Source organism: Rana temporaria, chromosome 2, assembly GCF_905171775.1.
Source record: "Rana temporaria chromosome 2, aRanTem1.1, whole genome shotgun sequence".
Lineage (NCBI taxonomy): Eukaryota > Metazoa > Chordata > Amphibia > Anura > Ranidae > Rana > Rana temporaria.
In genome coordinates, this window is record NC_053490.1 from 36,858,656 (window position 1) to 36,962,960 (window position 104,305).

The 104,305-nt window shown below is 46.1% G+C and overlaps 1 protein-coding gene across 2 annotated transcripts; it reads right to left on the minus strand.

Annotated features, from left to right (window-relative positions):
* Positions 1 to 2,747: 2,747 nt before the first annotated feature.
* On the minus strand, positions 2,748 to 99,174 carry CCDC81 (coiled-coil domain containing 81). 2 transcript variants are annotated; one of them, XM_040340088.1, is made up of 16 exons: positions 99,043 to 99,173; positions 86,713 to 86,788; positions 73,398 to 73,459; positions 65,884 to 66,040; positions 64,048 to 64,304; positions 57,418 to 57,503; positions 54,586 to 54,731; positions 54,052 to 54,169; positions 43,712 to 43,826; positions 35,734 to 35,880; positions 28,154 to 28,261; positions 23,706 to 23,875; positions 11,007 to 11,085; positions 7,234 to 7,460; positions 4,013 to 4,138; positions 2,748 to 3,322 (listed from the first exon to the last, which is right to left on the minus strand). In XM_040340088.1, exons 2-16 carry the CDS (start codon positions 86,777 to 86,779, stop codon positions 3,184 to 3,186), a joined length of 2,004 nt encoding a protein of 667 aa, XP_040196022.1. In that variant the 5' UTR covers positions 86,780 to 86,788; positions 99,043 to 99,173; the 3' UTR covers positions 2,748 to 3,183. The 2 variants fall into 2 exon arrangements, with proteins under 2 accessions (XP_040196022.1, XP_040196023.1); XM_040340089.1 differs by having other exon boundaries at positions 2,846 to 3,316; positions 99,043 to 99,174.
* Positions 99,175 to 104,305: the final 5,131 nt, after the last annotated feature.

Genomic DNA, 104,305 nt, shown 5'->3' on the forward strand with positions numbered 1-104,305 from the left:
ATGCACTCTGCAGCATCGGTGAGCATCATGGGAAATGTAGTTCCAAAACATCTGGGGTGCCAAGGTTCACCATCACTGGTTTAGAGTAAAGCAGATGTACAATTACAAGATATCCCTTGCAGGGCCGGTGCCACCATAAGGCAGCAGTAGGCTGGGGGGGGATGTAAAAATGACCCTTTGCCTGTGTAGACAAACCCCCAGTGCTCTATTCACCTCCATTCCTGGACTACTTACATTTCCCTAGTGGTTCTTCCATTCACCCATAGTGTTTGGCCTGCTCTCCTCCTCCACTCCGCCTCTCCTCCCTCAGCTTACGTTTCCAGCGTGTAGCGCCGGCTGTGCAGGAGCTCCCTGCGGGATCAGAGCACTCTCTGCACCGGGACTCCATGGCTCACATGTTGGGCCCCATTCACACCTGAACATAGCGGTTTCAGGCAGAAAGTCGCACAATTTTACCGCGATTTTTGTGACTTTTTTACCGTGATTTTGTACAGGTCAAAAGGTCACCAATCTAAAAAGCAGAAAAACGCCCACATCTGCCTAAAAAAAAGTCCCAGAACTTGTTTGAGCTTCAGGCGTTTTGGAGCTTCTGGCATTTTGGAGTGGAGATGTGAACCATCTCCATAGAGAATAGATTTTTTCCCCTCCAGCGTTTTGTAGCTTCAGGCTTCAAGCCACAAAACGCTCAGGTATAAATGGGGTCTTACTGCTGGGACTTGGCTCCACCCCCAAGCCGAGCCCAGCCTGCTTGTCAGCAGTGAAACCAGTGGTGGCTGATGCGCCATTTTTGGAGGGGGCAAACAAACCACGGCTTGGTGGCTTCCCCCTGCGTCTCCTCGGCGGCTTCCTCCCTGCTTCTCTTCTTGGCCAATCGGATCTTGGGACCTGGTTGGCTGGAAGGAGAAGCGGGAAGTAATAGCGAATATTCATTTGCCATTGTCACACAACTGGGTAACAGGTAAGTGTTCATAAATTAAAAGTCAGCAGCTACAGTATTTGTAGCTGCTGACTACATTTTTTGGAGCTTCTCTTTAATTAACCCCTTCAGGCTGCAGTGTAAAGAGTTTTTTTAATACTGGTGCCACCAATGCACTAAAAAAGTTTATTTAACCGCCACTGGAATACATGAGTGAACAGTGGCAACACTTTAACCCCTTCATGCTGCATGTGACGGGAGGCACTTTGGGTGGGGGGCTTGTGAAACACAGTTTACCTTAAAGAGCTCTGGAAACCCATTTTCCAGCTCCCCCGTGGCCCTCTTATGTGTAAGTCACCCTGTGTGTAATAGGGGCACAGGGTGATGAGAACCTCCGTCGGGTCTGTCCTAACCAGACTCACCGTACAAACCAAGCCGGACTCTTCCTTTTACCCCTGTTATCCTGGGTTCTAAATGTGTGGTTTGATTTGAAAGAATGAAGGGACTCTTTCACTTGGGACAGTAATATTTCTGAACAATATCCCTCAAGAAATATATGAAGATGAATAATTCCACCTTTCAGACTGCTCCAATATTGTAGGAGTGTCTCAGACCTTTGTTAGATAGTTTGAGGTGGGGTTGGGGTTGTTTTTTAAGTGCCTGTATCCCATTGTTCTATTGTTTCTGTCTGCCTTGGGAGCAAACGATTATGGGATGTCGATGTGGATTAGCTGCTAGGGGGGGAATTTCTTCTGCAGCCCTGTCTGTGTGTCATGTTACTGAATGTAGTTTACCCCGCCCTGTGTCATTGTGCAAAGAGAGGGGGGGGGGGGGTTGTCCCCTGAATGTATATCTCTTTGTGCCTGTGTTTGAATAAACAGTCTTATGTTTCTTACCACCCTACACTAATGTCCTGATAAGTGACTGGGCGGGCTAAGGGATCTTGGATCGTGCTGGTACTGGGCAAGGGGAAGCTTATATGGCAGACATACTCCTTGAGTACGGGGGTCCGTCACACTGCACATTACTAATTGCAATTTTAATTAACCCCTTCACCGCCCAACCCCTTCACTGCCCCTCCCCCTTCACAATGGTTTTCTTTTGCATTGGTCTGAAATTCTAATCGATTGGAAAATTGGCTAATGGTTGTATTTGAAGTACGGCTAGAGAAAAAAATCGATTTGAATCATGAATCGAGTTGCGAGGTCAAATAGATTCAGATTTTCAGAAAATCGATTTGCTTGATTTTTTTTTCCCTTCAGGGTTTCGTGTCTGGAATGGCACTTGAACTTGACACTGGGAGCAGACGTGTGTGTCTGAGCTTCCCACCGGCACTAAGAATTCTCCTATTATTGCCCTCAAACACGACCCTCCTGTGTCCCTAGCCTGTCCGGCGTGTGTGCAGGGGAGAACTGTCAGTCAGCCGCCCGCGATCCTGGGAAAGAGCCGCGAGGACTAGGCCGAAGCCGCGGCCTCGCCTAAAAAATCCTGCCCGCAGCTCCTCAGGACTGGTCACGCGGTGGCCATTTTCTGGGCAGACATTTCAACACACCCTCTGGATGGTGCCCCTCCAGCCTCGGTAGCCTCTCCAGTCCAGGATATGCAAAGGAGGAAAAGGTACAGTGTGTAGTACATTAGACAGAATATATATATATATATATATAGTTTTGTTGATGCTCTTTAATTAATATATAATAAAAAAAAAAAAACGATTTGAATCGTAAATTGAGTTTTTTATTAAAAAAAGAATGGCAGATTTTTTTTTGGGGGGGGGGGATCACCCAGCTCTTATTTGAAGCCTCCATCGTTCGAATGAAGAAATCAAAGTTTATTTTGCCTATTTCAGTGAAACATTTATTTGTTAACACAATGTCGAAGTCCAATTGAACCGGTACTCAAGTATTAATGAGGAATAGAAGACTCTTTGCACATTGAACAAACCTTTATTTTGTTTTAGACAACAGACAATGTTTCATTCAAGTTGCTAATTTAGTTTTCACACCATTTTTCCTTTTTGATAAGGCACAATCTGTTTTCAGGGTCTCAGTACATATCCCAATAATCCCTCTACAGACCCAATTAGTTCTACTGACCGCTGCCACAGCCATAGAGGAGACAGAGGTAGGAGAGTGTTTTCAAGCTTCATAATCCAATGTAATTAGAATGCAGAACTGCTCATTTGAAATAACATGATTAGGACAGGAGGTACAAAGTGACAGTTACGCTTTATGAATAAACAAACATTACTGAGGAGCAGACCGCGGTGATCAAACCATCAGGCGGGATCCTGGGATATAGCGCGTCTCACACCAAACGTTGGTCTCTCCGCAGTTTGATGTTCGCTTCTTGCACTGGAAGCAGCGGCGATACTTCTCAAACTGATCTAGAAGAAGATCACTACTAGCCCTGGAGTAGAAGAAAAACAAAAATGTCAGGTTGCTTTGTAATATGGAAGTTGAGGATTTTGCCTTCTTTCTGAAAATGAAAGCTGTTGGTCTGCATTGTGTAAAAAGGCTGTTTGATCCTGTCTTCTCTGATCCTCCCCTTTTTCCACAGTCCCCAAACATTCTCCTGATAGAACAGAGCCTCGGGGACAAGCTGCACATGCTCAGTTTGGGGTGTATTGCTAGAGATTTTTTTCTTAGGAGAGTGCACATGATCAGCACTGTCCAGACAGAGGGTCAGGGATCATGCAGCCACATAGGACTGTCAGAGGAGAATGAAAACTCCTCCTACAAGCTTTAAGCAGACACTGATAGAAGTCACAAGACTGCTATATACAGTGCAACCTCAGTTTAAGAGTAACTTGGTTTGAGAGCGTTTTGATTTGCGAGCAATTTTTTTATTTTTAATTCTGACTCGGTTTTCGCAAGACAAGCAGAATTCAAGCTAAATAGGCCTGCAGTACCTCATTCGGCCTGAGGTACAGGGGCGCAGGAGCCGAGAAAAGCCGAACATTGGCCTGCAGTACTTCATTTGGCACGGGGGAGCAGAAAACGGGCCAAAGTGTCCTCGGGCCTTTTCGGACGTTTTTTCGGCGCTCTCTGAAAAAAGACACAAGTCCATCTAGTTCAACCATAGTGTGATTGGACTTACCGGATGAAGCGTACTTCCTCCTCCTCCTTCCGTCTTTTCAGCTCAAAGCTCTTGGACCAATCATCCTGCAACCCTCTCCGTAGTCTCTGCATCTTCTCAAACTGCACCGCTCTATCAGACAACAACCTACAGGAAGGCAAGAACAATTTTCTACAACAAGTGTATACTTTATAGTGAAATTAAGGCTTGGTTCACACTGCTGCGACCCCTAGGTTATGTGACTTCAACTTCAATGCGACTTTGGCGAATCATAAAACAGAGCGTTACACATGTTATTGAACTTACAAAACCCTCTGAAGTCGCAGCCAAAGTGGCAAAGATAAGATAAAGAAACAACTTCCTTGGGCCTTTGGTGATTTTAACATTGCAGTCTCTGGCACTCATGTTGCAAGGAAGATGCAGAAATGTAGTGCAGAAACAATTTTTTGCTGCACAAGTCATATTGAATTGAATGTTGTTATCCTCCGGAAGATTCATGACCAGGCCATTTTTTGCGATACGGCACTGTGTTACTTTAACTGACAATTGCGGGTGCGACGCTGTCCCCAAATAAAATGTATGTCCTTTTTTCACACAAATAGAGTTTTCTTTTGGTGGTATTATATAATCACACACATAGGTTGGAGTTTTTTCAACCTCACCTACTATGTATTTGATCACCTCTGCGGTTAGTGCCGATCCTGACCTCCCTGGGACCCCAAGCAAAATTCTGCTAAGGGGCCCTCTACCTGACCCGTGATGCCGTGAGCTATGTAAACCATTAGCCTTGTGCCCAGTGCCCACTAAATGCAGCCTTGTGCCCAGTGCCCACCAAATGCAGCCTTGTGCCCACCAAACACAGCCTTGTGCCCACCATGCAGCCTTGAGCCCAGTGCCCACCAAATGCAGCCTTGTGCCCAGTGCCCACCAAATGCAGCCTTGTGCCCACCAAACACAGCCTTGTGCCCAGTGCCCACCATGATGCAGCCTTGTGCCCACCAATGCAGCCTTGTGCCCACCAAATGCAGCCTTGTGCCCATTGCCCACCAAATGCAGCCTTGTGCCCACCAATGCAGACGTGTGCCCACCATGCAGCCTTGTGCCCACCAAATGCAGCCTTGTGCCCAGTGCCCACCATGATGCAGCCTTGTGCCCTCCAATGCAGCCTTGTGCCCACCATGATGCAGCCTTTTGCCCACCATGATGCAGCCTTGTGCCCAGTGCCCACCAAATGCAGCCTTATGCCCACCATTCAGCCTACCTGTGCAGGGGAGGAAAGGTGAGGAACATGAGAGCCGCCCAGATGATCAGCGCGCAGCGCAGGGAACACAGCGATAACAGCTTTAATTTCAATTGCCGTGTTCCCACCGCTCAACGTCATATACAGCCCCGCCCCCTGGCCAGGGAACTTTGATTGACAGAGCACCTGTCACCATGATTGGACGGGTAATCTGTCTATCAAAGTCTCGGGACAAGGAGGAGGGGCTGTATCTGACAGGGAGCAGCTGGGAACACGGCAATTGAAATGAAAACTGTTATCGCCGTGTTCCCTGCGTGCGCTGCGCTCTAAATATCCAGGCAGCTCTCTCTCTCTTGCCCTCCAAGATCGCTTGGAGAAGGACTTCCATTCCACCAGTGCCGCCCCTGCACCCACGAAGGGGAGGCGGGGCCTCGAGTAATTTGCAGGTCCCTACGCACCTTGCGTAGTGAGCGTATAGGGCGAGTCGGCTCTGTCTGCAGTTATTATTTACTGCGCTATAAACAAAAAAAAGAGCGACAATTTTGAAAAAAGAAGAACATTTTTTTTTTCTGCTATAAAACACATCCAATAAAAAAAAATCAAATTTCTTTATAGATTTAGGCCAACATGTATTCTGCTACATATTTTTGGCGAAAAGAATTCCAATACTGTCATTGCGCGTGACAGTGCCGCTGTTGTGGCGAGAAATGCCCCCCGTTGAATAATGCCCGCCCGGTACTGCATAGGCACAGGGCTTGTGCAGTACGGAGCCGCCAAAATTACCCGAACATCGTAATTTAGGATTAGCTGTACACGGCGCCTGCGCACAAAAGACGACATTGTGCCACACGCTCCCGATGCTTGTGCAACTCTGCAAGGGGCGGATGTATTCATGATGGGAGCGTGTGAGGGGCGGATGGCAACAGAAGGGGGCGCATTTTCTAATGATGGGCAGTGCTGCTAAGATGGGGGCGGAATTTGTCACGAAACTTAAGCACATCTCCTAAACAAATATATCTCTGCTATTCTTCCTACACTGGTTGCCCTTAACTTGTGTAGGAAGAATATCAGAGATATATTTGTTTAGAGGTCTTTGAGTTTCGTGACAAATTCCGCCCCCCTCTTAACAGCACTGCCCATCATTACAAAATGCACCCCCTTCTGTTGCCATCCGCCCCTCACACGCTCCCATCATGAACAAGTCCGCCCCTTGCAGAGTTGCATGAGCATCAGGAGCGTATTCCAATGTTTGTCAGCTTTCGAAGGCTCCGTAGCTTGCGTAGTAGGGGGGCGGGCATTATTCGACAAGGGGCATTTCTCATCAGAACTCCGCCACTCCCCTCTCCTGCTGCTTGCATAACACTAGCCTGTATACATCAGCACTGGGACTTTTCAGATACCAAACAGCCACAAACTGTTCGAAAAAAGGATAACAATTTTTTCTTTCTCCATAAAAACTGATAACGCCATTAAAAACAACACAGTATCATAGTAATTTTTGTGGTCAAAAAATGGCTTCATGTAAATTCTCCTGCTCTGACATGTTTCGTCTCTGCAGCTTCTTCAGGGAGAGTTAGTTACATGAAGCTTAGACTATACAGAAATAGTGCAAACTTTGTGTAACTAACTCTCCCTGAAGAAGCCGCAGAGGCAAAACATGTCGGAGCAGGAGCATTTACGTGACCACAAGAATTAGAAGTGTTAAAAAGGTTGAGAAAAGCTGCTCTAGATAGTAGTGACTATTCTTTGAAATTAATTCAGAACAAGTAAGTGAAGAGCTCTGTGGGAGGAGCCTACTATTTTATTTGTCTGACTGAGTTACACATGGCATTACTGGTCAGACTTAGATGTAGAGAAGTCACCATAGAAGCACCAGAAAGATATTAGAAGCCAGGAGTAAATGCAACCGCCTGCATCTACCTAAATCTGAAATCCCAATTTTAAGTGGGCTGGCCCTTCAAAGCAGCTTTATGTTGTACTGTGAAAGGAAAATTGTACTTACAGCTCTTTAGTAGAGTGCAGCATGTCTGACTCCTTCCTCTGCTGCACCAGATCATTGAGTACAGCCAAGCGTTTACGTTCTGCGGCAGTTTGCAGCTGGTGCTTAGAGACCTCCTGGGCCCGCCTCTTCTTTTCTGCCAGCTTTTCATTGGTCATATCATTCAGTCCAAATACCGGCTCTGTAATTTTGGGTTCAGGAGGGGGCGCAAAGCCTGGTTTCATTTTGACCTGTAACAATGACAATGACTTTGTGTGAACATTTGAACCAATACTATATTATGTCATATGGTTCCCATACAATGGTGGTGCTCGGCATTGGTGTGCGCAGATTATAGCATTAGGGTGTGCACCCCAAAGCTCAAACACATATGCGTGTGTGTGCATGTGTATGTATACTAACAGTGTTTGTAGAGCAATGGACGGTGTCAGTAGGGCATAGATTGGTGTCAGTACGGCAGTGGACAGTGTAAGTAGATTTAATTTTTATTATTACATTTTTTATATTTTTTTACATTTTGTATATATTTTTTATATATTTTTTTATAATTGTTTTATATAATTTTTTAGGAGACCCGCTAGGGGGCTTTGTTGAAATATCAGGGGTCTAAACAGAGAGAATCTTCCCCATATGGGGCGATTAGGGTGTGCCCTGGCACACCCTGGGCCGGATTCATAAAGAAGATACGACGGCGTATCTCCTGATACACCGTCGTATCTCGGAGTCCGGCCGTAGATTCCGCATAGATCTCCATAACATCCGCCAGGTGTAAGTGACTTACACCGTCGGATCTTAGGCTGCAATTCCAGGCCGGCCGCTAGGTGGCGCTTCAGTATTATTACGCGAGGAATATGCAAATGGAAAGTTACGCCGATTCAGAAACGAACGACCGCCGCGCTTTTTTTTTATGTCGTTTGCGTTCGGCTTTTTCCGGCGTATAGTTACCCCTGCTATATGAGGGGTAGCTAATGTTAAGTATGGCCGTCGTTCCCGCGCCGAGTTTTGAATTTTTTACGTCGTTTGCGTAAGTCGTTCGCGAATACGGATGGACGTAATTTACGTTCACGTCGAAAGCATGACGTTTTGCCGACGTCATTTGGAGCATGCGCACTGGGATTCAGTCGCGGCCGGGGCGCATGCGCAGTTCGTTCGGCGCGGGAACGCGCTTGATTTAAATGTTATACGCCCCCTACCTGCGGAATTTGAATTCCGCCAGGGGATTTACGCTACGCCGGCTCAACTTTACAGGCAAGTGCTTTGTGAATAAAGCACTTGCCTGAAAAACTTGCGCCGGCGTGACGTAAATGAGATACGTTACGCCAGCAGAAAGATCCACTGATCTTTCTGAATCTGGCCCCCTGTGCGCACGCCTATGGTGCTCGGCTCCAGTCCACATTACCTTCTTAGAAATAATGTTTTCCTCATTACTAGGAAGAAGAAATACTGTATTAGAGAAAACTCTGTTGAAAGAAATATGGGGACTCATTTCAAGTCAGTGACTCAGAATGTACTAAAGTTAATGGATAAGCATGACAGCCAGGCAAACAGCAATTTCAGAACAACCCATCAATAGCAGCTCACATAGTTCTCTTTAACCAGTGTAAGAGAACAAGGCAAATGATTTCACCTCTAGAAATATTGCATGGTTAACGCATGGTTTTGTAGGGTCAGAGTTGAGCATCACTGTATACAAGTATGGTTTGCAGCGCTACTAGATTTCACCAGTAGGTGGCACTGCAGGTAAATTTTGAAATCACCTTCCGATCCCATTAACCACTTGCCCACCGGGTTAATTCTGGCACTTCTCTCCTTCATGTGAAAATCACAATTTTTTTGCTAGAAAATTAATCAGAACCCCCAAACATTATATATTTTTTTTTAGCAGACATCTTAGGGAATAAAATGGCAGTCATTGCAATACTTTTTGTCACACCGTATTTGCGCAGCGGTCTTACAAGCGCACTTTTTTTGGATAAAAATCACTTTTTTGAATTAAAAAATAAGACAACAATACATTTTGCCCAATTTTTTTATATATTGTGAAAGATAATGTTACGCCGAGTAAAATGATACCCAACATGTCACGCTTAAAAATTGCGCCCGCTCGTGGCATGGCGTCAAACTTTTACCCTTAAAAATCTCGATAGGCGACGTTTAAAAAATTCTACAGGTTGCATTTTTTGAGTTGCAGAGTAGGTCTAGGGCTAGAATTATTGCTCTCACTCTAACGATCGCGGCGATACCTCACTTGTGTGGTTTGAATACCGTTTTCATATGCGGGCGCTACTCGCGTATGCGTTTGCTTCTGCGCTCGAGCTCGTCGGGATGGGGCGCTTTAAAATTTTTTTTTTGGGTTTTCTTATTTATTTTTATTTAGTTTTATAATTTTTTACACTGAAATAAAAAAAAAAAAAATTGATCACTTTTATTCCTATTACAAGGAATGTAAACATCCCTTGTAATAGAAAAAAGCATGACAGGTCCTCTTAAATATGAGATCTGGGGTCAAAAAGACCTCAGATCTCATAATTAGACTTAAATGCAAAAAAAAATGTCATTTTTTCAAATGACAAAAAAAAAAATGTTTCTTTAAGAGGCTGGGCGGGACTGACGTTTTGACGTCACTTCCGCCCAGCAGAGCTATGAGGACGGGTGAAGGAGATTTCTCCTTCAGTCCCGTCCCCGCTCAGCTGCCGGACACATCCGATCCCCTCTGCCGCTACCGACGGCTCCGGTAAGCGGCGGAGGGCGCGGGAGAGCGGCGGGAGGGGGGGGGCCCCTCTCCCGCCACCGATAACGGCGATCTCGCGGCGAATCCGCCGCGGAGACCGCCGTTATCGTGTACACCACCGCCCCCTGAAAAGATGAATATCTCGGTTGTGGCAGCAGCTGCTGCCGTTATCGAGATATTCAACTTTAAAAACAGGACGTCTTTTTGACATGGGGCGGTGGTCAAGAGGTTAAAGAGGAGTTCCACCTAAAAATGGAACATCCTCTTAACCCACTCCTCGCCCCCTTACATGCCACATTTGGCATGTCATTTTTGTTTTCCTTCCGCTGAGGGGCTGGAAAGGCGATTAGCTTAATCGCCTTTTCACAGCCCCAACACTGTAGGCGAGCGCCTGTCCAATCGTACGGCGCCGCTCGCGCATGCGCAGTGCCGCTCGCGCATGCGCAGTGGCTGCCGCCGGCCGTGAAGCCGAAAGCTGTCACTGCCGGGTGCCCACACTAAGAATGAAGACGCCGGCCGGCGAGGGGGGGCGAGGAGCGGAGCCCCGGCCGGCGCGTCGCTGGAGCCCGTGGAGCAGGTAAGTGTCTGTTTATTAAAAGCCAGCAGCTACACTTTTTGTAGCTGCTGACTTTTAATAAACTTAAAAAAATGGGTGGAAAACCCCTTTAAAAGCTGTTATTCCTCTCATTCCCTTATTCATATACAGGACCAACTTTAGAAATGGTGGGGCCCATACAGTCTGCCTGACAGCCCCCCCATGCAGCCTGCCTGAGAAGGGACAGGGATTAGGGACTTCAAATACACAAATAATCCCACCAGCTGCGCCTCCAAGTAATTAAATAAAAGGTTAATCGTCAGGGGCCAAGAATAGAGGGGACTGTGTACTCATTTTTGGAGCAAAGCGGAGTAATCCTCCATGCTGCGGATCCCGACAATTAAAGTTCCGGCTTGCCCTGATGAATTCATATAGCGGACGAGGGTGGAAATTTAAAGGAGAAGTACAGCCAAAGCTCTGCGGATATTTATAATATCAGTCCGGAATTACCTGCGTGTCCAGGGCGCTCTTGTAAGACAACATCAGTTCATTCTTCCCTCTTAGATATTTTGATCTTTGAGCTGCCAGTCTATAGAAAACAACACAGCCATATAAAGAAATATTCATTCCAAAACTGCATCAAAAATTTTTTGAAAAGGATGAACAGATTTTTTTTTTTATACCAGGTCTTTACAGTATATAGCGCAAAAAAATTACATAGTGCGGTTGATTTACTAACGGCAAAAAGACTGTTGCACTCTGTAAGAGCAGTTGTTCCAGAGCTTAGTAAATGAGGTAAACCCACCCAATCATATGCAAGGAAAAGAAAAAAGAAAAACAGCATTTTTGCTTGCACATGATTGGATGATGGAAGTCAGCAGAGCTTCTGCTCATTTACTAAGCTCTGGAGCAACTGCTCTTGCAGTGTGCAACTGCAATGTGCAAAATGCACAGGGCCAGATTCACAGTCAGCGGCGTAATTTTGTGCGGGCGTAACGTATCCGCTTTACGCTACGCCTCCGCAACTTAGACGGGCAAGTGCTGTATTCTCAAAGCACTTGCTCCGTAAGTTGCGGCGGCGTAGCGTAAATCGGCCGGCGTAAGCCCGCCAAATTCAAATTTGGATCAGGGGGGCGTGTTTTATGTAAATCTACTGTGACCCGACGTGATTGACGTTTTTGCCGAACGGCGCATGCGCCGTCCGTGGAATTTCCCAGTGTGCATTGCTCCAAAGTACGCCGCAAGGACGTCATTGGTTTCGACGTGAACGTAAATGACGTCCAGCCCCATTCACGGACGACTTACGCAAACGACGTAACTTTTTTAAATTTTGACGCGAGAACGACGGCCATACTTCACATTGGTACGCCGCACTTATGCCTCATATAGCAGGGGCAACTATACGCCGGGAAAAGCCTAACGTAAACGTCGTAACTTTACTGCGTCGGTCGGGCGTACGTTCGTGAATTTGCGTATCTAGCTAATTTGCATACTCGACGCGGAATTCGACGGAAGCGCCACCTAGCGGTCAGAAAAAATATGCAGTTACGATCCCACGGTGTAAGAGACTTACGCCTGTCGGATCTAATGGATATCTATCCGTAACTGATTCTAAGAATCAGGCGCATAGATACGACGGCTCGGATTAGGACTTACGACGGCGTACATGGCGCTGCGCCGTCGTAAGTCCTTTCTGAATCTGGGCCACAGTCTATATTCCTTTAGTAAATCAACCCTATAGTGCTATACATACGATTCATGACCCATCACTCCCTGCCTTTGAGGAGCTTACAATCCAAGGTCCCTATCTCTCTAAGTACATGTACAAATATTCTAGGGCTAACTTGGACAGGAGCTAATTCACCTACCAGCATGTCTTTGGAGTGTCGGAGGAAACCTGAGTACCCGGAGGAAACCCACACAAGGACAGGAAGCAAATGCAAACTCTACACAGAACAGATGATCACGAGTTCCTATAGGGAAATCAGAGCCTTCCTCTTTCTGCTGTTGATTGCTTTAGTGATAAATAAACATCTATACATAGAATTGAGAACCGCCTTCCTCCTGCTGGTGATCCCTCTAGTGATTAACCACTTCAGCCCCAAAAGAATTTACCCCCTTCCTGACCAGAGCGCGTTTTGCGATTTGGCACTGCGTCAATTTAACTGACAATTGCGCGGTCGTGCGTCATTGCACCCAAACAAAATTGACGTCCTTTTTTTCTCGCAAATAGAGCTTTCTTTTGGTGGTTTTGATCACCTCTGCGGTTTTTATTTTTTGCGCTATAAACAAAAAAAGAGCAACAATTTTGAAAAAAAATTCAATATTTTTTTCTTTTTGCTATAATAAATATCCCCAAAATATATATAAAACATTTTTTTTCCCTCAGTTTAGGCCGATACGTATTCTTCTACATATTTTTGTTAAAAAAATCGCAATAAGCGTTTATTGATTGGTTTGCACAAAATTGATAGCGTCTACAAAATAGGGGATAGATTTATGGCATTTTTTAAAATATTTTTTTTTATTAGTAATGGCGGCGATCTGCGATTTTTATCGTGACTGCGACATTATGGAGCAGGGGTCATCAACCCATGGGCCGCGGCCCACTGCCGGGCTGTGGCCTGTTCACAGCTGGGCCGCGAAGGCTGCACTATCTGACGAGCCGCGGGGGAGCGAGCAGAGAGATTACATCATCTCTCACCGCCCGTTCGAATCACCGCTGTTCCATTCTCACAGTGGGGGCGCTATACTGAGGCGAGCGAGCAGGGGGATGAGATCATCTCTCACTGCCCGCCCGCATCACTGCTCCTCCGCCGACACAGAGCAGAACACTGATACACTGCTGGAGGTGAAGCAGAGAGATGAGATCATCTCTCACTACCCGCGCCCCCAACTACCGCTGTTCTCACTACTCCAGGCTTGCCTCTGAACTAATGCGCACACCTGTGCTGCCACCACTGCAGTGCCAATCTTCATGTGGTGGCAGGTGACAATCCACATCTGCTGGCAGGTGACGTGGCAAATGACAAGCTGCATCTGATGGCAGGTGACGTGGCAAGTGACAATCCAAATCTGCTGGCAGGTGACGTGGCAAGGGATAAAATGCATTTGGTGGAAGGCGACGTGGCAAGTGACAATCCAAATCTGGTGGCAGGTGACGTGGAAAGGGATAAAATGCATCTGGTGGAAGGCGACGTGGCAAGTGACAATCCAAATCTGGTGGCAGGTGACGTGGAAAGGGATAAAATGCATCTGGTGGAAGGCGACGTGGCAAGTGACAATCCAAATCTGGTGGCAGGTGATGTGGAAAGGGATAAAATGCATCTGGTGGAAGGCGACGTGGCAAGTGACAATCCAAATCTGGTGGCAGGTGACGTGGCAAGGGACAAAATGCCTCTTGGGTCAGGCGATGTGGCAAGTGACAATCCAAATCTGGTGGCAGGGATGATTGAAGCTCCAACACCAGCCTTTGCCCCGATAAATTGCCGGTGAAAAGCCGCATACCCCCCCCCCCCCGGACCTTGGCACAACTTTCTTCAACAACCCCCGGTCCCCGATGCCAAAAAGGTTGGGGACCACTGTTATGGAGGACACATAGGACACTATTTTGGGACCATTGTAATTTATACAGCGATCAGTGCTATATGAGAATGCACTGATTACTGTGTAAATGACACTGGCCCAGATTCAAGAAGCAATTGCCTCTGCGTAACCATAGTTACGCAGCGCAATTGCTTACTTGCGCAGTAGTAAAGACTTCTCCTGATTCAGAGAGCTCGTTACGCCGACTGCAGCCTAAGATATGCGTGGCATAAGGCTCTTATGCCCGCATATCTTAGGCTGCATTCTTACGCAGGCCGCTAGGTGGCGTTCCCGTTGTGGTCAGCGTATAGTATGCAAATTGCATACTAACGCCGATTCACAACGTTACGCGAGCCCTGCGTACGCAGTTTACGTAGTTTGTGTACATCGGGTTTCGCGTAAGGCTGCACATGCTAAAAGCAGGGGCAGCCAATGCTAAGGATACCCGTCGTTCCCGCGTCGCGAGGTTTAAATTTTACGTCGTTTGCGTAAGTGAATCGTGAATGGCGCTGGACGCTATTCACGTTCACTTTGAAGCAAATGACGTCCTTGCGACGTCATTTACCGCAATGCACGTCGGGAAAGTTTCCCGAAGGAGCATGCGCTCTACGCTCGGCGCGGGAACGCGCCTAATTTAAATGATTCCCGCCCCCTATGGGATCATTTACATTAGGCGCCCTTACGCAGGGCATTTTTGAGGAGCGCCCACGCAAATTACGTGGCTACTGCTTTATGAATGAAGCGTAGCGCAAATAATTTGCGTAGGCGCAGGGTAAAAAGGGTACACTGCGCCTCCATAAGGAGCGCGCAGCTGTACCTGAATCTAGCCCACTGGTAGGAAAGGGGTTAAACATTGGGGGGGTGATCAAGGGGTTAAGTGTGTCCTAGGGAGTGATTCTAACTGTGGGGGGGATGGGCTACCACTGACATTACAGCGATCACTGCTCCCGATGACAGGGAGCAGTAGATCACTGTCCTGTCACTAGGCAGAACAGGGAGATGCCTTGGGGTGGATTTACTAAAGGGAAACAGACTGGGCACTTTGTAAGTGCAATTGCTCTCATATACCCCAGAGCTTAGTGAATGTGGTGAAGCTCTGCTGATTTCCCTCATTCAATCATGTGTGTTTTTATGTTCATTGCACCTGATTGGATATTCTTTACAAAGTGAAACTTCACCACATTCACTTTGTTCTGGGGAAAAATAGTGCAACTGTACTTGCAAGTGCACAAGTCTACACTAGGGTGACCACATTTCCAAACTACCATTCAGGGACACCCTTCTTTCCCAAAAATCAGCTTGTGGTGTAACGAATCACAGCACAGTGATTGGACACAAGAGGCAGGATTTATGATTTCTCCAATCACAAGCAGGGGGCGGGATTGTGCTCCTCCAGGCATTCCCGGCCAGGACAGGTACCGTCAGTGAGTAAAGTGGTGATGTGGCGCCCTTTTTTGGGGGTATCAGATTGGCCGTGGGGGGTTGCCGTGTCAGTTTCATTCAGGGACACTGTATTGTCCTGGAATGAATGTGCCCGGGACAGACCTACAAAATGCGGGACTGTCCCGGGCAATCCGGGACACGTGGTCACCCTAGTCTATACGCCTTTGGTAAATCAGCCCCAAAATGTTTCTTCTGTAATAAAGGATTCTTACCTTCATCTTTGCAGTTTTCCTATTTGCCTTTAGAAAATCAACCCCAGTATGTCTCCTCTGTAATAAAATACCCATCAGCTTGCAATCTTTTTAGGGCCACTTTAAATAAAGCAGAAAAACTTTGAATGCAAAACTTTTTTTCAGGCTCGTTCTTTGTCAGAACTTGGGGGGTTATTCTGAGAAAGGGGTTAAAGGAAATTCTGCTATTGTCAGTCATATGAATGACCCCTTATAACGGCTGAATATGTACAAAAAGAGGTCGTGTGCATCATGCTGGGGGGCACTTCATCTGACCCGCTATAAATATCAGCGGGGAAATTCTTTAGAAGTGTAAGAAGGGATGAGGGGCAGATTGTCGTTCCTAAGCATTTCGCAGCAGCAGAACAGATCTTTAAAACTCCGGAAAACATAAAACTGAGCAGGTTATATGCAGAAGATGAAGAAGAGGGGTAATTGGAACTGTATTCCTGTCCTATGGCCATGTATGTTGGCTGTAAGGGTGACAGAATCCCCACTTACAAATGAAAATGCCGGTATTTAGGGATATTAGTATTTTCAGTAAAATCACCTAATTTTATCGTTTACTCACTAATTTGCCTGCAATCCCCGTACATTAGAAGACAGTCACTGACCCAGTGCTACACAAATGCTACTTTACTTATATATGCTTTGGCAAAATAAAAATAGGCAGTTTATTTCTGAAATACATCCACATTATCCCATGTCTCATCCCTTTAACCACTTGCTTACTGGGCACATAGGGCCAGATTCACAAAAGGGATACGACGGCGTATCTGCTGATACGCCGTCTTATCTCTGTTTGTATCTATGCGACTGATTCATAGAATCAGTTACGCATAGATATCCCTAAGATCCGACAGGTGTAATTGTTTTACACTGTCAGATCTTAGGATGCAGTACCGCGGCCGCCACTGGGGGGATTTTGCGTCGTAAACCAGCGTCGGGTATGCAAATTAGCAGTTACGGCGATCCACAAAAATTTTTCCCGTCGTTACGTCGCCGCAAGTGTTAGTTTGCCGTCGCAAAGATAGGGCACCTTTTACAAAGTGTAAACTTAGTACACCATGTAAAAGTATACCCGTCTTTCCCGTGTTGCTTTCGATTTTTTTTAAAATATTTTATTTTTCCCGGCGCAAGTCTTTTTTACCCATCGCAATTCACAAAACGTTGGCGCGTCGTAACCTCGCGCAAAGCACGTCGGGAAATTTGCGACGGGAGCATGCGCAGTACGTCCGGCGCGGGAGCGCGCCTAATTTAAATGGGACTCGCCCCATTCGATTGGGCCCGCCTTGCACCGGACGGATTTAGGATACACCGCCGCAAATTTCCAGGCAAGTGGATCGGGCACTTAGCCAGAAAATTTGCGGCGGTGTAACCTAAATCGGTTACGTTACGCTGCGCCGCCTGGCTGTGAATCTGGCCCATATACCCCCCTCCTGCCCAGGTGAAATTTCAGCTTCCGGCACTGCGTCGCTTTAACTGACAATTGCGCAGTCGTGCGACGTGGTTCCCAAACAAATTAGATGTCCTTTTTTCCCCACAAGTAGAGCTTTCTTTTGGTGGTACTTGATCACCTCTGCAGATTTTATTTTTTGCGCTATAAACAAAAAAAAAGCATACATTTTGAAAAAAGATTCAATATTTTTTACTTGTTGCTATAATAAATAGCCCATTTATTAAAAAAAAACGTTTTTTATCTCAGTCTAGGTCAAAACGTATTATTCTACATATTTTTGGTAAAAAAAAAAAAAAAATCGCAATAAGCGTATGGTTTGCGCAAAAGTTATATAGCCAGATTCAAGTAGGGCGCCGCATCTTTAAGGCGGCGTAGCGTATCGTATTTACGCTACGCCGCCTTAAGTCAGAGAGGCAAGTACTGTATTCACAAAGTACTTGCCTCCTAACTTACGGCGGCATAGCGTAAATGGGGCCGGCGTAAGCGCGCCTAATTCAAATGAGGATGGGGTCGTGTTTTATGTTAATGTGTGGTGACCCAACGTGATTGACGTTTTTTACGAGCGGCGCATGCGCCGTCCGTGTACATATCCCAGTGTGCATTGCTCCAAAGTACGCCGCAAGAACGTATTGGTTTCGACGTGAACGTAAATTACGTCCAGCCCCATTCACGGACGACTTACGCAAACAACGTAAAATTTTCAAATTTTGACGTGGGAACGACGGCCATACTTAACATTGACTAGGCCCCTTATTCCTCCTGATTTGTCCCTCATTTTGGTCTGATCTATAAAGATGTATATAAAATGCACTTTGTATCTATCAAAAACCACTGCTGCGGTGCACACCCTGCTTGCTCTGTGATCGCTGTGTCCTTCAGACACAGCTGATCACAGACTGAGGTAAAGGGCCAATCACAGTGGTGCTTTACCATGTGATCAGCTGTGTCCAATCACAGCTAATCACAATGTAAACACACATGCCTGATATCGGCATTCCTTTCCTCACACATTGTCACAGCGTGAGGGGAGGAGAGCTGGTAACCGGAAAGTGTGAAAGGGGACATCTACACTGATAATCAGGGCACTGTTCATCAGTGTCCTGATTATCAGTGCTGCCAATCAGTGCCTCCTATCAGTGCTGCCTATCAGTGACCATCAGTGATGCCTATCAGTGCCACCTATCAATGCTGCATATTAACACAAGCATCATCAGTGCCTCCTCAATAAGGATGAGCTCAGGCGTGTTCGCAACTCTACGTGCCCGCACCCATCAGGAACTCGAAACTGCACAGTGCTAATTGCAGGCAGTGAGACATTTCCCGGTCCGCAGCTGCACAGATCGGGAAATGTCTCACTACCTATAATTAGCGTTGTGCAGATTGGGAAATATCTCACTAACTGTGATTAGCACTGTGCAGATCGGGAAATGTCTCACTACCTATAATTAGCGTTGTGCAGATCGGGAAATGTCTCACTACCTGTGATTAGCGCTGTGCAGATCGGGAAATGTCTCACTACCTATAATTAGCACTGTGCAGATCGGGAAATGTCTCACTACCTATGATTAGCACTGTGCAGATCGGGAAATGTCTCACTACCTATAATTAGCGTTGTGCAGATCGGGAAATGTCTCACTACCTGTGATTAGCGCTGTGCAGATCGGGAAATGTCTCACTACCTATAATTAGCGTTGTGCAGATCGGGAAATGTCTCACTACCTATGATTAGCGCTGTGCAGATCGGGAAATGTCTCACTACCTATAATTAGCGTTGTGCAGATCGGGAAATGCCTCACTACCTATGATTAGCGCTGTGCAGATCGGGAAATGTCTCACTACCTGTGATTAGCGCTGTGCAGATCGGGAAATGTCTCACTACCTATAATTAGCACTGTGCAGATCGGGAAATGTCTCACTACCTATAATTAGCGTTGTGCAGATCGGGAAATGTCTCACTACCTATGATTAGCGCTGTGCAGATCGGGAAATGTCTCACTACCTATAATTAGCGTTGTGCAGATCGGGAAATGCCTCACTACCTATGATTAGCGCTGTGCAGATCGGGAAATGTCTCACTACCTGTGATTAGCGCTGTGCAGATCGGGAAATGTCTCACTACCTGTGATTAGCGCTGTGCAGATCGGGAAATGTCTCACTACCTATGATTAGCGTTGTGCAGATTGGGAAATGTCTCACTACCTATGATTAGCGCTGTGCAGATCAGGAAATGTCTCACTACCTATGATTAGCGCTGTGCAGATCGGGAAATGTCTCACTACCTATGATTAGCGCTGTGCAGATCGGGAAATGTCTCACTACCTGTGATTAGCGCTGTGCAGATCGGGAAATGTCTCACTACCTATGATTAGCGCTGTGCAGATCGGGAAATGTCTCACTACCTATGATTAGCGCTGTGCAGATCGGGAAATGTCTCACTACCTATGATTAGCGCTGTGCAGATCGGGAAATGTCTCACTACCTGTGATTAGCGCTGTGCAGATCGGGAAATGTCTCACTACCTATGATTAGCGCTGTGCAGATCGGGAAATGTCTCACTACCTGTGATTAGCGCTGTGCAGATCGGGAAATGTCTCACTACCTATGATTAGCGCTGTGCAGATCGGGAAATGTCTCACTACCTGTGATTAGCACTGTGCAGATCGGGAAATGTCTCACTACCTGTGATTAGCGCTGTGCAGATTGGGAAATGTCTCACTACCTATAATTAGCGTTGTGCAGATCGGGAAATCCCTCACTACCTGTGATTAGTGTTGTGCAGATCGGGAAATGTCTCACTACCTATGATTAGCGCTGTGCAGATCAGGAAATGTCTCACTACCTATGATTAGCGCTGTGCAGATCGGGAAATGTCTCACTACCTATGATTAGCGCTGTGCAGATCGGGAAATGTCTCACTACCTATGATTAGCGCTGTGCAGATCGGGAAATGCCTCACTACCTATGATTAGCGCTGTGCAGATCGGGAAATGTCTCACTACCTATGATTAGCGCTGTGCAGATCGGGAAATGTCTCACTACCTATGATTAGCGCTGTGCAGATCGGGAAATGTCTCACTACCTATGATTAGCGCTGTGCAGATCGGGAAATGTCTCACTACCTATAATTAGCGCTGTGCAGATCGGGAAATGTCTCACTACCTATGATTAGCGCTGTGCAGATCGGGAAATCCCTCACTACCTGTGATTAGCGTTGTGCAGATCGGGAAATGCCTCACTACCTATGATTAGCGCTGTGCAGATCGGGAAATGCCTCACTACCTATGATTAGCGCTGTGCAGATCAGGAAATGTCTCACTACCTATGATTAGCGCTGTGCAGATCGGGAAATGTCTCACTACCTATGATTAGCGCTGTGCAGATCGGGAAATGTCTCACTACCTATGATTAGCGCTGTGCAGATCGGGAAATGTCTCACTACCTATAATTAGCGCTGTGCAGATCAGGAAATCCCTCACTACCTGTGATTAGCGTTGTGCAGATCGGGAAATGCCTCACTACCTATGATTAGCGCTGTGCAGATCGGGAAATGTCTCACTACCTGTGATTAGCGCTGTGCAGATCGGGAAATGTCTCACTAACTGTGATTAGCGCTGTGCAGATCGGGAAATGTCTCACTACCTGTGATTAGCGCTGTGCAGATCGGGAAATGTCTCACTACCTGTGATTAGCGCTGTGCAGATCGGGAAATGTCTCACTACCTATGATTAGCGCTGTGCAGATCGGGAAATGTCTCACTACCTATGATTAGCGCTGTGCAGATCGGGAAATGTCTCACTACCTATGATTAGCGCTGTGCAGATCGGGAAATGTCTCACTACCTATGATTAGCGCTGTGCAGATCGGGAAATGCCTCACTACCTATGATTAGCGCTGTGCAGATCAGGAAATGCCTCACTACCTATGATTAGCGCTGTGCAGATCAGGAAATGTCTCACTACCTATGATTAGCGCTGTGCAGATCGGGAAATGTCTCACTACCTATGATTAGCGCTGTGCAGATCGGGAAATGTCTCACTACCTATGATTAGCGCTGTGCAGATCGGGAAATGTCTCACTACCTATAATTAGCGTTGTGCAGATCGGGAAATCCCTCACTACCTGTGATTAGCGTTGTGCAGATTGGGAAATGCCTCACTACCTATGATTAGCGCTGTGCAGATCGGGAAATGTCTCACTACCTGTGATTAGCGCTGTGCAGATCGGGAAATGTCTCACTACCTGTGATTAGCGCTGTGCAGATCGGGAAATGTCTCACTACCTGTGATTAGCGCTGTGCAGATCGGGAAATGTCTCACTACCTGTGATTAGCGCTGTGCAGATCGAGAAATGTCTCACTACCTATGATTAGCGCTGTGCAGATCGGAAAATGTCTCACTACCTATGATTAGTGCTGTGCAGATCGAGAAATGTCTCACTACCTGTGATTAGCGCTGTGCAGTGTCAGCTTCCTGGTGGGCGTGGGCACGTGGAGTTGTGAACACGCCCATGAGAACAGCCTATTAGTGCCCATCAGTGCAGCTATATCGGAGCACATCAGTGAAGGAGAAAAATGACCTGTTTGTAAAATTTTATAACCGACACTATGAAAAACATATTTTTATTTTTGTTAAATCTTTTTTTTCTTTAGTTTAGCACAAAATTAAAAACCCAGTGGTGAAAAAATACCACCGAAAGAAAGCTCTGTTTGTGTGAAAAAATTAATAAAATTTGGTTTGGGTACAGTGTTACATGAACGCGCTACGATGCCGAATTTTATGATAGAATAAAAATTTTTTTTTTTTTTTTATTCTAGGGTGAACCCCCGCTTTAAGAAAGTAGTTTGACATCAGGGCTGGGCTTTCAGCCCTTCCTTCTCTGTGCTCAGCTGTCGGTAAATTGCCAGTACTCATTGTTCCACAGTGGCTCACCTGTTGATCATCTCCTGCTCGTCAATCAAGCCCACAGTCAGCCCTGGTTATTTAAACTGCCTGGTTTATTTCATTAATTGCCTTTGCCTTGGTTAACATATCTAGAGACTCTCTGCTGTGTTCCCGTTGAAGACTTGCCTGGCTGACGTCCCTTCTGGTTCCTGATCTTGTCTGCTGCCTCTGACTACACTGATCTCTGGCTTCCTGATTTCCTGGCTTGTTCTGTTACCAAACCCTGGCTATGTTTTGACTACGTTTACCAGTTGTACCAATTTATTAAAAGGTGTGATCTTTACTGCATTTTCTTTCTCCGTCTGTTTCATGGTTCCTGACATTTGTCTTCTTACACCTAAAATGACTTGAAAAACATCATCTGTATTGCACGTAGAATTGTGCCGAAATTCAACTTCTGTGTCTTATTAAAGAGTTAGCTGCTTGTGGATGGTGCCAAGTCAGCAGGTGACCATGCTGTCTGGACAGATTCTGTTTTGGGAGGTATGTCAATGAATAAAGTGGCATTTGACTCCCTCCACTGCTTACCCAACGTTTAAAATTCAAACTACTAACCACAACATACAAAACCACCCACTACTCCTAAAGCCTCCTGCTCTCTAGCTCCCTCGTCACCTCCTCCCATGATTGCCTACAGGACATCTACAGAGCCTCTCCCCTCCTCTGGTACTCCCTACCCCCAACCTGCCTGACTATCTCCTACTCTGTCTTCAGTCTTCTCTTTAGACAATCCCTGAAAACTCATGTCTTCAAAGAAGCCTATGATACCACTATCCAACAACTAAATGATTTATTTCTTCTTATCTCCACACAGTTATTACCTTTTGTGCTTTGGTCTCGCTTGTCCCTTTAAGATTGTAAGCTCTCATGGGCAGGACTCTCCTGACAATTGTAACTATACGGTCTCACTTTATATTGTAAAGTTCTGCGCAAACTGTTGTCTTTATATGAACTCTGTATAATATTAATATTATTAATAATAATTATAATAAAAACATTTGGAACTACATGTGAAGTCATGCCACCCCACCAAGGCAACGTGTGGCTGCTTAAAGCGGTATTAAATCCAAAAACGAAAATAGTTTTCTTTCTTTCAATAAAGACAGCTGAAGACTCCCCAATGTGTGACCATAAAATGGTAGCTGCTCAAATCAACATATGAGTGAAGCCTCGTACACACGACCGAGGAATTCGACGGGCGAAACACATCGTTTTGCTCGTCGAGTTCCTTGTTAGGCTGTCAAGGAACTCGACAAGGCAAGTTTCTCCATTCCCGTCAAGGAAATAGAGAACTTGCTCTCTTTTTGGCTCGTCGAGTTTCTCGACAGTTTCCTTGATGAAAATGTACACACGACCGGTTTCCTCGGCAGAAAAAATATCTCCCAGCAAGTTTCTTGCTGGTTTTTGCAGAGAAACTCGGTCGTGTGTACGAGGCCTAAGAAGTAGCTGCATATGGGTAAGGCGCTACACCCAGAAAATCCACAGATAAGTCATGTGATGTCAGAGGTCACGTTATGTGATGTGTAAGATGTTGGATGAAAAGGACATTTACTCATCAGCAAGTTGAATCTGTTCCAGCCTGCCCAGCAATTCCTGGTCCTGCTTCTCCTTTTCCTCCTTCCCTCGCCTGTCCGCCATCTGCTTAGTCAGCGACTGGTAACATTGCTCCTGTTTTATTAACGCTGGAGGGGTCAGAGGCCTCTTCTGAAAAATGTATGATCTCTAGGAATAAAATGTAAATAGTGATTGTTAAGAAACAGAAGTGTGAATCATGCTCAATATTAAAGCCTAATCTAAAGGTTGTTAGATACGGTAAACAATTTCCTGTGGCGATTTGGGCATGTTTATCAAAATTATGTAAAATTAGGCAATTTTGAAGGAGGAATTTCTGGCATTTACCCCCCCCCCCCCCCATATCTGATGTTATGGCCTGCAGATTCCCTTCTGAACCCTAAGGGGACCCCAGCACTTGACAGCCAATAGGAAATGTCCACTTCGTGCTGGAAGCAGAATAAGGATCCCACCTCTGGTGCACAGTAGAAGAGAGAAGGCCTAGAAATGTCATGTGACCGCAGATGGGTGAGTAAAGGGCACATTTAGGTAAGGTTATTTTTATTTTAATGGCAGTATTTGTTTGGAGGGGAATGAGGACAGGTGGGGGTTTTGAAAGGGAGGAGCCCAGAAATCAGCTTTAAATGGTAAGTGTACCTTCAGACAAAGTACGCTTACTATGCCTAGACCTTCTGAGCTACACTACACAGCCCTAGCCAACTGCATACCTACCCAATTTTGACAGGTGCAGCCTACTCCAGTGTTTACATCTTGCTTGTCAAAGCCTTCCTTACGGCTCACCACATAGGAAGCCCTTATAGACAGTGCTTTAAGTGGGCCAAAAGAGGTGCCGGTACTCTATTAGGCGCCGGTGCTCCCCCCCCCCAATACTGAACATGAAAATACCCTTAGAAAGTACCCTGAAAAAGAGCTACTGTAGAAAGAGCTACTGAACATAAATAAAATGTGCAAAAGGGTATTGAACAAAATGTTGTACAAAATGTACATAAAATAAATTATAAAAATTATAATAACATACTAACCATAGAACAGTAAACAGTAAAACATAAACCTGAGTCTTGAAGATGAAGGTTAATTTCTTTACCCCTTAAAAATATACAAAAGCAGATGTATGCTGCAGCTAGAGTATAGCCAGCCCAGTCCAGCACTGAATATGATGATCATCATATTCCTGGCCTGGGGCTGCGTTCCGGAACGGGAAACCCACGTACTGGGCGCACAGAGAGGTGCTGGTACTCTCCAGGGCCATTTTTGGAAGTGGCGGTACTGAGTACCGCCGCGTTCCGGCCCAGTTAAAGCACTGCTTATAGACATGTAAAAGGCCATCTCCCAAGGGTTTCCAATTTTAGGAGATGGTACTTGTGACAGACCCAACCAGGAGGGGATTAGGGGTTGGCCTTCTATCCACTGATTATGGCCCATGGAGGAGACCAAGACTTTTGTCTGCGTCTGGCGGTCAGAGCATTGAAAAGAGCCAAGTTCAACCTCTGACCCCATGGAGTGAGCAGATCATTCTCTAATGCTGGACAACAATATGATGAATGCTGAGAGTGAGGTTTGGATTCATTTTCTGAATAAAGACAACAAAGCTTCCCTTCTGGAGGGGATGGAAATGTGTATTATTAATCTTGTACATGTTAATGGTCAGAGGAAATATGGTGGCCCTCCTGCAGACTGGGTTGGGGAAGCTCCTCCACAATCTTTAAAGATAAATTAATTCCACTTTTTTCAGACTGCTGGAACATTGTATGAGTTTTGTCTTCTAGACTGTTGTAGACTGTCTGGGACTAATCAAAGCCTGCATGTCTGTTCATTAGATGTACTGATGATATTACTGTTTGCAGTTTGCATTGTTTAGGATAATGTGATCAAGCACCTATCTGATTTTGTGTGGTATAAATTCTGTGTGAGTTTCCAATAAAGAGTTCCAGTGTGCACTATTGTGCAGTTCTTGGGTGCAATTATCAGCTATAATACTTGGTTCCAGAGTGGAGGAAGCTGTATCGTGGCAGAGGCGCTCAAGCTCAGATCCCTGCGCTTTCACTACATAGGCTTGACAAGGTCAGGAAGGTTTATCCAGTGACGCAAACAATGGAGCAGCGGCTGTTCAGGTAAGCAAGTAGCTCAGGGACAGGGGGATGGATAGTTCAGGTAAGTAAGACTAGTCAGGGTGACTTACTTTGTTTGAAATCACACTCACCCTTTAAAATGACCCTGTTATTAAAATGAAAATGCCAATCAATGCAAGATAAAATGGTGAATATTTTCCTTTTCATGCTGCCCAAGCCACATGGTTCAACAGAAATCCTCTGCTGAAATACCAACACTTTCGGAAGCGTCATTCTCCCCAGCACTCTGAGAATACAATAGTCACTGATAGAAACCAGTGAGCACCGTAGGACCCAAGAACATCAACACTCCTGGAAATCTATTTTATTTCAGGTACTTATATAGTGCTATTTATGCAGCGCTTTACACATACATTGTACATTCACATCAGTCCCTACCCTCAAGGAGCTTACAATCTAAGGTCCCTAACACACATTCATACATATACTAGGGCCAATTTAGACAGGATCTGATTAACCTACCAGCATATCTTTAGAGTGTGGGAGGAAACTGGAGTACCTGCAGGAAACCCACGCAGGCACAGGGAGAATGTGCAAACTCCAGGCAGATGGTGTCATGGTTGGGATTCGAACCAGCAACCCTTTTTGCTGCTAGGTGAAAGTGATAACCACTACACCACTGTGCTGCCCTGTATTAATTCTTGCAGGTAAACTTGCGTGGGCAATATTTTTTAACGTCAGGATCATTTTAAGCTGATTACATTAACTATGAATATCTAATAAGTATATAGTGGAAAAGGCTACATACTCTTATGCCACGTACACACGATTGTATTTTGCGTCGGAAAAACCTTGGATGGTTTTTCCGATGGAATTCCGCTCAAGCTTGGCTTGCATACACACAGTCACACAAAAGTTCTCTGAACTTTCGACCATCAAACACACGGTGATGTACAACACTGAGACGAGCCAAGAAATTAAGTGCAATGCTTCCGAGCATGCGTCAAATTGTTTCCGAGCACGTGTTGGAATTTTGCACGTCGGAATTGCTACAGAAATCGGAACTTCCGATTGGATTTTTTTCTGTTTGAAGATTTGAGAACCAGCTCTCAAATTTTTGTTGGTGGAAATTCCGTCAGGAAAAGTCCGATGGAGCATACACACGGTCGGAATTTCTGACCAAAAGCTCACATCAGACTTTTCTTGTCGGAAATTCCCGTGTGTACGGGGCATAACTCTTATTTCTCTTTTTGTTGCTAACTTACTAAAAACAGTAGTAATCCTCTTCATTCAAACACCACAAATCACTCATCTGTTCTTTAATCAATAAAAATAATGGGGCCGATTCACATACAATTGGACAGGCGCAGCGTATCAGATACGCTACGCCGCCGTATCAGAGATACACTACGCCGCCGTATCTTACCTGGCTTAAATTCGAATCCAGGAAGAATTTGCGCCGTAAGTTACGGCGGCGTAGTGTATTTCTAGCGGCGGATTTCCAATTGGGCGGGTTGGGGGCGGGTTTCATTTAAATGAAGCGCATCCCCGCGCCGAATGAACTGCGCATGCGTCGTCGCGAAATTTCCCGCCGTGCATTGCGCTAAATGATGTCGCTAGGACGTCATTTTTTGAACATAGATGTGACTTACGTCCATCCCTATTCACGGACGACTTACGCAAAAAAAATACAAAATTTGACCCGGGAACGACGGCCATACTTTAACATGGCAAGTCTATCTATACGCCACAAAATAGCAGCTTTAACTATACGCCGGAAAAAGCCGACTAGAGACGACGTAAGAGAATGCGACGACCGCGCGTACGTTTGTGGATCGTCGGAAAAAGCTCATTTGCATACCCGACGCTGAAAACGACACGAACTCCACCCAGCGGGCGCCGAAGTATTGCATCTAAGATCCGAAGGCGTACGAAGCCGTACGCCTGTCGGATCTTACCCAAATGCCGTCGTATCTTGGTTTGAGGATTCAAACTAAAGATACAACGCAGGAAATTTGAAAGTACGCCGGCGTATCAGTAGATACACCGGCGTACTTTCTCTGTGAATCTGCCCCAATGGGTCTAGGAGTCAGTAGGGGAGATTTACTAAAACTGGAGTGTGCATAATCTCATAAGGCTCTGCATAGAAACCAATCAGCGTCCAGGTTCTACTGTCACAGCTTAATCGAACAGCTAAAGTTAGAAGCTGATTGGCTACCATGCACCACATTTTGGGTGCTCCAGTTTTAGCAAATGTGTCAGTGGCATGCAGTCACCCTTGATTTCAGTTTGGCCCCCATCAGTATCATTATGGGATCAGCAAGGGTCACACTAACGAATAGAATATCACTGTGCTCACATAGAAATCTGTGTTCCTGGCATCGCGTTCATTCCTGATGGCTTCTGCGACCCCCATGTTGTATGCTGTGTCTTTTTTACTTTGTTCTCGAATTGCTTGAGATTTCATCTGTATAGAAAGAAAAAGTAGAAATTTGAAGACTTCAATATAGCAAACCTACAAGTGAGTAGGCTGCTAGAAATAACTGTGCTCTAGCAACGACACTATGATCAACACTGTACTTAACGTGATCTGTGCTTAACCAGTGTGGAAGAGTTTTTCACACTATTTTTCTATCATTAGTGGAAAATAATGAAGACTTTAATATATCGGGGGTTTGGATTAGATTAGTCTCTATCTCTAGGTAACCTGTAACCTTTTATCCAGGTGTTCCAGACATATTCAGGCTTTAGATCAACATATGCTCCCATCGAGACTATTAGCCAGATTCGGGTAGGGGCGCGTATCTTTAAGGCGGCGTATCGTATTTACGCTACGCCGCCTTAAGTCAGAGAGGCAAGTACTGTATTCACAAAGCACTTGCCTCCTAACTTACGGCGGCGTATCGTAAATGTGGCCAGCGTAAGGGCGCCTAATTCAAATGAGGATGGGGGGGCGTGTTTTATGTAAATTACTCGTGACCCGACGTGATTGACGTTTTTTACGAACGGCTCATGCGTCGTCCGTGTACATATCCCAGTGCGCATTGCTCCAGAGTACGCTGCAAGGACGTATTGGTTTCGACGTGAACGTAAATTACGTCCAGCCTCATCCACGGACGACTTACGCAAACGACGTAAAATTTTCAAATTTCTACGCGGGAACGACGGCCATACTTAACATTGGCTACGCCACCTAGGGGGCAGCTTTAACTTTACGCGGCATATCTCTTACGGAAACAGCGTATCTTTACTGCGACGGGCGCACGTACGCGAATCAGCGTATCTAGTCATTTACATATTCTATGCCGAACTCACTTAAGATACACTTTAAGATACAACGGCGTAGGAGACTTACGCCGCTTGTATCTTAGCCTAATTTAAGCATATCTGGTTTCCAGAATACGCTTAAATTTACGACGGCGCAGATTCAGAGTTACGACAGCGTATCTACTGAAGCGCTGGCGTAACTCTCTATAAATCTTGCTATATGTCTTGTTCAGGGAAGGCCTTGAATATTTCAGCAGGACAATGCTAAACCACTTACTTCATTTATGACAACAGCATGGCTTCATAGTAGAAGAGTCCAGATGCTTAAAGCGGATGTGCCACTAAAAAAATATATTAAACCCAGCAGCTACAAATACTGCAGCTGCTGACTTTTAATATAAGGACACTTACCTGTCCTGGAGTCCAGCGCCGATCGCAGCAGATGACGAGCCGATCGCTCGTCACCCTGCTGCTCCCCCCTCCATCCACGGTGAGGGAACCAGGAAGTGAAGCGCTCCGGCTTCACTGCCCGGTTCCCTACGGCGCATGCGCGAGTCACGCTGCGCCCGCCGATTGGCTCCCGCTGTGTGCTGGGAGCCGAGTGTTCCCAGCATACAACGGGGGACGGACGGGAAGCGAGGAAAAAAACCCGTCTTTTGCCCGTATCGTAGGGCCGGAAGTGGGTGCAGATACCTGTCTGTAGACAGGTATCTGCACCCCCCTCCCCCCTGAAAGGTGTCAAATGTGACACCGGAGGGGGGGAGGGTGCCGATCAGCGGGACTCCACTTTAGAGTGGAGATCCGCTTTAACAGGCCTGCCTGCAGTCCAGACCTTTCACCAATTAAAAATATTTTGTGCATCTTGACATGAAAAATACGACAAAGAGCCAGGACTGTTGAGCAGTTAGAATTCTATATAGGCAAGATGGGACAACGTTCCTCTCCCAGAACTCCAGATACTTAGAGCGTTGTTAAGAGAAGAGGGGATGCTACATCGTGGTAAACATGGCCCTGTCCTAAATTTTTTGAGATGTGTTGCTGCCATCAATTTCAATTACCATATTTTTTCTTAAAATGGTACATTTTCTCAGTTTAACCTCCCTGGCGGTATGATTCTTTCAGATTTTTAGGTGCTGAAAGCGGTACAATTATTTTCCATGGAAATTTGGCGTTTTATATTGTAGGCCTGTAATTCTTAGGAATAACTCACTTAACCACTTAAGACCCGGACCAAAATGCAGGTAAAAGACCTTGCCCCTTTTTGCGATTCGGCACTGCATCGCTTTAACTGACAATTGCGCGGTCGTGCAACGTGGCTCCCAAACAAAATTGGCGTCCTTTTTTTCCCCACAAATAGAGCTTTCTTTTGGTGGTATTTGATCCCCTCTGCGGTTTTTATTTTTTACGCTATAAACAAAAATAGAGCGACAATTTTGAAAAAAAAACAATATTTTTTACTTTTTGCTATAATAAATATCCCCCAAAAACATATATAACATTTTTTTCCCTCAGTTTAGGCCGATACGTATTCTTCTACCTATTTTTGGTAAAAAAAAAATTCGCAATAAGCGTTTATCGTTTGGTTTGCGCAAAATTTATAGCGTTTACAAAATAGGGGATAGTTTTATTGCTTTTTTTTTTTTTTTTTTTACTACTAATGGCGGCGATCAGCGATTTTTTTTCGTGACTGCGACATTATGGCGGACACTTCGCACAATTTTGACACATTTTTGGGACCATTGTCATTTTTACAGCAAAAAATGCATTTAAAATACATTGTTTATTGTGAAAATGACAGTTGCAGTTTGGGAGTTAACCATAAGGGGGCGCTGAAGGGGTTATGTGTTCCCTGAAGTGTGTTTACAACTGTAAGGGGGTGTGGCTGTAGGTGTGACGTCATTGATTGTGCGTCCCTATATAAGGGAACACACAATCGATGACAGCGCCACAGTGAAGAACGGGGAAGCCGTGTCTACACACGGCTCTCCCCGTTCTTCAGCTCCGGGGACCGATCGCAGGACTCTAGCAGCGGTCGGGTCTGCGAGTCCCGCGGCTGAGGTCACGGAGTTTTGGACCGGGTCGCGGGAGCGCGCCCGCGACCCACTGCTGGGCTTTATACAATCACGTACAGGTACGTGATTGTATAAAGATTGTGCCCAGCGGTGCCATTCTGCCAACGTATATCGGCGTTAGGCGGTCCTTAAGTGGTTAAATTTGTCCAAACAAGAGTCTAGTAGACATCCCGGGTATGGTAAAGTTTGAAACACAAAATCATAAATTATAATATAATAAATAACTATAAAAAATGATTACAACAAATAATAAGAAAAATGATTCAATAATGTAATCAAATCAAAAACACTGTAATTTGCTCAGTTGCAGAATTGTCGCGGTCATTAGATTTAGTGTTTGATGAAGAATTTCCCCACAAATCTCTCTCATTCAATTCTGCAAGTGATTCTAATTTATTATCGCTGTTTTCTAGCTGGCCTAAAACCACTTTTGACATAAAGGGACACTTTTTGGTTGCTATGGACAATCTCCAGTTTCCAGGCAGAAAAAAAAAAACAGTATTTATAATGTAAAAGTGCATGCAGGGCACTGGACAGATCACTAGGGACAAAGGGGATGTGTAATTATTTTATACAGTACTGTAATCTATAAGATTACAGTATACTGTATGTGTATTATGTATTAACTTTTTTGAATTTTGCGCCGATCTCCGCCCCTGTGCGTCGTAACGTTGCAGGGAACGGAGCTCGGCGGCACTCGGTACTGTGTGAATCGAGCGAGGAGACAGCTCGATCACACAGCAGGGAGACATTGCAGGATCCAGGGGACAAGGTAAGTAACTCTCCCTGTATCCTGCGATGCAATCCTGAGTCTGGCTCGGAGTTACCGCTATTGGTGCTGAAAGTCCACCTCGATCCAGACTCGGGATTACCACCAGAGAGGTTAAACATTGGATATGTTTTCTATTTTCTATTGTGAATAAAATATGAGTTTATGAGATTTGCAAATCATTGCATGGGACTGTATGCAGAAATAATGACCAAAGAGACAAATACAGTGGGGTAAACTTGGCCGCAGGCCTTTATTACTGGTACATGTACATTTACATTGGCAGAATGGCACGGACAGGCACATTGGCGTACCTGTACGTCCCTGCCTAGATGTGGGTCGGGGGTCCGATCGGGACCCCCCCCGTACATGCGGCGGTGCCCGTGGCTTCAGGAGCGATCCGGGACAAAGGCGCGGCTATTCGTTTCTAGCCGCCCCCTCGCGATCGCTCCCCGGAGCTGAAGAACGGGGAGAGCCGTATGTAAAACATGGCTTCCCCGTGCTTCACTGTGGCGGCTGCATCGATCGAGTCATCCCTTTTATAGGGAGACTCGATCGATGACGTCAGACCTACAGCCACACCCCCCTACAGTTGTAAATAGGGTTGTCCCGATACCGATACTAGTATCGGTATCGGGACCGATTCCGAGTTTTTTCGGCGGTACTCAGACGCCGATACCCCGCCCCGATACACAAATAGAATACTTAACCCCCCCCGCGCCGCCGACCGCCGCCACAATCTGCCGCCGCGATCCACCGCCGTTACGCCGCTGACTGTGTAATACGGGCGGGAACATTACAGCTTTGAATAGCTGTAATGATTTGCGCCACGCATAGACACTCCTCCTTGCTCGGGTGAACTGTCCAATCCCGAGCGAGGGGGAGTGTTTATACACGCAGCGTGGCGCCAATCATTACAAAGCTATTCAAAGCTGTAATGTTCCTGGCCGGCCGTAGTACTTTACACAGTCGGCGGTAGCAGGTAAGCGGGCCATGGCTGCATATGGGGGGGACACATGGCTGGATGGGGGGAGACACACATGGCTGGATGGGGGGAGACACACATGGCTGGATGGGGGGAGACACACATGGCTGGATGGGGGGAGACACACATGGCTGGATGGGGGGAGACACACATGGCTGGATGAGGGGAGACACACATGGCTGCATGGGGGGAGACACACATGGCTGCATGGGGGGTGACAATGGCTGCATGGGGGGAGACAATGGCTGCATGGGGGGTGACAATGGCTGCATGGGGGGTGACAATGGCTGCATGGGGGTGACAATGGCTGCATGGGGGGTGACAATGGCTGCATGGGGGGAGACAATGGCTGGATGGGGGGTGACAATGGCTGGATGGGGGGATACATTGCTGGATGGGGGGTGACAATGGCTGCATGGGGGGTGACAATGGCTGCATGGGGGGTGACAATGGCTGCATGGGGGGTGACAATGGCTGGATGGGGGGAGACAATGGCTGGATGGGGGGAGACAATGGCTGGATGGGGGGAGACAATGGCTGGATGGGGGGATACATTGCTGCATGGGGGGAGACAATGGCTGGATGGGGGGAGACAATGGCTGGATGGGGGGATACATTGCTGCATGGGGGGAGACAATGGCTGGATGGGGGGAGACAATGGCTGGATGGGGGGAGACAATGGCTGGATGGGGGGATACATTGCTGCATGGGGGGTGACAATGGCTGCATGGGGGGACAATGGCTGGATGGGGGGATACATTGCTGCATGGGGGGATACATTGCTGCATGGGGGGAGACAATGGCTGGATGGGGGGATACATGGCTGGATGGGGGGAGACAATGGCTGGATGGGGGGAGACAATGGCTGGATGGGGGGAGACAATGGCTGGATGGGGGGAGACAATGGCTGGATGGGGGGAGACAATGGCTGGATGGGGGGAGACATGGCTGCATGGGGGGAGACATGGCTGCATGGGGGGATACATTGCTGCATGGGGGGATACATTGCTGCATGGGGGGAGACAATGGCTGGATGGGGGGAGACAATGGCTGGATGGGGGGAGACAATGGCTGGATGGGGGGGAGACAATGGCTGAATGGGGGGATACATTGCTGCATGGGGAGACAATGGCTGGATGGGGGGATACATTGCTGCATGGGGGGAGACAATGGCTGGATGGGGGGATACATTGCTGCATGGGGGGACAATGGCTGGATGGGGGGAGACAATGGCTGGATGGGGGGAGACAATGGCTGCATGGGGGGATACATGGCTGCATGGGGGGAGACATGGCTGCATGGGGGGATACATTGCTGCATGGGGGAGACAATGGCTGGATGGGGGGGAGACAATGGCTGGATGGGGGGGAGACAATGGCTGGATGGGGGGGAGACAATGGCTGGATGGGGGGGGAGACAATGGCTGGATGGGGGGGAGACAATGGCTGGATGGGGGGGAGACAATGGCTGGATGGGGGGAGACAATGGCTGGATGGGGGGAGACAATGGCTGGATGGGGGGATACATGGCTGCATCTGTGGGGGGACATTTTAAAAAAAGTATCGGTATTCGGTATCGGCGACTACTTGAAAAAAAGTATCGGTACTTGTACTCAGTCCTAAAAAAGTGGTATCGGGACAACCCTAAGTGAACCCTAACTCCTACAGCGCCCCCTGTGGTTAACTCCCAAACTGCAACTGTCATTTCCACAATAAACAATGCAATTTAAATGCATTTTTTGCTGTGAAAATGACAATGGTCCCAAAAATGTGTCAAAATTGTCCGAAGTGTCCGCCATAATGTCGCAGTCACGAAAAAAATCGCTGATCGCCGCCAATAGTAGTAAAAAAAATAATAATAATAAAACTATCCCCTATTTTGTAAACGCTATAAATTTTGCGCAAACCAATCGATAAACGCTTATTGCGATTTTTTTTACCAAAAATAGGTAGAAGAATACGTATCGGCCTAAACTGAGGAAAAAAAATATTTTATATATGTTTTTGGGGGATATTTATTATAGCAAAAAGTAAAAAATATTGAATTTTTTTAAAAATTGTCGCTCTATTTTTGTTTATAGCACAAAAAATAAAAACCGCAGAGGTGATCAAATACCACCAAAAGAAAGCTCTATTTGTGGGAAAAAAAGGACGTCAATTTTGTTTGGGAGCCACGTCGCACTGTCTGTTAAAGCGACGCAGTGCCGAATTGTAAAAACCCCTTGGGTCATTTAGCAGCATATTGGTCCGGTCCTTAAGTGGTTAACAAATAACCATTGGTAGATATTAACTGCAAACACACATCACTTATTTACTAAAACAACCACACGTTCATCAACTCAGCCACTACGAATTAGGTTGGAATTAACGACTTATTAACAAACCCTCTCGTTTTTAAAAGGAAAAACCAAGAGGGGATACCACGTAATAATATAAGGCCGCGACAAGTGAGGGGGGCGGGGAGTGCACAGGTAGGGTTTCCTGATGATCTGGTCGCAGCTGGCTTGCTGCATCTGCCTTAAATAAGCTTTTTGCCTTCCAGAACATTTCTAAATAACATGTGACCTTACCTATGATATTTCATTGGTCCCTGGCTTACCTTTTATTTTACTAATTACCTGACAAGGGGCGGGACAAAAAAACCCAGCCTCTTATTACCTAACAGGTGTGAGAAGGAGGGGAGGGGGGGCGGCTAGAAACGTCCCTTGTGCAACTTTCCCAAGGGCTCGGGGAGCTTAAAACAGCTCCCCTCACTTCCAATATGTTATTATAAAGATTTCATTTTACACAACATCCCAACTTTTCTGGAATTGGGGTTGTATGTTATGATAGTATTGTAGTTAATACCTGGGACTTAAGCATGGCCTCTTGGTCTTTCATGTGCTGGTATTGCTGTAATATTCTCTCCTCCTCCTTTTCTTTCAGTTTTCTCTCCTCTGTGAAGTACACCGGGATATTTTTCTGGGCCCGCTGTAGACACAGGTAGCACAGTTCCTAAGAAAAGAGACAACAAAAAGACTGCTGTGAACTACATGCACCTATATAGCAAATAATAAGAGGCATTATCCACATTTTCTTTTGCATTTTTTTTGTTTAATGACCTGGTCAGATAAATACAAAAGGTTTGATTCACTAAGATGGATAAGTTATTGGATCATTATACAGGGAGTGCAGAATTATTAGGAAAGTTGTATTTTTGAGGATTAATTTTATTATTGAACAACAACCATGTTCTCAATGAACACAAAAAACTCATTAATATCAAAGCTGAATATTTTTGGAAGTAGTTTTTAGTTTGTTTTTAGTTTTAGCTATTTTAGGGGGATATCTGTGTGTTCAGGTGACTATTACTGTGCATAATTATTAGGCAACTTAACAAAAAACAAATATATACCCATTTCAATTATTTATTTTTACCAGTGAAACCAATATAACATCTCAACATTCACAAATATACATTTCTGACATTCAAAAACAAAACAAAAACAAATCAGTGACCAATATAGCCACCTTTCTTTGCAAGGACACTCAAAAGCCTGCCATCCATGGATTCTGTCAGTGTTTTGATCTGTTCACCATCAACATTGCGTGCAGCAGCAACCACAGCCTCCCAGACACTGTTCAGAGAGGTGTACTGTTTTCCCTCCTTGTAAATCTCACATTTGATGATGGACCACAGGTTCTCAATGGGGTTCAGATCAGGTGAACAAGGAGGCCATGTCATTAGTTTTTCTTCTTTTATACCCTTTCTTGCCAGCCACGCTGTGGAGTACTTGGACGCGTGTGATGGAGCATTGTCCTGCATGAAAATCATGTTTTTCTTGAAGGATGCAGACTTCTTCCTGTACCACTGCTTGAAGAAGGTGTCTTCTAGAAACTGGCAGTAGGACTGGGAGTTGAGCTTGACTCCATCCTCAACCCGAAAAGGCCCCACAAGCTCATCTTTGATGATACCAGCCCAAACCAGTACTCCACCTCCACCTTGCTGGCGTCTGAGTCGGACTGGAGCTCTCTGCCCTTTACCAATCCAGCCACGGGCCCATCCATCTGGCCCATCAAGACTCACTCTCATTTCAGCAGTCCATAAAACCTTAGAAAAATCAGGCTTGAGATATTTCTTGGCCCAGTCTTGACGTTTCAGCTTGTGTGTCTTGTTCAGTGGTGGTCGTCTTTCAGCCTTTCTTACCTTGGCCATGTCTCTGAGTATTGCACACCTTGTGCTTTTGGGCACTCCAGTGATGTTGCAACTCTGAAATATGGCCAAACTGGTGGCAAGTGGCATCTTGGCAGCTGCACGCTTGACTTTTCTCAGTTCATGGGCAGTTATTTTGCGCCTTGGTTTTTCCACACGCTTCTTGCGACCCTGTTGACTATTTTGAATGAAACGCTTGATTGTTCGATGATCACGCTTCAGGAGCTTTGCAATTTTAAGAGTGCTGCATCCCTCTGCAAGATATCTCACTATTTTTGACTTTTCTGAGCCTGTCAAGTCCTTCTTTTGACCCATTTTGCCAAAGGAAAGGAAGTTGCCTAATAATTATGCACACCTGATATAGGGTGTTGATGTCATTAGACCACACCCCTTCTCATTACAGAGATGCACATCACCTAATATGCTTAATTGGTAGTAGGCTTTCGAGCCTATACAGCTTGGAGTAAGACAACATGCATAAAGAGGATGATGTGGTCAAAATACTAATTTGCCTAATAATTCTGCACTCCCTGTAGTTACATAGGGCCAGATCCACAAAGAAGTTACGCCGGCGTATCTTCTAGTTTGTTTGTTTTGCATCCACAAAACAAGATACGCCTGAAGCTGTGCTAGATCCGACTGGCGTACGTCTTAGTACGCCGTCGGATCTAAGGTGCATATTTACGCTGGCCGCTAGGTGGCGTTTCCGTCGATTTCCGCGTCGAGTATGCACATTAGCTAGATACGGCGATCCACGAACGTACGTCAGGCGCATATTTTACGTCATTTCCGTAAGGCTTTTTTCGGCGTATAGTTACCCCTGCTATATGAGGCGTAGCCAATGTTAAGTATGGACGTCGTTCCCGCGTCGAATTTTGAAAATTTTACGTTGTTTGCTTAAGTCGTTCGCGAATAGGGCTTTGCGTAGAATGACGTTCACGTCGTAAGCATTGGCTTGTTGCGGGTTAATTTTGAGCATGCGCACTGGGATACCCCCACGGACGGCGCATGCGCCGTTCAGAAAAATATTCATTTACGTCGGGTCAAGTAAAATTAACATAAAACACGCCCACATCTTTAACATTTGAATTCCGCGCCCTTACGCCGGCAGATTTACGCTACGTCGCCGTAACTTTAGAGGCAAGTGCTTTGTGAATACAGCACTTGCCTCTCAAAGTTGCGGCGGCGTAGCGTTAATACGATCCGCTACGCCTGCCGAAAATTACGATCCGCTACGTGGATCTGGCCCATAGTCTGTAAGGATGAATAAAGAATCCATTCTATCCAGTTCAAGGAGTGTGTGTTTATGTCGCTACCAATTTCCATATCCCTGTATAATATAATTGCTGAGAATCTAGTTTTTTTATTTTATTTATCTAGTCTCTGATGATACTACCAACTGTGGAAGAAAGTTCTACATCTTTATCACTCTAAAAGTAAAAGAACCTCCATTGATCCTTTCACATCCATTCATTGACAGATGAAAAACGGACAACAATGCATTCCTTTGGGCAAACAGATGTAAAGGGCTAATCATCTATTAACATCCCTGTTTATTCAGGTCTGTTTTTTAAATGAAACAAGTCTCTATTTTTGTTCTGTTTAAAAAACGGAAGTGGACTATATATTTTTTTGCATTGGTTGTTAGGAGCCGGAGCCCACCGGTGTCCTAACAACCAATGACTCGTCCCTGCTGTCAGCTTCCCAAGTGACAGCTGACTATAAACAAAAGAGTTGCAAATAAAAAATAAAAATGGCATGGGGTCCCCCCCACAATCCATACAGCAGTCTTGTCCTTGCATACACCCCCCCCCCCCGGAACCATACTAGGCCACATGTCTTTAACATAGGGGGGTGCTTTAGGGGAGGACTTCCCGCCTTCCAACAGCACCTTGTCCCCATGTTGATGAGAACAAGGGCCTCTTCCCCACAACCCTGGCCTGCTGGTTGTGGGGGGTCACTTATCAGAAAATGGAAGCCCCCTTTAAGAAGTGGGTCCCCAGATCCCATTCCCCTCAAGTTAATGAGTAGGGGTACATAGTATCCCTACTCATTCACAAAAAATGACACGTGTATATAAACACAAAACACCGTTTTTAACTAGTCCTTTCAATAAAAAAAAACAACAACCCGCAAAAAAAAAGGAATGGCGCTTCCCGGCGCCGAATGACATTGCCAGTTCTCACCCACCACTAAATTAAACAAAAGGGTGGGCCCATTAGGTGCGGTCACTGGGTGACCCCGCCCCTTATGCTGTCACCTATGGCCAATGACATAATAAGGGGGCAGAGGCATCTGGTGACATCACTGGATGGCCCTATGTCTTTGTCTACTTTAGTGCCAGCAGAGGCGGAGCTGTCATTCAGGCCCGCCTAGCGCTGCCACCTTATCCCTTTAAACCCAAACACATATGAGTTACACAGGTGCTGAAGCTAATTTAATGAATATAAGGCACCAAGTGAGTTTAATTACCACCCTAATCAGCCACAGAATATGTGTAATTAATATGTGTTCAGTTTTAAAGGGATGAGGTGGCAACCCTAGGCCCGCCTCAAAAGTAAACATAGAGGCAGGGCCACCCTGTGACTTTACCCTATGGCCCCACCCCCTTATTACGTAATTTGCTGTATGCAACATCATAAGGGGCACGGGCAGTGGTGATGTCACTGGGTGGCCCTGTCCCTTTGTTTACTTACCTGATCTCATAATCCTAGAACAGAAGTGACAAATGATTATTTTATTGATGTCATTATATTTGTTTCTAAGTCGGTTGCATTATGTTTGTATTAACAGGATCATTGATGCCGGACAACCAAGCCCCCCTCCCCCCCCCGATCCCTCTTACTATCCTCCTCCTTGCAGGGATGCAGGGTTGAGTAGGGCTGTGGTTATCAACTAAAATGTGGGGGGGGGGGTTACTTGGTTGGCCAGCATCTGTGTTTAGATCAGCAAGCAGGATATGGACTGTCAAATATGTTTTAGATAGCGAGTGCACTACATCATAGTTACATAGTAGGTGAGGTTGAAAAAAGACACAAGTCCATCAAGTCCAACCTATGTGTGTGATTATGTGTGAGGCCGGGTACTAACGAGCAAACATGTACGATGAAACCGGTCCGTCGGACCGTTTTCACCGTACATGTCTGCCCGAGGGCTTCTGTACGATGGCTGTACTAACCATCGTACAGAAGTCCGCGCGTAAACAATACGCGGGGCGTGGCCGCGTCGTCGCCGCGGCGATGACACGGCGATGTGGGCGGGCCTGCCATTTAAATGCTTCCACGCATGCGTCAAACTCATTCGACACATGCGAGGGACGGCGGGCGCTCGGACATGTACGGTAGGTCTGTACTGACGACCGTACATGTCCGAGCGGGCAGGATTCCAGCGGACGGTTTTAAAACACATCCAGGAATATTTGTCTGCTGGGAAAAGGCCCGGCGGGCAAATGTTTGCTGGAAATCTGCCCGCTCGCGCCTACACACGACCGAACATGTATGCTGAAACTGGTCCACGGACCAGTTTCAGCATACATGTTTGGTCGTGTGTACGGGGCCTCAGTATTACATTGTATATCCCTGTATGTTGTGGTCGTTCAGGTGCTTATCTAATAGTTTTTTTAAACTATCAATGCTCCCCGCTGAGACCACCGCCTGTGGAAGGGAATTCCACATCCTTGCCGCTCTTAGGCCTCCTACACACGACCGAGAAACTCGTCGTAAATGAAACATTGTTTTCCTCGACGAGTTCCTTGTCAGGCTTGTGGAGAAACTTGACAAGCTTTCTTTGCGTACACACTGTCAAGACCAAATCTCCTCGTTCTCAAACGCGGTGACGTACAACACATACAATGGCAGGGGAAGTTCGATTCCACTGGCACAACCCTTGGGGCTGCTTTTGCTAATCTCATGTTACTGCGTGTTAAGTAAATGTTTGGTAAGAGACAATTTGCACTTTTTAGTCTGTTACAGCGTGAAAAATGTGCTATCTCCATTACAAACGCTACTTTGACCGAAGGTGCGCTCCCGTCTCATACTTTATTCTGAGCATGAGCGGGTTTCCAAGCATACACACGATCGTGTTTCTCGTTGAAAACCAGCCCGACAAGGAACACGACGAGGAAATTGAGACTCCCGTCGAGGAAAAAGAGAACTTGTTCTCTTTTTTCCTCGTCGAGTTCCTCGACAGTTTTCTCGATGAAAAACATACACATGACCGTTTTCCTCTGCAAAAAAGCTCTGCCACCATGTTTCTTGATGGATTCTGTCGAGGAAAACAGTCGTGTGTACGAGGCCTAACAGTAAATAACCCTCTATGTAGTTTAAGGTTAAACCTCTTTTCTTCTAATTTTAATGAGTTGCCACGTGTCTTGTTACACTCCCTTCCGCAAAAAAGTTTTATCCCTATTGTGGAGTAACCAGTATGGTATTTGAAAATTGAAATCATATTCCCTCTCAAGCGTCTCTTCTCCAGAGAGAATAAGTTTAGTGCTCGCAGCCTTTCCACATAACTAATATCCTCCAGACCTTTTATTAGCTTTGTTGCCCTTCTTTGTACTCGCTCCATTTCCAGTACATCCTCCCCGAGGACTGGTGCCCAGAACTGGATGGCATACTCCAGGTGCGGCCGGACCAGAGTCTTGTAGAGTGGGAGAATTATTGTTAATCCCCCTTTTTTAATGCATGCCAATATTCTGTTTGCTTTCTTAAAGCGGGAGTTCACCCATAAATGCTGTTTTTACCCTTACATTGATGCTCATTTAGTCTAGGGGAATCGGCTAGTTGTTTTAAAATCCGAGCATTACTTACCGTTGTAGAGGGCGATCTTCTCCGCCACTTCCGGGTATGGGTCTTCGGAACTGGGCGTTCCTTCTTGATTGACAGTCTTCCGACAGGCTTCCGACGGTCGCATCCATCGCGTCACGAGTAGCCGAAAGAAGCCGAACGTCGGTGCGGCTCTATACTGCGCCTGCGCACCGACGTTCGGCTACTTTCGGAAAATCGTGACGCGATGGATGCGACCGTCGGAAGCCTTTCGGAAGCCTGTCAATCAAGAAGGAACGCCCAGTCCCGCAGCCCATACCCGGAAGTGGCGGAGAAGATCGCCCTCTACAACGGTAAGTAATGCTCGGATTTTAAAACAACTAGCCGATTCCCCTAGACTAAATGAGCATCCATCTAAGGGTAAAAACAGCATATTACCGGTGAACCTCCGCTTTAACAGCAGCTTGGCATCAAATTAGCAGTATAATGATGAAAGGGAGGTGTGCTTTTAATTGACTCCACACCTGAATGTGATCCGCGATGCTTTGTGGTTTTTAAGCCGAGCGAGCACCCTCATAAGCAATGGAGCAGTAAAGGCTGGAGGTAAGGGTTGATCCACCTGGAGCGGTGGGTGTTTATCTTATATGCATAGTTACATTGGATCAAACTGGATAAATGTAACATGTAAAAAAGATTAAAATATATATGTGCATGAATGCCAAGTAATGTGTATACGTAACTTTCAGGTATTTATTACGTTTCACAGAGATCCCAGTACTCCCCCTGATAATGTCTCCATCTGTTTTTTTTTTTTTTTTTTTCAGAAGGATTTTTGTTCAGGAGTAATCCAGGACCTGATGCCGCGTACACACGATCATTTTTCGGCATGAAAAAAAAATGACGTTTTCAGCATGTAGAAAAAACGTTGTTTTCCAACTTCATCATTAAAACGACGTTGCCCACACACCATCGTTTTTAAAAAATGCTCTAGCAAAGCGCGGTGACGTACAACACATACGACGGCACTATAAAGGGGAAGTTTCATTCGCCTTTGGGCTGCTTTAGCTGATTCCTTGTTAGTAAAAGACGATTCGCGCTTCTCTGTCTGTTACAGCGTGATGAACGTGCTTACTCCATTATGAATGATAGTTTTACCAAAACGAGCGCTCCCGTCTCATAACTTGCTTCTGAGCATGCGCGGGTTTTTAATGTCGTTTTAGCCCACACACTTTTTTTTACAACCTGAAAAACGACATCGTTTAAAACAACGTTAAAAAATGCAGCATGTTCGAAAAAAAAAAAAATGTTTTTCAGAACCTGAAAAATTATGTGAAGCCCACACACGATCATTTTAAATGACATTTTTTAAAAACAACGTTTTTCATGCTGAAAAATGATCGTGTGTACGCGGCATAAGACCTGGACAGGGAGGCTGGCCTAAAGGGGACATATTCATTTAAATCCTGGTGCCTGCGTAGTACATGGCTTGCAACAAGTTTCTAATGTTGGTAAACGGTTCTTTAGAGAGCTATGTGTGTATGTGTGTGCATGATCTGTCCACTTTCAACTTAAAACGATATTCATTGCGGTCCATAGAGTCAAATTCATATGAATTCAAAGAGGAGGGGCAGGAAGTCAGAAAGAGGACGCTACTAGTTTATCTGTGAAAAAAAAAACGACTCTCGAAAATTTGGTGTAACTTGTCCCATCACTAATTCCCCACAACAGTGAATATCTGGTGGCATTTGCAGATACTCATAGGCATGCGTTTGCAGTACTAATTGGAAATGTAAGACTGAAGATAAGGTGGTTACCACTAAGATAAGACGTTAGCGTGTTAGCAGGTTCCATGTATTCTAAAGAACAGTACCTGCCCTGCACGACAGTGATCCAGGCAGGCAGGAGAAATTGTTGTCCTTAGGATATTCATCTGGCTCACTTCAGGATCAGGTCTTGAGAAGTTCATAGAAAGTGAAGATCCTAATCTGCAAAACAAAGAAACCAGAGTGTAGTTAAATTCCTCTGCTTCCTACTAAAAGGCTAAGTTCACTTTTTTTTTTCTAAATTTCAGCTCCTCTATGTACCAATATAGCATTATTGTACTTATTTTGCAAAAATAAAACAGCTTTCCAGTAATTCTACACCTGCTTTCCTAGCTCTCTTCATAGCTGTTTAAACACACTGCTTGATTACTTCTGCCTTACTTCCTGGTCAGACTTTACGTCATGACACAGGAAGGAGTTGAACTCATTAGCACACACCCTGTATTCCGTCAGAATAGGTGACCCGTCCAATCTTGTAACAGAAGTGATGTTCCGCCGTGGCCAGCTTGGTACACCCTGCACTCAGCCGCGGTAAGCCTACGGTCTGAAGTCGCCAAGCGGACATCTATTTACACACATACAGAAGTCTCGCATTTCACACTTATTTTTACCAGTAAACTGAGCTTATATTGTGAAATACAGGGCCAGATTCTCAGCAGAGTTACGACGGTGTATCTCAGGAAACACCGTCGTATCTCTGTTTTTGGCCCCGCGTATCTATGCGAGTGATTCCTAGAATCATTTTCGCATAGATACGGCCAAGATCCGACAGGTGTAAGTGACTTACACTGTCGGATCTTAAATGTAATTCACCGCCGGCCGCTAGGTGGCGTTTACGTTCAGGTCTCATTTGTTTATGCAAATGTGCCTGATACGCCGATTCCCGAACAAATTTGCGTTGCGTAGCCGTCGCTTACGTCGTTTGCGTAAGGTTACCCCTGCTATATGAGGGGTAACCTTACGCCAGTCCGCCGTATGCCATGTTAAGTATGGCGTCGGGTCCGCGTCGTCTTTTCCCGTCGGGTACGTCGTTTTCCTAAGTCGTTCTTGAATACGACTTTACGTCAATGACACACACGTCGGCGTCATTGACGTTTTCCGTCGAGAACTGGAGCATGCGCACTGGGCTATTTTAAGCCCGGCGCATGCGCAGTTTGATCGGCATGGGGGCGAGCTTAATTTGAATACAAGCCGCCCCCTTTGAATTACGCAGGGATACGCCGGGCCAATTACACTACGCCGCCGCAAATTACGGAGCAAGTGTTTGAGGAATACGGCACTTGCTCCTGTAAGTTGTGGCGGCGTAGTGTAAATGGCTTACGTGACGCCGCCGCAGGATCTACAAGAATCTGGCCCACAGTATTTAGAAGTCTGTGACATTGTTTTGAAGTTGAATATTAAAAGCAGCGGCCGTCTGTCAGATTAGCAAAGGTGTAAGATCACCAGGCTTGCTGCTGCTTTTTAAAATTCAACATCAAAACAGTATAACAGAGTTCCAAATTCTGTATTTCACTATATAAGCTCAGTTTACTGGTTAAAAGAAGTGTGAAATGCAAGACTTCAGTGGGTGTAAACAGATATCCGCTTGGCAACTTCAGACCGTAGGCTGAGTGCGGGGTGTACCAAGATGGCCGTGTCGGAACGTCACTTCCGTTACAAGAATTGACGTGTCGCCTAATCTGACAGAACACCTGCATCATCTAAAGTCCACCACATAAAACATGCACTGCTCAGGCCAACGAGGTGCAATATCCCTCCAGGCGCTCGCCCCAAGTCACCACTGTAAATGGATTGTGTAGAAGAAAGAAAGTGGCCGCACACTGGAAGGAGAAGTTTGCATGACAGGAATCTTTATTGTCGCATTCCAGACAGATGATACAGGAGCAAAGTTAACGTTTCACATGTATATACCGTGCTTGTTCACAACGCACAAGCACGGTATATCCGTGTGAAAAGTTAAGTTTGGTTCTGAATCATCTGTCTGGAATGCGACAATAAAGATTCCTGTGAAGCAAACTTCTCCTTCCACTTTCTTTCTTCTACACAACCAGCATCATCCACCCTCGGTATGTGTGTAAAAAGATGTCCGCTTAGTGACTTCAGACTGTAGGCTTACTGTGGCTGAGTGCAGGGTGTACCAAGCTGGCCACGGTGGAACATCACTTCTGTCACAAGATTTGACGGGTCACCTATTCTGACGGAACACAGGGGCCCAGATTCAGGTAGATCGGAGCAATATTTGCGTGAGCAAAGAGCAAAGATTTTTCTCTGCGCCCACGCAAATATTTCGATTTGCCCGCGATTCACGGAGCAGTAGCTCCGTAAATTGCGCGGGCGCTATGCTAATTAGCCCTGCGTAAGGGCGCCTAATGTAAATGATCCCGCCGGGGGCGGGAATCATTCAAATTAGGCACGCTCCCGCGCCGAGCGAACAGCGCATGCTCCGTCGGGAAACTTTTCCGACGTGCATTGCGGCAAATGACGTCGCAAGGACGTCATTTGCTTCTAAGTGAACGTGAATGGCGTCCAGCGCCATTCACGAATCACTTACGTAAACGACGTGAAATTTAAATTTCACGAGCGGGAAGCGCAGCTATACTTTAGCATTGGTTGCCCCTGCTATTAGCAGGAGCAACCTTGCGCTAAAGTTGCCGTACGGAAACTCCGTACCTTGCGTGCGCAGGGCCCGCGCAACTTTTGTGAATCGGTGGTAGTATGCAATTTGCATACTATACGCCGATCACAATGGCCGCGCCCCCTAGCGGCCAACGCAAGAATACAGCCTAGGATATGAAGGCATAAGGAGGCTTATGTCTGTCATATCCTAGGCTGCAGTCGGTGTAACGAGGTTCCTGAATCAGGAGCACTCGTTACACCGGAGCAAGTAAGCACTTGCGCCGCGCAACCTATGGTTGCGCGGGCGCAAGTGCTTCTTGAATCTGGGCCAGGGTGTGTGCTAATGAGTTCAGCTGCTCAACTCCTTCCTGTGTGATTACCTAAAGTCTGACCAGGAAGTAAGGCAGAACTAATTGAGCAGTGTGTTTACACAGCTATGAAGAGAGTTAGGTAAGCAGGTGTAGAATTAAATAAGTAAAGGATTCCCCCCCCCCCAATCATACTTACCTAGGTGGATGCAACATCGGTCCATTGCTATATCTGTCCCCTGGCACCTCTACACTGAGAACCGAGTGATCGAACATCACGATCACTCGGTTTTAAGACCTCTGTGAGCAGAGAGCTGTAGACTGTCAGTCACAGCTCTCTGCTCTCCCCCTCCCATACTCACTGAAGCACTGAGCTGTGGAGGGGGCAGAGCGGCCGTTTCAGTCTCTCAGGGCTCGCCGAGAGGCTGAGCCGGGTGTCAGTCCAGATACTTGGAGGATCCAGACTCTGTGGTCAGGATGATGCAGTGCATGGACTGACATTGGTTGACGTCAGCAAAGAGCGGACTCTAGCCCGCTCTCTGCTGAAAAGGGGTCACAGGAGTGCAAAACGAATGATCCATAGAAGTACAGCCAAACAAACTTTGGCTGGACTTTTCCTTTAATGGAAGGCGGTTTTATTTGTGAAAAATAAGTACATTAATGCTATATTGCTACATAGGGGAGCTGGAATTTAGAAAAAAAAAGGTGAACTTAGCCTTTAAGATCTTTAAGCACTTTACAGTCTCGGCTGCTTCTGAAATATGATTATTTTTTTTACAGGATTTATATAGCGCCAACAATTTGTGCAGCAATTTGCAAACTAGAGGAAACGAGACAGTACAGTTACAATACAATTCAAGACAAGAGTCAGTAAGCATATGCCATACTTCCAGGATCCCTATGGAAGCAGAGAAATACTGTACTAGTCTCCTTTATCACAGTGATCACCGCTATCTTCCAAGTCCTCTCTCAAAAAGCTGCCCTGTGTCATAGTGAACAAAGGAGGTTGTTCGTTTGGCATGCGTGCCATTCACAGAACGCCCTGCATTTCGTAAAATATGCAAATCATTCTCTGATTGGACTAGTCATCACCCCACCTTTCCACCTCATCCAATCAGAGAACACCATGCATTCAGTGGGGAAAAAATGCAAGGCATTCTGCGAATGGCACCTGTATCAAGTGAGTGGCTCTGTGGTATGGTTACTATGCAGCAGGGCAGCCTCTCAGCACAGGACCCCGCAAGACTGTGACAATCACTGTAGTAGCAGGAAATACAGTACTACGATTGTTGTTTCTTTTGTAGTATATTTAAAAAACTCCTTGTGACACTGTCGAAAACTCCTGAGGAAGCTCACTGAGCGAAACATGTAGAGTGAGAAGTGGTTGCAAGTGATATACAAATGATATGCTTTTTGAACATTTATTGTTGTTTTTAAAGAAATATAGCCAGATTCAGAAAGACTTACGCCGAGGTATCAGTAGATACGCCGTCGTAAGTCCGAATGTGCGCCGTCGTATCTATGCGCTCATTCTTAAAATGAGATACGCCTGAATTTTGCCAAGATACGACAGACGTAAGTCTCCTACGCCGTCGTATCTTGGGTGCATATTTACACTGGCCGCAAGGGGCGCTTCCGTTGATTTACGAGTTGAATATGTAAATGAGCTAGATACGCTGATTCACGAACGTACTTGCGCCCGTCGCTGTAATCTATGTCATTTACGCAAGGTGTTTTTCCAGCGTAAAGTTAAACCACCAAACAGCTGGTCTAAGTCGTTTAGGGTATGGACGTCGGAAGTGCCGTCGGATTTTACGTTGTTTCCGTAAGTCGTACGTGAATGGGGCTGGGCGTAAGTGAGGTTTCACGTCGTACGCATTGAGACGTCATATCGTAGGGAGTATATGCAACGTGATTCTGAGCATGCGCGCGCATGCGCCATTCGTTCGGCCATGCATTCACATGGGGTCACGATTCATTTCAATACAACACGCCCACTACCAGCCTACTTTGAATTACGCGGGTTTACGCCGGCCCATTTACACTACGCCACCGTAACTTAGGGAGCTATTGCTTTGTGAATACTGTACTTGCCTCTCTATGTTACGTCGGCGTAGCGCATATGAGATGCGCTACGCCCGCTTAAACATACGCCACGCTACGTGAATCTGGCTAATAATGTTTATCAATAAAATTTATACTTTGAAAAAAAAGTTTTGTTTTATACTAATTTTGTACCTTTAAAAGGAACACTAAAGTTAAAAAAAAAATTGGGAAAAATAACAAACATGTTATACTTCCCTCCACTGTGCAGCTCGTTTTGCACAGAGTGTCCCCGATCCTCGTCTTCTGGGGTCCCTCGGCGGCTGTCTCGGCTCCCCCTCGCAAGAGCTTTCTACCTTCATGCGAGTGAGCTCGCATGGTGGAAAGCTTTTGCGGGCGCGCTCCCGTGATACAGCGGCGGGCATAGCCACCGACTGTATCACTCGGCCCTGCCCCCCGGTGCGCCGCATCATCGGATGTGATTGACAGCAGCACCAGCCAATGGCTGCGCTGCTATCAATCCGTCCAGCCTAGCCAATCAACGGCCAGGCTGGGAACCGAAGAGGATCACGGGGACGCGCGTGGGACTTTCGAGGGGGTGAGGTAAGTAAAACGGGGGTTCAAGGGGCAGTACCGTCGGATGTTTTTTCACCTTAATGCATAGGATGCATTAAGGTGAAAAAACATTTTCCTTTACAAGTCCCACCTGTTCCTTCACAATTGAATTTGTTCATATATGGGATGTGGTACCCAATAATGATCTCCTGCTGCCCAGTTCTATAAAATATACAGTACTATGGGGATTATCTACTTTCATGGGGATCCCACAGGTATGGAATAAGCTGGAGGAAAAAACAATACATGGACCTTAGCTTTGAGTAATAACACTCAGCATTCTTCAGAGCAGGGGTCTTCAAACTTTTTAAACAAAGGGCCAGTTTATTGTCCTTCAGACATTAGGAAGGCTGGAATTGTGGCCAGCAGGGGCAATTTTTTTTGGCATCAGTTAGAATAAATATGGCCTCAGTATGGGCGGTCAATAGGAGGGGTAGTCCCCCTATTAGTAGGAGGGATGGTATCCTATCATTGGAATTATGATGCATAATAAACAATATCCCAGAGGCTGCAGTCTGTTGTGTGGCCTTGGAAGACCCGGTTTCCATTTCACCAAATAAGAAAACCCTGACGGTACTAGTTACCCCCCTTCCTCCTCCGCTTGCCAACTCTGTATATACTTTTCAACATCTCACTGACAACTGATACTTTTGAATAAAACTCAGATAATCCTCTGAATCATTTAAAACCATTAAGAGAACATTTTGTCAGCAGGAATTAATAGTTTATAAATCATTCAAGAATACGGAATAGAGAGCTGTTCTGGGAAATATGAACTGCTCTTGTGGTTGTGGTGTAGGCTGGTAAAAATACATTCATTGCAGCCTTCACAACTTAGACATGTAAGAAACTGAGGCCTCTCTTTTTAATAAAGTGTTCGTAACAGTTATTACTCTAGACAAAAAAATCGGTTTTTATTTTTTATTTTGGAGGAGGGGGTTATGACGTCTGTCAGGTTTTTTTTTATGCTGTTTTATAGAGTTAGGACTGTAGTACATTGGGATGCCTTGACATAGCATATATTTGCAAATGTGTGCTAACTAAACCCCTTGGTTTTAACTTGAACTCTGAGGCCCCATACTCACGAGCAAACATGTCTGCTGAAACTGGCCCGCAGGCCAGTTTCAGCAGACATGTTTGGTCGTGTGTGGGCGCAAGCGGGCCGAATTCCAGCAAACATTTGCCCGCCGGGCCTTTTCCCAGCAGACAAATATTCCTGGACTTGTTTTAAAACAGTCCGCTGGAATTCTGCCCGCTCGGACATGTACGGTCGTCAGTACAGACCTACCGTACATGTCCAGGCGCCCGCCGTCCCTCGCATGCGTCGAATGACTTCGACGCATGCGTGGAAGCATTTTAAAGGCGGGCCGCCCACGTCGCCGCGTCATTGTCGCGGCGACACCGCGTCATCGACGCGGCGACACCGCGGACACGCCCCGCGTATTGTTTACGCGCGGACTTCTGTACGATGGTGTGTACAACCATCGTACAGAAGCCCTCTGGCAGACATGTATGGTGGAAACGGTCCGACGGACCGCTTTCACCATACATGTTTGGTCGTGAGTACCCGGCCTTAGACAGGACCAGGGGTGGACTGACAACTCATGGGGCCCCCGGGCAATAGAAGATTATGGGGCCCCCGTGCTTACAGATGGCCACCACGCCAGGAGGCAGTGCAGAGGCGGGGCAGCTAAAATTTCAGGATTTTCACATCAAAAGCATGTCGGTTTCAGACATATCAGGGACAGATGTAAAAAAAACAGATTTTTACATACTGTCCCTGGTTTTATTGAGCCTGGCAACCCTGATGGGGCCCCCGAGAGCCCCAATGGTCAGTCCGCCCCTGGACAGGACTATTGGGGTTTGTGGCAGGCTGGCTGGTAAATGAGCTGGGAATTTCTGTTTGTTGTTTTTGACATGTGTCACTCTCAGGCCCGTCGCAACAAGACAGGCAAAACAAGCAATTGCTTGGGGCCACGAGCTGGCCAGGGGCCCCAGTGTTCAGCGGCTTGAAGAGGCAGAGCAGGAAGGATTTTTAGCAGAAGCACTTGTCTTTAAGTAATGGGGATACTGTGGATACACACGAATTACGCAAAACTTCAGCTTCGTCCTTGCCGCGCCGCCACGTCCTATAAGCTGCAGCCTTTCTCCTGCAGTCCACACGGTACAGGAGATTCAGTTTGTTGTTCCTGGCTGGACTGACAGGAATTGCACACACTGAGTTCTCTGTGCTCACTTCCCTTCAGTCCAGCCGGCCAGGAACAACAAACTGAATCTCCTGCCGGCTGCCGCGCGGTACACGATAGGGAGGGGGGTTAAAAAGAACACGGGGGGGGGGGGGAGGCAGTCATCAAGACCCATTTAGTAGTAAAAATATGGTAGCTGACCATAATAACCCTACCTGGATATTATGTTACATCATAAACAAAACAATCAATTACCATAGCTTTTTTTCCATTTTCTTTCTTTACCATCCCATTTCCATCTTATTGCTTCTTTTTTGAATCAGGTAATATTTATTAAAGCTTTTTGCAAAAATTTACAAAGCAGAGAAAAGACTCTACAGTAGACTTTACTGTAGAGTCTTTTCTCTGCTTTGTAAATTTTAGCAAAAAGCTTTAATAAATATTACCTGATAAATATTATCTATTACCTGATTCAAAAAAGAAGCAATAAGACCCCTTTTCATGCTGGAGCGTATTGCAAGCGCTATAGCATTAAAAATAGTGCCTGCAAACCACCCTTAAGAAGCTGCAGGGGGGGGGCAGGGATGTATCTTGGCCTAGGCCGACAAGGCCTAGGCCTAGGGCGGCACTTTGCGGGGGGCGGCGCGGGCACCAAAGCCGCCCCCCGCACGAAAAAAAAAGACCCCCGATCAGTCCTTTTATTTAATCGGCTCCCGCGGCCGCCTTCCGGCTCCCTCATAAATTTAGCCCCTGGTGCGGCGGCCTGTAGCATGGCACTTGCGCTAGCAACATACATGGGGCATACTTGGCCAGGGGGAGGGAGCGACTGACGCCCGCATTAAACAGCCAGTGATTGGCCAGACCGGATGCATGCGATACCAGAGGCGGAGGCTCCGTGACCGGAAGTGACGTTAGTCCGTCCCCCTCGTCCGTCTGGATGCTTTTTTCACCGCCTGGTTTTTATCTATGCATGTAAGCGCATATGTTTTATTAAAATTGTTTTTCACACTGACGTACTTCACTATGGGCTCTTTTTCTGTTCTGGATTGATATACCAAACCGCACTAGATTCGAAGCCTCCATTTTGTTAAAGCCTGCAGATAGAGCCTGGTAATCCCCAAACAGAAGCCACCATTCGCCAGAGAAGCTGCCATTCAGCCATCCAAGCTTGATTTTTTCATCTTTCAGGTAGGCGCTCTGTGAGCTTGATTGTTGAGAAGATCTACGCTTTTATCTTTCACAAATGGACTAAATACATCCACCATATGGACTTTATCATTGATATACTGCATTGCTTATGATCATATTATATGCATTCAATTTGTTTCAGCAGCTGCCACTTTGTATTTTGATTATATTGACACAGGACACTTAGGCCCCGTACTCACGACCAAACATGTCTGCTGAAACTGGTCCGCAGACCAGTTTCAGCAGACATGTTTGGCCGTGTGTAGGCCCGAGCGGACCATTTTCGGGCGGATCGGACAGGTTTCCAGCGGACAACTGTTTCCTGGACTTGCTTTAAAACAGTCCGCTGGAAACCTGTCCCCCCGACATGTACGGTCGTCTGTACATACCTACCGTACATGTCCGGCCGCCCACCATCCCTCGCATGCGTCGAATGACTTCGACGCATGCGTGGAAGCATTTTAAAGGCAGGCCGCCCACGTCGCCGCGTCATTGTCGCGGCGACACCGCGGACACGCCCCGCGTATTGTTTACTCTTTTCACATTCACTCTTTTCACAGAGTGACCTGTACATCTATCCATAATAGATGTGCCTGAGATGCGCTCATCCCTCCTTTACCCTATACCACATCCATAGTGATTTGTACACTTAGTCCCCATTCACATCTAGGCGTTTTGTCGCCTGTAGTGCGACGCCGCTGCCGCAAGAGGGATGAAAAGACATTGCCCTCTATGGAGATGGTTCACATCTCCACGCCTGCCGCCTGTCGCTTAGAAACCCGTGCATCCTCAGAATAAAGTATGAGACGGGAGCGCAGCTTCGGTAAAAGTAGCGTTCGTAATAGAGATAGCACATTCGTCACGCTGTAACAGACTGAAAAGCGCGAATCGTCTATCACCAAACTTTTACTTAACACGCAGTAACATGAGATTAGTAAAAGCAGCCCCAAGGGTGGCGCCAGTGAAATCGAACTTCCCCTTTATAGTTCCGTCGTACATGTTGTACGTCACCTTGTTTGAGAACAACGAGATTTTGTCTTGACAGTGTGTATGCAAAGAAAGCTTGACAAGAAACTTGTCCAGGAGAACAACGTTTCATTTATGACAAGATTCTCGGTCGTGTGTACGATGCCTGAGGACTTAGGCGACCGCCTATTTTCCTAATTAAAGAGCCGCCTCTGTTCCTTTCCCTGTGACACCTGTGCAAGAAATCAGAGGAGGCAGTCATCACAAGAACAGGAAGTCACAGATAGCAAAAAATAAATAAATTTTTTAATAAATTAAAACCCTTCCACGCTGTACAGAGGCTCTAAGCCTTCCCAACGCTTTACAAAATTGGCTACTTGCCCTTTATATAAATAAATTAAAAAATAAATAAATAGAATGATCAGCCAAATCCTTGAAACAGCGGATTGGGTGGGTTGACCTCACCTTTCAGGAGCAGTTTTTGGTTTTGTTATTTTCTCCAGATCTTCATTCAAGCTGATCCCGATGACTTTGGCAGGCACAATAGATTGTCTATTCAGCAGACGCTTTGTTGGTGTGTTCTCTGCAGAAGGGAGTATAAGCTTATGAAATGCATTGCTCATCAATCGCAGACATAGATGCATAGCATAGGATATCAGTAATTTATATGGAATACACCGATCAGCCATAACATTCTGATGACCCATGAAATGAAGGGGTGAGTTTGGTGATGAAGGGTTGGAGGGAAGAAGGAGGAAGGACATGACCATTTCACATTTGCGCCACCCAGGGGACGCCTTCTCGGGAGTTCTATGTAGGACCCCAATATGTGGCCAGTTCACGTTTTTTGAAGAAGGCGTTTGATATTGATTTTTTATTCAAACCAGCAGTGCCATGTTTTCCTGAACAGTTCACTATGGTTCTCATAAGAAAGTGTTAAATCCTCCATGTCTCTTATTTAACTTACCTTGGCTGAATATTCCATTTCTTATGCCTTACCTCTTCTGCTTGTGATTGGCTCTTCTCCCATTTGCACATTTTCTATTGGCTGATCTATCTTAGCTTCCTCCACCTTCTCAAGCTCCAAATTCTCTTCAAGGATTGTATCCATGGCAGGTGATTTGTCTGTGACTTTTTCCTCAATTCTGAACCACAATAATACAAGAAATAAATAGGTGTGTTGTTATTAAAATAAGTAATTTTACACAATTTCATGAGTAAGCAGTGGCGGCAGGTGATCCATTTTTTTGGGGGGGGCGGCAAACAATTCACCCGACACTCCCCCTCATTCAGTCAAAACCCCCCCCCCAGTAAACCAAACACACCCCCCCCCCCCCCCGTCGCTCGCCCGTCCACCCACCACCCCGCACTTAGCCCATCTAGGCTACGGGTTTCCCCGGCATCTCCTCCTCCTCAGCGGATTCTCTCGGCCAATCTGCTATTAAGACCTGCTTCGTGATTGGCCGAGAGCAGAAGCAGGAAGACCATGTTGAATATTAATTTGCTATTGTCACACAACTGGGTGGGCTCAGGGGGGCAGTGCTCTGCCCCCTGAGCCCATCCTGTTGTTTGACAATAGCAAATGAATATTTAATTTTGTGCTCTGCCCTCTGAGCCCACCCTTTTTTGAAGCCAATTAGAGCCTCAGCTCAAAATCAAAAGAAAGAAAACCCCATTGAAATCCATGCATTCGGCGCCCTGCATGTAGATTAGGGTCTGGGCGCATGGAATATGGATAATAGAGTGGCCGCCACTGTGTGTAAGTGGTAACAAATTGTTGCTGAACATTACTTTCCAGACTCAGCGCTGCACATCAAGAAAAAGTAATATTTTGGTGTATTTTAGGAATAAATAAATTAGGTAAATCCTTCTGTATCAATTACCCTTACCGCTATACATTTGCTCCATTCGCCCTTTATTCATGCATTTAGCCGTAGCAACTGCATGAATTAAAGTTGTGTATCTTTGTTTTACAATTCTTTAAAAATGTGGTTGCATGTGTTATATTTGACCTTTGAACAATCTAACTTCATATTGCTGCCAACAGAACAGGCAAACAGCAGGATGTACACTTTACTTGAGTAGGCTTTATGGGACAACTCGCCACCCATCCAGCAGCCCCTCCAAATCCTATACCTGTTCAGGCACATTGTAGATCATCACTGTGGGGGCCGCTAGGAGCCGCAAAGCCTCTTTAAGATAAGTCCTCCTTCTAGGCTGTGCACAGGCACTAAAAAACCCAATGGTTTCTATCAGTGGTGGCCTGTGGTAATTTTATTTGGGGGGGGTCACAAACAGTATGCCACCCCCCCAGTCGGTTTGACTTACCCCATCGCTTCACCAGTGGCTTCCCCTGCTCGGCGGCAGCGGCTTCCATTTCCTATCTCCTCCTCTGTGGCCAATCAAGAGTCTTCTCTTTTCGGGCAATCAGAAACGGGTCTCACACCCGCTTCTGATTGGCTGGATCGAGGATCAGTGTTTCAACAACGAATTTTCATTCGCTGTTGTAACACCTGGGTGGACCCCGAGCGAAATGCTCTGCGTCCGTTCGGAGCCCACCCTATTTTGAAGCCTATTAGAGCCTCAGGTGCTAAAAAAAAAACAAAAAAAAAAAAAACGCTGATGTAATTTGCGTCCTGACTCCTGAAAGGGGCCGGACGCATGAATAGGGAATGACGGCCGTGTATAGAGGGGGTGGTTGGTGGCCGTGGATAGAGGGAGTGGCGTCCAGGTGCCCCTAATTGACAGGCCGCCACTGGTTTCTATCGCAAGGCCTCCACCATTGGGACAGAGTGATCCACAGGTAGGCTTTTAACGTAGGTACATGGCACCAGTGGGTGATTTGGTGGGTGAGTAGAAGAAATTTACATACTTTTGCGGCCGTGTAACGCAACCCATTTACATTACACCGCCGCAAGTTTCCAGTTTTAGTGCCCGATCCACAAAGCACTTACCTGGAAACTTGCGGCGGTGTATCGTAAATACGTCCGGCGCAAGGCGGGCCAATTCAAATGGGCGTGTGCCATTTAAATTAGGCGCGCTCCCACGCCGGACCTACTGCGCATGCTCTGTTTCGCAATTCCCGTCGTGCTTTACGCGCAGTGACGTCATTTTTTCGAACGGCGACGCGCGTAGCGTAATTCCGTATTCCCGGACGGCTTACGCAAACGACGTTCATTTTTAAATTTCGACGCAGGAACGACGGCCATACTTTATACAGCAATACGATTGCTTTGTAAAGTTAGGGCACCCAAAGCGACGACTAACTTTGCGACGGGAAACTAGACTAGCGGCGACGTAGCGAACGTGAAAATCTGTTGTGGATCGCCGTAACTCCTAATTTGCATACCCGACGCTGGTTTACGACGCAAACTCCCCCCAGCGGCGGCCGCGGTACTGCATCCTAAGACCCGACAGTGTAAAACAATTACACCTGTCGGATCTTATGGATATCTATGCGTAACTGATTCTATGAATCAGTCGCATAGATAGAAACAGAGATACGACGGCGTATCAGGAGAAACGCTGTCGTATCTCTTTTGTGAATCTGGCCCTAAGAAACTACATAGATGCAAGGGTGACCTGCCCTGCCACACATAACTGCGCAGGTGCTTTACATGGTCACCCTCTTCACAGGGAATTAGCGGCTCCATTAATATTATAGGAGCCTTCTTCTTTTCACATGGGTATATATTTATGTCCATGTAGTTAGACCTAAAAAAAAATATTATTTGAATGACAACGATATATTAATTAACATAAAAAAAAAAAAAGGCAGCAGTTTCAGGCATTAAATATATTCTTTAAAATATTTTATGTTCCACAAAATACCTAGGGAATAGAAGAGCGCTGCAAGACCAAGGACGCATTGGTTGGTCTTCCCCAGCAGACATCACAGAATCAGCTGTCCCAGGCCTCTGATGGGGAAACAGAACACGATAACCATTATTATCAGAAACCACAGGCTAAGATGATAGGAGCGATAGAAAATCTAAAAGGGAATTTAATTTGAAAGGTTGCCATAGTTTAGCAAAGAAAGATAATATTACACAAACTGATTTCTGTATTGTTAATTGCAGTTTGATTAGCCATTAGTGTTCCTCACGAATATTCGTATTGCGAATATTCGGCTCGAATATGGCATATTCGAGTATTCGCGAATATCTCGAATTTCGCGGCCAATATTCGCTATTCCGAATATTCGTGATATTTAAAAAAAAATTGGCGAAATTTCGCTATTGTGATTTTTTTTTTTTTTTTTTGCGATTTTTTTTTTTTTTTTGGTGATTGGCTCTGATGCAAAAGAAGGGCGGAGAAAGTATTCTCGAATATTCGGAAATAGAATATTCGGAATATTTTATCAAAAAAAAAAATGTTGTGAAATATTCTATTTCCGAATATTCGAGAATACTTTCTCCGCCCTTCTTTTGCATCAGAGCCAATCACCAAAAAAAAAAAAAAAATTCTATATACTCTATATACAGACAGGAAAAAGTATTCATACCCCTCTATATACAGGAAAAGGTATTCATACCCCTCTATACACAGAGACAGGAAAAAGTATTCATACCCCTCTATACACAGAGACAGGAAAAAGTATTCATACCCCTCTATACACAGAGACAGGAAAAAGTATTCATACCCCTCTATACACAGAGACAGGAAAAAGTATTCATACCCCTCTATATACAGACAGGAAAAAGTATTCATACCCCTCTATAGACAGGAAAAAGTATTCATACCCCTCTATACACAGGAAAAAGTATTCATACCCCTCTATACACAGAGACAGGAAAAAGTATTTATACCCCTCTATAGACAGGAAAAAGTATTCATACCCCTCTATACACAGAGACAGGAAAAAGTATTCATACCCCTCTATACACAGAGACAGGAAAAAGTATTCATACCCCTCTATATACAGACAGGAAAAAGTATTCATACCCCTCTATAGACAGGAAAAAGTATTCATACCCCTCTATATACAGACAGGAAAAAGTATTCATACCCCTCTATAGACAGGAAAAAGTATTCATACCCCTCTATACACAGAGACAGGAAAAAGTATTCATACCCCTCTATAGACAGGAAAAAGTATTCATACCCCTCTATACACAGAGACAGGAAAAAGTATTCATACCCCTCTATAGACAGGAAAAGGTATTCATACCCCTCTATACACAGAGACAGGAAAAAGTATTCATACCCCTCTATATACAGACAGGAAAAAGTATTCATACCCCTCTATAGACAGGAAAAAGTATTCATACCCCTCTATACACAGAGACAGGAAAAAGTATTTATACCCCTCTATAGACAGAGACAGGAAAAAGTATTCATACCCCTCTATAGACAGAGGCAGGAAAAAGTATTCATACCCCTCTATAGACAGAGGCAGGAAAAAGTATTCATACCCCTCTATATACAGACAGGAAAAAGTATTCATACCCCCTCTATATACAGACAGGAAAAAGTATTCATACCCCTCTATACACAGAGACAGGAAAAAGTATTCATACCCCTCTATACACAGACAGGAAAAAGTATTCATACCCCTCTATATACAGACAGGAAAAAGTATTCATACCCCTCTATACACAGAGACAGGAAAAGGTATTTATACCCCTCTATAGACAGAGGCAGGAAAAAGTATTCATACCCCTCTATATACAGACAGGAAAAAGTATTAATACCCCCTCTATATACAGACAGGAAAAAGTATTCATACCCCTCTATATACAGACAGGAAAAAGTATTCATACCCCTCTATATACAGACAGGAAAAAGTATTCATACCCCTCTATACACAGAGACAGGAAAAAGTATTCATACCCCTCTATACACAGGAAAAGGTATTCATACCCCTCTATACACAGAGACAGGAAAAAGTATTCATACCCCTCTATACACAGAGACAGGAAAAAGTATTCGTACCCCTCTATAGACAGGAAAAAGTATTCATACCCCTCTATACACAGAGACAGGAAAAAGTATTCATACCCCTCTATATACAGACAGGAAAAAGTATTCATACCCCTCTATAGACAGGAAAAAGTATTCATACCCCTCTATACACAGAGACAGGAAAAAGTATTCATACCCCTCTATAGACAGAGACAGGAAAAAGTATTCATACCCCTCTATACACAGAGACAGGAAAAAGTATTCATACCCCTCTATAGACAGAGGCAGGAAAAAGTATTCATACCCCTCTATATACAGACAGGGAAAAAGTATTCATACCCCTCTATAGACAGGAAAAAGTATTCATACCCCTATATAGACAGGAAAAAGTATTCATACCCCTCTATAGACAGAGACAGGAAAAAGTATTCATACCCCTCTATATACAGACAGGAAAAAGTATTCATACCCCTCTATAGACAGAGACAGGAAAAAGTATTCAACAACGCATGAATTCCTATTTGGTGCTTTGGCTGAATTAGTTGATAACGCAAGCTACACAAACTCTCTGAAGAAGACCTCTAAAGGTCGAAACGTTCGTTAGATTGTTTTTACTACAATGCACATTTTTGACTGTATAAACATTATTTGTGTACTGCTTCTTATACATTTATGTAAACGCTGTTTGTGTACTTGTTACAACTCATGCTCCATCCATTTTTTGCCATCCAACTTTTGTCCACTTCTGTCCAATTTTTAACATGTGAATAAATACAAATTTTTATTACATGGTATTACCTCTTTCCTTTTGAGCTGCGCAATAACCCCATTTGGGAAAATTCTTTTCATCATTTTTATCGGGGTGAGCAGCCACATTCTCTCCACCATAGTGTCCTGTCTCTTTTCTGGAAAAAGTATTCATACCCCTCTACACACAGAGACAGGAAAAAGTATTCATACCCCTCTATACACAGAGACAGGAAAAAGTATTCATACCCCTCTATACACAGAAAAAAGTTTATCAAAAAAAAAAATGTTGTGAAATATTTTGACAACTGTATTCGCGAATACCCGATTTCCGGGTATGAATACTTTTTCCTGTCTCTGTCTATAGAGGGGTATGAATACTTTTTTCTGTCTCTGTGTATAGAGGGGTATGAATACTTTTTCCTGTGTATAGAGGGGTATGAATACTTTTTCCTGTGTATAGAGGGGTATGAATACTTTTTCCTGTCTGTATATAGAGTATATAGAATTTTTTTTTTTTGTTGGTGATTGGCTCTGATGCAAAAGAAGGGAGGAGAAAGTATTCTCGAATATTCGGAAATAGAATATTCGGAATATTTTATCAAAAAAAAAATGTTGTGAAATATTTTGACAACTGTGGTAGGAGAACTCTGATTGGCTCTGATGCAAAAGAAGGGTGGAGAAAGTATTCGCGAATATTCGGAAATAGAATATTCGCGAATACTTTCTCCACCCTTTTTTTGCATCAGAGCCAATCAGAGTTGTCAAAATCTCGCAATCAATTTCGCATTCGCATTTGCGAAATTTCGATAAAATATTCCAAATATTCTATTTCCGAATATTCGAGAATACTTTCTCCGCCCTTCTTTTGCATCAGAGCCAATCACCAAAAAAAAAAAAAAAAAATCGCAAAATGTTCGCAATAAATTCGCATTAGCGAAATTTCGCAATTTTTTTTTTTTATAAAATATCACGAATATTCGATTTTAGCGAATATTCGGCTATATATTCGTGATATATCGCGAAATCGAATATGGCGTATTCCGCTCAACACTATAAATAGCCATGCGAATGATTGCGAATGGAAATCTAACCAAATATTAAAGCTGAACTCCAGCCTTACCTTCTGTCTTGCATAGTTGTACAGGTTTCTCTCCTGTACTGGAATTGTATACTCTGATTTTACTGCACACTGTGAGCTTTTCCCAGCTTGCATTAGGAGCTGCAGCAAGTCAGATAGAGTCCACCTTATTTCCTGGCTGGTGAACATCCAGCATCACCTAGCTTTATCCTCCTCAGCCTCACTGTCCCTGGTCAGCCCCTTTCATTCTTTGGATTATGACACCCCCAGGTCAGTTCGCAGTGCTGACTGTGAAATGGTGCAGGAATCGGATCGCATAGGTGTGAACACTCATGCAATACGATTCCAGTGCGGACCAAAAAAAGGGTCCTGCACCTTTTTAGGTGCGACTGCAATGCAAATTCAGCCATACAAACTATATAGCTGAATTCGCATTGCACAGACAACACATGTGATCTGCACAGCAATGCGTTGCATCGCAGAAGTCAAGTCGTTTTTTTACAAGCTTTTCCTCCCCTGAAGATTTTATTTAACCACTTCCCGCCCAGTCAATAGGAGATTGACGTCCGGGAAGTGGTTCTGAAATCCTGACTGGACGTCTATGGACGTCCTGCAGGATTTCATGCCGCGCGCGCCCGTGGGGCGGCGATCGGTGATGCGGGGTGTCAGTCTGACATCCTGCATCTCCGATCTCGGTAAAGAGCCGTTGATGACGATCACGGCTGATCACGATGTAAACAGGAAGAGCCGTTGATGGCTCTCCCTCACTCGCGTCTGACAGACGCGAGTAGAGGAGAGCCGACCGGCGTCTCTCCTGACAGGGGGGGGTTTGCGCTGATTGTTTATCAGCGCAGCCCCCCCTCGGATCGCCACACTGGACCACCAGGGAAGGGCAAAAAAAAAAGGGGTCAATAAAAAAAAAAGTCAGTAAAAAAAAAAAAGTAGAGCAGTAAAAAAAAAAAAAAAAAGATGCCGATCAGTGCCCACAAATGGGCACTGACTGGCAACATGTATACATCAGTGCTTCCCCACAGTGTCCATCAGTGCCACCCCACAATGCCCATCCATGCCCAGTGCCCACCTATCAGTGCCCATCTGTGCCACCCATAAGTACCCATCAGTGCCACCCATAAGTGCCGCCCATGAGTGCCCATCTGTGCCGCCTATGAGTGCCCAGTGCCGCCCATGAGTGCCCATCAGTGCCGTCTATGAGTGCCCATCAGTGCTGCATACCAGTGCCGCCAATCAGTGCCCATCAGTGCCACCTCATTGGTGCCCATCAGTACTACCTCATCAATGTCCATCAGTGCCATCTCATCGGTGCCCATCAGTGCCGCCATATCAGTGCCCGTAATTGAAAGAGAAAACGTACTTATTTACAAAAACATTAACAGAAAAAAGTAAAAACTTAATTTTTTTTTAAATTTTCAGTCTTTTTTCAATTGTTGCGCAAAAAAAAAAAATAGCAGAGGTGATCAAATACCACCAAAATAAAGCTCTATTTGTGGGGGAAAAAGGACGCCAATTTTGTTTGGGTACAGTGTAGCATGACCGCGCAATTGCCATTCAAAGTGCGACAGCGCTGAAAGCTGAAAATTGGCTTGGGCGGGAAGGTGAGTAAGTGCCTGGTATGGAAGTGGTTAAAAATGACATTAGCATGTTGATCAAAGAACAAGGAAAGTAAAATAATCAGCTTGTGTGTAAAAAGTATTTTTTTATTTTACTGTTGTATATAGTGTGGAAAAGTCTTGCTGTCTGTGTCTCAAGCTAAATTAAAAGCATAGGGCCAGATTCACGTAGAACTGCGGCGGCGTAACGTATCGTAGATACGTTACACCACCGCAAGTTTTCATCGCAAGTGCCTGATTCACAGAGCACTTGCAATGAAAACCTACGCCGGCGGCCTTCGGCGCAAGGCGGGCCAATTCAAATGGGCGTGTGCCATTTAAATTAGGCGCGCTCCCGCGCCGGACCTACTGCGCATGCTCAGTTTCACAATTCCCGTCGTGCTTTGCGCGCCGTGACGTCATTTTTTCGAACGGCGACGCGCGTAGCGTACTTCCGTATTCCCGGACGTGTTACGCAAACGACGTTAAATTTTTAATTTCGCCGCGGGAACGACGGCCATACTTTAAACAGCAATACGTTTGCTGAGTAAAGTTAGGGCAGGTCAAACGACGACTAACTTTGCGACGGGAAACTAGACTAGCGCAGCGAACGCGAAAATCGCCGTAACTCCTAATTTGCATACCCGACGCTGGTTTAGGACGCAAACTCCCCCCATCGGCGGCCGCGGTACTCCATCCTAAGATCCGACAGTGTAAAACAATTACACCTGTCGGATCTTATGGATATCTATGCGTAACTGATTCTATGAATCAGTCGCATAGATAGAAACAGAGATACGACGGCGTATCAGGAGATACACCGTCGTATCTCTTTGGTGAATCTGGCCCATAATTTTTAGGTTTGAATGGATTATATTGTAAATTTATTAAGCAAGCTACACAACCAAATTGTATTATCAATTCAAACACAAAAAAAGTGTTCATGAATTTTTATTCTGGGATCAGCGAGTATTACTCTAATGTTTTTTGGGAACTCCAAATAACATTTTTGGAACTCCATTAAATAACAATGATGCCTAACAATCTTGATAGCCCTCAAATGTATTGCAGAACTTCAATTGAGACCCCAGGAAGCAGACGACGGTAACAAGATAGACTTACATTACACAGAGATTTCACCAGAGAGCCAGTTCCATCCATGCTATTTACAAAGTCTTTGTAAAATTTCATTTTGACTTTCTGGTTGCGGATGATAAGGGAACCAATGCCCTTAAAGCTGAACTCAACATTTTGTTTGGTAGCGACAGAGCGAGAGAAAATGCTGAGTGTCTCCCTCACACAGCTCTCTATAGTGTCTCTGTTGTAGGAGCAAGAGAAAGACAAGGCGATGAAGTTCAGAGGAACGACCGGGATTTCACCTGAGAACACAAGAGTATAAGTTACAAATACTGTGTACATTCATTATTTAGTAATCAATGCTTGTTGGTGTAACTTTTCCCTACAAATCACTATAGAACATAGGCGTGTGCCTCTTCTGCCCCATGCTCTGGTGGTCCAAGATTCTCTGCCACTGGTCCACACACCAGGTCCCACGCCACCATCTTCTCCTCTGACGACATTAGGAGTCCGACTGTCTTTTCCGGATTCAGGCAGCCAGGCCTCCGATAACACGAACAGCTCCACCCTCCAGCCTCTCTGTATCTCAGTTCCTGCAGCCTTAGAAAAGCAGATTTACTTACCTGATCCTCCGCTTCCTGCGGGCTTCTCCATGCTGCTAGACCAATCAGTGCTGCCCCTTCTCCCCCATGCTCTGGCGGTCTAAAATTCTCTACACTGGTCCACACACCAGGTCCCACACCACCATCTTCTCCCCTGACGTCACCAGGAGCCTGACTGTCTTTTGCGGCTCCTGATGAGCACAGCTCCACCCTCCAGCCTCTCTGTATCTCAGCTCCTGCAGCCTATTGAAATATGTGGCAGGGATATCCCAAGAGCTGCGGACATATAGACACGACGTTCGCACCTAGGCGAGAATGGTGGCAGGGCGCATGGCTGAATTAAAAACTACGGGCTAGATTCAGCAAGAATTTACGCCGGCGTATCTATTGATACGTCGCGTAAATTCAAAGCTGCGCCGGCGTATCTTCTTTCTGTATTCAGAAAGCAAGATACGCCAAAATTAGGCTAAGATCCGACTGGCGTAAGTCTCTTACGCCGTCGTATCTTAGTTGCATCTTTACGCTGGCCGCTAGGTGGCACTTCCTTCGATTTCAGCGTAGAATATGCAAATGAGCTGGATACGCCGATTCAGAAACGTATGTGCGCCCGGCTGATTTTTTTATGTCGTTTGCGCAAGGCTTTTTCCGGCGTAACGTTGCTCCTGCTATATGAGGCATAGCCAATGTTAAATATGGACGTCGGGCCAGCGTAAAATTTTGCGTCGTTTACTTCATTTGCGTAAGTCGTTCGCGAATAGGGCTTTGCGTAAATTACGTCCACGTCGAAAGCATTGACCATTTGCGACGTGATTAGGAGCATGCGCACTGGGATACGTTCACGGACGGCGCATGCGGCGTTCGTGAGAAACGTCATTTACGTGGGGTCATGTTTTATTTACATAAAACACGCCCCTCTTCAGAATTTGAATTTGGCGCGCTTACGCCGGCAGATGTACGCTACGCCGCCGTAACTTAGGGCGCAGGTTCTTTGTAAATCCAGCCCCAGCCTCACTAAGTTACGGCGGTGTAGCGTATCTGAGATACGCTACGCCCGCACAAACTTACGGCGGCCTTTCTGAATCTAGCCCCGCACAAACTTACGGCGGGCTTTCTGAATCTAGCCCTACATTTTTAAATGTAAACAATCAAAAAAAAAAAAAAAAAAATAATATATATATATATATAATATGTGTGTGTGTTAAGTTTGTGCGGGGAGAATGGCAGGGAGGAAAAGAACACTTTTAAAGTGAGGCCGACTATTTTTATTCAAGTCCCTTACCGGTTGTGAATACTTTATTGTACTTCAGTGCATGAATCTGTGCAAATTTCTCAGACAGAAGAAAAACTGGACGTTGAACCAGGATGAACTTGTTGTTGCCAACATCTAATTTGTGTCTTGATAGAGTAAAAGTTCCCAGTCCGGGGACCTGCACCCCCTAAAATATAATCAGAAAACAAAACAAAAAAATTAACATTATTTCTTCAGGCACCTCTCCGTTTGTAAGCAGTCTAAAGCTGGACACTCAATGGTGGTTGAGCCTTTCCCACTACAGGACTATAAAGCGGAAACTTCACCCGAAAGGAGAAAATCTGCCTTTCCACCTCCTCTACCGCTTTTGGAATGGGTACCTGATTTTGACAGGTACCCTCCCTTCTTTGCCCGTAGCCTTGAGGAACTCATCACGGATCCCAGAAGGCTGAGGGACCTTTCGAAAATGTGGAGTGGGAAGCCGGCTGTGAAGCCACAATTAGTCACAGCCAGCTTCCCTTAGTAAAAATGCTGGTGCTGGGGACCTGAAGACCGGAGAAGAACCAGCCCGGGGTAAGGACAGCACTGGATCTCTGGAGTCAGCAGCTACAGTATTTTTTATTTTTTGGGGGGGCCGGAAGAGCCTCTTTAAGGCTGGGTTCACACCTCCGGTTTGGCTCGCAGCAGCGGTCCAGTTCGTCCTTGTTCTCCGTTTCAGGGACGAATCATGGCGGAATTTTTGCCTGAATTAGGCCCTGAAACTGAGCCAAAGATGCACAGCACTACCGTGCAAGCCGCTCCGCAGCCACCCCAGAGATATGTGAACTGGCTCCATAGAGAGCCAGTCACAACCTCCTATCATGTGAATTGGATGCAGGGAAACCCACATCCAATTTGCATAGGTGTGAACCTAGCCTAAAGGAAATCTTCAGTGAGAGAAACATGTAGACTTCCATTTCAGACCTCCCTCTAAAAAATGACGTTGTCTGGCTGTACTCGGAACAAGTATACAGCTCGGAACAAGCATGCAGCTCATTACCCTAAACAAGTATGCAGCCAGTGAATTCATGAATTATTATCCTTAATAAAGGGGTTGTAAAGGAAAAAAAATGTTTCCCTAAATAGCTTCCTTTACCTTAGTGCAGTCCTCCTTCACTTACCTCATCCTTCCATTTTGCTTTTAAATGTCCTTATTTCTTCTGAGAAATGCTCACTTCCTCTTCTTCTGTCTGTAACTCCACACCGTAATGCGAGGCTTTCTCCCTGGTGTGGAGAAAGCCTCTTGAGGGGGCGAGCAGGAGTGTCAGGACGCCCACTAACACACAGCTCCTTTCTCTATCTGAAAAGTAGAGAGTGTGCTGACACTCCTGCTCGCCCCCTCAAGAGGCTTTCTCCACACCAGGGAGAAAGCCTCGCATTACTGTGTGTAGTTACAGACAGAAGAACAGGAAGTGAGGATTTCTCAGAAGAAATAAGGACATTTAAAAGCAAAATGGAAGGATGAGGTAAGTGAAGGAGGACTGCACTAAGGTGAAGGAAGCTATTTAAGGAATTTTTTTTTCCCTTTACAACCCCTTTATTGCAACTGGATCTGACGAAGACATATTTAATTAGTTGGCACTACAGATTTCACTGATGACAGAGTGCATCTGCAGCCTTAAAGTGGATCTTCATCCCTACTCTGAACCGGTACACACCCTCCTCCAGTGCTACTATCATAGTGCATGCATAGACGTGACGAAAGTCTCTGCCTGACCTTTAGGTCCTGGCAGAGCCCCTCAGCACATCTTCTCACGCATGGTGGCAAAGTCTTGCATGGGCAGATGGTTGGGGCAACCCATGCATGTGCAGATGTGCCGCAGGACTCAAAGCGCTCAACACATCTGTGCACACACGGGGAATTGGAATGCAATTCTTGCCTAGGTACAAGACCCCTTTCACACTGCAGTGCTGCGCCGTTAGCACTAAAGCGCCTCTCGTTTTTTGCAGCGATTTAGCTGTGTTTTAGCAGCGCTTTTCGAGCACTAGCCGGACAGTTTTTTTAAGGTCCTGAGATAACGTTTTGCTGTGCTTTAAAAAGCGAGTTTAAGGCGCTTTGGAAGCGCTGGCCATTAATTTCAATGGGCAGGGGGGTTTTCTGAGCTCTATTAAAGCGGGGGTTCACCCTAAAAACAAGTATATACAATTCAATCCAGCATACTGCCGACATGTAAAAGGTCACTGGTGATGCGCATTATGCGCCGGGGGGGGGGGGAAGCTTTTGTCATACGTCAATCACTTAGTCTCTGAATAGGAACGCCCACTCCCACGGCATTCACTACCCGGAAGCCGGGGGGGGAAAATACCAATACTGCGGTATGTAAACCGAAAAAAAAAAAAAAACAACGCATACTGTACATGTCGGCAGTATGCTGGATTGAATGGTATATATCGTATTTATCGGCGTATACCGCGCACTTTTTTCCCCTTAAAATAATGGGAAAATCGTGGGTGCGCGATATACGCCGATACCCGCGCTCAGTTTGAATGCCTGCGCCAACATATACCGAGTGCAGTACACTCGGCTACATTCGGCCAGGCTCGGCTTCGCTCGTGCTCATGCATAAACGTCACAGAGCGTGAGCACGAGCGAAGCCGAGCCTGGCCGAATGTAGCCGAGTGTACTGCACGACAGTATATGTCGGCGCAGGCATTCAAACTGAGCGCGGGAAGCGGCGATTCGACGGGTAACAGCGCGGGAGGACACCACCGAAGCCGCAGACGGACGCCGGACCCGACGAGGAGGACACCACCGAAGCCGCAGACGGACGCCGGCCCCGACGAGGACGACACCATCGAAGCCGCAGGCGGACGCCGGACCCGACGAAGAGGACACCACTGAAGCCGCAGACGGACGCCAGACCAGACGAGGCCGCCGCGCAAGACACCAAAACTGTAAGTACTAAAATGTTTTTTTTTTACAGGAATGCGGGTCCACATTAGGGGTGCGCGCTATACGCCAGAGCGCGCAATACCCCGATAAATACGGTACTTGTTTTTAGGGTGAACCTCTGCTTTAATAGTACTCCCAACTCACCCCTAAGATGCTGCTTGCAGGACTTTTTCCTTGTTAAAATCTTTTATTGAATAGTACAGAAGTAGTGTACAAATTGCATAAAGTAAATACAATATCATACAGTCAGGGGTGAGAAGCTCAATGTTAATTAATTGAGAATGTAATAATAACTATTAAATAATATTGAAACAAGATCGATTAAAACTTTAGAAGGTATTTACAGTTCTTCAAAAGGTGTCAAGCCTAGTGGTATTGTAAGAGTAACCATTTTATTTGCGTTCTTGAGTAATTCAGATTATCATATAATTAAAAAAAACAGGAGCTTCAAATCATAAAGAAGAAATTCAAATTATTACCAGAAAATAAAAAAAATAAGTAAAAAAATAAAGAAAAAGTAAAGAAAATGGAAGGAGAGAAGAATGGAATGAAAGGGGGTCCACGAGGTCAGGCAGAGAGCCTCCACCATGCAGGACTTTTTCTAACGTCCCGCAAGTGCACCGCCCCAGTGTGAAAGAACACCTTTACAGGCGCTATTTCTAGATTTATAGGTGGATTCAGGTACAGTTACGCCGGCGTATCAGTAGATACGCCGTCGTAACTCCGAATCGACGCCGTTGTAAATGTAAGCGTATTCTGGAAACCAGATACGCTTAAATTAGGCTAAGATACAAGCGGCGTAAGTCTCCTACGCCGTCGTATCTTAGGGTGCATATTTACGCAGGTCGCTAGGTAGCGTTTCCGTTGAGTTCGGCGTAGAATATGCAAATGACTAGATACGCCGATTCACGAACGTACGTGCGCCCGTCGCAATTAGTTACGCCGTTTACGTTAGAGACACGCCGGCCTAAAGATAAAGCTGGTCTCTAGGTGGCGCATCCCATGCAAAGTATGGACGTCGGAACAAGCGTATCTTTTTACGTCGTTTGCGTAAGTCGTACGCGAATAGGGCTGTGCGTAAATTACATTTACGTCACAGGCATTGAGCCGACGTATCTTTGGGCGTAAATACGACGTGATACTGAGCATGCGCGCGCATGCGCCGTTCGTTCGGCCATGCATCTACATGGGGTCAAGCCTCATCTAAATACAACACGCCCCCTACAGCCTACTTTGAATTACGCGCGCTTACGCCGGCCCATTTACGCTACGCCGCCGTAACTTAGGAGGCAAGTGCTTTGTGAATAAAGCACTTGCCTCTCTAAGTTGCGGCGGCGTAGCGTAAATACGGCAACATAGATCGGCCGTATGTGAATCTAGGCCTTAAAACCGCCTCAGTGTGAAAGGGGTCTAAGTGAGGAAGTTCTGCTTTACAGCACAAAAAAACATCACCAGTTAAAAAACAGTTATTATCAAAGTGTAAAAGAGGGAGGGTGGAGGAGGCAGGGCAACTTATACTTTTGGACAAGGGTCTCCAAACTTTCTAAACAAAGGGCCAGTTTACTGTCCTCTAAACAGGGGGGCCGGACTGTAGCCACTGGTGTCAGTGGGAGTAAACCATGCCTCTTTGGTATTAAGGGGAGAAATAAAGCCCCGTCATTGGCATCGGTGGGAGAAATAGGACACTGTCATTGCTATCAGTGGAAGGAATAGTACCCCATCCTTGGTGCCAGTGGGAACAATAGTGCCCCATTGTTGATGTCAGTGGGAACAATAGTACCTCATTGTTGGCGTCAGTTTGAGGAAAAGTGCCCAATCATTGGTGTCAGTGGGAACAATAGTGCCCCATTGTTGGCGTCAGTGGGAACAATAGTACCCCATTGTTGGCGTCAGTGGGAACAATAGTACCCCATTGTTGGCGTCAGTGGGAACAATAGTACCCCATTGTTGGCGTCAGTGGGAACAATAGTACCCCATTGTTGGCGTCAGTGGGAACAATAGTACCCCATTGTTGGCGTCAGTGGGAACAATAGTACCCCATTGTTGGCGTCAGTGGGAACAATAGTACCCCATTGTTGGCGTCAGTGGGAACAATAGTACCCCATTGTTGGCGTCAGTGGGAACAATAGTACCCCATTGTTGGCGTCAGTGGGAACAATAGTACCCCATTGTTGGCGTCAGTTTGAGGAATAGTGCCCAATCATTGGTGTCAATGGGAGAAATAGTGCTCCATTGTTAATGTCAGAAGCAGGAATACTGCCCTATTGTTGGTAACAGTGGAATGAAAAGTTCCCCCAAGGGCCAGATAAAGGCAAGCCAACGTTTGGAGATCCCTGCTTTAGGATAAAGGTCTGCTTGAAGGCTGGTTTTGTCAGTGAAGCCTCCAGTCTGCATTTAATCACTGCCATAACTGACATAGTGATCACTTGATCAGGAACCACTGTGATTGGTTCCTGATCATCAGTGGGGGTGGAAACTGTCAGTACTAGCTGTAATTGAGAGTCAGGGGCCATGCAAAGTGTCAGCTGCTGACTCTAATGCCGCGTACACACGATCATTTTTCGGCATGAAAAAAAAACGATGTTTTACAAAAATTTTATTTAAAATGATCGTGTGTACGGGCTTCACATAATTTTTCAGGTTCTGAAAAACAAAACAAAAAAAAAAAAATCGAAAATGCTGCATTTTTTAACGACGTTGTAAAAACAATGTAGTTTTTCGGGTTGTAAAAAATGATCGTGTGTGGGCTAAAACGACGTTAAAAACCCGCGCATGCTCAGAAGCAAGTTATGAGACGGGAGCGCTCGTTCTGGTAAAACTACCATTCATAATGGAGTAAGCACATTCATCACGCTGTAACAGACAGAAAAGCGCAAATCGTCTTTTACTAACACTGAATCAGCTAAAGCAGCCCCAAGGGTGGCGCCATCCGCATGGAACTTCCCCTTTATAGTGCCGGCGTACGTGTTGTACGTCACCGCGCTTTGCTAGAGTATTTTTCAAAAACAATCGTGTGTGGGCAACGTCGTTTTAATGATGAAGTTGGAAAAAAACAACGTTTTTTCTAGATGCTGAAAAACATCGTTTTTTTACATGCTGAAAAATGATCGTGTGTATGCGGCATTAGACCCGGTTCACACCTATGCAGGTTGCAGCACGCATAATGCAGGAGCATTTTGCATTTTTCAATACACATTTTTGATCCATTGAAGTCTATGGAACCAAAAACAAGTCCCCTGGCCTTTCCATAAAATGCACAGATGTGAACGTGATCCATAGGAAACCATGTTAAATGGACTGTAGTTTGTTTCTGCAAAACTGAAAATGCGCTAAAAAATGCATAGGTGTGACCCAGGCCTCAAAGGGGGAAGTAAGGCCCCTTTCACACTGGGGTGGGAGGCGCGGTGGCGGTATCGGATTTGCCACGGGATTCGGCTGCTAGCGGTGCGGTATTAACCCCCGTTAGCGGCCGATAAAGAGTTAATACCGCCCACAATGCGCCTCTGCAGAGGCGCATTGCGGGCGGTATTACCGCGGTTTCCCATTGTTTTAAATGGGAAGGAGCGGTGAAGGAGCGGTATACACGCCGCTCCTCTCACCGCTCCGAAGATGCTGCTAGCAGGAGATTTTTTTCTCTCCCGCCAGCGCATCGCCTCAGTGTGAAAGCCCTCAGACTTTCACATTGAGTATGCAGTGCAGGAGTTTTTCAGGTGGTATTTAGGCGCTATTTTTAGCGCTGTACCGCCTGAAAAACTCCTCAGTGTGAAAGGGGTCTTAATGTTTCCCCAGCAAAGCGCTGTGAAACAATCACTAGACTGTCAAAATAATTAGGGCCAGATTCTCGTAGATCCGCATATATTTGTGCGGGCGTAACGTATCCGATTTACGTTACGCCTCCGCAACTTAGACGGGCAAGTGCTGTATTCTCAAAGCACTTGCTCCGTAAGTTGCGGCGGCGTAGCGTAAATCGGCCGGCGTAAGCCCGCTTAATTCAAATTTGGAACAGGGGGTTATGTAAAATAACCATGACCCGACGTGATTGACGTTTTTCACGAACGGCGCATGCACCGTCCGTGGAAATCTCCCAGTGTGCATTGCTCCTAATACGCCGCAAGGACGTATTGGTTTTGACATGAACGTAAATTATGTCCAGCCCCATTCACGGACGAGTTACGCAAACGACGTAAAATTTTCAAATTTCGTTGCGGGAACGACGGCCATACTTAACATTGGTACGCCGCACTTACGCCACCATATAGCAGGGGTAACTATACGCTGGGAAAAGCCTAACGTAAACGGCGTAACTGTACTGCGTCGGCCGGGCGTACGTGAATTCGCGTATTTTGCTGATTTACATATTTCGACGCGTAAATCAGCGTACACGCCCCTAGCGGCCAGCGTAAATATGCAGTTACGATCCGACAGCGTAAGAGACTTACGCCTGTCAGATCTAATAGAAATCTATGCGTAACTGATTCTAAGAATCAGGCGCATAGATACGACGGCACAACGCAGAGATACGACGGCGTATCTGGAGATACGCCGTCGTATCTCTTTTGAGAACCTGGTCCTTAGACTACAGCAATTCTACATATTGGTGTATTTAAATTACCTTTTGTTGAGACATCTGATGTTCAATGAACTCGGCAACACAAGACCATATGGTGGACACATCTAAAATAACAACACAGACATCATTAGAATCATAGGAAAATAAGGATTTCTGTCTCTTGTTATATTCCATACAAATTTTAAATTAAACAATATCTACAGAAGCGCACTATGCAGAGGACTACTTCTCTTTTACTGCTGATTCGCCTATGTTACACATGAAAGAAGATGAATGGAAATGTACTCATCATTTACAAAACTGATCCACTTCACAGGTGCTTCCGAGAACAATACTAGCATGCCCAACAATGGCAGCTAATGGACTTAATTATAAAGTGTTACATTTCTCCCTACTGAATCTTTTACATATACACGGTCTCTTGATTACCAGGTAAAATAATATGGCGATTCTCAGAACAATGCTCGTGTGTCTCACAGTGAAACAGCTTGGGAAGTGTAGTGCTATGTGGAGAAGCACAGCTGAAAAGAACCATCAATTAGGACCTATTTACACTAGTGCACTGGGGCATGGCAACGCACCTGCTCTATGTATGGTGTATTGCGGTGTCATTCATCGGTAACGGCGTCCGCATTGTACAGTAGCGTCAGGGCCGGTGCTACCACTAGGCAAACTAAGCAGCCGCCTAGGGCGCACTGCCACCTAGGGCGCCTGGCCACTGGTTTTTCTACTCTCTTCTCTCTGCAGCAAGCAACTAAGTCTCAGCATCAGCAGGCAGTCGCTGCTCCGTTCGCACATAGTGTCAGAGGCGCAGCGGCGGCGGAGGACCGTGTCTGTGTCAAAACTCCTGAATAAATGGAAGCAAGCAAACATTCATTGATGGGCACTGGTAGGCTGCATTGATGGGCGCAGGTAGGCTGCATTGATGGGCACTGGTGAGTCTGCACTGATGGGCGCTGGTGAGGCTGCATTTGATAAGCGCTGGTGGGCTGCATTTGATGGGTGCTTCATTAAAAAGTTGCAGTATACATGAGCAGGGCACAGGGGTGGTGTCAGGGGTGAAGGGGGGCAAAATTAGGTTTCCCTGCACCAGTACTGCGTAGCGTGCAGATGTACAAAGCACTGCAAGACACTAGAGCTGCACGATTCTGTTCAAAATGAGAATCACGATTATTTTGCTTAGACTAAAGATCACGATTCTCTCACGATTCTCAAAAACTGAATGCCAGAAACCCCCCCCCCCCAAATAAATAAATAAATCTGTGATTTATCTGAAAATATGAATATATAAAAAAGAGACCAGTGATATGTCTATAATGTTAAAGACCATATAACTCCTATGAAAAAAGCAGAATCAAACTTTGATTCTGCTTTTTTCATAGGAGTTATATGGTCTTTAACATTATAGACATATCACTGGTCTCTTTTTTATACATCAGAAGCAGTACCGCCGGCAACCACTGGGTGGAGCATGGATACACACTACAGTTGTACAGAACTGTGAGAGAAGCCCAGGCATCCATCCAGCGGCGCAGGCTGCTGACGTCGGTTCCGATATTGGCGCCATTTGCGTTACGTGGAACCGGCGGTGACACAAAAGAATCGCGGGTCATCCCGTGGGGAGATCACGGGCGGGGAGAATCGAGATCGCGATAAATCGTGCAGCTCTACAAGACACCCTATCGCCCGTGCTGGCCAGACTCAGCCCACAAGAGCTCCTGAGCCAATGTCCATGCCGGCCATGTCACCGTACGGATGGAATGCTAATGAGCCGGACACTTTGTAATATTTGAAAATATAACTGACTAAGCAAACAACTTGCAGAAGGAATTCAGTTTATATGCCAGCTGCAGGACAGTCAACACATCCACAAGGAAGCAACCAATCAAACACTTTAAAGCAAGTAATAGATTTTTTTCCATTAGAGATGTTTTAACAAAGTGGTTCTTAACCTTTTTTGCGTCACGTACGTACCCCTTTCACACTGAGGCACTCAAAAACTGGCCACATAAAGTTGAGCATTTTTGCAGCACTTTTGCCATGTTAGCGGTGCGTATTTTAAGGTCACGTGACCTTTAAAAAAAGAAACATTTTTATTTTGGGGCACGTTTGAAGCACTTTGGAAGGGCTTCCTCTATTCATTTCAATGGACAGGGGTGTTTTTAAGGGCGTTTTTTAAAAGCGCTCCAAACCTGCCCCAAAGATGCTGCTTGCAGGACTTTTTGCACTGCCCCGCCAGTGCACCGCCTCAGTGTGAAAGCTTCCATTGAAATTAATATTAAAGCAGTTTCCAGGCACTTTTCAGGCGCTATTCTTAGCGCAAACAAAAATGCCAGAAAAGCGCCTCAGTGTGAAAGGGGTCTAAGAATCTGATGAAAACTATGGACCCCCTCCCCAAAAATTATTACACAAATTTAAGTGGTAAACATGGTACCAACAACAAGTTAAAAGACGCTTAGCGGTTGGCGCTATAACCATTGGCAGGATGCGTTTTCATTTTATTTATTTTACTGGTAAACCATTGATTGGGAAAAGGGGGGGGGGCTGTATAGTGAATGTAGATGTTATCATACCCTAATATACAGGGTGGGCCATTTATATGGATACACCTTAATAAAATGGGAATGGTTGGTGATATTAACTTCCTGTTTGTGAAACATTAGTATATGTAAGGGGGGGAACTTTTCAAGATGGGTGGTGACCATGGCGGCCATTTTATTAAGGTGTATCCATATAAATGGCCCTCCCTGTAGTTTATCTGACCCTAATAGACTGCATGAAACCCATCAATGGACCCTAGGTTAGGAGCCCCTTTTTTAACCAAAAAATTCAACATTTGAAGTTACCTCCTCTCCGAGAAACAGTGGGCTTCTTTCGGATTTTTGGTGGGAGCTTAGGTGTCCATTTAATTATATTTTCTATGTGGGAAGTGGCAGTCATCTGTGAGGTTGCAATGAGCAGGTAAGTAGAAACCTCTTTGTTATTTAAAAAAAAAAATAGTGGTAAATAGTGCAGCCCCCCCCCCCCCCCCCCCAGCCCCATTTTTGCTTACCTGACCCCGAGCCTTCTTCGGCTCGGGAATGAGCACACTAGCGCTAGCTGGTGTCTCGTGTGCTGATTGGATAGATTGATAGTAGCGCAGCCACTGACTCCCGCTGCTGTCAATCAAATCCAATGACGTGGCGCCAGGGAGGCGGGCAGAGTCCTGCTTTCTGTGTCAAGAGAGAGAGAGCGCCCTCACGGGTGTCCCATAGGAAAGCGCTTCTCCAACGGGTCACTCGATGCGGGGATGAGCTGCTAGCGCTGCTGAGAGACCCCAGAAGAGGAGAATCGGGGTCACTCTGTGCAAAACAAACTGCACAGTGGAGGTAAGTATGACATGTTTGTTATTTAAAAAAAAAAAAAAAAACACAAGGGTTTAGCAACCCTTTAAACCAGGGGTCTCAAACTGGTGGCCAGAGTTGCCAACCGTCAGTAAATTTACAAACAGTTTGTAAAATCCATAATTTTTGCATCTGTCCATAAATGTCCATTATGGACATACAGACTACGGGCCAGATTCTCAAAGAGATACGACGGTGTATCTCCTGATACGCCGTCGTATCTCTGAGTTAGGCTGGTCGTATCTATGCGCCCGATTCATAGAATCAGTTACGCATAGATATGCCTAAGATCCGACAGGTGTAACTGTGTTACACCGTCGGATCTTAATTGCAATTTAAAAATGTCCGCTTGGGGCGTTCTCGCTGATTTACGCCAAGAATATGTAAATCAGCGAGATACACCAATTCACGAACGTACGCGGGCCCGACGCAGTGTTTTTATGGCGTTTATGTAAGGGTTTTCCCGGCGCATAGTGACCCCTGCTTCTATGAGGTGCAGCCAATGTTAAGTATGGGCGTCGTTCCCGCGACAAAATTTGAATTTTTTTACGTCGTTTGCGTAAGTCGTTCGCGAATACGGATGGACGTCATTTACGTAAGCGTCGAAACCAATGACGTCGTTGCTACGTCATTTGGAGCAATGAGCCGAAGAAGCCGAACGTCGGTACGGCTCTATACTGCGCCTGCGCACCGACGTTCGGCTTCTTTCGGAAAATCGTGACGCGATGGATGCGACCGTCGGAAGCCTCTCTGAAGACTGTCAATCAAGAAGGAACGCCCGCTCCCGAAGACCCATACCCGGAAGCGGCGGAGAAGATGCATCTCGTAAACGGTAAGTACAGCTCATATTTTAAAACAACTAGCCGATTCCCCTAGACAAAACGAGCATGAAGCGAAGGGGAAAATGTGTTCTCTATGGGTGAACCTCCGCTTTAAGACCCGGACCTTTATGCAGGTAAAGGACCTGGCCAGTTTTTGCGATTCGGCACTGCGTCGCTTTAACTGACAATTGCGCGGTCGTGCGACGTGGCTCCCAAAAAAATTTGGCGTCCTTTTTTTCCACAAATAGAGCTTTCTTTTGGTGGTATTTGATCGCCTCTGCGGTTTTTATTTTTTGCGCTATAAACAAAAATAGAGCGACAATTTTGAAAAAAATTCAATATTTTTTACTTTTTGCTGTAATAAAATATCCCCCAAAAATATATAAAAAACATTTTTTTTCCTCAGTTTAGGCCGATATCAAACCAATCAAAAAACGCAATAAGCATTTATCGATTGGTTTGCGCAAAATTAATAGCGTTTACAAAATAGGGGATAGTTTTATTGCATTTTTATTAATTCTTTTTTTTTTTTACTACTAATGGCGGCGATCAGCGATTTTTTTCGTGATTGCGACAATATGGCGGACACTTCGGCCAATTTTGACACATTTTTGGGACCATTGTCATTTTCACAGCAAAAAATGCATTGTTTACTGTGAAAATGACAATTGCAGTTTGGGAGTTTACCACAAGGGGGCGCTGAAGGGGTTAAGTGTGACCTCATCTGTGTTTCTAACTGTAGGGGTGTGTGGCTGTAGGTGTGACGTCATTGATTGTGTTTCCCTATAAAAGGGAACACACGATCGATGACGGCGCCACAGTGAAGAACGGGGAAGCTGTGTTTACATACAGCTCTCCCTGTTCTTCAGCTCCGGGGACCGATCACGGGACTCCAGCGGCGATCGGGTCCATTGGTCCCGCGGTCACGGAGCTTCGGACCGGGTCGCGGGCGCGTGCCCGCGACCCACGGCTGGGTACTTAAAGGGAACGTACCTGTACGTGCTTGTGCCCAGCCGTGCCAGTCTGCCGACGTATATGTGCAGGAGGCGGTCCTTAAGTGGTTAAGTAAGCCTTACTGACTGTGTGCAACACTTGTAGTGGATACATTTATGTTTAAATGCACCAGAGCCACAATGTAATCCGGTTCCCATAAAAGAATGAAGAATGGCTGCTGGGATCTGCATGTTTGAATAGCCAATAAACAAACATGATACGAGGAGAAAGAATGGAGTACTGAGTCCCCATACTGTATTAAAGCGGATGTGCCACTAAAACAATATATTAAAAGCTAGCAGCTACAAATACTGCAGCTGCTGACTTTTAATATAAGGACACTTACCTGTCCTGGAGTCCAGCGGTGATCGCATCAGAGGATGAGCCGATCGCTCGTCACCCTGCTGCTCCCCCCTCCATCCACGGTGAGGGAACCAGGAAGTGAAGCGCTGCGGCTTCACTGCCCGGTTCCCTACGGCGCATGCGCGAGTCGCGCTGCGCCCGCCGATTGGCTCACACGCTGTGTGCTGGGAGCCGAGTGTTCCCAGCACACAACGGGCGACAGACGGGATGTGACGGAATGCCCGTCTTTCGCCCGTAGCGTGTGGCCGGAAGTGGGTGCAAATACCTGTCTTTAGACAGGTGTCTGCACCCCCCTCCCCCCTGAAAGGTGTCAAATGTGACACCGGAGGGGGGGAGGGTTCCGATCAGCGGGACTCCACTTTAGGGTGGAGGACCGCTTTAATGTCGCACGCAGCTTTTGTGCAGAAAATCCCTGTGCCGGTGCACACATATATTTGCTTGTACATATGAGCACAGAATACCTGTTTATATAAAACTCCTGGCAACGGTGCAATCACTCATCCAAATGACCACACTGGGTAAGGCCAGCGCTGGTCACTGAACCATATGGGAGGCATAGCTTTAGAGGAAGACTGAGCACATACAAAGGATTCCGAGTCTTCCTCAGTCCTTCGCTTTGTGACCTTTCTATTATTCGCTGGTCGCTTTGTCATGGCCGATCCTCCCTATAGGCTCACTATGCAAGATGCTTAGGGCCCCGCAAAGCTGCAGAGGGACCCCCAAATTACTAGAGGCCCCGCCTGGTGAGGAGTCATTTCCGGCCCCTCACCCCGCTTCTCAGCTCGCTGGCCGCATGGGAGAAGAGGTGAGAAGCCAGCACCCCCCCGCTTCTCACTTTAATGTAATATGTCATTTACGACAGCAGAACGCCCCGTGGGCCAGATCCACGTAGGGCGGCGTATTTTTAGGCAGGCGTAGCATATCATAGTTACGCTACGCCGCCGCTACTTTGAGAGGCAAGTGCTGTATTCACAAAGCACTTGCCTCTAAAGTTACGGCGGTGTAGCGCAAATCTCCCGGCGTAAAGGGCGCGGAACTCAAATGATGAACAGGGGGGCGTGTTTTATGTAAAACAAGCTTGACCCCACGTAAATTACGCTTTTTTCGTATGGCGCATGCGCGCGCATGCTCAGTATCACGTCGGATTTTCAAATTAAATTACGCCCGCTCAATGCCTAGACGACGTGAACGTAATTTACGCAAAGCCCTATTCGCGAACGCATTTACGCAAACGACGTACACGACGGAAAATTCTACGCTGGCCCGACGTCCATACTTAACATTGCGTACGCCTCATAGAGCAGGGGTAACGTTACGCCGAAAAAAGCCTTACGTAAACGACATAAAAAAAAGCGCCGGGCGGACGTACATTTGTGGATTGGCGTATTTAGCTAATTTGCATACTCGACGCGGAAATCGACGGAAGCGCCACCTAGCGGCCAGCGTAAATATGCACCTAAGATCAGACGGCGTATTGTGGATACAAAACAAAGATACGACGGGGCATCTCATAAATTACGCGACGTATCATAAGATACGCCGGCGTAATTTCTTTGTGGATCTGGGCCCATGTCTTTAATGTGACATGTCACTGTCGGCAGTGAGTGAACCCCCCCCCCCCCCCCTCCCGCTTCTCACCTTTAATGTGACATGTCATTTTCCTTAGGGCCCCCAGGGAGGTCAGGATCGGCACTGCGCTTTGTATACCATTAAATGGTTGGGATCAAGTTTCATTTAACCACCTTGCCTCCGAAAGATTCACCCCCTTCATGACCGAGCCATTTTTTGTGATACGGCACTACAACTGACAATTGCGCTTTCTATTGGTGGTATTTGATCACCTCTGCGGGTTTTTTTTTTTGCGCTATAAACAAAAAAAAAAGACAGACAATTTTGAAAAAAATATATATATTTTTTTTTTACTTTCTGCTATACGATATATCCAATTAAAAAAAATCGAATTTCTTCATTAATTTAGGCCAATATGTATTCTGCTAAATCTTTTTGGTAAAAATAAATCCTAGATAGGACTTTTTGACAACAAATGTCCGACGGACCTGTTTGATCGGACAATCCGACCGTGTGTACGCTCCATCGGACAAACATTTTAGCTTTTTTAATCGGACAAATGTTCGCTGTGAGAACAGACAAACTTTCCAGCAACAAATGTCCTACGTCGGCTAATCCTATCGTGTGTACACAAGTTCATCGGACTAAAGTCCAAAGTCCAAACACGCATGCTCAGAACCGATGCTAAAGATCAGACAACAATAGCAGAAGTTACTCACAGGGTGGCGGTAAAGAGCAGAAAAAACACGTGATTTGGTGAAAGTTGGCTGAAAAAGTCCAGCCGTGTGCATGCATACCAACTCCCTTCAGACAAAAATTCCATGGAAAAGTCAGATGGAAGTCCAATGTGTGTATGAGGTTTTATACTCACTGTGGGACCTAAGGCGTTAATCCTCTGCATTTGTAAAAAGGCTGTTTGATCCTGTCTTCTCTGATCCTCCCCTTCTTTTATTGTCCCCAATCTATCTGCTGATAGTACACTAGTACACATGCTCAGTTTGGTGTGTATTGCTAGAGAGTTCTTATTTTTTTTGGAAGGGTGCATGTGATCAGTAAAGAGGGCCAATCAGCACTGTCCAGACAGAGTCAGAGGTCATGTAGCCTCATAGGATAGTCAAAGGAGAATGAAAACTCCTCCTACAAGCTTTAACCAGACACTGACAGAAGTCACAAGACTGCTATACACTGCTGATGAGAAAGGGTATTTAGCAGTTTATATGTACTAAAATAATTGCATTTCTATGTTCTGTGTACTGTGGGAGATCAGATATAGTGAATGCAGGGTCCTGGGTTTAGTAACATTTTAAGGCAAACTTTAAAATAACTTAAATAACTTTAACTAGTTCGAGCCCAGCCGCTTGAGACCCAACGGCTGGGCTTAAAGAGACACGTACAGGTACATGATTGTGCCCAGCCGTGCCATTCTGCCGACGTATATCGGCGTGAAGGGGTCCTTAAGTGGTTAAAACCAGGTTTCTGCACAGATGTCAATGTAAATCACGGCCCGAAATTGCAAAAAGTAGTACAGGAACTACTTTTTGAAACGGTGCCATAGGAACGGTTCCATTGCCGACAATTGCCGGCAAATGCTGCCGATTTGAGATCACAAATCGCATCTCAAATCGTACCAGTGTGAACCAGACCTTAGTCCTATTTACTGTTATCATTGAAAGTTAAAGAAAATCCCAAATGTTGGGTTTTCCCCAGTAATAGAGTACAGTAACAAAAGGCAACTCTTCCAATGGGGACAATAGTTCTGGTGACAGCCAGGGATTCTCTCTCACTTCCTGTTTTGGCTATGGGACAGGAAGTGAAGGGAAATTTCCCCAATGAGGCATAGATGGCAAAGAGAACTGACAGGGGTTATAACCCCCCCCCCCCCCCCAAAAAAGTTGCCTTTAGTTATATTTTAATATGATTTCTTTAATTCCAATTTAGCAACTGGGCCATGACTGTTTTTGTCAAACATTTTATAACAAGCAAGGTAACAATATACAGATCGGAAAATTGTTATATCATGTTCACTCTTACAATCGCACCAGTGGATTAGCATAGTGTATAAAGAAATGCATTGTGTGGCCGTCACAATTATCTCCTAGTAACCGGTTTGAATGGAGCTTAATCAACAAAAGGTTCAGAAAAGAGCAACCTAGCAAAGCAGCAAACACCAAAAACAAAGCAACTGTCTGCAGAATTGATGACCTATAAATATACATACAGTATCTCACAAAAGTGAGTACACCCCTCACATTTTTGTAAATATTTTATTCTATCTTTTCATATGACAACACTGAAGAAATTACACTTTGCTACAATGTAAAGTAGCGAGTGTACAGCTTGTATAACAGTGTAAATTTGCTGTCCCCTCAAAAAAAATCAACACACAGCCATTAATGTCTAAACCGCTGGCAACAAAAGTGAGTACACCCTAAGTGAACATGTCCAAATTGGGCCCAAAGTGTCAATATTTTGTGTGGCCACCATTATTTTCCAGCACTGCCTTAACCCTCTCGGGCATGAAATTCACCAGAGATTCACAGGTTGCCACTGGAGTCCTCTTCCCCCTCCTCCATTATGACATCACAGAGCTGGTGGATGTTGGAGACCTTGTGCTCCTCCCACCTTCAGGTAGAGGATGCCCCACAGATGCTCAATAGGGTTTAGGTCTGGAGACATGCTTGGCCAGTCCATTACCTTTACCCTCAGCTTCTTTAGTAAGGCAGTGGTCGTCTTGGAGGTGTGTTTGGGGTCGTTATCATGTTGGAATACTGCCCTGCGGCCCAGTCTCTGAAGGGATGGGATCATGCTCTGCTTCAGTATGTCACAGTACATGTTGGCATTCAGGGTTCCATCAATGAACTGAAGCTCCCCAGTGCCGGCAGCCCCAGACCATGACACTCCCACCACCAGGATTGACTGTAGGCAAGACCCACTTGTCTTTGTACTCCTCACCTGGTTGAGCCACACACGCTTGACGCCATCTGAACCAAATAAGTTTCTCTTGGTCTCATCAGACTACAGGATATGGTTCCAGTAATAAATGTCCTTTGTCTGCTTGTCTTCAGCAAACTGTTTGTAGGCTTTCTTGTCCATCATCTTTAGAAGAGGCTTACTTCTGGGACGACGGACATGCAGGCCAATTTGATGCAGTGTGCCCCCACCCCCTTAACCACTGCAGCAATGCTAGCAGCATTCATACCTCTATTTCCCAAAGACAACCTCTGGATATGACACTGAGCATGTGCACTCAACCAAGGGGAAGGCCTGTTCTGAGTGGAACCTGTCCTGTTAAACCACTGTATGGTCTTGGCCACCGTGCTACAGCTCAGTTTCAGGGTCTTGGCAATCTTCTAATAGCCTAGGCCATCTTTATGTAGAGCAACAATTCTTTTTTTCAGATCCTCAGAGAGTTCTTTTCCATGAGGTGCCATGTTGAACTTCCAGTGACCAGTATGAGAGATTGAGAGCGATAACACCCAATTTAACACACCTGCTCCACAAGGAAGAGGAACAAGAATACCAAAGGTAGCGCTCCATCATAACAGTGGTTCTATTTTACATCACAAAAGAAGATTCATAGGGTCAGATCAGGTCGTCTCTAACAGTGGAACTCTCTCAAATTTCAAGTACCCGCCGGTTGTGGGTACGGCGAGGTTTTTCCAGTATAGTGAATCCATATGGCCCAGCTACTATAGAATTTATCACAGCGGCTTTTGCATGTCACCATCCATTCCTCCACTGACATTATGTCATTCACCAGGCGAATCCAATCCGCTTGGTTCGGAATTTGGGTCTTCAACCAGTATACTGGAATCAATCGTCTAGCCACATTTAGAAGGTGGGCGAACACGCACTTGCGATAATGGCTAAGGGGGACGGTGGGGACATGAAGCATTGGGGAGTCAGGTAGATCAATACCTTAAATGGCTTTTATTTGAGATCTGATGTCTTGCCAGTAGAGTTGTAATTTGGGGCACTCCCACCAAATGTGTAGGAACATATACCGATGACCACACTCCTTCCAGCAAGCATCTGAAAGAGCCGATTCCAGATACTAGCAAGGCTGGATGGAAATCTATACCAGTGGGAAAGCAATTTGAACTAATTTTCTTGCATTTTTGTATTGACCAAACTAGAGTGGGTGAGGCAATATAAATGGTCAAGTTGTGTCTCAGTGAACACGTGTTGCAGGTCTCTCTCCCACTCTCTTATATATATCGGCTTTCCTTTGAAAGATAATGCCTGCAGCATCCCTTACAAAACTGAAATGGAATGCGGGATCATGGTAGGGGCCATGCAAAGCTTCTCAAAAAAGAGTGGCGGAGGTGGGTGAGCGAATGGCCAGGGGCAGACTGCGGGTAAAATGCTGGTGCTGCCTGTAGTGCCAGTCATCTAAAGGAAAGTGGACATTGTAACGGAACTATGTATTCTGCCTGGACATCTATAATCATCATGCAGTGAGGCATACAAAGGGTTAATTGCAGAGTGACTCTTTCACTGCTAAATTCTAATGTCCTCTCCTCCAGCTAATTGATATATATGTGCTGATGGGATGATCTGTGAGTGTGTATTGTTTTAAAGGTTAATTGAATTCTATTGATAAAGGAATGTGTCTGGTCAGGTCATGTTAAATGGGGTTCGGGGCCGAAATGTCTAGATACTGATTAAGTGATTAGCTCAAGGGGATGGCATTATTTTAAAGTATCTGTATGGAAGCCCCCCCACTGTGTGAGGAGGGGGGGCGGAGATTTTCATTGTTCCTGTAACAGCTTGTAACCAGATATAAACCAGGTATAGATCCCATTAAAACAGTCTTTTTTGACCCTTCAAAACGCAGCCCCGTCTCATTCTTGAAAGGGAATGCTAGGGGACTATTATTCTGCTCCTTTCACAGCTGCGCCTGACTCTCTCTCTGGATATTGTGGATGGGATGATACCGGTTTTACTTGCATACAGCAACTTGCCAGGGAAAAGGACGTCTCCAACGGCTGATACTCTCTCACTACCTGGGTAGCCGTTACAGACATATTGGGCCAGATTCACAGACGACTTACGCCGACGTATCTATTGATACGCGGCGTAAGTTCAAAGATGCGCTGTCGTATCTATGCCCTGTATTCAGGATACGCCTGAAATATGGCTTCAGCCGACCGACGCAAGTTGCCGTCGTATCTTGGGTGCATATTTACGCTGGCCGCAAGGGGCGCTTCCGTAGATTTACGCATATAATATGTAAATGAGCTAGATACGCCGATTCACAAACGTACTTGCGCCCGCTACGCCGTTTACGTAAGGCTTACGTCCGGCGTAAAGTTACCCCTGCTATATGAGGCACAAGTAATGCAAAGTATGGACGTCGGAACAAGCGTATCTTTGTTACGTCGTTTACATAAGTCGTACGTGAATGGGGCTGGGCGTAGGTTACATTCACGTCGTTGTCATTGAGCCGTCGGATCTTAGGGCGTAAATTTGACGCGATACTGAGCATGCGCGCGCATGCGCCGTTCGTTCGGCGCTTCATTTACATGGGGGTCATGATTCATTTCCATACAACACGCCCACTACCAGCCTACTTTGAATTACACAGGTTTACGCCAGCCCATTTACGCTACGCCACCGTAACTTAGGGAGCAAGTGCTTTGTGAATACAGTAGTTGCCTCACTAAGTTACGTCGGCGTAGCGCATATGAGATGCGCTACCCCCGACTAAATATACGCCGCTGTACTTGAATCTGGCCCCTTGAGTCCTAAGGGCATCTAATGATAACAGGCCCTGCTCCTGGACAAATCTACCACACCTCACTTCACCCTTACAGACCACTTTTGCCTACAGGTAAGCCTAGATTAAGGCTTACCTGTAGATGCTGGAAATATCTTCTAAACCTACATGGTTTAGGAGATATTTACACTAGAGTCTTGTGCCGATGTATACGGCGATTGCTTCGTAAACAACGAAACGGGAGTGACGTCATTGCGGCTCCAGCCAATCACAGCGCCGGAGCCGCGATACCCGGAAGAAACTCTGGGATGACATGTCGGTGGCCGGCGCTGTGTCGGGCACCGCAGCTGGGGCTTCAATCCCAGGTGAGTACTGTATTACATATGAGCTAGTATGCTATGCACACTAGCTCATTATGCCTTTGTCTTGCAGGTGTTAGTTTTTTTTTTTTTTAAAGTGGGTTTACATCCACTTTAAACTGCCAGTTTATCTTTGACCTATGCACTTACCTTCTTCGGTGAGTTTGGGGAGTGTTGGGAATACATTTCTGCCCGTATCCTGCAAGAAATCCAACATTTTCTAGTCCTATAAGAGAGAGTTTATAAGAGGGGAGGTTAGAAAATAACCACAGTACATTAATACATTCAACCTATAGAAAACAGTTTTTTTACTTTAAAATAATAAACATGCCTATACTTACCTGTGTAATGGTTTTGCAGAGAGTAGCCTGATCCTCTTCTTCTGGGGTCCCCCGCCGGCAGTCCTGGCTCCTTCTCATCGGCAAGTGCCTCCATAGAAAGCAGCTTTCTATAGGGGCACCCGTGCGGGCTCACTCCAGAGCCACCTTGTCTGCCTTCAAAGGTTGCTAGGGGTTCCTAAAGCAATTTCTGCCTCTCCAATATGTAACCACTGACACCACTATTCCCATTGACCACCATTCTATTAGGGTCACTCTCCACTGACCACCTACACATCTATACGAGAAGGCCTTTCTCCACTGACCACCTATACACTTATAGGCCCGGATTCACGTAGAATCGCGTATCTTTGTGCGGGCGTAATGTATCCCATTTACGTTACGCCTCCGCAACTTTTACAGGCAAGTGCTGTATTCTCAAATGAAAGTTGCGGCAGCGTAGCGTAAATAGGCCAGCGTAAGCCCGCCTAATTCAAATGTGGTAGATGTGGGCGTGTGTTATGTAAATTTTATGTGACCCCACGTAAATGACGCTTGTTACGAATGACGCATGCGCCGTCCGTGAAAGTATCCCAGTGCGCATGCTCCAAATTAACCCGCAAGAAGCCAATGCTTTCGACGTGAACGTAAATGATGCCCAGCCCTATTCGCGAACGACTTACGCAAGTTTTTCAAAATTCGACGCGGGAACGACGTCCATACTTAACATTGGTACGCCGCATCTACGCTTCATATAGCAGGGGTAACTTTACGCCGGGAAAAGCCTAACGTAAACGTAGTATCTGTATTGCGTCGGCCGGGCGTACGTTCGTGAATTCACGTATCTAGCTGATTTACATATTTCTAGGCGTAAATCAGCGTACACGCCCCTAGCGGCCAGCGTAAATATGCAGTTAAGGTACGACGGCGTAAGAGACTTACACCGGTCAGATCTAATACAAATCTATGCGTAACTGATTCTAAAAATCAGGCGCATAGATACGACGGCTCGGACTCAGTGGAGCAGATTCATGTAGCACTTACACCGTTTTTTTGGGAGATGCGCGGCGTAAGTGCAGATTTGCGCCAGCGGATCGTTGCGCCGTACCCAGAGAACCAGATTACGCCTCCAAATAGACTTCATCGCCTCGGTGTAACATTTCCACGCCGGCGCGGCGTTGGTGCAGATTTACGCTGGTCGGATCTGGCGCGGCCATGGTTTTTGTGTTTTAAATATGCAGATGAGGTTGTTGGGCCGATTCATCAACTTAAAGGAGTTCTCTGAGCTAAAACTTTTAACCCCCGCTGTGCCCGGGCTGTAAAACTGTACAAAATAAACCTTCACTTACCTGCCTACGATCCCCCGTTGTTCCGATATCGCCGTCCCGTTCTCCGGTCCCGGTCTCTTCCACTTCCTGGGGGTCGGTGACTCACAGTGCGCTCAGCCTATCAGCGGCCGCAACGGGACATTGCTGCGGCCACTGATAGGCTGAGCGCACTGTGAGTCACCGACCCCCAGGAAGTGGAAGAGACCAGGAACGGAGAACGGGACGGCGATATCGGAACAACGGGGGATAGTAGGCAGGTAAGTGAAGGTTTATTTTGTATAGTTTTACAGCCCGGGCACAGCGGGGGTTAAAAGTTTTAGCTCAGAGAACTCCTTTAAGCTTGACCGGCGCAGGCTACTCCCAGTGCGTGGACCAGAAAATTCCGGCGCCAAGTTACCCCTCATAAAAGCAGGGGTAACTTTGCACCAGACTTGCACAGGTCAGCTGGAGAGCAGCTAAAGCAGCAGCGTTACAGACGACCTGAGCAACAACACTTGCTGGACAACACATCTGTGTGCCAACATGCCAGGGGCAGCCGTGGTCCTTGCACTATTGCGTCGACGGGCACGTAGGAGGGCACGGGAGAGGATACTCCGCACGCGCATTGACGTCTTTGACATGGGGGAATTGGAGGTGTATCGCACCTACAGATTCAGCCGTGAAGTCATCCTGGAATTAACCAGAATCCTGCAGGATGACATCACCAGCCCAGCACACTGCAAACCACCTAGCTTGGAAAAAAAAAGCTTCAGTACATTTGCACCTGCAGGGCGGAAGTCTGGGCTGATTTATGGACTGGGCATTGGTAGTGGGCCAGCGTAGCTCAGGGGTCACGCCAGGGCGCAGTTCTGAGCATGTGCAGATTGGGGCATTTACCCCTGGATGTCACTGAGCATGTGCGGTCTAAGATGCGCCCCGGCGTGACCCCTGCGCCACGGTCGGCACTTCATTAGCATAGGGTGACTGCCATTTGGCCTTACCCCGCCTTACGCCGTCTAAAATCTGCCCCGCTGGGGCATCGTAGACAAAAAAAGTTTCTTGAATCACCTAACTGCCGCTCCGCGCTGGACCGGTGTAGTCTAAAAATGATGCACCACGCCGGTGCAAATCTGCACCATTGTACATGAATCTGGCCCAGAGTTACGCCGGCGTATCTGGAGATACGCCGGCGTAACTCGTACGTGAATCCGGGCCATAGTGCCTTGAAAAGGTATGCATACCTCTTTTTCCACATATTGTCATGTTACAACCAAAAACCTAAATGTATTTTATTGGGATTTGATGCGATAGCCCAACACAAAGTGGCACATAATTGTGAAGTGGAAGGAAAATGATAAAATGGTTTTCAAATTCTTTTTACAAATAAATATGTGAAAAGTGTGGAGTGCATTTGTATTCAGCCCCCTTTACTCTGATACTCCTAACTAAAATCTAGTGGAACCAATTGTCTTCAGAAGTCACCTAATTAGTAAATAGAGTCCACCTGTGTGCAATTTAATCTTAGTATAAATACAGCTGTTCTGTGAAGCCCTCAGCACTTATCTTGACAGAAACCTTGCGATTTTATTGTGCTTTCTCTCTTTGCCGTTTGTTATCAGTTATATTGCTCCCACATCTAAGGCCCCATTCACACTTGTGCGCAACTTGTCATGTGACTTTGAACTCCAAAGTAAAGTAGTTCATGCACTACTTTGATCCCCTACTCGGTAGTAACTCCCAGCTCTGCTGATCCTCTGGCACTACTCCAACTTTCACACGACTTTCATAGACTTCAATGTAAACCCTCAAAAGCCACACCTGCATGATCTACAGGCGATTTGTGTGCGACTTTGCAGAGCAAAAGCAATCACATTGGTCAAAGCTGGAGTTGCAACACATTTGTAGTCATCCAAAGTCGCACTGTTAAGGCGCAATGGAAATCACACAAGTGCGAATGAACTCTAAAAGCTGGTCAGCTGCAGTATATTACATTGTTCTCGGGTTACATTCACTTTCAGGGTAAAAATGCTTAGAGCAACTTTTGTTTTCTAAAACAAAGACACAACTTAAAAAAGCGTGGTTAATTGGTAGCTATAGAGCAATAGGTCACTCTGCATTGCACATTGCTCCTTTGCCTTCGAGCAGAAAGCTTTACGTCAATTGTTTTAGTTACAAAGTAACACAGGCGTATGTTTACCACGCATTAGCACCAGTGGCGGCTGGTGCTCAAATTTTTTTGGGGGCGCAAACAAACTGAAAAACAAAACATCAATTGCAGCCACTGTGCCCATCAAACACAGCTACTATGCCAATCAATCGCAGCTACTGTGCCCATCAATTGCCGCCACTGTGCCCAAACGCAGCCACTGTGCCCATCAAACGCAGCTACTGTGCCCATCAAACGCAGCTACTGTGCCCATCAAACGCAGCTACTGTGCCCATCAATTGCCGCCACTGTGCCCATCAAACGCAGCCACTGTGCCCATCAAACGCAGCCACTGTGCCCATCAAACGCAGCCACTGTACCCATCAATTGCAGCCACTGTACGCATAAATTGCCGCCACTGTGCCAAACGCAGCTACTGTACCCATCAATTGCCGCCAGTGTGCCCATTAACTGCCGCCAGTGTGCCCATCAACTGCCGCCAGTGTGCATCCCCTGCGCGCCCGGTACTTACCTGTCTCGGTGGGGGAGCGGGTCATAGCAGCGATGTCCTCCATGCTCCTCAACGTCTTCTCCCGTCCTCTCTTCCCTTCATCTGCTATGATTGGACGCCTGATAGGCGGCGTCCAATTACAGCACCTGTCGTTTCAGCCAATCAGGTAACAGACCCGAGCACCTATTTGGCTGAGAGGCGGTTCAGTGTTAGGAAAGCATTCGCTTTCCTAACACAATGCTGAGTGAACAGCGAGCGCCCGCTGTTCACCTTTTTGGATGCCTATTAGAGCCTAAGGCTCTAATCAGGTGCTTCCAAAAAACACCTCCGCCGCTGCAATTTAGGTGCTGGAAAGGGGTCGGCACCAGAATAGGGTGGCAGCGGTGACCATAGAAAGATTAATGAAATACATGAATCTATCTATGGTGATAGAGAGGTGGCAGGAGAGAGGGGGCGGTGCCCGTGTGCCTTTTATGGACGCACCACCACTGATTAGCGCACTTGAAAGTTCTGCAAAGGTGGGTTAGGACCTTTAAAGATTTTGCCCTGTTCACATCTGAGCGGCCTCGGAAAGCGCAAATCCACTGTGCACTACAAGTGTACTTGAAAATGCAGTCACTATAGATCGGAGGGGAAGCTCTTCTGATTTCTATCATCCAATCGTGTGCAAGCAAAAATTCTGTTTTTTATTTTTCCTGCATGTTCCCCTCAGATCTGCAGGGACTGCATTTTCATGTACACTTGTAGTGCACAGTGGATTTGCCTTTAGTAAAAACAATGTGCGTTAAGGGTGCGTTCATTAAAGAAACTGGCGTTTTGTCACAGAAAATTAAATATATGTTTCTGGAGCGTGGAGGCTGCCCTACAGGTTGTGCAAAAATTAGCAAAAATAAATAAATACAAAAAACACAGGAAAAACGCTATGCTCTCACATGTGAATGGGCCTTGGACCCTTTGCGCAATAGGCTGCAGAACAAGATGCTGTACCTGTGTCTCCCAGTCCAAGGGCTCATTTACACGTGCTTTGACTTTAACATACATTAAAGCGCCTACCGCTTAAACATGCTTTTTTGATGCTTCGGTGATGCTTTAGTGATGCTTTTTTGAAGCTTTAATGAAGCTCGGCAAATGTCTTGTGTATGTTGATATTCTATTTGTTTTAAAGGGGCCCAGTAGAACCTCAGCTCTTTAGTACCTGGCTGGGTGGAGGCTGCGGGCCATCCCCCCAAGACAATTGAGCACCAGCCGACACTGGTAGTACCTCCAGCTCGGCTCATCCCCCGCTCAGTAGTACCTCCCAGCTCTGCTGATCCCCCGCTCAGTAGTACCTCCCAGCTCTGCTGATCCCCCGCTCAGTAGTACCTCCCAGCTCTGCTGATCCCCCGCTCAGTAGTACCTCCCAGCTCTGCTGATCCCCCGCTCAGTAGTACCTCTCAGCTCTGCTGATCCCCCGCTCAGTAGTACCTCTCAGCTCTGCTGATCCCCCACTCAGTAGTACCTCTCAGCTCTGCTGATCCCCCACTCAGTAGTACCTCTCAGCTCTGCTGATCCCCCACTCAGTAGTACCTCTCAGCTCTGCTGATCCTCCACTCAGTAGTACCTCTCAGCTCTGCTGATCCCCCACTCAGTAGTACCTCTCAGCTCTGCTGATCCCCCACTCAGTAGTACCTCTCAGCTCTGCTGATCCCCCGTTCTGTAGTACCTCTCAGCTACGCTGATCCCCCTCTCTGTAGTACCTCTCAGCTCTGCTGATCCCCCGCTTAGTAGTACCTCTGAGCTCTGCTGATCCCTCACTCAGTAGTACCTCCCAGCTCTGCTGATCCCCTGCTTAGTAGTACCTCTCAGCTCTGCTGGTCCCCCACCCAGTAGTCCCTCTCAGCTCTGCTGATCCCCACTCAGTAGTAACCCCCAGCTACGCTGATCCCTCGCTCAGTAGTACCTCTCAGCTCTGCACATCCCCCTTCTGCTATAGTGTTCCCATGTTGCACACCACGTGTGCCATCTGCTAGTTGCTCTGCTCCAGTCAGGACCCCAATCACCTTTCTGTTGCGGATTCCGCCAAACGGAGACGCCCGTGTGAAAGTGGCCGAAAGCCCAGGGCGTCATATGATGTTCACCGAAGGATAAGTGGTTAAAAATATTTTTTTTTCGAAACTTGGGTTTTAATCTTGGCAAAAACATGGGGTAGACTGCTCTCAATCCTAAATCGGGTCAGCCTCATGGAAGATCGGGTGCTGAACACGGGCAGGGGGGTCACTCTACATTTCACAGACTGTAGAAATCCAAAGGAAAATACCAACTGCACTCTGAGAAAATAAATAAAAAATCCCAGCATGTCCTATATGCTTTGTACTGTAAACTGGAGTGCTATGTAGGCTTTTGTCAGGGCTCATTCCTGAGCCGGGCTGTGTATATCCACAGACACACAGTGCATCTTGCCCCTCCAACCCCGCTCCTCACAGCATTTCACTGACAGCAGCAGGAGCCAATGGCTACTCTCAGGGTGAGGAGAGAGAAGACCAGCAGCCAGGCAAGCGCTGTATCCATACAGGACTCAGGCAAGTGTTTACCCACTTCCCACCCGCCGTATAGTCAAATGATGGCGGGCGGGATCTCCTCTCGTTCTGGGACAACATCATATGATGTGGCTTAAGTCCATGGGACACGGCGCAACCCTGATCTCATTAAAGAGCCAATGACACGGCTCTTTACCCATGTGATCGGCTGTCTCCAATCACAGCTGATCACATGTAAACACGAAGGTGCCGATAATGGACTCTCCTCGCCTCACACTAAGCGTGAGGCAAGGAGAGCCGATCAGCCGCATCTCCTCTCAGGGGAGTGCAGCCCCAACAGTGATGCCAGTCAGCAACCATCTGTGATGCCAATCTGTGCCCATCAGTGATGCCAATCTGTGTGCATCAGTGATGCTAGTCAGTGATGCCTTTCAGTGCCCATCAGTAACGCCTATCCATGCCACCTATAATTCCCCAAAAGTGCCACCTATTAAAACTGCAGGGATGTGTGAAGTAGGGGGCTAAGCTGTAGGAGGGTGTGAAGTGGGGGCCAGAGCTGCAGGGGGTATGAAGTGGGGAGCATAGGTGCAGGGGGGTGAAATGGGGGGCAGAGCTGTGAGGGGCTGTGATGAGAAATGGGGGGCATAGCTGCAGGGGGGTGTGAAGTGGGGAGCAGAGCTACAGGGAGTGTGAAGTGGGAAGCAGAGGTGCAAGGGGGGTGAAATGGGGGGGGGGCAGAGCTGCGGTGGAACCTGTGTTGATAATTAGAAGGGAAAGCTGCAGGAGGGTGTGAAGTGGGGGGCAGAGCTGCTGGGTGTGTGAAGTGGGGAGCAGAGGTGCAGGGGGTGTGAAGTGGGGAGCAGAGGTGCAGGGGGGTGAAATGGGGAGCAGAGCTGCAAGGGGGCTGTGGTGAGAAATGGGGGGCAAAGCTGCAGTGGGGTGTGAAGTGGGGAGCAGAGAGTCAGGGGGCTGAAATGGGTGCCGCCTATTAGTGCCCATCAGTGCCACCTCATCAGTGCCCTTCAGTGCCATTTCATCAGTGCCATTTCATCAGTGCCGCCTCATCAGGGCACATCGTTGAAGGAGAAAAATTACTTATTTACAAAATCTTCTGACAAACTTTTTTTTTTTTTTTTTCGGTGTGGTTATAGTGTGGTCAGTTTTCTGGAGAGCAGCATTGTAATCCACAGGACTAGAGAACATCTCCCTCTTTCCTCTTCTACATGACATAGATGGGAAGAGCTCTGTAGTCCAAAAAGAGAGCTGGTAAGAATGCAACTGAAAAAAAGTGCAGCAGAGTATACAGGAAGTTATCAACTCGCTGGATTTCTGGCAGGATCAATCAATATTTTTTTTTCACTTATCGAAAAGACATAACATAACACTTTCAATGGTACATTTAACTGACCAAAAGGGAGCAAATACTTGGAGTTCATTGTTAGGGATTACAGACACTTTAAAGCAGGCATCGCTAAATGGCGAATCGCGTCCTGGATCTGGATCAGGTCACTGTCCCATCCAGCCATCCCCCCTCCGTCCCGCCATTTAGCAGCCGGTTCTTCTCCCATCCTCTGCTGCTGTCATTATTATAGCAGAGCAGAGAGCTGGAGGCAGAAGAGTTGGAGATGTGGAGTGGGAGCTCCTGAGTTAACTTTTCAAGCAGAGCAGTTCTAGCAACCAATCAGCTTGTTAATTCCCACTGCAGCTCCTGCCCCCTGTCCAGAGCTGTCTTGCCTTCAGCTCTATGCTCTGCTGTACATCTGCGCAAAGGTGGAAGAATGAGGGGGCAGAGTTGCAGGGGGGGCAGAGCTGCGAAGGTGCGGTGGTGAGAATTGGGTGGCAAAACTGCAGGGATGTGTGAAGTGGGGGGCAAAGCTGTAGGAGGGTGTGAAGTGGGGGCCAGAGCTGCAGGGGGTATGAAGTAGGGAGCAGAGGTGCAGGGGGGTTAAATGGGGGGCAGAGCTGTGAGGGGCTGTGATGAGAAATGGGGGGCATAGCTGCAGGGGGGTGTGAAGTGGGGAGCAGAGCTACAGGGAGTGTGAAGTGGGAAGCAGAGGTGCAAGGGGGGTGAAATGGGGGGGCAGAGCTGCGGGGGAACCTGTGTTGATAATTAGAGGGGAAAGCTGCAGGAGGGTGTGAAGTGGGGGGCAGAGCTGCTGGGGGTGTGAAGTGGGGAGCAGACGTGCAGGGGGTGTGAAGTGGGGAGCAGAGGTGCGGGGGGGAAATGGGGAACAAAGGTGCAAGGGGGCTGTGGTGAGAAATGGGAGGCAAAGCTGCAGTGGGGTGTGAAGTGGGGAGCAGAGAGTCAGGGGGGTGAAATGGGAGGCAGAGCTGCGAAGGGGCTGTGGTGAGAATTGGGGGGCAAAGCTGCAGTGGGGTGTGAAGTGGGGAGCAGAGAGTCAGGGGGGTGAAATGGGGGGCAGAGCTGCGAAGGAGCTGTGGTTAGAATTGGGGGGAAAAGCTGCAGTGGGGTGTGAAGTGGGGAGCAGAGGTGCGGGGGTGAAATGGAGGGCAGAGCTGCAAGGGGGCTGTGGTGATAAATGAGGGGCAAAGCTGCAGTGGGGTGTGAAGTGGGGAGCAGAGGTACAGGGGGTGTGAAGTGGGGGGCAGAGTTGCAGTGGGGTGTGAAGTGGGGAGCAGAGGTGCAGGGGGTGAAATGGGGGGTGCAAAGCTGTGAGGGGGAAGTGGTGAGAAATGGGGGGCATAGCTGCAGGGGGGTGTGAAGCCAGGAGCAGAGCTACAGGGAGTGTGAAGTGGGGAGCAGAGGTGCAGGGGGGGGTGAAATGGGGAAGAGCTGCGGGGAACCTGTGTTGATAATTAGAGGGGAAAACATGCAGGAGCGTGGGAAGTGGTGGGCAGAGCTGCAGTGGGTGTGAAGTGGGGAGCAGAGGTGCAGGGGGTGTGAAGTGGGGAGCAGAGGTGCAGGGGGGTGAAATGGGGAGCAGAGCTGCAAGGGGGCTGTGGTGAGAAATGAGGGGCAAAGCTGCAGTGGGGTGTGAAGTGGGGAGCAGAGGTACAGGGGGTGTGAAGTAGGGGACAGAGCTGCAGGGGTGTGTGAAGTGGGGAGCAGAGGTGCAGGGGGTGAAATGGGGGGTGCAAAGCTGTGAGGGGGCTGTGGTGAGAAATGGGGGGCATAGCTGCAGGGGGGGTGTGAAGTGGGGAGCAGCGGTGCAGGGGGGGGGTGAAATGGGGTAGAGCTGCGGGGAACCTGTGTTGATAAATAGAGGGGAAAACATGCAGGAGCGTGGAAAGTGGGGGGCAGAGCTGCAGGGGGTGTGAAGTGGGGAGCAGAGGTGCAGAGGGTGTGAAGTGGGGAGCAGAGGTGTAGGGGGGTGAAATTGGGAGCAAAGCTGCAAGGGGGCTGTGGTGAGAAATGGGGGGCAAAGCTGCAGTGGGGTGTGAAGTGGGGAGCAGAGGGTCAGGGGGTAAAATGGGGGTCAGAGCTGTGAAGGGGCTGTGGTGAGAATTGGGTGTAAAAGCTGCAGTGGGGTGTAAAGTGGAGAGCAGAGGTGCAGAGGGGGGGTGTAAAGCTGTGAGGGGGCTGTGGTGAGAAATGGGGGGCATAGCTGCAGGGGGAACCTGTGTTAATAATTAGAGGGGAAAGCTGCAGGAGGGTATGAAGTGGGTAGCAGAGCTACAGGGACTGTGAAGTGGGGAGCAGAGGTGCAGAGGGGTGAAATGGGGGGCAGAGCTGCGGGGAACCTGTGTTGATAATTAGAGGGGAAAGCTGCAGGAGGGTATGAAGTGGGGGGCAGAGCTGCAGGGGGTGTGAAGTGGGGAGCAGAGGTGCAGGGGGTGTGAAGTGGGAAGCAGAGGTGCAGGGGGGGGTGAAATGGGGGGCAGAGCTGCAGGGAACCTGTGTTGATAATTAGAGGGGAAAGCTGCAGTGGGTGTGAAGTGGGGAGAAAAGGTGCGGGGGGGGGTGAAATGGGGGGCAGAGCTGCAAGGGGGCTGTGGTGAGAAATGGGGGGTAAAGCTGCAGGGGGGTGTGAAGTGGGGAGCAGAGGGGCGGTGTGAAGTTGCAGACAGAGCTACAGGGGTGATGTAAAGTGGGGGGACAGAGCTGCAGGGGCGGGCTGTGGTGAGAAGTGGGGGGGGGGCAAAGTTGTGAAAGGGGACAGAAGGGAGGGGAGAGGACACTACTGTGGGGGGAGTGATGTGAAGCGGGGCAGAAGACACTGCTGTGGGGGGGGGGGCAGTGCTGTGGAGAAAGGGTAATGTAAAAGCGGGGCAGCCCTGTGGGAGAATGATGTGAAGGGGTGACAGAGAACGTCGCTGTGAAGGGGAATTGTGATAAAAAAGGGGGGGGGGCTGTGATGTGAAGGACCCGAGTCATTGCGCAAATATACGGTTTGGACCTCTGCTGGAAGAAAATGTTAAAGCGGGGGTTCACCCTTAGAGGGCACTTTTTCCCCTTAGATTCCTGCTCGTTATTACTAGGGGAATCGGCTATTTGTTTTAAAATATGAGCAGTACTTACCCGTTTACGAGACGCATCCTCTCCGTCGCTTCCGGGTATGGGCTGCGGGAATGGGCGTTCCTTCTTGATTGACAGGCTTCCGAGAGGCTTCCGACGGTCGCATCCATCGCGTCACGATTTTCCGAAAGAAGCCGAACGTCGGTGCGCAGGCGCAGTATAGAGCCGCACCGACGTTCGGCTTCTTTCGGCTACGAGTGACGCGATGGATGCGACCGTCGGAAGCCTCTCGGAAGACTGTCAATCAAGAAGGAACGCCCGCTCCCGAAGACCCATACCCGGAAGCGACGGAAGAAGATGCATCTCGAAAACGGGTAAGTACAGATCATATTTTAATACAAATAGCCGATTCCCCTAGACAAAACGAGCAGGAAGCTAAGGGGAGAATATTTTTTTTTTTAAAAATGGGTGAACTCCCGCTTTAATGATTGATCCTCTGTGAATTTTAATTCAACACCCCAGATATAAATATTATTATTAATATTAGTAGTAGTAATCGTCATCAAAAAATAATAATAATAATTATAGATAAGGATAAAATAAATGATGTTACAACTACAACTATAATTACAACTATTACAACTAATAATAATAATAACAATTGCGGTTGTTAATATTATTATTATATATAATAACTAACAATAATACTATAAATAATGCAAACAATAATATCTATAATAATAATCATCAAACAATAACAAATATTATTATTATCTATATAAGAACTAATAATACTATAACTATTAATTATAATCATAATAATAATCATCAAACAATAACAAATACTATTAATAATAATAATAATGATATGATACATAATAACGTTATTAAAAATCATTAAAATATTATTAGTAGCAGTATTGTCAAACAGTAACAAACAATAACAAATAATACAATTAATATTATTATCATAATTCTTATGATAATCACCAAACAATAGTAATAAACACATAATAATAATAATAATAATAATAATAATAATAATAATAATAATAATAAGTGATGAGATCTCACTACAAATCCCATACAAAGTCTACACACACACAGGGAAGATGAGGGACATTGAACGCTCACACGGGTATAAATAAAGATATAAAACATTTGAATAGAGTGTTGTGTTTAGTAAAGTTCTCTCCCCGGTGATAACTTCCCTGATAACTTTTCCTCCCCCAACAAACCCCGGTATCCCCCCTTCACAGCACTCACCCGCTCGGTGACCCGGATCCGGGCAACTCAGTGAAGTCTCACAGGGATGTCTCGGGAGCGCGCCGGTCACTAGGACGCGCAGACAACCCAGAGGGTTGCTAGGCGTGATATCGAGGCGCGTTCCCGAGCATAAGTTTGTCCTGTATGGAGCTGGGGGCGCGCAGTAGGGGCGTGTCCGTCATATACACGCGTGTGAAGAGTAGGAGGAGGGATAGTATTTGGCTACTCTGGGATGCCTGATAATAGTGCCGAGAACGTGTAGTGGCAGAGAACAGCCGGAAGGGGGAGCTCACACTTTATGTCAGCTCATGCAACACCCCTGATACACACAGACTGATTACATCGAGATAGAAAATAATACATTCTTTTTTTCTGTAGATTTTTAATCAGTTGTATTAAATGAAATAGCAAAACAACAATATAAAGATACTTTGCACAAAATGTGAAATAAATGTCAGTCTGATCAGATCCTGAGCAAGCGGTGCATATTTTTGGTGATTTTATTTCTTTTTTTTCTGCATATTATTTGTGCATATTTTTAATGATTTTTGTGCATATTATTTGTGTATATTTTTAATAATTTTTTATTTATTTTTTGCATGTTATTTGTGCATATGTTTAATGATTTCATTTCTTTTTTTTCTGCATTATATCTGTGCAAATGTTTAATGATTTTTTTTTGCATATTATTTGTGCATATTTTTAATGATTTTTTTCTTTTTTTGCATATTATTTGTGCATATTTTTTATGATTTTATTTCTTTTTTTTCTGCATATGATTTATGCATATTTCTAATGATTTTATTTCTTTTTCTGCATATGATTTGTGCAAATTTCTAATTTTTTTTTTTGCATATTATTTGTGCATATTTTTATGATTGTATTTCTTTTTTTTTGCATATTATTTGTGCACATTTTTAATGTTTTTTTGTGCATATTATTTGTGTATATTTTTAATCATTTTTTATTATTTTTTTTGCATGTTATTTGTGCATATTTTTAATGATTTCATTTCTTTTTTTCTGCATTTTATCTGTGCATATTTTTAATGATTTTATTTTATTTTTTGCATATTATTTGTGCATATTTTTAATGATTTTTTTCCCTACATATTATTTGTACATATTTTTAATGATTTTTTTCTTTTTTTGCATATTATTTGTGCATATTTTTTATGATTTTTTTTTTCTGCATATGATTTGTGCATATTTCTAATTGCAGGTTAGGATAAAGGAAAAAAGCTGGGACAGCCGCACTCCAAAAAAAAACACTCCTCCTTTAATTAAAAATCACAAAATACATGCCACAGCAAAAAACACAGGAATCAGATTACCTGGTTCTCTTTGAGCGGTTACCCACTCTCTCATTGCATATTTCTAATGATTTCATTTATTTTTCTGCATATCATTTGTGCAAATTTCTAATGATTTTATTTCTTTTTTTTTGCATATTATTTGTGCATATTTTTAAAGATTTTATTATTTGTTTTTGCATATTATTTGTGCATATTTTTACTGATTTTATTTCTTTTTCTTTGCATATTATTATTTTATAAGCATTCTGCAAGAGGTTTTGCACACTCATGACGCGTCAGGCGTTTGTTTCCTGGGCTGGAGAGATCTGTTTCCTATGGAGAGGAGAGATCGGTTCTTCAAGAGCAAAAACGCAGGGCCAGATTCACATAGAAATGCCCAGGCGCAGCGTATCAGAGATACGCTACGCCGCCGTATCTTACCTGGCTCTAAGTCGAATCCAGGAAGATTTTGCGCCGTAAGTTATGGCGGCGTAGTGCATCTCTCGGCGTGTAATTCAAATCGGCGGGTAGGGGGCGTGATTCATTTAAATGAAGTGCGTCCCCGCGCCGATTGAACTGCGCATGCTCCGTTTGGAAATTCCCGCCGTGCTTTGTGCGAAATGACGTCGCAACGACGTAATTTTTTTAACTTAGACGTGACTTACGTCCATCTCTAATTACGGACGACTTACGCAAAAAAAAAAAAAAAAAAAAAAAAATTTGACGCGGGAACGACGGCCATACTTTAACATGGCAAGTCTATCTATACGCCGCAAAATAGCAGCTTTAACTATACACCGGGAAAAGCCGACTAGCGACGACGTAAGAGAATGCGATGGCCGCGCGTACCTTCGTGGATCGACGGAAAAAAAATCTAATTAGCATACCCGACGTGGAAATCGACGCAAACTCCACCCAGCGGGCACCGAAGTATTGCACCTACGATCCGAAGGCGTACGAAGCTGTACGCCTGTCGGATCGAAGCCAGAAGCTGCCGTATCTTGGTTTGAGGATTCAAACTAAAGATACGACGCGGGTAATTTGAAAGTACGCTGGCGTATCAGTAGATACGCCGGCGTACTCGCTCTGTGAATCTGGCCCCTAGTGTCGTGCATTTGACGTTTTTGGGGTCAAAAACACCGGATTACACACACGTGAAAAAAAATAAAATATGTTAACAGGCACAATTACAAAGAATGGTATTCTGCACATGAGCTGTATCCTAGCTACAATATATAACACTCATATAATAAAACACACCCAAATAACAATAAAGAGGGCTACAGTGGTCCCCAAATTATCAACACAATGGAGCTAAATATTCCATTCATACTTAGGCCTCACTCACACAGAGGTATGAAACCGTACCCCATGGGAGGGCCGTGATTACCAGAACAGGGGCGCACAGGTGTTTCCAGTATCCCGCGTAGGTGGTCCCATTGCGGTCAACTGGGGTGCATGCGCTGTTCCCATTGTGACATCTGTGTGGGTACCAGTGCACGGCCCCGAACGCACCTAGGGTGCGTACACGCAACTACACCCTCATGGATGTCCTATTTTGGGGTAAATGCGGCCCCCACACAGGTTACAGATGCATACGCCCTGTGTGAGCGAGGATCTAAGGGATATCTATGCGTAAAAGATTCTTATGAATCAGTCGCATAGATCCGACCGTCGGATCTCAGAGATACGACGGCGTATCAGGAGATACGCCGTCGGATCTCTTTGTGAATCCCCCCCGTGGTGTCCAGGGGCTACAAGCTAGAGTCCCACTCTCTCCTCCCACCCCCAACTGCGCTTCATGCTGTTCAACTTGCCAGGACAACACAAAGCAGGGTGGGGGGCAGAGAGCGGGACTTACCCGAGCATCCAAGATACTTGTAGACCAGATGTCCTCAATGGCCAACAGACATTACCCCCACTTAGGAAAGTGGGGGCCCCCCTTTAGGATGTTTAAGGGGACCTTTCTGCAGGTTTGGGGGATTAGGGGCCCCTGGCTTACAGTGTTTAGAAAAAGTATTCATACCCCTTGACATTTTCTGCATAATTAGCCAGATTCAGGTAGACGTGCCTAACTTTAGGCAGGCGTAGCGTATCTCATATACGCTACGCCGCCGTAAGTTAGAGAGGCAAGTACAGTATTCACAAACAACTTGCGTCCTAAGTTACAGGGGCGTAGTGTAAATGTGCCGGCGTAAGCGCGCCTAATTCAAATGTGGAAGAGGTGGGCGTGTTTTATGTAAATTAAGCATGACCCCACGTAAATGAGGTTTTGAACGAATGGCGCATGCGCCGTCCGTGGACGTATCCCAGTGCGCATGCTCCAAATTACGCCGCAAAGACTCATTGGTTTCGACGTGAACGTAAATTACGGCCAGCCCCATTCACGGACGACTTACGCAAACAACGTAAAATTTGAAAAATTTGACGCGGTTCCGACGTCCATACTTAACATTGGCTGCGCCATCTTTTTGGTGGATTATCTTTACGCCTGAAAACGCCTTACGTAAACAGCGTATCTTTACTGCGACGGGCAAGCGTACGTTCGTGAATAGGCGTAACTCGCTGATTTACGTTTTCTAGGCGTAAATCAGCGTACACGCCCCAAGCCGCCAGCGTAAATAGACAGCTAAGATACGACGGCGTAGGAAGACTTACGCCACTTGTATCTTAGCAACATTTAGGCGTATCTCAATTTGAGAATACGCTTAAATATACAACGGCGCAGATTCGGAGTTACGACGGCGTATCTACTGATACGCCGGCGTATCTCTACCTGAATCTGGCTATATGTCTTTTATTGGGATTTTATGTGATAGACCAACACAAAGTGGAAGGAAAATGATACATGATACAAATAAACACGTGAAAAGTGTGGGGAGCATTTGTATTCAGCCCCCCCCCCCCGAGTCAATACTTTGTAGAACCAAGTCGCACCTACATATGTAAACGGTGTTCAAACCGCACATGTGAGGTATCGCCACAATCGTTAGAGCGAGAGCAATTAATTAAAGCAAAAGACCTCCTCTGCAACTCAAAACGGGTAACCTGTAGAAATGTTTAAACGTCGCCTATGGAGATTTTTAAGGGTCAAAGTTTGTCGCCATTCCACGAGCGGGCGCAATTTTGAAGCTCGACATGTTGGGCATCAATTTACTTTGCAAAATATTATCTTTCACAATATATAAAAAAAAAAAAAATGGGCTAACTTTACTGTTTTCTTATTTTAATAATACATTTTTTTTTATTTTTTCCCCAAAAATTGCATTTGTAAGACCGCTGCGCAAATACGGTGCGACAAAGTATTGCAACGACCGCCATTTTAATCTCTATGATGTCTGAAAAAAAAATTATATAATATAATATAATATATATATATATATATATTATCTTTGGGGGTTCCAACAAGTTTGAAAAATAGGCCTGGTCCTTAACTCGTACTGATCTATGGTAAATGATACCATAGTAATGCTAGTCTAAAAAAACTGTCACATGACACTAGAAATAGGTATTAGTAATGGCAAGTACTTAAAGCGGGGGTTCACCCCAAAACATTTTTTTTAACATGACATTCAGCCGAGTTGTCAGAATGACAATCGGCTGTTTTTATTTCAGTGCCGTACATACCGTAATCTGCGGGACTGGGCGTTCCCAATTGATTGACATCCTCCCGACCGGCGCATACAGCGCGTCACGAGTTGCCGAAAGAAGCCGAACGTCGGTGCGCAGGCGCCGTATAGAGCCGACTCGCAGTTCGGCTTCTTTCGGTGACGCGCTGTATGCGCCGGTCGGAAGGATGTCAATCAATTAGGAACGCCCAGTCCCGCAGATTACATACCCGGAAGCGGTGGTGAAAATACGGTATGTATGGGGATAAAATAAAAAAAAAAAACACCGATTGTCATTCTGACAACTCGGCTGAATGTCAAACATTTTTTTTTGGGTGAACCCCCGCTTTAAAGCGGAGTT

What these genes read in the sequence shown, in the direction of transcription:
- CCDC81 (XM_040340088.1), bottom strand. Translation starts at nt 86,779, where the DNA reads ATGTTGGATTTCTTGCAGGATACGGGCAGAAATGTATTCCCAACACTC. An exon ending in CCCCAAACTCACCGAAGAAG is followed by an intron (nt 73,460 to 86,712) that starts GTAAGTGCATAG and finishes TTGTTATTTTAG; the next exon opens with ATGTGTCCACCATATGGTCT. An exon ending in CAGATTCAACTTGCTGATGA is followed by an intron (nt 11,086 to 23,705) that starts GTAAATGTCCTT and finishes TGTTTTCTATAG; the next exon opens with ACTGGCAGCTCAAAGATCAA.